The sequence below is a fragment of the Pagrus pagrus genome (genome assembly GCF_965226575.1).
Source record: "Pagrus pagrus genome assembly, chromosome: 8".
Taxonomy (NCBI): domain Eukaryota; kingdom Metazoa; phylum Chordata; class Actinopteri; order Spariformes; family Sparidae; genus Pagrus; species Pagrus pagrus.
The window spans coordinates 18,054,292-18,160,932 of record NC_140192.1 but is presented as its reverse complement, the minus strand read 5'-3'; the positions used below and the strand labels follow the sequence as shown (position 1 = coordinate 18,160,932).

The following is a 106,641-nucleotide window of genomic DNA, read 5'->3' as shown; positions in this document are numbered from 1 at the left end:
AATATTGATGATCCTCCGTTTACGCTGTCACCGTCTCAGATATTTCCCTCTGACTGATGAATGCTGTGGTGTTTTTCCTGCCAAACAACCAGGACTGTTGACTGTTAACAAACGCCGCAGTGCAGGCCGTGTTTTTAAAAGCCACGTGGGGAGAGGATGGGTAACCATCCTGCTCTGTGAACAGTTTGCCACTATTTTCATCTCACTGTGATCCGTGCCCATGTTTGCTGCTTTCCTCGAGACCTGTTTTATATGCTGTCTTTGTTTTTACCTTCTGGAGCCTGGAAGAGACATGTTCTGCTGCTAATTTCATCCCCTCTCCCTCTGTGCTTCGTTTGCTGAACACATCTCTACGGCTGTGATTTATCACAGCTCTGAGGCTTTCAGGTAATTCCCTGGTGATGCTACCTGTCTTAACGACCGCCCAAAATAGAAGACTTATCACCCAGAAGTAGGCTACAGAGGATAAGCGAGTCTTCCCTCCCCTGTTCATCGGAGACAATGTGTATGTCTGCACTTTATTCCACCGCTGGGCTGATTCACGCCTCACTAAAAGGTTTCTCTACTTGTTTAAAGACAAATGAGGGTGCGCGAGTGAGTGCTGCATTAGATTTCTCTGCAGCATATAATCTCATTCGGTGTGATACGAAGGAGCAAATGCTGTAGATAGCTGATCAGTCATACTGTGTGAGGCGCATATACTATCCTGAATCCAAAATGTTTTTTGACATGAGTAAGAAAAGGTTGTTTTCTGCAGGAGGAGATGATTATTGTCTCACCACATATCTCACAGGTCCCATGTTATAATTTTTCATACTTTTGTTTTGGGTGTGAAAATGTAACATCCTCTAATCTGCAAAAAACACATTTTCTCATACTATCTCTTGCTCCAGCACTTCTATTCACCCTCTGTCTCTTTAAGGCCTACTCTGATTGGTCAGCACTCACAGGTCTGAGTCGGCTCCAACCACCGTGTTTCTGCATCAGCTCTGTTGGTGTTTTTGTAACCATCGCTGTCCTGGGGGTGTGGCTGACTGTACATTGGTGACATCACAACCTTAAGGAGGTCCTGACGGCTCGTCCAAAGGCACAGTTCCTGAATAAGGACTGTGTGCATCCATCATAAAAAATGAAAGCATGGGGAAATGTAGCCTGGCTCTGTCAAAAGTTCGATATGCCACTACAAACACTCCCAAAGCTCACTGATGAACCTGTAGTATCTCATTTTTAATATGCTCTGAGACAGAAATGTAAGAAGACTAAGAGTATTATAATATAATAATATTTTCCTCATTAAGGACGTATTTCTCTCCTCTCATCACACCTAATATTGATCAGGATGCTACCATTTATGACCTGTCCTGCCTGATCCACGGACTGAGAATGACACACACACACACAGAGACGAACGCAGCAGCGCTCATGGTCCTCCTCAGTTGAATATTAGTTTATTTTTTCACATGCAGCTGTTGCGCCCGAGTTGACTGCAGCAGGACACCGTTCAGAGAGAGTTCACAAAGAACACACTTGAGACAAAGTATTGAGTTAGCCTTTTTTGCAAAAAAGGGAGAACACAGTCCAGCAGAGTAGTTGATTGGACAGATGATTGTGAAATGGCGGGGCAGAGGGTCCAGCAGCGAGGATCACATCCTTTTCCCTCAGCGAAGACAAGTGCTATTGTTTAGTATGTGCCGGGCCCTGGCACACCTGGCTCTTGAAGGGAATGGGAGACAATACTCGGGTTGGTTTGATTTATGTTTCGCCCAAAACACACCCATGACTAATTCAGAGTCTAAGTGCCACCTCTTTGCACCGTGCGCCGCACTTTGCACCCAGATTATCTGCCATTTAACTAGCAAAATGGACTTGGACACGCCCTAAAGGCACTAGCGTTTTGTGCTTTAGACCATGCACTACAGACCTTCTAATAGGGCCCTAACAGTCCAGGGGCATGCTGGCAGCTCTGTGATTCTCTGTGTTGCTAGGAGCTAAATGCTAATGTCTGAAGCATCGAGAACTAGATAGTGAACCCAAAGATGTTGCTTTGTTGTTTGTGGTTGTGGTTTGGGTTTGAAACACAGTGTTACTTCTGTAACTTCTGTTACAAACTTACCTACGAAGTAACTTACGTGATGTATTGTAACTTCACTATGTTAATAAGTTAGAAGAACTCAGCACTGACCTCTGGTTTCACGCTGGACACTGACAGCGGCCTCCTGAATGAAAGTCCTGCGCTTGTTTGACCCGCTCTTTCACCTCTTTATACTACTTCTCCTCACTTCCTTCAATCACAGCCTAACGGCAAATGTAAATTTGGGTTGTAATAAGCTGCTTTTATTTTGACCGATATGGTTGTTTTTCTGATGATGACTGGCTCAGCTTGAAAGATGTTGGTGAGTTTGAAAATCAACCCTAACTCTCAAAGGATTAAATGCTCATCAGGATCACCACACACAAGGTCATGGTCTGGGACGACATAAACAGGAAACTCTATTAAGACTAGCTGAACCAAGTGTAAACCCACCATGACTTCACCCACTGGTGGGAGTCGGCTCATGTTCAAGTATGTTTACATACATCTGAGTTTGATGGATTAAACAACATTAGTTTGTTTTATGAAAATTCAGGCCTTGTGGATTTGATGCATGATGCCCCGTCACAGTTCAGACTGTGCGTCAGCTAGTTTTTTTGTTATCTTCCCTCTAGTCGCAGAATAATGTATCTTTAAAGGTGGATCTCTGTTCTGACTGTAATACTTTCAAGCAAACAGACTTGCGTCCATTAGCTGTCTCACATCTCAGCAAACATGCAGCAGATGGATGTGAGTGGCAGCGACACGTATAAATCAGCACAGATGGACTGACGCCAGGAGCAGAGAGACGGAGGCGAGGATGTTTCGTGTGCTGCTATTTTTCTCTGAACCTTCAGAGCTCTCTGGGCAGCTTTTAATTATAAATGAGTTAAGTATCGGCAATGCATTAATGATCTATGAGAGCACAACATGCATCAATGAATTGATCAGGTGCTTTTCATACAGTTGATAAAACCAAGAATCTGCAGCATATCTGTGTGTGTGTGTGTGTGTGTGTGTGTGTGTGTGTGTGTGTGCAATTTGTTTTAAAAAAAACACACATTCACAGCAACACTATGGGAAAATACTTTAAAAGTAAATGTTCTATTCTTTTTTTGTTTTTCAATATGACCAGAAACAGAGGTCCACACGTGGTGAGTGTACAGAGTCCTCTGTTGGCAAGGTAAGGGTGTTTGAATGTGTGTTATGTTCACGTTTTTGTACGTGTGTTTTCTTGTCCTTATATTACTACATACAGGTAGAAAGTAAGGGCAGTTGTTGGAAATGGAGAATAGGACATTTTTGGATGAGTGAGGACATTTTTTGGATGAGTGAGGACATTTCCAGAAGATGGAAAATGAAGACTTTAAAAAAACAAAAAAACAAGCACATTTCCAGAAAGCAGGGACATTTTGGGTAAGAGGCGAGTGAGTACATTGTTGTTAGGCAAGAAGTTTTTTGTGAGACTTTAGAGGTATAAAAAAGTATAAAAACACAAGCAATATAGGAAAACACATAAAAAAGACATGCATATGATTTAAAAGGAGTAAAATAAAATACAAGACAAAAACATCCTGAAATAGAGCAGACAGATAATGAAAAGTGGAGCCGCAGTGCAAGATATGAATTAGTTGTCCCAAAACTACTTGGAAAAACTGAGGACATTTTTGGATTGTAGAAAGGAAGAACATTTTTAAAGGCGCTATGTTGTTTTGGAGAAGAAAATAAACTCAGAATTGTATTATTTACAACATTGAAGTAATAATGCAAACTCAGAAATATTTATTTTTTTCATAACTGAATAAACAAGCTGTTCTCAGAGAAAAATAAGGTCCCCAGAACACTGTTTGAAGCTAGAAATATGGCAGGGTCCGCCACATATAAACAGAAAACAGTATGAAATTGTGCCGTATAGAAGCATGTGTGTTCATGTTTGTGTCCACATTTTTCTTTATGCGAGCATGTCTACCGTCAGTATACATGGTTGTGCACATGTTTTTCCCTGTGTTTGTGTATCTGTGTGTGTGTGTGCGTGTGTGTCAGACTGCAGATTCTTCTGACCTTGGACGCCCGTTAAGCTGCTGGAAACACACAGCAGCTCATCAAATATTTACGGCTCCATCTAATTCAGGACTTCATGTGGTCTTTCTTCCTCTGGCCTCGGGCTGTTGGCTGCAGGCTGCCAGAGAAGAGAGGAAAACACATCAGCACCCGAGTCCAGACTCGCTATAAACACATGAAAAGCAGCGTTCACACTTTATCTCATAATGAGCAGTCACACAAGCTTTACAGGGTTAATGCCTTGAACTCAAGACCAGCCTGTGTGACTGAATGAAAATGTGATTTGTTCTTAAAAAATGGGAGATGTCTTTTGTAGTCATGGAACAAATAATTATAATTATGGTTACTAAGATTGCCTTTGCAATTCATTTTTTTTTTTTTATTCATAAAACGTCCCAAAATATTGAAAAACATTAATTAAAAAAACTCAGAACCCGAGATTATATCTTCCCATGTTTGCTTTGCATGGCCAATAGTCCAAAAGCTAAAGTTATTCCGGCTCCAAAAAACTTTAATAGTGAAAAGCAGCAAATTCTCACATTTGAGAAGGTGGAAAAGAGATTAGCTGAAGTGTTTAACTTTCAAAGAAAGTTCAAAAATATCAATTTGTCCAAAACTTTGGTTGATGATCTTCAAAACTAATGACTTTCCTGTCAGCCTCATGTATTTTTCGTTTATCTAACATGCTTCCTGAACCTGATAAACATTACAGATCCTTAAGATAAGTATTACAGCATGCTTATCTACTAAAGCTAAAGCATGTTAAATAAATTAAATAAATAAATTAATTAAAAATACATTTTATCTCCCTTAAAAATTGATCTAAATGCTGTTGTTTCAAAGTGTTCTCCCTGCAGAAGTATACTCATCAGCAACAAATACAACTCTCTTTAATAGTTTTGTTTTCCGAACAGCAGAAAAATTAAAGCAACATTACGCAGAAATTTGCATTTTGTGTGATTCTTTGCAGGACTGTTGTGCCCACATCTTTACAGAGACCTGTCTCCATTACAACATCCCGTATCAAGCTGTTGCACTTGACGGGCGGACTGCGTTCTGAGCCGACAGAGCGCAGGACTACAGCTGGACCAGAGGAGGTGGACTCTGTGTTTACGTAATTGATGCTTGGTGCTCAACCATAGTTAAAGTTGATGGACAGTGTTTACCTGGTGCCAAGATGCTGACCATATTAGCACTGGTGCTGCTGTTTAGTGCATAGTGTTAACTAGGTTGCAGTCGTCTTCGCTGTGTTTCTTGGATTAGGGCCCCCCGTAGATCACTGGAATAGTATGGAACCATTGATGAATATAAAAATAAGTCATATTAATCCCTTCAACTTTGAATTTATGGAACTTAAAAAAATGTCGTCCAACTATTGTGGACGAATTTAACCTTTCCATTGTTTTTGTGTATATTTGCAGCGTACTAAAGTTTAATGAGAGTGTTGGAGCAAAGCTCTGCCTGCACAGGACTTACTTTAAACTTCATGTAATTAATGAACTATGCCCAACACAGTTTGTTTGTGTCAAAAGCAGAGCTTTGGGCATAATTTAATATTCAGTTATTTATCACCTGCTGATTAACCGAGGCTGCGTTCCTACTTTGCATTGAAATCATGCCTCAGAAAATTTCCTCTTATTATAAAAAAAATTCTGTGTCCCAAATGTGAAAAGGGTAACATGTAACTATAACAAATCATAAAAGAAATTAACACTATGATCACTTTTGTAAATACTTATGAAGTGTTACAAACATGGTGGGTTTAAATATGATATACAAGTCAAATAGAAACAAAAAGGAAAGCAGCAGAGTGATTGGAGAGACTGGTTACAGGTTTGTGTCCCAAAAAACTGAGAAAATGTGTGCATAATTAAGCTTTCTCCTTCCTAAACAAATCCTTAGGGCTGTGGTTGTTCTCCCAGTGTGACTGTGTGTGTGAAGTTGCGTGTTGCTGTAAAGCGGTGTTCGCGCTCCACCTATTCTGGATAATTAAAGTGTGAAAACAACATGTGGGTCCATGCAGTGTGTTGTTCTTTAATAGGCAGAACACCCACACATCCAGTCTGCTCCAAGTCAGAGTGTAAATGTGTTCTGACACCGCTCCCATCCAAATATAAAGGTGTTGTCATCATCTCGAATTTTGGTGGATTACAGAGTCGACCTGAGTTTGAGATGGAGATAAAAACTGCTCCACATGTTCACAGCTCCAAGAGACAGACATACTGTGATTTGGCATCTGTATGTGATGTTTTATACACAAAAGAACTGAGGGGATAAAAGAGAGAAAATGGATCTGACAGTGACGAGTCCAGATTCATCCAAAAGACCATTTGTATTTCATGTTGAGTTTTTAGTCTTTTTGAAGCACTCTTACGATGTCTGTCAGTCCACTTCTTTGGTCTAGGCTGCAAAACATTGACCATTCAACTCCAGACATTCACGGTCCCCAGAGGATGAATGCTTTGTTGAAACTTTGTTGATCCCCTAACTTTTTGTGTTGCACCTTTATCAGGCCAGGCTGTCTTTACCTAAAAACATCTACTCAGTTTTTGGCAGCCTCAAAGCCTTCAAAGACAGATTTTGAAGCACTACTGAAACACCCAGACACGTGAATGGTGAGTTGGTTTATACATGCTTGTTAATTAGCTTGTTTGTTTGTTGCTGATGTAGTTTTTTTTTATCTTGAATTGGTTGGCATGAATAGAATCACAAACCTTAGCTTAGCTCTAACGATGCATGGCATGGAAAATTGAGGCATTAGCCTATTTGCTTAGCTGTGGTTGTACAGTTTGATGAACTAGCGAGATCTGTAGCTATAATCTTTCCTTCATTTTATACCATATGATAACAATGGGCAGAAATTAGCCCAGGATATACAGTCATATAATCTGGGCTCTCGCAGAATTGTCCTATGCCATTTCTGTCTGATGAAGCACTGCACCAAGTTCTTCTTTTTACCTTCCAGTGTGAAGTTTCATCAAAAGCCAATAATGTGTTTGACCTCCATGTTATCTCCAATTGATCCAATCCCTGCAGCAACCAGGAGGACATGATCCCTCACTGGTTTCCCACTTGCTAACGGTCAATTATGTTTGGAGCACACAACAGGACTGTAAGTATCCTTCCACTGCCAGAGACTGAGACCTACAATTTTGCCAGACAAAGCAAAGAAGGCTGCTTCAACAATCTACTGAGCCTGAATAAGTTTAGATTACATAATAATAATAATATTACTATCATTATTATGCCACCAAAATGTCATTCTGTACATGTGAACGGCAAATGTCAGTGTTGCTTCTCATCAATCATGAAATATTAATAGCACAGCCAGAGCCTAGAAGACCGGCATGTGTCCACCTATCCCTTCACACCTTAATACACGAACACACACACACACACACACACACGGCTTGTTGATTTATTTCACTGCTGTGTCGGGCTGGTTTTTTTTCTTATTCTGTCCTGATCCCTTGATTGTAATTCAGCGGTGGAGGTGAAGGGCAGATGGAGGCGATGAGCAGATCTGCGGCGAGGAGAAACAGAGGAGCTTCCCTCAGGTGAAAGGAGTGATTAACAGCGGGGCTGAAGGTGACTCCGACAAAGAGAGAAGTGAGAGTGTGCGAACATTTGTGCAGCAGTGGAAGCGAAGGTGTGAAAGGGACAGGCAGAGCAGGGAGGTAATGTCAGTGCTGGTAACATCTTTTTTTATGTGAACAGAAACGAGGATAAAAAAGGTACAGCAGGGAACCGAGATTTTATTTTGTCCTACTTGGAGCTTCTGTGATGAAATGTTTTATCTCGTCAGGCAAAACAAAATGATACAGATCAACAAATTGGTGGTGTTACACCCGACGGCTTCTCACTACTGAATCATTTTATCTTCATTAGATTCCCTGATGTGATTCAGATAAACGTGGTGACATTTTTGTGAACTGCCGTTGGTGCAAATGATTTATCAATCATCTTCAGATTCAGCTTTAATCAGCTTTATGGCATGGAGCAAGATTTTCTCAAATGAGCCATGGCTGACAAACGAAACACATAATACTAACTGCATGGATGAGTGATAGCGGTCTCACTTCCCGAGTTCGGAAGTCGTTCTTCTGATTGTGTGTGTTCATGGTGTGTCAGTAACGTGGGATGTTTTGCATGTTATCGCATTGAAACACTTTGACAGCTGTTTCCAGTATTTGAGTGATAAGGCAGAGCAAAAGAAACCGTCATGTAACCCAATGCTTAAGTTCGTCCGCCGTGTTTCAGCCTCATATGACGTCAGCTCGGCAACTCGTGTACCAAAATTTTCTCCAACTTTCGGTTACAATCATGAGCGTACGATCAGGGTTATAGCATTTTGTGATGGGAGTCTAGAGATCATGCAGACTGTTGAATCAACAACATCGAACAAATTGAAGCGTACGAAAAGAATTCAAAATTAGGCCGAAATTGGAAAAGGAGGTTTTTTTCCTTGTCTGTACTCGTTAGTTCAGGACATACAGACCGACGGATTTGCTTTCTTGCCGAGAGTAAAGATGAGAAGATCAATGTAAATGTGGTCGCTGGTAATAAAGCTGGAGCCAGGAGGTGATTAGCAGTAAAGACATGAAACAGAAACAGTGGCAAACAGCCTGGAATGCACACACTAACACCAATAAAACTTTCCAATTAAGGCTCTGTTTCTGGTTTGTTTGAGCCGTACACAAAAAGAAATATTAAAAAAAAAGTTTCTTTGGCTTTGTTAGCAGAGAGCAGCAATTCAAAAAGAAGAATACATGGAAGTTCAACGTGATGTTTGAGTGAGGAGATATAAAAGGAGGTGTGAATACATCAGAGGCGTTTTCACGGCAGCTCATGTGACTGAACATGAGATTCACAATGTTAACAGTGAGTCACACTAAAAGTCAGCTGAGACTGTGAGAGAATTATACCTGTAATCCCACGTTAGTCACTGACTCATTAGGCATCTGCACTAATCATCTCTGGTGGAGTCAAAGGTGGGTAATTATGAATGATAAACAATGCAAATGAGTAAACAACGAGTTTCGAGGAACAAATAAAACTGAATCATTACTCTTGTGAGAGGGTAGCAGAGGGCAGCAGCCGGGAAAATAACATTTTTGCACTTTGCAACTGAATGAAAATCCTGTCCTGATTCTTTGTGCCCATCAAATGAAGACAAAATGCTAATTGCTAATTTACATTTGAATTATCAGGATTAAAAAGCCATTATAACTGGCTCTTTTGTTTGTTTTCCATCTCTAAACTCAGTTGCACTTTACCAAAGTGTGTGTGTGTGTGTGTGTGTGTGTGTGTGTGTGTGTGTGTGTGTGTGTGTGTGTGTGTGTGTGTGTGTGTGTGTGTGAGAGAGAGAGAGAGAGAGAGAGAGAGAGAGAGAGAGACATGCTCTGACGCTGCATAATGACCCACTCATGTATCAAATAAAGACACAGGCTATTCAAGCTCCTCGGTAAAGTCATTTAATAAAGCTGGCTTCACTCAATCAGCCACAAATTGCTCAACATTGTATAAAACCATTTAGTTCTTATTGAGGGAGTGTTGAGGCGTGATTCAGCGGCGTTTAACCGCACCGGGCCGCAGGGCTACACCTCAGAATAACACAAGGTTCAACACAGAGCTCTTAGAGCAGCTTTATCACAGCTTCGATGACACGTGGAGTCTCAGTGGCCGAGCTCCCTTTGAGTGGGGAAACCAGTGCAGAGACATACGAGGCAGCAGATATCAAGCTGAGTCTCAATCAACTGTGAGTGCCGGTGCTGTGGTAACACTTGTTGGGACGAGTTGTACAATTATTGAACAGGTCCAACAATATAAACACCGTTAACAAAACACTATCAATGACATGTCCTGTATGCTGTTTAAAGGAGCAATGTGTAAAACGGTTGATTGGTGAGTCTCATTCCTAACTAGTCAAATACAGATGCTTTGGGATGCTGGCTGGTAAAGAGACGCAACGATCAACAATCCTACAAATCGCTCAATTAAGTTGGGCTTGCTCATGGAGCGATTTGACTGTCTCACTTTCAATCAACAGTCCTGGTCATGAAAGCAAAATGAGGTACCGCCATTAGTTTGAAGCCCTTCTGGAATGTAGTTATGGCCCATCCTAGTTTTGTTGTGTCTCAGTCTCTTCCATGGTAAAATAAAGTCAAAAAAGGTGGCACACTGTGATTGAGTCAAATCTGAGTTTGTTGTTGCACTTGATCGCTTGTGTTTTTTTGGGTTTTTTTCAAATCTGATTGTTGATAAAATACCTTGCTCAGACACATTGCTGCCAGGGTCTGCTCCAGCCTCGGTCAGAAGCTCCATTGAGCCTGAGCGCGAGCAGAAACTTACTATAATAAATAATGTGCATCTCATATTTATGTGTGGCAACTCTTCTAGTTAAATTGTCCACAAGAGCAGCACATTTCAACATGAGACCATTGACTGATCTGATCTCTCATTAAAGCCGACACATACAGTAAATTTAAGTACTGTGTAATTATGTGTGTTGTGTGATTTGCAGCAGATCCATTATCGCTCCTGTAGCCGACTGTATGTCCAAGCTGATACTGTTGTTATGTCTCTCACCTCGCTGTAGAGTGGAGTCCATGTTTGCCAACAGACACTGATGCAGACTGGCGTGCTGTGTTTTACAATGTGTATCAGAAACTGCACAGGCCTCCACAGTCTCATTTGAAGGCTTCGGTCCCCTGTGATCTTGTTTTTATTGCAGCATAGAGCTACTGATGAATGATTCGATCTCACTTGTTTTATCCTATCAACCCATTCTCATTTTAGCACCTTAAAGGTGCAATACGTATAACAACCGGCCACCTGGCAGCATATCGCCAGAGTGGCTAACTGCTGCTAACTGTATTTTATTTATGACGGTAACTACTGTAAGCTTGTTAGCTCAGTTAGCCAGAGAGTTGGTGTTTACACCAGTGGGATGAAAGAGGTTTGCAGGCCCAGAGCTAGCTGGTTAGCATGCTAACTTTACTAGATATCTCTGCGACACGATACATAGATGTCTTTGACGTCAAAACTATTATTTCTTCATATTCTGTTGATAATTTTACTTCATTTTTGAATGTTTTGAACTAAACTTCTCACATATTGCACCTTAAAAACAAGATAGCCACAAACACTGTCTTGTATGTAGAGTTTGAATAGATCCATAGATCAGTGAGGAGATGTAACAGACAAGTTGCATATGGCAACCACAGATGATAATTGAGTGCACATGCCTAATGGCTACATGCAGCCTTTTCCCATCGGTACATTATAACTGAATTAATGTACTGCAAACAAAGTAGACCTTCAGGTAAATCTGATTTAAAACACAAACAATAATGAGCTTACATGCACAGGAAAACAAAATATTGCAGCACAACTCCAGTGGACAGCTTTTACATGGATTGACTGAGGACAGAGACCCCTGGAAGGTCTGCAATCAGCATTCAGCAACAGGACAGAAGTTAAACCAAACTTTAGTACTGCACATGATTAATAACCACCATAAAATGCCCCCGAGAACCAGATTAAGGGGTGAAACCATTTAATTTCATAGTGGGACAGCTCAAAATTGATTAAATTCTGCAATTAAACTACTCTGGGCCTGAACATGCGAATGCTCCCCTGAAGCAAATTTCTACAGTGTTTCACCACTTCAGCTACACAGAGTGATGAGACAGTCAACAGCCTCTGACTCATTCTGATCAGCTCACATGTCAAACAAGAGAGAGGCTCAGCTGTTTGTATCTCTTACTCACAATGTGGGAACATAGTACATGTGTTTAGACAGTCACACTGTGAGGACCCACCTTCCTCATGGGGATCAAATGCAAGTCCCTGTCATATAAATCATTACATTTTAGGGTGAATACTTGGTTTAAGGTTAAGTTAAGTCTCTTGGACTGTCATGTGTCCCGTCATTTAACTGGAACTGGCGTTTTCTACGGTAAAAAGACACTAATCCTCTATCTGCGAGCGTTTATTATGGCGTATCATTCATTAAGATCTAGGTTAATGAGTTTATTGAGTGAACTACTACTTCAGGATTGTTATTGCTTAGCCCACGAAGCCAACACGTCCAAAGCCTTCAAACTGCCGCCAGTTTTCTGATTACTTTCGTGATTGATCGACTGATTACTTTGGTTTCGAAAAAATCCTGTCACAAGCAGCAAACCTTTACATTTGAGAAGCTAAATCATTCAATGTTTAGACATGAAAAATGACAATTATCAAAATAGTTGTCAATTAATTTTCTGTCAATTGATCAATCATATTATCATTCAGCTCAACTTGTATAAATATTGGGTAGATAAAGTTATGACAAAACATTTCATCAGCTCTTCATTTGTTTTTTATGCAAAAATCATAATAAAAAAGTGTTAAATAAATGTAGTGGAGTAAAAATGACAATATATCCCTCTTAAATGTAACAGAGTAGAAGTAGAAAGTGACATGAAAAGAAAAGACTCATGTAAAGTAGTTACATGTAATAGTAATTGAGTAACTGTACTTGTACTAGTTACAATCCACCACTCTCTTATAAGAAAAGACGGACTCTACGGCCATTTTGTTGCCATTCTTTTACCCAGTCTAAGTATGAAGCTGATTGCTCAATATTTTTGTCATTAAAAAGCATCCATATATCCACATGATTGCAATGAGAGTGAACAAGAGATACCAAGTGTGAAAACCTCCAAAACTTCTGTGTGTGTTTGTATGAAAACAGGCTGGAGGGCTGCTGCAGAGAGGAGGGAGGCTCCCTCCCTCTCCAGTCCACCTGCTGCTCAGTGACGTAGATAGAGCTCTCTCTCTCTCTCTCTCTCTCTCTCACACACACACACACACACACAGACTCACCCCTGTAACCCAGCACTTTGCTGATGCAGCAGAACAACAGCCAGTGTGTTGCTCCATCTAAACAGGGTTACTTGAGCACGCAGAGCCACAGAGTGGTGCAACATGACAGATAAGAGTCGTCTTCCTCGCTGCTTGAACGGCTGAGACGGCTGGTGATGCATGGCGTTATAGATAGACGTGGGGGACCTGACGTCTGTGGCGTTAAGCACATACCAGATGGAGAGCGTCAGCGGTGTGTGTGTGTGTGTGTGTGTGTGTGAAACAAGAGGAAGCCAGCGTTCAGTGTGAATGTGAGAAAAACAGAAAGTTCGAAAAAGGAGAGTAGAAAAGAGAGAAAGTAAGCGTGTGTTCCTTAATGTTTGAAAAACAAAAACACAACAAAATGCCCTGCTGGAGGCCCTGTGGTAGAGAAACATGATAAAGTGCCCCCTGTGGTGCCCTTCCATTGGAGTAAATGCGATGCAGTGCTGTATATGCTTCATCACAACCCTCTTGGTGCCCATTTTACCGTTTTTTTAGCCCCTGCCGCTCAGACAGCCTGTGTCCGCCACTGAGAGAGATAATAATGAAGATGTACACACATCAGCTGTCACACATCATCTTCATCAGGCCCGACTCAAGTGCAATTTATAGCTGAAACTGTGTGCCATTATTCACCAGGGTGTTAATTAACACTAAAAGCCAATGAGCGTGGAAATTGCTGCAATTACTGTAATTTTTGACATGAACTAATCTGAAGAAACCGCTGTTCTGCTCATTTGGTTAACGTGTGATGTTGCATATGATGCACTTCTTAGTGCATTAATCCTCACGGTGGCCGTGACTCACCAGCAGGCGTACTTAGTGTTACCTGAATTGCCTTTCTGCCTGCTGGGGGACAGCTTTCCTGTTTTTTTGCAACTGAGAGGAGTGGAGGAAAAAAACAAGAGGTGTCACTCTGCTGCTGATTCTTGGAACTGAAAACACCACTCATGGCAGTAAGGAAGCGTAACGTTCTCCTCCTCTCGTGAAATAGACCAAAATACATTTACTAAAGTAAGACATTTTTAAGGTACTTGTACTTTGCTTAAGTATTTGCATATGATATTACTTTACGGATGATTCCTCTCCACATTCTGACTTTTTATTGCGCTAATTTTTTTGATAGTTCTCGTTACAAGTTACTTACAGATTCAGATTAATAATGCAAAATGAAACTAGCCTAGTAATGGTGTAAGACCATGAGCTATTGCTGTATCAGAGTATTTTACCTAAGTTGATTTGAGTACCTATTCACATATCTTGAAAACCGTTCATCTGACCTACTTAACATTTGGCAGGTTTGTTGTTGAGGACCAAAGGAAGTGCAGTGTTGAATTTGGTGCAATTTGGACACATTAAATATTTATACATTTTGAATAAACAGCAAGCAGCCCCCTATGAGGCAGCAGGGTGTTTGCTTCAGCAGTCTGGCTTCATGACTCTGCAGACTGAAGCGAGGCTCACACGTGATCCCTCTCGCGTGATCTCATGGGGAAGCAGACATAAACAAAATGGAGATTGGTGTGGCACAACAACTTGCTGTAGCAACACATTGCAGTGAGAAAAAAACGAAAGCAGAAGGCTGAACGAGTCTGGAGACGCGGTCAACACAGGTTTTCTGATCTTGAGTCAGAATTAGAGGTTTGATTTTATTCTGTCAACAGCAGCATGCTAGCTAACGTTAGCCTCAGGGGCTACAATGTCAGCTTCTCTTGGATGCCTCTCTCGTTGGTTGTTGTGGTGGCTGGGAAGGTACTGATGTTATCATCCAGATTTTAAATCATAAATATCAAACATGCTTGATATTATTGGAGCGGCCTCGATGAGTCTGTGAGTCACAAATAACAACGACACAGCACTAAATGTGAGTTTATTCTATCGATTAGTCCATGATAGATTTTTTTTCAATGAAAGAAAAGGATCACCAGTAAACCATGCCCAGTGGAAGATAAATTGAAATAGAAATAGTAAAAGTGAAGTTGACAGCTGTTTCTTTGTTCTGTATCCATTGCAACGTGCAATGAACAATTATATCTAAATGATACGTTGAAGCAGAAAACTTGTCAGTTGCCAATTTCTTTTTTGTTCTGAACTAGTTTCATTTTCCACAAACACATGTTTTTTTCATTTTGCAGAATCTAATCAACAAAGACACAGAAGAGTTGCGTTTCTGTGAAAATGAAACTTCAACAATCTTCACACCTTGGCTGTGAATTTTCACACGAATCCTGCTGCTCTTTTCTTGTATTCAAATAAGCTTCAAATCACAGCACACAGCAGGAGAAGTGAACGCTATCTTCGTCTACCAGTTTTCAGATTACTGCAGTACAGTGAAAATCAGGGTGAACATTGCAGATGAGCTCCAGAATGCAGTCTGTGAGGTAAACTGTTAGATTACTTGTTTTTCAATTATACATGATTTTTAATTAATTCCTTTAATTCCTTTTTTTTCAAATCGATTCCTGGTGGAAGAAGTACTTAGATCAAGTAATAAAATCACAGTGTAGAAATGTATTTATATATACCTCTGGGTAGTTTGATCTACAAAGTGATGTCGATCGCTTACTTTTTTTAAGCTTGAGGTTTTTCCTCTGAATGCTGATAAGGTTTTTTATGTGGAGCAACAAAAAGTTCTCTCTTGACGGCTTGAATGTAAAAGACATTCACTTGTATGTAAAAGTCCCACACTGCATCTTTAAGCCTTAAAATCAATAGTACGCTTAAAGTAAGTGAAGTAAAAAGTACAATATTCCCTCTGAAATGTAGTTTAGTAGAAGTATAAAGAAGCAGATATTAAAATTGTAGTAAGCAGGGTATTTATAGTAGGTTAATATACTGTATGTTACTCAAGAAGCACTCCTGAGTAACAGGATACCGACAGTACTGTACATGCTGACTCTGAAACCTTCATGGTACATCTTATGGCGTGGGCTATATTTATATTATTGCACAGTGTCTATAAGGTCAATCAGCGTGTATCCAAGCACACATGCTAGCTGTGTACATATAGACGTGTGCATTATGAACAAAATGAGACGTCCTTGTATACGTAAAGTGGAAATGAAACTGATTACTAAAATACTCATATACTTTTCATTGACAACTACAGATACACTTTGAAAGAAACTTAACATTTTTCATTCTTTGTCGTTTTCATTTCAAGAATGTTTTTTGTTGCAAGAGTCATCACTGTTTTTATGGGTCTGTTTAGGCACTCAAAGCTCTTGGTTGAGGTTGAGGTTTTTTTTTAGACATTCTTAATTTTTCAATATCTGACTTTAAAATCAAAACTTTCCATCACCAAAGTGTTTTCTGCAAGGCTAAACCTAATCACATGCTGCAAGCATATAAATATAATTTTGCATTCAAACTTTAATCTGCTGTGCAATTACAGTGGTGCATGGTGAAAAAAGCTTCACCAAGTGAACATGGAGAACACAGTGACATGGAGACTCATAGTGTCAACATGTGACCAGGCAGAAACAGTATGACACCAAAGACAGATGACGTGGCTTTCAAAGTAGGCTTTTAGTCTGATACACGTTAACGATCTCTGTGAATAATGTCTAATTTTGTATCACAGTGATTCACACAAAATAGCAGTGACTCTCTTTCAGGCTACTGTAAATTTTGTGTCAGCCGTCTCAACCTTGTGATTTACGTGTGTTTGAGGAGCCACAGAGGTTTGAGTGGTTGTTCCGCAGCAGTCTGGTTTTGGCTGCACGTAATTCAAAGTAAACAGAGTGCAAGCGCACAGGGTAATGGCACAGCAGTGTTCAAATTAGAGGCTACAGATGCAACACGCATATCTGTCTGCTGCCTTCAGTTTGCTGCAGGCATTTACACATCAGACATCAGCTGAAGGGGAAAGCTTGTAAACAGAGTAAAAATAGTTAGAGATAAATATCCATTCATCTCCGGCTCAGATTTGCTGGCTTTCATGATGCAGCCACATTAAAATTATGATGTTTGTGTTTGTCACGAGAAGTGTGTTTTTTTCAGAAATACTTCCACTTGCCACTGCCACATCTGCAGGAAAACTCCCATCTGATTTTTTAAATGTAAAAATAACACTTAAAAAGTCACTGGCCCCAGATTCTCAAATGAGAATCTTTGTTGTCTTCTGTCAAGGCGAGCTTCATCCGGTTAAATACCAGTTTATTTGGGTTTTAACAGTCATGCTGTTGAATAAAACAACTAGCTGAATGTATCAACGTAGGCTGTGGTGTGTACTTTTCACTATTATCTGACATGTTATTGACCAAACAAATAACTGATCAATCAGCAACTCTGATCACTTATGAAAGACTGTTTGCACTTGCGCATACTGAATTGCTTTGTTCATTCATTGCAGGGGTTCCCAACCTTTTTGACAACACGAACCAGACATGAGCTGTAATTTTTCTGGTGCACATAAATGGCGATTATATCACCCCCTTAGTTCCTATTTGTTTTTTGCAGCCCGGTACTGAACGACCCAAGATCAGTACCAGTCCACGGCACTATGTAGCTTTGGAGATGAAATTTAAACTCAGAATTTTAATATTTACAATATCAACAAGGTAATCCAAACTCAGAAATATTAATTTTTTTCCCCATAAGTGAATAAACCAATAGTTGTCAATTGTGTTGTCCTTTAAGGTCAGTTTGTGAAGATCTTTCTCTTCTGATTAAAATGTCTTCCCCAAAACTACATAGTGCACCTTTAAACTGCTCATCTTAATATCCCTCTGACCCACCTTAAATCTACTGTTTTCCCACAAATATTACATGAAATTTTACATACCACATAGACAATTTCAGTTCTGAGCTGCCATCTCCCTAAAATCTTTGACCCTCTTCGTTGTTGAGGGGATCATCTTGTCAATCAGACGATCTTTGTTTCGCAGTAGCAGGTGGTGGGCGCATGCGCGGCCGCAGCCTCCGCTCCCCCTCGCGCTGAGCGCTGACAGGAGGCTGGCCGGAGACCGTTGCTGCTGCCGCCGCCGCCGCTGTTGTTGTTGTTGCCGCTTCCGTCGCCGCCGGCTTCCACTCCACGTTGTGAGCTGCTGTCCGGATACAAACTGACACCAGAACTGGACTTAATTTCTGTTACGGGAACCACAGACAACACCAACAAAGTGTTTTCGGAGGCTTCGGACACGCTGACCGCCGAGCTTTCTCCTCTCCCGTCCTCCTCCCGGTGGTGAGCGGACTGTCGCTGGAGGTAAGTGTCCGCTTTTTGTGACAGTTTTCGGTGCGGAGGAAGTGGAGGGGTGAGCGGGCTGCTGCTGCCCTGCTGCTGTCCCGCACGGCTCGGTTAACTTCAGCCTGCCTCCTGCTGAAGCTTCAGGACCGTCCGAGTATTAAACGTGTGAATTGTACTTAAGTCGTCGTTTGTTAACGAGGTGGCCGGAGCAACGGCAAGTTTCCCTCCGGCCGACCATCGACTGTGGAGCAGCACTGACCGTCCTGAACGTGGCGTAAATATACTTCCATGTTGTGTTCTCGCTTAAAGACAAAATAATCTGTCTTTTGCCCCGCAGGCAGTAGCTGCTGTTACAGGTAGCCTGAAATTAAGTTCCCATCGTCTTGAATTCAAGTTCACCAATGGCTAAACAGCACCTGTTTGTATGTGTTAATTCAGAAACACAGGTAGGCCAGCATGCACCTGCACACTGGATGATCTATCACATAACGGGTCGTAGGTCTCCACTAAGGCTCGCAAGTTGGATCAACTATAAGTGCACTTTCCAAAATGACTCATATAGTTTGATGGTATTTGATAGTGTTTTCATAAGACAAGTCAGAAATGTGTGAGAGGAGAAATAATACAATACCTCTGTTGGTGTAATTTATTATTTGTTCGATGAGCTTAAATTTAAGTGTCAAGGATGTGTCCAAATTGTTTGAATGCAATATTCACATGGCCCGTTGTGTAGAGTTCTCCTCTTGAATTGTCTGAGTATCTTTTATCAAATGTCTCAGTTTTTGAATGGAGCTTTGCCCAGAAGGGACTGTGTCTATTGTCCCCACCTCCTCGATTGTATTCACACTAAGGAGGGATCTCTTCACAGCTTGTATGGACAGAAGGAATGGCTGCAGTGAAAGTAACTATTTCACTGTTCACAATTGGACCTATTGTATTGTATTAACATCGTTTTGGAAAAATCTTTACCTTTCCTTTTAAAACCAGAAACAGGAGGAAAGGAACCATTTCTTAAATCTCTGGTGTTTTCTAGTTTCTCATCATGATATCAGAACGACATCGCTGCATTGCACTACTCAAGTTATTATTAAACCATCTGATGATGAATGAACGGTCTCAATCTCATCCTACTGGCTGTTTACATTGGCAGTTTTAGCCAAATCAGGAGGAGGTGATAGACTGGGGTAGTGAGAGTTTCACCTGCACCGGCCGCAGCTTGAACTACAGGGTTGTGGACTTGTTCTCTCTTGGTATCGAAACTCAGCACTTTTATTGGGGCTGACTGAAATGTGACTTGAAAATATCAAAAACTGTCAAGTAGAGCCGGACTGGCATATCAGCTGACCGATATTGACATACCACAGATACATCGGGTATCGGCATATTTGTCCGATGTGTGCCGATGCTAAACTTTGGCTTTTATGAATCATAATGCAGAAAAAGAGACTTGGGATGATTTCTGATCATTGAATTCCAAGTGAAGTTTACTGTTTCAGTGCAGTGTTGTAAAATATCCCGCGTTTGATAACAACATTTAAGGGGTCATAACAAAAGACGTTTGTTTATTGGCCAATATATCGATAGAGAGCCAAAGTCACGCCTCCTTCAGATTGCTCCATGGGACCTTATTTCAGAAGAACTTTCTATGGTAGTGAATGAAGAAAGACAAATAATTTTTTGATGCCATCTGAATTGAGAAATTCACAGTTCGTCAAAAAATTAATGAAATATAATACGTAAATGACAATACGTAAAGACGACACACCCAAGTCACGATAGTGACGTTGTCTCGTTGAACTGCCACCGAAACCTGTAACTTAAACATTGTAGAGCTGGTCCTGTATATTAGCTTGCTTGCAGAACTAACAAACTTCCCCTTCTTATTACTGCACTTGTCAATATGGACAGTTTAATTGTGATTTGTGCGGAGTTGGCAGCCATGCTGGTGTTGGTAACGTGTGTGAAGGCGATGTAGTTTTCACTGAGCGGTTTAACACAAAGCTAGATTATATTGTACTTAAATTATGACAAACTGAGAGTTTCTTGACTGGAGAAATTATCTTTAAAAAAATTATATTTTGTGTAGTTCATGGCACAGTTCAAAAGAGATCAACAAAAACATTTGTCTTTCTCTTTCCACTACCATTCAAAGTTTTTCTGAAATAAGGTCCCAGGGGTCCACTGGAAGAGGTGTGACTACTACTCTCTATAGCAGAATTTTTTACTCCCTAATATCAGTATTCGTATCGGTCAGCTCTACTGTCAAGTACCAGAAGCTGGCTCCTGTATACTGTAGACAAAGTTCTGCTTGTGTTTGTACGTTTCACATGAGAATTTGAGCTTTTTTCGTAAAATGAAAACAGGATGTTATAGAAAACATGTTCATATTCCTCAAAGAGAGGAAACAGGAAAAGAAAGTTATTCTCAAATTGTTTGCACAACTCAGATATCATGTTGGAAGCCTGGTAATCAGTCTGAATTTGAATTTCGTTTCACTTCAGGCATCATGCTGACATTGACTTGTTTTCCTTTTGGGTGGGGGTGCTGGTTCGGTTATTTTGCCCAGTGATTGTTCCCACTGACGTCATTCTCAGTCGACACAAAACCTGTCAATGAACTGTAAAGAGTTTCTTTTTTTGTGAGTCCAACAGCTTCTGCAGCTACGTCAACCTCATACACGCTCGATGTCATTTTGGGGTTCACTTTTCTCTTGCTATTTAAAGTTGTTCACACGTAAGAATTTATTTAGAGGTCTTTAATGACGGTATTTATCAGCTCTAAAAGTGAAAGTGATATTCAGGTGATACCAAGACCTGATCACCATGTCAAAATCATATTGCTGTATTGCCTTGCTAAGTCAAATTTATGGTTGTGTTTACACGACAGTTGGAGTTAAGTGAGGATAAACTGAAAGCAGATCTGGGGTCATAGCTGTTTACACTAGGTCTCTTCCTCAGGTTTTACAGCTTGATGTGGATGGTTGCTTGGCAGAAAGGCAAGATGGTTGAAGAGCCTGTCCCGTAACATAAATGTGTGCCCTGCTTAAGTTTCACCAACACTGTCTAACCCCCACCTGCTCCTGTGATGTAACGTAAACTGCTCTGTTGAAGACCAGCAGCTAAATGTGAAAGAGAACAAAAGGCAGCTCTGTTCTTGCTGTCGATTGACGCTGCTTCTGTATCTGCGTTTCCCACATTTGCCTGCACCTGATAAACACCCCTCTGTGCACCACAACGCCAGTTCAGATTTCAGGCCCGGTGTGCTTGGTAAGCACAGTGAGCACCGGCCGGAGCAGGTGGCTCCTTTGAGACGGAGGAATGTAAATAGAAACGGTAACTCGAGCCTAATGGTCATCCGTGGGCGCCTCGGGACCGGCTGCAGCTTAAAGTGTTGACGAGGATGCACCCTACTCTTGTAAAAGAAGCTCAAGTGTGAGTCTGACATTTTGTTTTCAATTAGAGTTGTCCTGTGCTGTGTGTAAGGAATACACAAATGTTTTCTTAACAGTAAATCCTCAGGATAGACCAGTGTGTCCAGGCAGCTCCCAGCAGCCTTTTTTGTACTGAAAACACAAGGTTTAAAACTGGAGAGCCTCAACTGTTGATTTGAATGATGTATGTTAATGAGGCAGGCTAAAAGAGTACAAAAACAAAGCACTTAAAAATACAACATGTCATTATTGATACCAATGATATATTACATTTTACTATGTGATGTCCAGCTAGCTGAACAATCACTGGATTAATCTAATTGTCAGTTGACAGAAAATGACTCTTTTTTTAATGATTGATTAATCATTTCAAGTCATGGGACGACAGATGTTTGCCAGCTGTGAGAGGTGGAAACAAATGACAGGTGGACAATGAAAGCTTACTTTAATCACCTCGATGTGATCTATATCCTGCATGCGGTACGAAACATGGCCCACGATCGTTTTGAATTCCTCTCTCCAGTATCGATTAGACTATTAAAGTTAGATCTAAGGCCATTTTTCAATGTAGAGTTGGATCAGCTTCATTGTTAAAACTCTGGATTTATTAAATGCGCCTAAAAGTTTTTTGGCCTGAAAACAGTTCAACTTTTTTGGTAGAGGCTCAGATTTTTACCCACTGACTGCTGTGTGCCAACTCCATAGTTTGTCAATTGAAATAAAATAGACACAATATCATAATCAACTCAGTGGAATGCATACCTCCGCCAAGGCCTAGCAGTGCCCTTTAATTCAATGAAGCCTAATCCAATATCAAATAAAACATAGTTTTATCTTATAGATCAAGATTGATCTGCATCAAAATATCTTCACTCATAGATACCACCTCGGTCAACCTTTGAGGTTGACATTTTATTTTGTATTGTAATATCTCAGCATTACCAAGAAATTTGGTGACTGATCAGAGCTGCAATGTCAGAAAGCATCTTGTTGAAGCGCCACAGTTTCACACCCTCTGCTTGATTGCCTTCCAACATGTCTGCTGTGATGAGCTTCTCTGGAGCACCGTCACATTTGCTTTTTGAATAAAGCCCCGGCTGCTGTGGATCACTTCTGGCTCTGCAGTCCACGCAGTGATGGCTGCGATGCCGTCCTTTTGATTTGCCCTCTCAGCAGTATCACAGCGTATTCATGGCAGGGCTATCTCCACTAAGTGAATATCTCAGGGTGTTTGATATTCCCTGTAGATACTCTTCAATTTCCATGATGAAAAACATTTATTCTGGGGTTTTCCATATATTTTCTTGCTTTTCATCAAGAAGCGACCCAGAAAACACATTTACAGCAGAGGCTCATGGGAAAGTATAACGTCCATAGTAACCATACTGATGAAATTCCTGACCTTAAGAGGCTCTTTAAGAGTGGTTTTAGCTCAATTCTCTGTGCAGGCCAGTCAAGTTCTTCCACACCAAACGGGGAAAACTATTTATTTTTGAAGCTAGCTGTGTGCACAGGGCATTGTCATGTTCAGACAGCAAACGGACAAACACAAACTGTTGCTACTAAAGCTGAAAGGATTTGCTGGTCAAGCTGAGGTCAAGTAGTCTCAAGATAGAAATTAGCTGTTTAAGTGTCTACTTTTTATCCTGTTACAGCTTCTCAGCTGTGAGGATTTGTTGATTTTTTTTTTCTGTTTTATGTTATTATAAAAAAAACGCTTTTTTGACTGTCAGCCTCTTTTAGTGACTCAGAATTCACAGATTTGTAAATATGTATGTATATGTGTAACCTGTATATATGGGGATGTATAGGTATGTGTAGGGCCTATGGGCATACATGTGTGTATGTATGGGCATGCATGTACATATATGTGCAAATACTTCACTGATATCAGTGAATATGTGTTGCTGCCTTTTTACTTTGTATTTATTTTCATTTTCTCCTGATGTGTTTGTAGTCTGTTTTTTTAGTTTTAGTCTTTTTTCTTCGGGAAATACAGGGTGGTTAGGGATGTGGGTACAAAAAAGAGGGAGGAGGGAGGGAAAGGAAGGAAAAAAAGGGAAAAAACTGTACAGTCACTATGTCACTGATACTGTATCAGAATAGATATTTTTGTTGTCTTAATTTCACAGATTTAACATAATTGAGCAGCTAAGCTAACAGTTGAATTTCATTTATATACAGTAAATGTTCGAAGCATGATAGCTCAGTGTCTGTTTATTTGGGCCTCTCTAATTCAAACTGATACTTTTTTATCTTTAAAGCAACACTAGGTAGTTTTTCGACCTTAAAATAATGTTTCTAAACTCAGTTAAGTGGTAGAAAAACAGTTAATAGGATGAATGGTGACGTCTCTGCAGCCTGAGGGGGGTCGCGCCGGCAGAAACTGCACTGTGTAACTTCCCAGAGCGGGTAGGAACCTATATGACGTAAAGGTGTCTAGTGCGACCTGCTTTATGGCATATGTCACACGTTTATTCGTCGGTGGATTTAGCCAGCAGCTACTTGGATTTTTCGTAAACCAACGTCATGGCCGAGCCAGCTAAAAAAGCCAAGAAGGTATTGTCTGAGGAGGCGAAGAAAAGAAAAAGAGAAAGTGATAGAACAGAGCCTGGACACGGATAAATATTGGACCAGCTTACACTCGGTGGCGCGAGCTGAAAGAAGAAATGGGTTACAAAGACTGATGGCGACCTAGCCTTGATACTACTGGATTTGTAAGTCATATATTACATATAAACATATTTATTATCTTACCGACTTTTACTTTGAGTTGATTTGTTGTTGTGTGGTGTTCATTGGGGCTCTATTTGTCCACAGTTTATAACCGTAATAAAGCCGGGAGATAATCTCATGCTGTCCATTTCAATAGCTTGCATGTTTTCATGTAGTGACTGTAAACGATGACTAACTTACAAAAACACAATGAACGTCTTGTCTTGAAAAGTTGCAGATTCCTTAGTTCATGCAGATAATCAACGTAATTGTTGAACAGTGTGGTCGGGAGGTAACGTTAGGCTATTGTTGTTATCAGTAACGTTAGCATGCTACCTACTGTTGTTGTACCGAGTTGGTTGTAGTTATTACACCAAACACAACGTCAACTTGCGACTGTACTTAGTAACTCCCGAAAACATAGTTGTATTTTCAGACGTTACTAAACACATTCACGCCCAAGCGTCGTGTTTCGTGATTCGCCGGCTCCGTCAACAAATTCACGTGTATTCACTTTCCCCAGGGATGCTCATACAGCGACAGTATTTACGACACTGGTAACAGATAATTGTGCTTCTCAACCAGCTGGGGGTAGTAATGACTCCAAACTACCTAGTGTTGCTTTAAATCTGGTAATCTCATGTGTTCAATAGGATTTAGACCATTGTGGGTTTCAAAATCTATCCACATAAATCTGAGTAAAATGCCTTTACTTTCTTCGTGTCTTTTGGCCATCTTTAAAGTAATAACTGTTTTACAGAAAGACCTAACAACAAAAAAAAAAAGTTTTTTATGTTTATGTATTCAACATCATCAGCAGAACGCCATAACTGCACAATACCGACCCCAGGTAACACTGCAACCACATGAATTATGAATTGATATTATTAATATTTAGTGGTACCTACATCAGCATATTGTTTACTAATCCTGCTGCCAAGACTGAGCATCAAACTCTGCTTCCCTCTCATGTGTTGGCTCGACTGCAGAAGCTACACCTCGGCAGTGTAACTGAACAGGTCTGACGAGGTAAGGCAGTGAAACCTGAGCAGAGCGGTTCCTGCTGCCATCAGCTCCGTCGTCTCTTATTTCACTCACCTAAAGAGCCAGAGAGCTCAACTCATCCGCCAGTATAAGCCTCAGAAAGTAGCTTCATTTTAGAGCCCTGATGATGACAGAAGAGAAGGAATCCAATCTGGACCAGCCATCTCTCTGACTTTGCCCGGCTGAATTACATACCTCATCATCCGGGACACAGTGTTTCTTTTTTTCTTTGTTTTTTTATGAGAATCCCTGAGGACGTCTCTTCTCCTGAGCTGTTTGATGTGCTCTGAAAACAGGAACCCTGCAGCAAATGATTCAGGATGTCTGAAATGCAGTAGCTGCCAGTTGTCTGCTTCTGCCAGAACTGGGACTCGTTTACAAAACCCCTCATGGACTTCCATCACAGGGCCATCAGCTCACATGTTACATTTACTTTTAAGACATGTTGAGGGATCACTTATATCCTGGCTGTGACCACAGAACACACTGTAAATTCCTCCTCAAGCTTTCACTCCTCTACTACTGACTGTCTTTTTTTGATGCAAATCAGTGGAGCTGGATAAAAGGATGTTTACTTAATTAATGTTTTTTGCTTGAGTCCTCTACATAATTTTGGCATGCCTGCTCCTTCAGCACAGTGCCCTAATTGAAAAGAATAAGAAGACTGTTTCCTGACACACTACTGATCTCAGTCTGAATGATGCCAAACTCATGTTTCCTTTTCAATTCCTAAAATAGCATTAAGAGATTTATTGCCACTTGGGGTCAGCGCAAGAAGCTGTAGACACAAAACTGACATATTATGAGTCAATATACCAAACCTAAACAGTTATTTAAATGATAAGCAGATACAGAGCAACATCATTATTCATTTAGACTCATGTTGGTGCCTACCTTATGAATGTACATCCAATAGTCACTCTCCTTCCAATTCTCGGGAAAAATGTCTGGCTCCTTAGCAGTTAAATGCCCCACTATGTTCACCAGATAGTCTGACTGCTGCTGGAAACAACTGATTAAAGCGATGAGACTGACACGTTTTACTACTTAAACTTCTAAAACTTTACCATTTTCAGCAGATGAGTTTGCCTTTCTGTACTAGTTTTTTTTCCTTGTGTGTCACGAATGGCGGAAAACAGGAAGAGGTGGAAAGAAGTATTGCGGCCAGTGACAATGTTATAGTGTTTATTTTAAAAATATCTTTTACTTCAGCCTCTCTTTTAAACTCATCGCCAGCTAAACTATGTTTTAGCGTTGCTTGAATGGAGGCAGATGGGAAACTATTTATATGTTTAAATTCACATTTAAAGTCTTATGGCATCACACATAAGGGTTGAAAATTGCCGCGTCCAGTCAATGAATATCCATGACTACTGCAGAGTCATTCGACCCAGGATGAATGCTGTTTCACCATTTTCCTTTAAAGACGAAAGCTAGATGTTAGTGGGTGTAAGTGGATTTTTTGTCCAGTGTGAAAGGGGGGGTTCAATTTAAGTCTTTCACATTACACGTTTAACATTGATTGATTTATAATATAAAGCAGATAAATCAGCAGTAGAAACAGATGAAGCAGTCACAGTTTCTACACTCCTAATGCTTCCTTTTAATAATAGATGAGGACATAGTAGTCCATTTAGTTGCAGCTCAGGTCTATGAGGTCTATCAGGTCTTATGAGCATCTTCCTGATCAGTTTAGTAAGTCGAGGATCAAGTCAAGTTCAGTTGTAATATGTTTACTGTTCAGTAAAACTGGCTAGTAAAATAAATGTTCAACGATCAATGAAACATTCAGACCTTATAAAATTTCTGAAAAAGAATGCTGCAGTAGGCACTGAATAGAAAAGACTTCTTCAGCTATTTTCAACCAAACTGGAAGTAATGGCAGCAGCTCTTGCTGAGTATCTGCAGGCAGGAAGACGACACGCTGTAATTTTAAACATCCTTGATTGTGATGTAAATAGAGGAATGTTTTAATTTCTGTTACCTTATGGTGATTTTTAACCTGATGTTTACGTCTCGCACAGTCATTTCATGTTAAACGTGAGCTCAGTTTAGTAACAGCTCAGTGTGATTCAGTGCTGTTTTCCTGAGCCTCATTCTGACGCTTTAGTTGTCATGTCGCTCGGGACGAACAGGCCCACCTGATTGTTGTCAGCCCAGTAGTGAATCCCCGCGCCAGGCGGCGTCACTCCCCTTAAGATCTTCCGCGCATATCTTTAAGTGCCGCTCAGCTCGTGGAGGACGAGCGCTGCTCGTTTGAGGCGTGCTGAAAAAGACACACAGAGAAGCAGAGCAGCTTTGCCAGCAATTTCACAGGGACTGAAATATTCACGCAGGCGTTTCTGCTCTGGCAACATGAAAGGACGGCCTTCACATCCTCTTCTGTGCTGGCACATTCAGCGAGATCCACCAGGTGAAGGACAGCGCTCGTACACAAGTCTCACAAGTCTGGATAAGCATTAAAAATGGATTTTGGGTTAGACTGATATATGGATTCAAATTTGGCCTTTTATTTAGTATCATGTTGTCTGCTGCCAGCAATTACTGAACTTAACTACATGACGACAGAAGAAAACTGCAACGAATTTTCTTCTACGCATAATGTTTGGATTATTACCATTTATTACTGATTTTAAACAGGAAAAAAGAGTTTCTCTTACTGCTGAGTAAATAGTGGGATCACAGTGGATGAAAGAGCAGCAAAGCTAACGAAAAGGTGAGCCTGATGTTAGTGGAGAGTTTTAGTTTCTCTCTGTGGTCCTAAATCTGTTTCACAGGCTTTTCCACTCTCACAAGACAGTATAATGGAGGCCATGAGAAAGGTTTGACGTAGGTGTGGTGGAGATGGATAACATCTTTTATCGCAGAATATGTCATTTTACTTTGTAATTAGAGTCTAGCCAATATATGAGCGGGTGACATATTGGCCAATATCAGCTTTATACAGATGGTGTATATACAGGCCAATAAGTAAAAAGAAGTTGGAGATTTGAGATTTGTCTCATTCTTCTGTGATGCAGCCTTGTTGAGAGCCACACTACCAATATTACTTGTCACTGAACAGTACCATCAAATCGTCAAATCTAGGATAAGTCGGGAGAAACTAGAAATGCTTAAATAAATAGAGATTTAAAGAAAATCAACTCTGAGGTCGTCTGGGCAGGTTAAAGTACTGCAGGTCAGAAGGAGAGGATGTGTGGTTATAGGCTGGTTCAAGGACCTCATGTTTTACACTTGATAGTGGTACGTGAGCTGTGAGAGCGATGAAGTGCAGTCCAGGATGAATGCTGTGCATCCAGAGCTGCACTAATGAAAGCCATTAGTGGACTGTGCTGCTTCAGACGAGACTCACCAGCAGCTTTACCTGAGCTCACCGGAGTCCGGGAATTGCATCATGACCCGCAAAAAGCTCCAAGGGCTCAGCTGAGGAGATAAAAGCTCATTTTTCTTTGTGTTGCTCATGGTGTATCTAGGCTCCGACACTGAGGGGGGTTTACTCAGGCTATGTGTCGGGCTGTCCTGGTGGCTCAGCTGGCTAAATCTGAAAATGCTCTTCACATGTCAAAACAAAACATACCAGCCTTTTTAGGTTAGCTCTGTAAAGATCTTAGTCAGTACTGAAGACCTAAACAATAGCAAAACAGTTACATTTATTTTTCTTCTCATCACTTAGTTGTCAAACAGCACAGTGGGACAGACTGTGCTGTTTGACAACATGTTTAGACTCTACTGAGACCAAATACCCTTAATATCGACATTGTGATAATATTGTTGGGATGACTATTGGTACTTTGACAAAATATTAACACAATGAGATATGTTATACATATGTATACTGCATATTCTCATATCATGATAACTGTATATAATGTTAATATATTGCAGATTATCAACTCTGGAGACTGTTATCCAAAGGCTCCATAATTCTGGTCACAGAAAATGTCAGTTCATTCTCGACAGAAGGCCAAATTGGGAGAAAAGCTTCTTTTTCAGATTTTCCCAGCTTTGTGTGGATGTGGCTTTAAAGAGTAACTTCACACTAGACTTTGTAGGGAGGAAAAGCTGCTGGTGTGGATGTGTTAATTTCATCGCTCTGTTTTTCTTCCTTCTAAAATCCAGCGAGGAGTTGCTCTTTAAAGACACAATGAAATGCAATCTTTACTTCCTTAATGTAATCTCATTGCTAGTTAAACAGGACATTGGAGAATGAAAGAATATCTAAAATTGTAAATCATCCAGTGCTTTGTCAAATGTTGATGTGCTGGAAGCTGCATGAAAACCACTGGTAGAATTTTAATGAAGTGAATACCTTGAATGTTGGTCTTATTGGTTAGATTGTATGTCAAGAATGGGGTCACCATTATTGATTGACTTTGATTGTGTCTTTAAAATTTATACAAAGACTGGTGTTTCAGTCTGACAGGAGTTCTTCGTTTCATGTCATCCTCTTCTTGTCTCCTGACTGGTCTTTTTTCTGTCTTCGCTGTCAACGGCTGAGTAAAGGCTGAAACTCCCAGAGATCATTTTTAAAAGAATATTAGTAGCTTTAATATGTAGTGGCAGTTAAATTAGACTGAGAGAGTTGATTCATGACTTATTAAGCTGCCTGGTTTGTGTTTCGTAATAACTCCATTGTGTGTCAACTGAGAGGATTTTGGGAGCCAAGAAAGCTGAGGTTTTTGGACCATAGCTTGACTAAAAAAATGTGTCTTTGTTTTATGTTATTGGATGCTGCGTTTGGCATCTCACACCGAATTTCGTCTTATAAGAGGCAACACCGCTGTCATCGATTAAAAGACTCGGTAGAAAAAATACTTTGGTTTCAGCTTGACAACCATGGATTTTCTTTTCATCCAGACAGGTTTTTCTAAGGGATAGAGAGGTGGTGGGAAACTTTCTTAACTCAAAAAGGAATTTGTAAAATCTTCTCCATACCACTTCCTTAAAACAAAAATAAAACTGACTTTAAAGGTTTTTGCAGAACACATAAAGCACAAGTAAGTTGTTTTATTAAATGTGTATTTTGATGCCAAACCCTTGAAAAATGTCACAAAGTATAGTTGATATCAAAATTTTTGTCTCATGCCAATCAGCGCATAGCGTTTGGAGACTTTAAATTTAAAAAGAGTGACTTTTTAACTTAAAAAGAGTCCGATGCTCTGTATTTTAGAGTCAATATAAAACCACAGTGTAGGTGGCTGGTTCATCCCCCTGCCCTCATGTGTGAGCCTGACTGCTTTAAACTTGGAGAGTGGATTTAGAAGTGCAGATCACACCTTTATTTGATACCGTAGGTGTTGTGGCAGCAGTTTTGGTGGGGTACATTGAGGCGGAAAGTCTCAGCTCTGTGCTAACTCTCTGCCTGGCAGTGGATTGTATGAGGTGAATGGATGTAGTGATTTGGCTTCAGCCTCTGAAGGCTGGCTGGACTGGTGCCCAATACTACGCTGCTGGATATTATAATTAGCTTCTCACACTGGGACTTTATTCAGAGTTTACAGAGGGCTCCCAGGCAAGTCTGGGAAAGAAATTTCATTCTGTCCATGTATGTCCAAATACCGTATGTAAGACTGCACTAAAAAAAGACGGGAATCCTATGTGAGGAAGGTTCAGCCAATGAGGTCAATCTCTGGATTTTTATTAACTGAAAACGTGACATCAACAGTAGTCAACAAGTGGCAGTCATAGCAACATAGCTCTTTGTTTGGTTTCCAAAAATTCATGTTTTATTGAATTGCTACTGACTGGGCACTGTTTATTAATTTTGTCTTATAGTAAGTATCTGTTAATCTTCACACTTCTTCTGTAACACCTTCTGTATTAACTTACTGTCAAGCACAAACTCTTTAAACACTGGATCTTAGGTTTCACTTACCTTGGCTCAACATTAAGATGGATTGAAACAAGTCATAAAGATTTGTGTCTAAAATGATGTTCCCATCATGAAAGTCAGTGCATTATCTGCTTTTGATGATATTTCTTGTTACGAATCATTTTCAGCTGTAGCAAATTGATCCTAACCGATATTATTGGCTGATATTGGCCTATCTCAGATATACTGGTATCGGCATATATGTTGTAAAAATGTGTGCCGCTAATAATGAATAAAAATGTTTTTTTCACTCAGCTTTTTCAGCCTTGTTACACTGCCTTAAAGCCTGGTAAAAATAAAAAAATATATATTATTTGCCAAATGTGAAATTGTTACTGTACAGAATAGCGAATAATCATGGAGAATATCTAAAAGAAACCTGTGATGTGGCCAGTCATTTCCTCAAATATATAATCCTCCAGCAACATGGAGATGTAGACATCTGATGGGACGAAGCAGAGAGGTTTAGTAAGTAACGATGTTCTGTGAGTGCCTGTCCAGGTTGAATCTCCTGTGAGCTGCTCAGGGCAGAGCTCTGAGCGGTCAGCCGTGCACAGTCATATGATGTCTCCATTACCTGGCTGAGACACACACACACACACACACATCCACATACCGCCTGCTGCTTGCAAACACTGCAGGTGACCCGCTTCATGAGTCACTCTGTTCTGATTGGTTGTTAGCAGTGCAGGGAGCTGAAATTGGGTCCAGTAGGTGAACTGCAGCTACACACACATTAAAGTCTCCTGACTGCCTTGTTTGTTGTTGTTTAATGAGTCGATTGTGGGGATGTCCTGACTGTCGGTTTCAGAGGCTTATTGTAAGCAGCTGTGTTTGCTGTATTACAGCCAGTCCAGCTTTTTTTTTGTTATTTGTTATTATTTATTTTTTGCCAGTTCCATCTTGTAGCTGATCCTCAACACATTATGAGCAGCTAACAGTCAATGATGTATTCAAAATTCAGATGAACTGTTTTGTTGCTGTTTTGGATGCTGAGAAATTAATGGACTTGTGGTTGATGTTGTTGATGCTGTTTGTTACAGTGTACTAAAGCCTTAGGCTCAATAATTTCCTTGGAAACCTAGAAAGGGCGACTGTGGCTCAGGAGATATATTGAGTTGTCCACTTATTGGAAGGTGGTTTAATCCCTGGATCCCCTGACTGCACGTCAAAGTGTCCTTGGGCAAGATGCTGAACCTCAAATTGCTCCCATTGGCTGTTCCATCAGTGTGTGAATGGCTGAACATAAAAAAATTGGGGATGCTTTGGATAGGAAGTGCTGTATCACTCCTGATGAGCAGGTGGCACCTGCATGGCGGCCTTTGCCATGTATGATTCTGTGTATGAATGAGTGGATGTGACAAGTGATGTAAAGCGCTTTGAGTAGTCAGCAGACTAGTAAAGTGCTATATACTGTAAATGCAAGACCATTTACCATAACTAGTAGGTCTAGGCAGTATATACTTTTATATATTGTTATTGTGACATGAGACTCTATATATCGTCTTAGATTTTGGATATCGTTATATCGTGATATGGCATAAGAGTTTCACTTTTTCTGTTTTTAAAGGCTGCATTACAGTCAAGTATTTTTTCTGAACATAAACATGTATGTAACGCTGTGATCCTACCCTCTCACTGAAGTTACATAGTGCAGAAACCACTTATAAGGGGGCAGAGTAACTCAGACAGAGACACTGTTCACCCTGTTACAAGACAATGTTCCATCAAAATTATTTTGAAGCTGTATCAAGAACTTTTCCACAGGAGGTGGTGGTGCTCATATCGCTTTTGTCCTCAGTAGCCGCCAGAATCAACAAAAAATGACAGTTCCCTGTAGTTGTTTTTAATAAACATCTTTTACAGTATGATATTCAAGTAGTTGTAATAGATTGGCTTCTTGCTCTGTTTGATGTACAGTAATATGGCTGATAAATAAACTTATCTCTAAGGATCAGTCTGGTGGTTTTGCAAGTTTTAGCAAATTTACTACAGATCATGCAAATTTATATAACTGACTATTTTTTTAGCCATGTTGCTTTGAGACATTTGAATATTTTCTAGTATTTCAGACGTGGTTTGGTTTACATTAATTCCCATACCATATGAAACTGTATTGGCATACTTCTTTAAAATCTATTTTTGATAAAGATTAATACAGATTTCATAAATTACATTTCGCACTGTAAAATGGCTAGAATAAACCAAAACTGTATTCATAAAGATTGTGTGCATAGTGTACATGATGTCATCCTAAATGAAAGAGAAACCTTGTAAGCACGCAGGTTGATCCTTTAAATAGGATAGAGACCCTCTTATTGTCATCAAACATCCACAGTAAAAATGGTCATTTCCTCCAGAGATTCATACTGAAACACACTCGTAAACAGAAACACACCTACAAGAAAGAAATGTTAACTTAATCTGCTGTACATAAAACTTTCCAGAGCAGAGCCAAAAGTGCTTTACAAACAGTGTAAGGATAATAAAGAAGATGTTATAGAAAGCAATAAAAATGCAAGACAAGCTTCTCTCAGTGCACTAGAATAATAAAGCAGGTCTGATGGAGGGAGCAGTAGCTCTCTGTTCTTTCTCATAATTTCCTGGCAGAAATCTTCCTTTGAGTCTTTGCCGATACAGAGATGGTTTTATCTGGGAGATGGAGAGACTGGCTGTTACATTTCCACTTATGACCTTATCCTGATATTCAGTGTTTTACAGGATGTTTCCTCACAGAGAAACCTTTCAGATTGTTTGAAAAAGTTTTGGCATTTTTCCTTTATTCGCTGACTGAATGACTAGTTTGACATTAGACCTCCATAGAGTGTTACAATGTCCGAAAAGGCACCGGTTTAAGAAAAACAATCCACAGCTGCTGAATGAAGACATTGATCAAAAAACTGATAATCTCACTGAGTCAACAATTTGGTTTACTTTATTCATTCAGTGTGACTATTGTGACTTATAGCTGTCCTGCATGGTCAAATCTCAGAACTTGGAGATTCAAGTCACTGATCTACTCATGAAATTTGCTTGGGGAGCAATAAATAAATAAACAAGATAACTCACTGAATGTTCCACCTTCTTCACCAGCCAGTCCCCAACTGTGTCTGTCTGCTGTTTGCTGGTTGTGCGCAGTTGGTTTCAGAGCTTGTTTTAGGTTGCTTGCTGCAGCTAGAAAATAGGTTAATGAGTATAATGAGAGTGAACCAAAACAGTCAAATTGGGGGCTGCAAAACTCAAACAGACATTTAAAAGAGACTTTGTAGAAGAAAACTGTGGAAATTGTGACAATTCTCAATGGTTTGCCATTACAAGCAGCACCTTTCACATGACATACAGTCATTTGATCCATTGTTGATATTCAAGCGTTGATTAGTACAGGTTGAAGTGGCCAACAGGATGTGCTACCATCCGGTGAGTTTGTTTTTTCCAAATTCCTCAAACAAACTTTATAAGCAGATTATTCATTAAATAGTCTTCTTCCAGATAACCCTAAAGTGTTAGGGCACACAGTGTAAAGTCTTTCACCAGTACTAGCAGGGGTTGTTATTTTGCCCAAAGCAATCAGTAGCCAGTGACAGACGGCACAGAAGCTGCGGCAGTGGTGGATAGGAGCAGATAACATTTTTCATGTCAGTGGGATAAATACGCAGATTTAAAGATAGTTATTTTATGTAAGTCGCCTTATGTCAACCTGTACAGCTGTCTCAATCTCATCTGTGCCTGCTGCCATTTTGTGGTCGTTTTTCTGGCTCTAGCACGGGAAGATGACGTAGATGTTCCTAATCTGGCCTTCAAAGCTCTGATTGGCTCAGTTGTTTTTCACATGTGGGGAACAGCTGTCATTTAGAGAGAGACCATGAGCTGAAAAAAAAAACAGGTTATATTTTTATATTATTTTTATAACTGAAGATCTATTTTTGAATCAACAACAGTCATGACACATTCCTAATACACAAAAACAACCAACTAAAACACACACGGTTGTCGATTTGAGACACACACATACACTGCTGCTGCTGCTTTTAGTAGCACATAGAGATGAGAGTGTTGTGCTTACTTGGATGTTTTCAGGCCCACAGTGCAGCACTGATCCATTAATGCATTAATGAAGGACTAATCCTCTGCTGAAAAAATAAAACCACTGAAGCTGCTGTTTCATAACAAAGCAGCTGTGTTTCCTGATCCCTCTGTGTGGGCGTCACCCAGTCGGGATTTATAAGTCGCTTCAGGGCCCGCCCGACCTTTACCTCTGCAGCAGGTTCCTCCAGAGACCCCTGGCTTCAGGTGACCATACAGATAGCTGTCTCAATCTGCTGGTAAAACTATTGTTCAGTTCAGATGCTAATCAGTCTGTGGAGAGGTCTGGCATGGCCCGCTCACTGGGTGGAAACAAGCCATGAGTCACCAGCCAAAAGCTTTATGTTCAGATTTGGCAGTCTGTCCATTTTTCTTATCACATGGAGGCTTTTGTACCGTCCAAAACAGGAAAGATTAAAATTGTTCAATTCTGTCTCCTGGTTTAAGCCCGATTGATGCGTTTTGCCTCAAAAATTGCACACTTATTTCACTTCCTGCTTCTGTTGAATCAGAACTCACAGACATCACTTATATAGAGCAGGAATCTGTGCAGCTTACTCTTACATTGAAGTGTAGATCATCACTTCAGATCATGTCTAATATTTATAATATTTAGACGTTCTCTTTCATATCAAAGTAGATCACCAGGTGATTGTTGTCAGCAGCATGCAGCACGACTTTAATGGTGCAGATAAAACAACTTATCGTCGGCAAACATGTTTGTTGTAAGATGACACTTTGACATGTAAAACAGAGATAACACAATACTCTGCATCATCCAACATCCTAACAAGAGTTGCATAGTTTAAAGTACATTCACTCAAGTACAGCACTTCAACAGTGTCCAAAATCCCCTCTCCCACACCTCTCAGATGTTTCTGAAGTTTTTAAACTGACCGCCAACTTTACACAGTGACTGGTCAGGTGTGTGGAAGTGTGACAGTAAGCAGAGTTTGAACTTCTCTCTCAAGCTTTCTTTTTTTTTACCCTCCCCAGAATGACTTCTGTCACTTTGTACAACTGTGAACAACATCGTGTGTGCTGTTATCTGCATTTGTGCGAGTCATTGTGTTGAGTATACAAAGCCACAAAAAAGACTAGGTATATTTAAGTCATGATGTTACGGTAGTGCAGGGCTCAGTTGTCGATGACCGCCAGCCATTGAGCGATGGACAACGGCATCATCATCATTCCAGCACTCCAAAGTGGGCTAACCCTGACTTTAGCCCAGGATCTGCTGATCCTACTCTGGAGCAGGGTTGTGCTCTGAAAATATACTAAACACAGGGCTCAAAGGGACAATGTGTAGTTGTATAAAACTTCTTTCACAAAAACATGTCCAAAATTAAATAAAAGTACATGTCACACTAAGTTATAGAGACAATGCCAAAAGCTTGTAGATAGATGAACTGAGCAAAAGCAGCCAACGTTTTAAAGGGTTAAAAGTGGACCTGCTCTGTTATAACTTCTGTTTGTGAAAATAAACAAGCAGGCGTCAGGTCTCTTCAGCGGTGCCTGATATTTGGAGTCGTCGCTCTCCAATTATTACTTCTCTGGAGACCTAGATCTGATCTCACATCTCGTCTGACAGGTCTTAACAAAGATAGTTATGTCAGCTCTGTCAGCCATCTAAGACACTTTAGAGGGACAAGTAGATGTTAATTAACACCTTAACTTATTTTGATTATTTTTCACACACTATTTTCACTCACCTCATCCATACAGGCTTTTTTAGGCTTGTTTTCAGCTCCTTTATCATATATTCAAAATTTTATCAGCTCTTGAAACAGTCTCCCTTTTTTCTGGCTGTCGTTTAATTGGACATATTATTTCCTGATGTGGCCCTGACCCTTCTTTTGAATACTGTTTGACATGCTAATAATGTAAAAAAAAATAATTTGTCTCAGATGGCTCAGATTTTAATGCAGTGTCGTCCATGCTTAAGCTGCTACTCAGAATCAGACTACAAAACCAGAGCATGCTGGGAGATTGTTAATGGTATTTTTTAAAGGTAAACCCAACCATGTCCCTATTAGTACCATCCTTACTGTCTGAGATACGTCTGTGTCCATGTTGCCTTGTGTTGTTTCCTCTGCAGCCCACCCCCTACCAGCTGTGGCTCACTTATATAACGTTTGTAGTCGGGTTTATTGGCTCTGCAGCAGAGTCAGACATCTCTGGCTCTGCGAGGAGATCACAGAGAATTTGTGCAGCAGATGAAATATGTTGCTCTTCTGTGAGGAGTAATAATGTTCAGGGTTACAGTACCTGCACCGAAATACATTATGATCTGCTTGCTGTTCTACAGTGCTGGTGTGAGCACCAACCGTTAGAAGAAAGCTGGAGAGATTGTGTCAGGTTAGCAGGTCAGGACTCGTATTGCTCTTGAAATTAAGTACACAAGAAGTAGTTCGTATGTTCCTGACCTGCCTTCACATCCTCCAACCTCAACCCTCAAAGAAACCTCATCTAAACCCGGCATAGTCTGGTAGTGTACTTTATACAGAAAAGAAAGTGGTGTGCATTTGGGGCAAAATGTTGTTCATCGGCACATGTGAACGCAGTCTATGCATACTTAAGCACAGCCTCGTGTACCATCTCCAGCTTACTTACCCCGCAACCAGTCAGCAGTTGCATGTAATGTGTTGCAAATGCTTAATTAGAGTTAACTTTAACAGAGGAGGATAGGTATACAAGTGGTTTTGTGTTTTTTTACATTTCTCTCAAGGTCATTAGGAGAGATGGCTTTGTAAAATCGTCTAGGACAAACTTGTGATTTGGAGCTGTATAAACTATGCTAGTAGCTAGTTATGAAATACTCAGTATTATTCAGTGTTCTTGGTTTCTTAATGTGATAGTTTTCTGTTTTCTTTTTTTATGTTTCATGTAAAACAAATTGAATTGAAAGGTAGCATACAGAGAACCTTGAATTGTGACGATCAACATTTTTCTTGGTTTCTGATATTTACTAAACTTCTGTAGTATGACTACTAAATGTTCAGTCAATCAATTAAGAAACAATCAAATAGGGCAACAGTCAACAATCATTATGATCACTGATGATTTTGCAAATTGTTTTTTTCACTTTATGCTTGAAAGGTTAGTGATTGGTTTGAGGAGTGTTTCTAGCAGGAGATTTTGTAGTTATGAGCCAAATCTGACCTTGATTGAGGCACAATAGATGACACTACAGGCATGTTGGCTCTAGCATCTTCTAAGCATTTGCGAATAATAGTCCAAAAAACAAAAGAAAAAGAAACCCACTTCTGGAGTCTGGTGACCCAATCGCAGATCCAAGGAATCAAAAGTTATGTAGTAGGAATAATAAATAATAATCTAATATAGCTCTTACCCACCTTTTTGTTGAATGGGCTCCAACTGATGAGGAGTGTCAGGTGCTGAGAGAATAAGCAAGCGTTTCTTCACTCAGGTTTTCTTGTATTTAGCTGTAGCTCAGGTGGTAGAGAAGTCCAACCATTAAATTTAAGGTCAATTTTTCAATCCCGTCTTCATCCTTTTCTCAAGTCAAAGTGTCCTTGTGCCCAATTGCTCACCAAATGTAAGTTATTATGGATAAAATTGAGCCTCAAACACATAATGAGCCTCAACAACAAACCTAATCAAATGAACCTTTTCAACTAATGTTTCAAACCAAAATAAAATCTATTTTTGTGTGATCATAGCCTCACATGATCCCTCATCTACACTGAGCAGCACACATAATATTCTGTCTCTGCAGAAAATGTGACACATCCTGAATCTAATTTTCTGCAATCTGCACACACAATGAAATAAGTTCTGTGCTGTTAACATTCACAAAGGCCGCTGTTCATATTTCTGCGCATCACCATGTAGAGCCTTAATGTGTAAGGCCCTCGCCCGGCATCATGCTGCAAATAAATGAAGTAATTTCCAAAAAGTGTGTGTCCATTTTAGGAAAAGAAGATCTCATTACCTGAAGGTCATTCTGCATTACCTGACGGAGCGGATCTTCTCTTACCTCCTGTCCTATTTACATGTTTTGATTTGATATAATCCTGCCAATTTATTCTAATATTGTTTTTTATTAGTTTTTGTGTTTGGAGTACTTTAAGTTTGAAAGCGTCATTTCGGAGCAAAATGCCCCAAGTGTTGGAAACACACTGGGATCCCGAGCACTTGGATTATTATGAGAGTCTATATCGCCTTTTGTTGTCAGATCAAATGTTAGTCACAAAAAGCTTTGTATGAGGGAACAAGGCCTTTTTTTCTTCTTCTTTTTTTTCTTCTCATCCCGCCTGGTGCAAGTTAGCAGGATTGTACAGGGCATTATTTGAAGTCTTGTGTGAACATAAAAGCCTGCTCATGAAAGTTCCCCCGCTGTGAAAACGACCTAAATAAATACAGCCCTAGAATAATACCCTCACAGGGTTCATGTAACCTTCCTCAAAATGGAGGCTGGCGACAGGAGAGGCAGGAGGAGGCATTAGGCAGAGAATACCTGAGGATGTGATGGCTTGGAGTGGCAGAGCGTAGCCATTTGGTGGATGTTTTTGTGCAGAGTGCATTAAAGCGGCATGAGTGGTTGCATTTTTAGCAAGACTGCAGTCTGACCTCTGACTCTGGTGGTGTTACAGCCTTACTTCCCACTGTGAATGTAACTAACAACCCTCGGTGTCTTGCCCACATCACAATCAAGGCTGTCAGAGTGAATTTTGTGTTTGAATTTTTAAAAATTATACGTTGAGCTGTTTGTTGCATCAGTCAAAAACTGTTATTCTTTTTGTTTGTTGATCTGAAAGCATCATTCATATCTTGGTAGACTTGCTGTTGCTCTTGCAATACTGGTAATCTCTTACACTGCCTTACAGCCTCCAGTTGTGTTGCCAACCTACAGCCTTCTGTCTTACAACAGGTTTACTGCTCCTCCTCAATTCTCTTGCTGGTATTTGTTTCAATTCAGTGTATGGCTATATCAATCAGGACTGACTTATCTGAAGAAGCTTGAATATTGAAAGGACTATACAGAGTCTGTTTTATTGTATGTTACATCCTACTTTCTTTTTATCGAAAGCTTATAACATATTCAAATGTTGCTGGAGCTCAACTCATTTATTTCACCTTATTATGTGGGTTGTGAAATTTCATCTGCTTTAATGTGAAGTGAGAACCAGTGTTTCTGAGGGGTAGTATTGTTGGTGCCACTGTTGCAAAGACAGCTGTATCATTTCCTTTTTCCTCAGACTAGCAACTACCAACAACACAGGACAAAACATGCATTTATTAAATCGTTTAGTTTATAATGGAGACGGAGAAGCAGATTGAAAGGCTGTCAGTCCGACTGAATCATGAGTCAGCCTTCATTTTCCCACGAGATCATGTCAGGTGGCAGACAAAACTGCGTAGTAAAAGCAAGGTTAATCCACCAATCTAATTGTTGGTATTGTTATTATGTGGCCATAGCATTGTGCAATTAACATTTATTTCATAATGATGTGTTAAAGCACAAAACTAAATGTTACAAATATAAACTACTGAAGCCTACAGCTGGGTATACATTGTACGACTCATCTCAGATTCGAACAGATATTAACCATCATCTGGTTGGCCATCGTCAGGCTATCACACAATTGAAGCAGAGCCTGTGACGATTCCTCGGGGTTGGTTGCTTTTCTCTCACTGCACCTGGGCAAAGTGGCAAAAAGAGCATCTGAAAGTGTGGCTGGAATATATAGAGGCCAGGTAGGGGTATTTTTTTGTTGATGCTGCTAATACACGTGTTTGTGTGAAGGACAGAGAGAGATAATATGAGCCTTGCAATTGAGAGAAGGGAAACAGAAAAATACAGGACCCAATATTACAGATACATTTGATTTTTATTATTTTTTTTAATTTAATTTGCTATTTTACACTAGATACTGTACAGCACGAGATCTCGCAATATTAAAACGGGATGCTATTTCTCATCAAGATGAAAAGCTGTCTCGCAATATCAAAACATTACAGACAGAGCAGCAGCCAGCATGACGGAGTCAACCACGCAAATGCCTTTGCACGTCAAGTGCCAGAGCCACGGAAATAACGAAAGACATCAGCGTTTTCATTGCAGCTGATATGAAGCCATTTTCCATGGCGGAAATTCAAACAAAGTACACCATCCTGTCACGTGCGCATGTTACTCGCACGGTGGTCCCACACCTCTATAAAGATGGCATACCTTTCCATCCCTGCTACCTCCGTATAAAGTGAGCGTGTCTTTTCAACTGCAGGAGAAATAGTTAGTGCCCAAAGGTCTCAACTGCTGCCAGAAAATGTAGACATGCTTATATTCTTGAAAAAGAGCATGACCATATCTTAGGCTGGGCAGTGTAGTTGTAGCCAGCTCTCAGCTCTGTATCATGCTTGAAGAGAAATTTGGTCTCAGTTTGCACTTCAAGTAGTGAGAGAGTACTACTTTGAACTTTTCACTTATTGTTTGCACTTGCAATTGCAATTGAAATGGGACTAAGAAAAACTTAGTGTTATTTATTTTTGTTACTTAAACTGTTTTTAATCTTTTACTTTCATTTTGTGGAAAGGAGTTCAGTTAGAAGGTCACACACAGCTTCATTTAGAAGTTACAAGCTCACACATAGTTCATGCACAGTTATGAGGTCTGAAGAGACTCGAAGACTCTGAGAAACCATACAGGAGAGGAGCCTGTCAGCTGAGTTTGTGACAAAACCTTTTACACTGCGTATATTGTTTGTGTCTCTTACTGCACATGATAATTCATACTCAGTCAGAAAGTAGAACTGAAGTGACATTCATTACAAGATGATTATTAGTTAAAACATTTGAAATTGGACCTGCATTGTTTTGCATTTTGTGACTTTCGATCATATTACAGTTTTAAGAAGTTTCTCAAAATCTCGTCTCGTTCTTGCGAACCCAATATTGTGTATCGTCTTGTCTCGTGAGCTGAGTGTATCGTCACACCCCTAATTTCAAATGATACTGTAGTTGATGCTTTATGTTATTTGGGGCATTTGAAAACCCTTCCTGCTTTGCCTCACAGAGACATGAACCTCTACCCAGAGCAGATTTGGTGCCCAGCTCTGGACCTCTGCAGTTATAAATAACCAGTTCTTCATAACCAACCAAGCTCATTTACACTTCTTGTACAACAAAGCATTACATGTGTAACATGGCACTAAATGGTAGTGAGTCTAATTTTGCTCTCATAGCTTAATTGTTGCAAACAGTTGTCTTTGACTAGAGTTTAATGATGTTAATTACAGTTTGGTGAAATAAAATGAAAAGCTCACACAGGGTTTTTGTTCTCACCGAGCTTCTGAGGCTGCAGTGTGTCGTTTTCATTTATTGTCTCATAATGTGGGCGTTGTGAAGCCCTTTGAGACTGCAAGTGTGATTAAGGGCTATGCAAATAAACCTGACTTATAGGGAATAGATGAGTTTAAAGGACCCAGCGTGTATGTTGTTCACTGTGTTGGCTTTTCTTTCTGTAAAAGCATGGCAGGGTGACTCGTGAGAGTTATGTATGAAGTCTATTTTTATTCAGAGGGAAAAAAACATCCTCGCTTACGTGTTCACACTCTCTAGCCTGTTTTTTTTTTCATCAGCATTGTCTTTTGTCACATGCTGAGCTCACCATCTGCTGCTACTGCAGCCTCGTCAACGTCCTTAAAAAGTCATTGCTGTATTCTTAATTATCTTCGTTTAATCACCTTCCCTCTTCAGGGAGATGAAAGGTTATTAGAAAATGAGCCCACATGGGGAATATATTAAAAGAGCAGCAGATTACTGTATGCAAGTATACACAGTCATGGATGGTCCTGTAGGTCCTGTTGTCCTTGTGCCATGTGTTTCACTATTTACTGTTTTTTTATGGCATTTTGGTTGAAATGATTGCTGCTCCATCACCCAATGTCCTCACTGCTGTCTCCTGCGGCTGTAATTATGTCAGTCGTCCTGTATAGCTTTCTCCTGCTCTCCCTGTCTGTCACGTCTTGTTTGTCTTCACATAGCAGCGGACTTGTATTTTATATTCCAATGCAAGTTCATCACTTTAAGTATCAAATCAAATATTTGACAGAGACAGAGACAGAGAGTCCTGGGGTGTGTCAAAGTCCAACAACTTCAAACAGAGTCTAAACCCAAATGAGTCAGAACACTCTTTTAGTTTTACTTTTTAAGTTTGTCTTAATGTGAAAAATGAATCAATGAGTCAAAAGGACATTGTGTATTTGCTGTGCTAAAAATATAAATTGATCAGGTTAAAGCATAATCTGCTTGCTGATTTACATGTAAAAATTCTATGACATTTTTTTTTATCTGAGGTTCCCATCAACAGGACGGCATCGTTTGTCTGTGCCTTTGCAGAACATCACTGTTGAAAAATAAATCAGTCAAACTGCTATAGTTTAGAGAAAGATCATGGTTTGGGTAAGTGATTAAGTTTTTTAAGGACAGGAGCTTTGTCATCATGTTGAGAGGTAAGGTTAGAATTGTGTTCATATAAAAAAAAAAAAGGTTGACTGATGGTAGGAACAAACTGAAAGCAGTCCTATAAATCCTGTTCAGTGTTTTGTGAAATCATCCATCCACCCAGACCTCGTTTCTTAGTCGACTTTGTCGCTCTATAACAACATCACCTGGCTTCCTTCTCCTCCTGCCTCTCAGTGATGCTGCCATTAACCTACTGCTGTGGCAGAGCATACTTTCACTAACTGTCAAAGCAGAGATGTTTGGGTTGAACATGGTTGAAAGTCGCTCCCTTCGACAGGTGGAGGTAACTTCAAAAGATTAGGAAATGTAAAGGAAATGTTCCTTGTTGGCAAGAAATCTGTGCCTCACTGTTGGCCTGGTATACACTTCACACTGGTCCCTGGTCTGTCTTTTGTTGGCATGCCGTGCAAAAGGAAAGTACGGATTGAGATGCAACTTGAGGATTAAATTAATTCATTAAAAAAAGTTTTTTATTGAAGCAGCATGTGTCAGCACAGCTCAGCCAGGCAGTGGAGTCTTAGTGATTTACCTGTGAAAAACAGCTAGCTGGACTAAATTTCAATTAAATTCTGAGTATCTTAACCTCGTTAGGATTTCATTGCCTGTATTTCAGCTATTAACATATTCTGCTGGATCTTCAGGACATATTTTGGTGGGGAAAAAGTAAAATCCCTCACATACATCATAGAATGTGTGCTTGTTGAATAAGGAAATCTACATCTTCCTACAATCTGATTAATTTATAAAGATCTGGTAGCAAGGAGTGCAATGTCTGAGTTCTGAATTTTTAAATCATTTTGTATCCAAGCTGTTCACATACCAAATCCAACTAACCAATGATAGGTCCCCCTCCTCTGTCCTTTTCCTCCTCTAACAGTCAGTTAAGTCACATTTACTGATCAGAGACGTGCGATCCAGTTTAGAGCAGAGATGCAGCAGAAATGTGTCGTAAAGAGGTGATGTATCATCAAACTGAATATTGTGGCAGAAACACAGCTCTGCCTTTCTCTCCCTGCTTTCGGTGTGAGAATAAGGCTTGTTAGCATTCATGTGTTGCGTTCCTGGTCTCTCACACGTAGCAACGTCCTCCATTATTGAGTAGTTGTAAATGCTTTGAAGTTGCGCTGTTTGGGGAGTTTTTGTTCCAAAACGGGGCTGAAGCAGGAACGTGGGGCTTTGAAAGGCAGAAATCACTGCAGCTGGCCCAGTAATTGTTGTGTCGTATTGATCAACATCCTTTTTCTTGATATTTCTCTTCAAACATTTTCACCCTGTGTTTATTTGACTGGATGCTTAAACCCATTCTGCAAACAGATAATAAAGGCAGAGCTGTAGCAGTGACCACCGTCTGCCTGCCTGTCATTGAAAACAAGGTCAAGGTGACGGAGAATCTAATTGCCGCTCAGCTCGACCCCATCGATTCCCCCAGGATGGCACACAGCAGCAGTGCTCGCGCTCTCTCCACCAACACCAGCACCACCACATGGTTTCACCACAGGCTCAGGCTCACATCTCATTAGCATTTGACCGCGTGGGCAAAGCAGCCTCAGTTAATGCATTTAATAGTGAGAATATATTCTGCGTAATTTAATTAATGTGTAAGTGTGTGTCTGCGGCCAGATAATGTTCAAACAATTTCACAGCAACACCAGAATTTAAGTGGTTTGTAATAAAAACAGCTGGTTTATTTTTAATCAGGATGAAAAGCAAGTTTTTGACATGTCCCATATTAAACGTGAAGCTTCTGCTCATTAAAACTCATCACAGAACAACATGAGAAGTCATCTTCAGATTAATATGGCTGAATGATTGCACTCTGATGTAACACATGGTAAAAGATCCACTTCAATACTGGGATTTGCTTACCAACAAGAGGAAAGTTTACTTAGCATAAATAAATCCTGTAGATGACGGGTCAGACGATCATTTATGCTGTAAATGGCGAAAACAGAGACTGTACAAACAGTTGAACATAATTGTGAATATTTTGTGTTCTCAAATAATCAAAATTATGTTTTTTAGGTGAACAAACTGAATAAGAAAACAATAATAAAGTTGTTAAACCTGCTTAACTGGTCCATGCTTAAAGGGGAACTCCACAGATTTTACACACATCTGTTGACTGGTCCTGGGAAAGTACCCAGAAAGAAAGTACCAAGTTCTCCCAGGAGGGAGCTGTGTGACATCACTTGAGTCAACGTCAGTTGTGTCTGAAGAGTTTGAAGAGTTTGAAAATGGAAAAAATCTGAGGTTGTGGAGAAGTGATCTTACCAGACCTCTGTAGCACACTCCTCATCTCTGCTGCAGGCTAGAAGCTCCACGTTACTTCAGTCACTGCTACTGTAGCATAATGCACTTATTTTTTAATATACTACTTTTAAACCACTTTACTTGGTTCCTCTCAACAAAAAATCAGAAAATGTCATAAAGAATTTCTCAGAGGCCAAGTTGATGTATTGAAATTGCTTCTTTCTTCAGAATAACAGTCCAGAATATAAAGATAATTAATTTGCAATGATATTAAACAGAGCAAATCCCCCTTATACTATTGATTAAATGTTTCAGCACTAGGTGAATTAATTTAATTCAATATATTCTTCATAACTCTGACCTTGGGCCTTTTTGTATGGTTTGAGCTAGGCACCTCCCAGTGAAGGTAAATATTACTTTAATGCGACAGCACATAGTGATAGTTTAGATAAAATTGTGTTTCCAACTTTGTGTCAACAGTTTACATTGGTTCTTTCCTGTTTCAACAGGAAAACATACCCATGCACAAAGCCAGCTCCATAAAGAGATTGTTCTCCCAGTTTGGTGTGGTCTGCAGGCCGCACCAAGCTCTGACCTCAGCTGATCAGCTTCTCTGAGTGGGCAAAAATATAATATTTCCAGACGCTTTTTCACTTTTTAATTTCTTGTGTATTACATTCACTGTAGTTTTGCCGATGTTGAGAGAAGATGTCAGAAATGGTTGTGATTAAAATCTGTGAAATATGAAGCTCTATGGTTTTAAATCTGACATTTGGGAGGATCATTTTAGCCTGGATAATGCAACGCCATGTTTTAAGCTTTTAGCCGATGTTTATTCAGCACAGCTTAGAATAAGCTTTCAATCCTGGATCACCAACATTATAAGCAACAGATATTATAAATACAAAGGTTAAATCTATATCCCTGAGGCAACAAATGTACAAACATGTGCATGTTCTATGTGTATGATAGAGAGATGTATGATACAAGGTTTAGACAAATATGCTTAAGCTGGAAGTTTACATTTTTCCCTCGCTCCTATTTTCTTCCTATAGTGAGACTGACCGAGAGGCCAACAGCCGAGAGACGTTTGACTGCATGAAGAGGCCGAGTGACAGGACCCTGGTCCTCACCTAGACCCCTCCCACAACCCCCTCACTGCCTGGACATGGTGAGCCTCCTGTGCATATGTACTGTTTGTTTATGTTGTGTGCTTCTAGCCGTTTAAAGACTCCAAGCTAAGTCATATATGGTGTGTTCTCAAATGGTTGTTAAATAACTGTATACACCTGTTTACCCTGATTGTTCATTTGTTTTCACATCAGATAAACTACCTTGTGGGTGGGAGCAGACACGGCTAGTAACTACCTAGGGAGAGGTTAAAATACATCTGGAAGTGAATCATGTTTTCCTGAGAAGAGTAGCATAAAATGATTGATTGTTTACTGGAGATGGTGTATTCCCGACCATTGAAAATGTTGTTTTGGCTGATTAGGCTACACAAAATGGGTAGTTCATTTCTGAAAGCATCGATTTTGTTTGTGTAGTTTAGAGTGTACTGGCAGCTAAATAGCTTGTTTATTTGTATTAAAAATACAATATTGAAACACCTGAGCATTTGTGGCACACCACACCACAACACAGACAATCCTAGATGGATTTGAGTGACAAGTTTTGAGGAATAAATTGACAGAGTTCGAGGTCTGAAAATATCCAAACCCAGTTTGATTTCAAGCTCTTTCTGAAGGAGACTGTTTCAAAACAGTAGGAGCGATGTCTACAGCAACATGGACTACAACATTTAACCTCAAACTGGTAATATGTAAAAATTGGATGTTTCTATGATACTATGCTTGGTAAGAAAATCATAAGGTTTCCTCGGGTAGTTTAATGTCTGATGAGTCTCTGTATTTGTGTATTTTAACACCAAGAGATTCGTCAAAAGTCCTTGACCTAGAAAGTTTCTTTTGCCTTTCAGCCTCAAAGTCAACAAAGATGAAAAGCAGAGTAGAGATCTGTTGATCATTTTAACCAACTTCTAAGGTGCACAAAGAAAGGAAAAGCCTGAAGAGATCAGAACTACAGCCAGATTTATGCTTTAAGAACAACTTTCACTGTAGCTGATAAACTAAAAGCATTAGCGGGCATTCCATCTTAAATGGGTGCACAAGCTTGACCGAATGAATGCTGCAGAGGTGTTTTGCTGCGAAACTCCTGAAAATGTTTTGTTGACTTTCCAAGTGAGTAGATAATGACTGAATTTCCATTTTTGGGTGGCTTTCTGAACACATTTGGAGAAAATATTGAATATTTAGTAAAGCTTGAAAGCTTTTGAATGATCTTCTGAGGTGGATATCAAAGTATCATAAAAACAGTTGTCATAAAAACACTTGGATGCAATTACCCCAATGGGAAGTATTTGGAGCAATTAGTTTTTCATAGAAAAATTATGTTTTATCTTTTCTTGCAGACTACATGTGAATATTTGGGAATCTGATCAAATGGCTTCCCTGATTTCTGTTATTTTATTTATAGGTACATAGAAGGATCTCTATCTGTGCAGGTTATCAGATGCCCACACAGATGCTCAGTACGCTTCATATATAATGTAAACCAAGCTGGTTTCATCCCATGAAAAACCTGTCTGTGTCAGACATTATCCTCCCCAGTGATCTGACAGAGAGAAGAAAATGTTGAGGAATTTTTCTGATGTGTGCGTCAGATTTAAGTAAATGGCATCCAGCGACAAACCCTGCAATGCAATTAATTAAAGCAGTGAATGTCATTATCTTCTAATTGCGGCGCAAGCCTGAACTCCCAGCTGTCTTGTAGGTAACAAATAAAAGGAACTGTCCTGATGCCGGGCTGGGCTGGGATCCAGAATCATGTCGAGGCCGTGAAAGTCTTAATCTTTCATTTAGATCTTGTTAATGTTTGTGTGTATGTTTCTGTGTTATGGTTGTTGACGCTGCCCACACTTGCCGTTACACAGCCTCGAATGCCCCTGGCAGTTGAGCGAGAGATTAGCTAGGTCATGATGAATGACCCTCGCAACTCCAGCACAAGCCCGAGAGACTTGTGGCCATGAATTATTAAAGCACCATCATAAATAACTCACCGTAATGAGGGTGTGCTTACGCGCTGCAGGCGGCGAGAGAGGGAGGAGATGAAAAAAGGGGGAAAGAGAGGATTGGAGTTGAAGAGGATGGGATGATTGAGTGAGATAGCAGTTTGACCTTGGACTGAAAGCCTGTCATGATGCTCGGCCGGCGGACAGACGCACTGAGGCTTGTAAAAACGAGCAGGGAGCTAATTTTGCACATCAGCCATTTTTTTCCCTCTCCCCTCAGAGAGATGGGCTCTATCCCTAAGTACATGTCATAAATGTTAATGTTAAGTAACGACAGACTGTATCTAGGCCAAGCAGAGATTGGCAGCATCACAGGTCGCTTCAGGTGTTGCTGTCATCGTGCAGACTGTGACGAGTGCTCATGACACTGAAAACAAGCCCCTGCGATTGCACCCAAATGTCTGAGAAGGCAGTTGAGGAAAACAACAGCAGGTGTCGAATTTAAAAACAGTGTGTTCACGTTCAAAGACATTTATTTTGCTCTGGATTTCCTCCAGGAAGTCGACAGTCAACAAACTTAGATTAGTTTCCCTGTGATTACCCAGAGCGAATATTGCTTTGATGATGGTGTTGGATGATGAATAGCAATCATCATTATCCTTCTTTTTAATCTCCAAACCAGTTTACTGATCAGTCAGTATTGTTGACCTTGAAATCATGGCCACCGTGTATGCTGGTTTAAAGCAGACAAAAGTAGAAATTAAGCAGCTGATATATATGAAACATCCTTCGATAGGTAGAAATAAAGTAAGTGGAGGAAATTGGCATTTACACTACCTATGTAGCTAACAGAAGATATGCTATATCCTATGCGATGAATGAACATGTCAAGAAATCTGATGTCAGGCGCCTTGGTAGCTCAGTTGGTAGAACGCGTGACCCACGTGCAGAGGCTTTGTCCTCGCCGCAGCGGCCCAGGGTTCTAGTCTGACCTGTGGCCCTTTGCTGCATGTCATCCCCCCCTTTCTCTCATCCCATTCCCTGTAATCTCTAAGCTGTCCTATCGATCCATCAATTTTTTAAATTTTTTTTTACTAACATCCAGTTTTTCAGGTTCTTAGATATAAAAACACATCAGGCTCCTTTCACTTCTTGTGTCAGTATGTGCCCACTGACTGTTTAACAATTAACAACCTTCCCCTGGATGACATTTATGTTGACTAATGATTATGATAAGGCAAATGGACCATCTCAAAGGTCACAAGTTGTAAAGGCCACGGGTTCCTACAGAAGCCCATTTCGGTCCATTAGTGGACACGTTTCCTCTTTGAATGTCCTTGAGCTCAGCTCTGCACCTCCACCTGCTCACTCCGTGGGATTCTAACTGGACATAAGTGTCAGCTGAGATGAAAATATACATCAAATAAAAATGACAATGTCTCTCTTTCCCCTCGTCTGAACCCAGAGATCCTTCCGATCGTTTGCAAACGATGACCGCCATGTCATGGCCAAGCACGCCAGCATCTATCCGACACCGGAGGAACTTGAGGCAGTCCAGACACTGGTGTCCACCGTAGAGGGAGCCCTCAAGAAAGTCTCTGATTGGATGGATGGCCTCAACAAATCCTCAGGGAAGCCCTCTATCAATGACGAGGCTGGGGACAATACAGAGGAGAAAGATGCTGCTGAAACAAAGTATGTCCCACTGTGTCTGCTCTTATTTGGGGCTTGTTTGAATGTTTTTATGGTGATGATTAAAAGCACTGACCCAACTATCAGTCATACAGCTCTGTCCTGAAACAGCCCTGCTTTCATCAGAGTACAATATTTTCATACAGTTCTATGTTGCATCTGACTGCCAAATGGGCGTTTCTCAGAGAGCAAGATAAAGAGAATTTATTGCTTGTTGCAGTTTATTTTTGTACCCTCAGCCGTTTCCTCAGTACACTGCCAGATCGTTTCCCTCATAAAATATGTGTTCTGCTCTAAATCTTCATCGGGCGGATACGTGTGATGATTGGATGATTAAACAAGCTCAACAAAGAGTCGTAAATTCTTAACATTTGGCTCAGGGCCTAAACATCCACACAGAGGTTCTGTATTACTAAAGCTTCTATATGGAGATACAGCAGGAAGCTGATTACAACCAGTATAGAAAACGAATAAACATTATTCTTGATATGTAGGAGTAGGTCAAGACAGCAAAATGAGTGAATTTATGCCCAGAATCAGCTCAATAAAAAGGTTTCAAAAACATTCCAACATCCATCTACTTTTCACTGCAGTGAGAGCCGAGGACCAGGCTGTGTTTGTGTGCTATCACCTCTGTATGGCTGTGAGAGACTCTGACACTGGCTGTCATCCATCTGCCCTCAGGTCCGACAGCACGCCGGTGCTGTGCGGGGTGACACGTGTCGGTCTGGTGGCCAAAGGCCTGCTGATCAAAGGGGACATGGACCTGGAACTGGTGCTGATGTGCAGGGAGAAACCCACCAAACTGCTGCTATACACCATCAGCGCCAACCTCCCACTGCAGATCCAGGTATGCTCCAGCTACACCTCGAGCACTGCAGTGTTCAGCACGGTGCATCCAAAATGAACCTTGAAAGCACAGCTGAGGAAACAACCTTGGGGTGGGAAGGCTTTAGAAAAGTGTCTTTGTGATCTGATCTTCAGTAGAAACACTTGTCCACAGAGAACAACCAAAAGGTCTTTATGTGTGATAAAAGAGTGTCTGGTGACATTGGAGAAGAAACATACTGACACCCTGAAGTGAAGCATGAAAAAATGTTAATAACAATAATAATAATAAAACATTTTGTGTACGGGTTTTTAATTTTAATACGCAACATGTACAGTAGTATATACGTTCAGAATGCCATTTAATGCAAACACTTAAGTTGACTCACACTGTTCAGTGTTTTTTCTTGACATTTTTACATGCAGTTAGAAATACCAGAGGGTAAAAGGAACCTTTAAAATGAGCATAAGCATCTTCTGTCAGCTGTGATATGTGGGTGTATTTTGGTCAGTAATGGGTGAACAAATGACAGAGCTTTGAGATTAGATCAACACAACAGCACTACATTTCAGTGATATATGTCCTCATTCTCAAAATGAATGTAATTAGATCAGAATGATATACATTCCTTCAGATATGCAAAGGACAATAAGATACTCTACAACCATGCTTTAGATTATCTGAAATTTGAATAATTGCTGAGAGAGAACTGGAAAATAAAGAAAATACGAATAGCTGAAATACACAGAAATCACAATTAAATCAGGCCTGTTTTCCTACTGAGCTCTGTCGTGTTCTGGTTGGCTACACAGCCAACAAAAACAAACTGTTATAAACTGGAATGGCACTCAATGAAACTTATGCATCCGACAGCAGTCATTTTTAAATCATCAAGCCCAATACAATATCACAATTTTAAACTATCCATAACTGCTTAACTCTAATTTAAGATCACCAGATCTAGAATCAGCATCAAAATGCCAGATTCTTTTCATTAAGATCAATTCATTACTCTCTGAGAAATTAACGAAAATGCAGAAAAACATCCTATTTCACAATGTCAAAAGCAACATTATTAAACTTTTTTTACCTTCAAATAACAGCTTCAGCATCATTTTGATGGTACAGAGAAGTATTGAGCAGTGCAACAAGAGCTATTTGACACTGTTGCATTTAGAATATTCATTTTTATAATAAATGCAGAAGGACACTCAAAAGGTCACACACCTTTTCCTGAAGTCTGTCTACAAAAAAGAGCATGAGGCACAATGAAAGGAAAGGTTGTGATGTTTGGCTCATACTAGCTGAATACCAATGACATGTAATAACATTTACTCTGAATTTTTCACCGAAGTGAATAAAAAAATGTATTGACCTCCATATCACAAAATGTCTAAATCTGTGTCCTTCTCAGTCTGTTTCTCCGCAGTCAGCTTGTTGTCATTAACAGCTGCCATTCCTCCTGAATACCAGTAGTTTTAGAGTAAGAAACAGTCACTTGATGCGACATACACAATTATCAACGTTAATATTAGATGAAGGACATTAATGAAGTGCAAAAATACCAGTGACACCTACAGCAAATATATTGTTTATTGATATTTCAAATCATTTAAAAAATAACAATTCAGCCATTTGCTACTCCAGAACAAGTTTGAACCATAGACAGAAAGAAACAGAAATGTAAGCAGAATAATGATGTAAAATAGAAGTGAAATAAATAATTTCTCAGGGAGAAAATGTTTTTAACCTTAACCAGACGAAAGGGTTATTTTAGTCTGTGGGAGAAGGGGATACAGAGGAGATGATTTGAAATGGATATAACATGAAAAGGAAGTTGTCTCTGTACTGAGACTACACTTGATTTATCTCTGCCATTCTGTCTCGGTGAAATCTTTAAAGCCCACACTGCAGTGCAATCTTCACACCACAACTTATGACCATTGGGACTCTCTACAACACAGAATTGTTATTTCAGTTAGATATGATGCATCCGAGCAGAGAGTGTGTGTTTTTAAAACAAAATTCTGAACCACAGAGTTGCACAAATAATTTAATCAAAAAATCTCTACCCTTCAAATTGGTTTCCAGAGTGTTCCCACCCCACCCTTTCCAAGCATCTGCTCACTAACAAAGCACAGCTGACGTACGCAGAGCCTAAATGTGCTTCCTGTACCGCCATCTCAGTTAATTACCTGCCATAGCTGCCATGCGTGCTTCATCATCAATGGAGGAAACCATTTGAAGCTCTCATTTCCTGGGCCAAACTGGGAGAGATTGACAGGCAGAGGGGGTGATGGATGGGGTCATTTCTCACGGAGACGAGATAGAGAGAATGCACTTGAAAACATGCCTCTGAAGGGAGCACGAATCTTGAGGAAAAACAAGATAGTTTGGCGTGCTGGGAATTGGCTGGCAATAAGAACAGGGGTGGGAACTCTGAATGAAATGTGGAAGAAAAGCTGCATGTAAACACAACCATTTCTGCCTTTTGATTAGCCACTTTAACAAAAACTATGATTGTTTTGTTTTCACTTCAGTTATCTCAGCACATAAATATTATTATTTTGTACAAATACTGTGAGCTTCCAAATAATGGAACCACCATTACTATACCAGTAACATCAGCATTAGAGGGAAACATGCCTTCTGTAAATAGTTTTAAATGGGATTTGATTCTATGAAGCTCTTAAAATTTATAACTTTAAGATCCTGTATAGGCACAAAGTCACTGGATTCTCTGTGTCCAGAGACATTGTTCAGAGACTTTGTCCTAAACACATCCTCCAACAAAGTCGAACAGCAGCAACATGCACTTAACAAACAGCAGGAGTCAATATTGCCACTGTGATATTCGATTTTTAATTAATCGTGCAGCTCTGCCTTGCAGACAATGACGGAGGACAAATTTGAGGTGCAGTCGTGCGTGTCTGAGGCAGCCATCCGGGTGTGCAGCACCAAAGACCCCCAACTCACGCTGAAGATCACCCTCTCCTCCTTAGCCATGAGGGAGGAACACAGCACCACAGAAGAAGGTATTGACCCACCCCCCTCCCCTACCCCCATCCTGTGCCTCCTGTTTGGGAGGATGCTTCCCCTGCTTTTATTTGACCTTTATATGACAACAGAGGGCTGAGAGAGAGGAAGAGGTTGAGGAAGAGGGAGGCGGGTCATACTGGAATGTAAAGGTATAAAAATACTGTGATACCTGAGCTTGATATGGGAGATAATCTAGGGGAAATTTGGAGGCATGATACATCGAGAGGGCTGAAAGCTGAGAGGCAAACAGGGGAAAAAGGAGAAGGGCTGATATGGATCTGGGTCAAGTGTGGTGGAAATAGCAGATGGCCGGTGCAGGATGATTTCCGCAGGGGATGTGATGGGTTGGGATTGGCGAAAAAGGAGAGGTCTGTCTCAGGTGTCCTCTTGTATCATTCTGCTTCTGATGCGAAGGGATACTGCAATCCAAACATCAGAGTGGCCAGTAGGCCAGAAATAGATATATCTTAGAGGATTAATCCCAGAAGAAAGTGAAGTGAAGTAATCCCTTACATCAACAAGACGATTAATCTCAGTAGCTGTTAAAAATCACCTAAATTGACCAAATATTGATGGGAAACTTACCTCTCCATTGTGTCGAGTGTCTGTCTAAGTCAAGAGCTGACGTTAAGCAACAGTGCTTCGACTGTGCTTGTTTTCTCCCACAAATGGGTTAGAATGAAATTAAAAATGAATGAAAGGCGAGTCAGAAGGGAAACGCTGCCATTATGGAACAGCGAGTGTCATTGTAGTACCGCTCCCAGTGGGAACGATTGAGTCGAGCCATCGCAAAAGGTAGAAAAATGGAGTCTGCCAAACAGGAGAGAAACAGCTCTAGAGCACAGCTGTCGAGTGCAGTCACAACAAGGAGAGAACCATTTTTCCTTCAGGTTAAACATCCTGTCATCACAAACAAGGACAGTGTGTTTTTTTGGCTCAAGCGGGTTTGTTTAAGTGTGAAATCCCATAAACACAGACTGTCCCTCTATCTCTCCAGTAGACACACAAACAAGAGCATAGCTGATTACCCTAACAAGTGTTTCCTACGCTTGTTAAAAACATAAGAATTTAAATAGGTTATTAAGATTGCAGCCTTAAGGGTTCTCCTACATGTTTCCCCGAGGACTCCCCTTATTTAGGGTTCATGAACTCTCTGCTTCCATTTTGGTTACAGTTCCAGGTTGGCAAAGATCCGAGGTTAATAAATCTTGAATTTAATCCTTTATTTCTTCTCTTTTTTTTTTTATAGTAACGAGACTGTTGTAAACACAGGCAGGCTAAGCATCAGCAGCTTAGTGTTACTTTCACTGGCTAAAATGCTAAACAACATAAATGTAACTTGGATACATTGTCTAGTTAAATGTCTCTGACTATACTGGGCCGAAGATAATTTAAGGCCACTCTGTAACAACATTGTTGGATTATGAGCGGACAAAGTGTTTTATAGTTCAACAACATCAACAGAGTGGTAAGTCTGTTCTTGTTAATGAATCATATGCAGTGGTGGAAAATTTCAAAGTTACTTGCACTTTACTTGAGTATTTCTACTCCACTGCAGTTCACAGGGTAATGCATTTTAAACCCTCAAAATTTGATGATTTTGAATTTGGGTTTTTCTGACCTGTTGTGTGTTTTCTCTTACTTCTTAAGCTAAATAAACTATTACAAAACTTCTGAGCTCATGAAAAGGTTACCTTTTAGAGATACATGGTTCTCACAGGATACATGATGATCTGACAGTATTTGATGCATTGCTGTAAATCACACTAACAGTATATAAAGTAGTTAAAATGAGCTCAACCCTAAACATCTACAGTAGTAAAATGTAACACACACATTAATGCAGCAGTAATATTAATTCAAACCGCAGAATGAGTTCTGCATTTTGCTGATAACACTTACCTACTTTGATTTATGGTTTTGAATGCAGGACTTTAACTTGTAGTGGAGGATTTCTTTAGTGTAGAATTAGTACTTTAACTTGAGTAAAGGATCTGAATACTTCTTCCACCACTGATCAGTTGATCCCATGGCATGAGTGCCAGAAGTTGCTAGAAATGCTACTTCACTCAACATCTAACATATGAACATTTTTCAAGGAACCCGCTCAGGAATATTTTTTCTGGTGAGTAACCTGTAACTGGTTTCCTTTGGCTCTTAGATGACCCCAGGTTTTTAGAGTGTACCTCCTGTAGCTGGCCTCTGCTCACTGACTGTTGATTTTGTTGCCGTAGCTCCGCAGGTCAGCGCGCTGTGTGGATTGCCACTTCTCTGCGGCCCCGCTGCTGACGAGGCGCCCCCCCCAACCGGCAGCAGGAAACCCCGGGTACAAGGGGCTTCCCCGACAACCAAATCAAACCAACCCACTCACTCTCTGCCTCAGACATGCTCCTCTACCCCCCTTCCCCCTTCCTCTGTTGACTGGACTTCTCTCTGGGTCACCATGAAATTCTGGACCATGTCTTCTACTAAGCACTTAGACAAAATGACTACATTAACCAGCAGCCCATGTCCAGATCTGGGCTTCTTTGCTTTCATTACGGGGGCTGATGAATTTTTATTGGCTCAGAATGACATCCCACAATTTCATGTTGTAAAAACGGTGTTAATTGAATTAATCTCATGTCCTGGTCACTAATCAAAATTCCCCTGAGCTGATGTCAGGGAGAATTTAGTGGGGGTTGTCCTTATCTGTATGTGGTCTTGACCTGTGAGTGATGGTTCCTTCATGTCCTGCCTCTGGGAAGGAAACACCTTCCACAGATCATCTCCATACCAGGGGAGGGAAAAGGATTGCATTTTTTTAATCATAATAAGATATTACTGTAAAGTGAATGAATGCATATATACTTCCAGGTCCTTACAAAAGAGCCCAAAAAAAGTCCTGAGTATTTTTCTTTAGTCACAATAAAATCTACATGTTATTCCTTATTCATGTAATTTTAGCCCCATAAGCTATTATTTCTATGGAGTCTTAAGTATGTCACTGGAATAATTAAGTGTTTAATGACTGAGTCCTGTTACTGCTGTGAATTGAATCTAATTTAATTTGTAGGTGGCACTCTGCGTGTTTAAATCAAAGAGAATCATCTCTAAATGAAAGCTAATCAGAATATGGAAACTAAATGTCAAAGTGGGAGACAAATTAATCATGAGATGGAATGTGATAGCAGACTGCAAATCTAAGTAAGTGAGCAAGTTAAGGCTGAAACAATCATCATTATTATTGACCATAGTCCATTAAAGTAGTACATGTATTAGAGAAATTTGTCTGCAACAATCATCATTTATCATTCATGTACATTTATACAGAATACACCTAGTGTTATGGGTGAGCATTCCTACGGGAAGTCCAATATTAATGATAAGTGATGTTTTGACCTGTCACCAATCAGGCTGTGGTGTCATAAATCTACTGAATCCTCTGACAGGTGACACCATCCTCTAGCCCTGACATAACATACCTTTAAGCTGCCATGGAAATCTTACACTTACATAAGCAGAGAGTGGATACTCAGCTGCTGAACCATGTTCACATATCTGCTGAAGCTTTGGATTGTAGTTGTTGGTTAGTTCAATGGAAAGAAAATAGTCATTTTTAATTAAAAATGCTTTTTAAATGTGATTAATTGCTACTGTTCTCAGTTTTATGTCATTCTTAATTCAATATCTTTGAGTTTTAGGAGATTGTTAGACAACAATGCATACAACGTTTTGTTTCTTAGTTAGTCTTAATTTCTGGAAATTAGATATTTTCTTTCTTTATTTTTCTTTCTATTTTCTGACATGTTAAAGACGATCAATCCCAAATAATAATTGACAGAATTGCCAATAATGACAGTACATAACAGTTGTTATGTGACTTTCCTTAAGCATTAAAGGGGCTCTCTGTAAGAATTTGTAGCAATTTGCATGTATTAATCCCTTTTATTTGTCATTTGTGAGTGGGTTGTAATGTGACGTTAAAAATAAGCCCTTCCCCATCTCAGGTGAGTCAATGATCATTTTACTTCCAGTGTTTTTTTAAATAATTGATCATAATTTAACATTTAACATTTTAACACATTTCTATATTCATATATTCCTGTGGCACACTAAAGACTTCATAGCTTTCAATTAGAGCACAGTATTATGTAATCACAGTTTTAATGCTCTTACTAAGAAGTTGAGACGACCCCAGAATTCAAGGTATGACACCTCAAGAGAAAAGTGTAACCTTAGATTTTGATGAGTGCATCCTTTTTATAGCATCAGTCCATTAACCCTGGCAGCATTAGTGCCACTGAAGAACCTCCTCTATACTGGTTTCTCACCACAAAGTTTTCTTTAGGAGGGAAAAGTAATTTAATGTTTTTTTTGTTGGGTTTCACTTCAGTTCCCGTTTTCTGTTGTTTTTGAGGTCTCCAGATACACAGAGCAAGCAAAACTGAGAGGGTGCACCTTAAAGTGCTGCATTAAAAAACAAGTGGTTCATTATATTATATTATATTATATTATATTATATTACCCAGAAGTCCCAGGGGCAGAACATGAAGGTCCTCAGTCCTTGGTCTTGGAGGAGGAGTGACACGGGACAAACCCTGTGTCTCTCATCAGCTCCTTAGTTTGTCTTCCACCTCTTCCATCCTGTTCAGCTTTCACTACGGTCTCTACAGCAACAGACTGCTAAACCACACACATCGCTCCTCAGCTCACATTATTGCTGATGAATCACACACAGACGGATAAATTGGACTTTGAATACTGCGTATATTTGGTATTAGAGACTGCAGTGTAACCTCCTCTTTACGAGCAGGAGCTTTTTATAATGCTCTGTGTCAGCATTACTGTCAGCTTTGTAGAAAATAGCCGTGATTTAATCTCTGCTGGCTATTGCTCATTGGGAGAGAACTTTGAACCATAATGGGACTGATTCCAGTGTGATGGGACATTTATCAAGATTTAATATTTGCAACTTGGCAAGCTGAAGAATGAAGATAATGTTTCAGATTGCAGAGAAGTCATTATCTCAGATCTCCCGGATGAGATCGTTGATAACCTGTGAGCCGTCACTCCTGAGCTCTGCAGTGTGGTCTGCAGTCTGTTCCCCCTTTTGTTCGTCTGCTTGACTGTCCCACAGTGGGCACCCCTTAGCTGCTCCCGAGAACAAACAGCCTTCACTTTCTTTCCAGGGTGGCGTTCTCACTCTCAGATGTTTATGTTGTCGTTGTCATCTGCTGTCACTCTTCTTCTGCTGTCGTTCTCCCATGGCTCGGCCTCCAGTCATGGCAGGAGTGCTCCCCACAGGAACCTGGTGTAGAGAGACTGTCTCAGTCAAACATAAACATCTGACCGACCTCGCAAGAGTGAAAATACTAGCATGGCGCTCAAGAAAACTGCCTTTTTAAACCAGGATGACTTTTTTTCTCTTCAAGTAGAAAAGCTAATGTGTCTACACTTTTCCCTGACTTTCCCCACTCTCAGGCATTCCTGAGCCAGTATTTCACAATCTGCCAAGTGTTTCCTTGTTCCAAAGTGTTATTTTAATCTTTAATCTGGCTTTTGGTCCTGAGTCGTTGCCATGCTCTCATTTTCGTCCTGCGCCGTAATTGATAACACACTAATCTGGCGTGTTCCATCGCCTTCAGCCACTGATCTGCATCTAGAGTGAGACTCCGGCCGGGCAGCAAGACGCATGCGCGCACGTCTACTCCGGTTCCTTCTGTCAATGTTATGAAAAATCCTGCCTTGTGCATGAGAAACCCCCCTCTCCTAGAAAATCACGGAATCTCTCAAATTTCCCCCCTCCTAGCTCATTCGGTCAGATCAGTGGGTTTGCCTAATAATTAGCCGTCCAACCCTGCTGCCTGTGTGTCTGTGTGCGAGTGTGGGAGGTCAGCGTGGTCACGCTCAGTCTGTCCTGTCTCATCCTGTCCCTCTCTCCAGAGCAGGGCGATCAGGACGACAACAAGGAGAGGCAGGAGAAGGAGGAGAAAGAGGAGGAGGAAGATGTCCTGGACAGGCAGAAGTGCCAGGCTGCCCTGGCTTCGCTCCGACATGCCAAATGGTTCCAGGTGAGAACAGCTGGGCTGATGACACAATCATTCTGTGTCTTTACACTCTGGCAGCCAGTCTTACCCTGAATATTCAACCCTGTCACTGAAAAGTAGATTTGAGTAGTTAATATGCAACAGCAACTATGTTTTAAAGGAAACATAGAGTCACCCAGATTCTGTTTTTCACTCATATAACAAGGACACAAATATAATCGCCTGAGTTTAAGCAGGGCACTGCAGATTTTGTGTCAGCTGATCATCAGCAGCTGTTTCATGTATGTTTCACAATGATTCGCTAGTTCACAGCTGTGTGGAGAGTAACATCCAATCAAATTCATACAGGTGTACAGCACAGACATTATAACCTGACACTTGTAACTAGGAATAGGCCAATTATCTGTCTGGCTGATTATTGGGCCAATAACCAGCATTTTCCGATTATGAGTATCAGTGGTTTTTGTGTCTGATTGCCTATAAAATGGAATAATTTTAAAAATATGCTAAATTGGCTCTGATGTAGTATCTTTTCTCTGTCTTTAGTAGTATTGTCACGATACTGGAATTTCCAACTTTGATACAATACCATGACTTGACAACTATTGATTTTCGTTACCGTTTAATCAAAAATAAATATATCAAGGCTTGTGTATTGTGCAAGATAAATTACTCCTGACCATAGTCAGTAGAGCGGGAGCAGACAGGCCTTTGTGGACACGGTGTGTGTGTGTCAACTCACTAATGGCAACAAGAGAACAAGAAAGCACAGCTGGTATGTGAAAAATTAGTATTTAAACAGTTTCAAATATTCAATATCTGATATTGATATTTTTGACAACACTAGTCTGTAGTCACCACTCTGCTGTCTCACACAATGTCTTGCTCACAACACTATGTGATTGGTTAAGCATCACAAGTAACAGCCCATCAACAATGAACAATCTGAGTCTGCAAAGTAGCTAGTAACTAAAATGATCAAACAAATGTAGACGAGTAGAAGTGTAAAGTAGCTGAAAATTGAAATACTCAAGTACCCTAATAAATACCTCAAAATTGTACAGTAAGTAAAGTACAGTGCTTGCGTACACTGTAATTAGATACATTCCATCACTGCTTATTTCTACATTTTGACACTGAAATTTGTATTCTTACTGTAAATGTATATTAGTTTCTGAATACTAGATATCAGTCTCCTTGATTACTAATAATCAGTATCGGTATTGGCCCTGATAAAAACATACTTATACACTCATACTAACACCATTTGCTGCCACAGGTCCTTGCTCCATTACAAACCGTCTTTCTGTGCTTAGTCTTATTTCTTTTGATTCAACAAAGACTTCATGTTTGTTTATTGAAATGGGGGAGGGCGGTGGTTGTGTCATGAGAATCCCTGTAGATGCTTAGATTCTTATAGAGCTCCCTGAAAGAGCAGAGCCTTTTCTGCCAAATAAAACTGCATGTGAGCATGTAGTAAGATCTTTTCTTTTTTTAAATGTTTAAATTGGAGAAAGAATAGACAGCATGGATACAGTAGAAATTAGATTTTTTTTCAGTGTTAACAGAGGAAGGATATGACAGAGTGAGATTTAATTATTAAGGTCATGAAGAGATTCTTCACCAAATTAAGTTTCAGATGAGCTGCAACTCTGCTTTTCTGACCAAAGTGAGAGTTCTTCTACTACTGAGTAGGCAGCAGGCAGACGGGAGTCAAGGTCAGGTGAAGCAGTGAGCAGCTTCCCTCAGGGAAAGAGAGCTGAATGCCAAGTGAAATCAGAGTGAAGTCCCCGCTGTGGACTGAAGGTGAAGCAGTACAAGGAGGATTTAGTTTCATCATACTTACTCAGGACTAATACCACCCGCGGACCTCAAATGATCTGTAATAACTGCAGATACAATTAGTGACGTTGGTCCCATCCACCATCCACCATATCTGGAAGGTTTAACTGAAAGCACCTGAATAAAATGACCAACTTCATCGTTGTGAACAGTCATCCTGTGCAAATTGAAGTGTCAGTGATCTCCAGCGTAATTTCTTTTCTCCTCTCAGTCTTCAAGCACTTCTCCTCTTGAGTGAAGGTTTGTTAAAGGTCCCATATTGTAGAAAGTGAGATTTCCATTGTCTCTTTTTATATAAAGCAGGTTTATGTGCTATATAAATACTGTGAAATCATCAAAACGCTCAATCCAGAGAAATGCAGACGGCTCAGAAACTGCCTTTAAACGAGCGGACAGGACTTCTGTTATGGTTAGTTTTGTCAGTATTAGTATATTCCTTAACTGCCTCAGCATTGCCCCCAGCATGGCTGTGGTTGCAAAAACACCGGCAGAGCTGATGGGGAAACATGGTGGGCCTGTGAGAGTTGACCAATCAGAGCACTCTGGGCTTTTTGGCTTTAAGAGAAAGGCCTTAAAACAAAGACTTTAGACAAAGAATAGCGATGCTGCAGCAATAGACAGTGTGGTAAAAATAAAGTATTTTTTGAACATTAAAGCATTTAAACAATTTAAAGTACACCCTAAATATAAGTATGAACCTGAAAAGGAGAATAATAACCTTTAAAATTCACTGCACCTTGTTTACCAGAGATTTCAACGGATTGTATTGTTACCTTTATATTCAATTCACGACATGCAGAGTTGTGTTCAATGAAACATTTTTCACACGAGGTCAACCATATAATACCACTGTAGAAAGGACTATTTTCACCACTTCAAGGCAATGCATGCTGTATTCATACAACTACAATAAACGCCTGAGATGCTTTTGGAGAAAAGGTTTCACAGTTGAATACAGAGGAAAGGATCCTAACAAAGGGAGAAGAGGGGCATTCATGTATGCTTTTCATACTATACCGTACACCACACATTGAATTCTTACAAGATATCAAGTGTCCTGAAAAAACTAAGTTCATTTCATCAAATGTAAAATTGATGAAATGAACTAAATAAAGTCTTGCAGAAAGTAAACCTCCCTCTAAAATAGGATATGATCCTGTATTATTTATATTAATATTCATGCAAGTATTCTAGTTAATCAGATTGAACACTGTGTTTCTATCACACTTGTATTATCACAGGATTTCTCTTTTATTCTTTTGTTAGTGTCTGTTGCCCAGCAAGCAACTTATGTTCTTGAGAAATATGAGATAGTGAAGAGGGAACAGCAGCGCAGCGCTGCTCTAGTATAAAGACAACAAACATAATTTTCAACCAACTGTTCTGAATTAAATTATGTATTGTAACATTTCTAAATAAAAACTATTTAAACAACTTTTTCAAACTTATAACTAATGTGATTATAGCTCACACTCGGTGGTTAGCTGGTGGTAAATATGCAGATTAGCTCAGTAGCACTACAGTGGGTCTGCCATGTGACCCTCACATTGCAGGTCGTAGTGTTTACTCAAGAGCTTTCCTTGCCTTTAATAAAATATTCCCTATTTTGGTCTTGGTACCAGTATTTTATTCCCCCCCAAAAAAGATTTTGGATGGAGTTTTACTTTTGCAAACTGCATGTATATACCCCTCAGAGACTAAACTTAAAATTAAATTTAAGAGACTAAACTTTAAATTAAATTTTAAATTTCTGCCAGAATATAAAATGTTTGTCACAGAATTGAACATTATCAAGTTAATTATGAAATTGAAATTCGGTCACTTACGATGTAATTAACAGCATATTGACATTTCTGGGGTTGTGAATATGCCTCCTCGAGGGGTGAAGCTCAGATATTGAAGAGCCTGGAAAACATCATGGATGCATATTTTTAGAGCTGTCTTGTTGAAATTCCCTTCATGCCGTCACTTGGTTTCGTCTTTTTGTCCCTTCAGGCCAGAGTCACAGATCTCAAGTCCTGCGTCATCGTCTTGAGGATTTTCAGAGACATGTGCAACAGACTGCCTGTGTGGCAGCCTCTCAAAGGATGGGTAGGTGACAGCCACAGAATCAAAATCGCTTGTTTTACAGTGAAATCAAGATTTCTCATTCAGTAAGGGATAGACAGGAATGTTATTGTTCATGTCCGTGGCCTTTAAACTGCTTTTTTGTTACCTGGTGTGTATGTGCACGATGTGCAGCTCCGTCCCATAATCACAACTGAATTGATGTAGTTTATGCTGTGTTGAGTGTCCTCTCTCTATCTGCCCTCCGCAGCCTCTGGAGCTCATCTGTGAAAAGGCCATAGCCACCTGTAACCGGCCGCTGGGTCCAGGTGAGGCCCTGCGTCGCGTCATGGAGTGCATCGCCTCAGGGATTCTCCTGCCAGGTCAGGGATCAGTCCTTCACAGCAACCTCTATGCTCTGTTTGTTGCATGTATATACAATTTCTCTCTCTCTTCTTAACTACAGGCTACAGATCGTCCAGGTTTAATGTTGCTTATGAACCCAACTTCAAATTTCCAAGTGAGATCTAGAGGCAGCACATACATGTACAGAATTTATACAACAATATAAACAGAGGTGAACATGAACTGGATCTTCAAGTTGTCTGATCAAATTTAACATTTTTTGTGTTAAAAGAAAATTATGCACCAATCATATCCCAGGTTAGGGCTTCTTCAGTGATGAACCAGAGGAAAAAAACCATTCCAGCATCCAGATTTGCACAGCAGATCACAAAGAGGTTCTGCTAAATAGTCAGATGAATCAAGAAGGCACAGATTCGCACAGGCCTTTATCAACACTTGAGGTAAACCTCTGGCCTTGACTGGGAATAATGTTGGGCAGGTTGAAAACTCAAGAAACTGCTGAGGAGACAGAGCTGCAGGACTCGGTGGAGGGCATTCCAAGCTCTCTGTTGGAAGTCACTGAGACCATCAAAAAGCTTTAGAGTGCCTTGCAGACATGGGTGTCGGTTCCTGTCTTTGAAAAAATAAAGGGAGGGTGTTTTAGTGTTCAGACCAGGGTTGCGAAGGGTCCTTACCTAGGTTTATTTAATTAAACAACATTTTGAGAAAATCTGCAAAAGCGAGCTTGTGACACTCTGATTCAATCCCCCAGACTGGCAGGATAAAAGAGGGTAGGCAAAGTGAAAGGTAGCACTTGCCCTTCTCTAATTACTACCATTGAGGTGCCCTTAAGCAAGGCCCTTAACCCCAACCACTCCAGCTTCGCTGCACTGCGGCCAACAGATCAGACTGTGGTTGTACAGAGCAGCTTCCAGGTATAAATGTTTGACTGTGTGATGTGATTAGAAAGTTCCTGGAAACCCTCCCTGCTTGAATAGAGGAGGAAAGAAATTGAAATTGTGAATAAATAGATAGTGCCAGTTCTCCAGTCATGTGGGATTATGAAAGGAATCTTATTTTAAGGTGCTGGTAAAGAGCGTCCGGCCAAATTAGAGGCATTGTGGATTCTGGATGTAAGCTGAAGACACACAAGAGTTTGGTTTTAGTTTGAACTATAACATTTGATATGGTGAATCTAAACGGTAGTGGATAGAAATTATGTATTTTGAAGTATTCTCTATTAACAAGGGCTCGTGAGGTAAAAATGCACCATAGGCATTAAAAGTAAAATCAGAGGATTGTTTGTATGGCAGAATATTGACTCATGTGGAAAGTCAGTTTTCAATGTATTATTGTGGCAGACGAACAGGGCTCTCATGTAGGCAGCATACGGTTTGCCCTCTCTTCCAAACATTCAACAGTCTTAATCTTGTAAATGCAAAAGTTCTTTCTGCCAGAAGTCGATATATGTGAGCCATCAGTGGTTGAGAGTCAACCATAGTGAACAAATCCAGTAATCACTCTCTGCACAGAGAGCAGCAGAATTAAATTACATTTTAACAGTGAAATTGAAAACATCAAGGACTCTTAGAGAACCATGCTAGAACATTTTACCAATTGATCCATTGTTTGTAATTAGTGGCGTATTTATGTGCATCTAATATAAAATCTGTTCCCTATAATAGCACTTTTCTGAAGGGATTCAGCATGTACACATCATCAATGATATGCCTGAAGTAGAGTGTTAGCAGATGTTAGTCACTGCTGAGGTCTGAAAGCCGAAGGTAAAGGTTTCATTCACTTAAGAGATATCACACAAGAGCACCAGCATCTCGGACCCAAACAAATGCACACAACATTTAATTTCATCATCATTTAATCAAATATTTTAAAAATATATTGTAGTGTTCTGTTTTGTTGTAATATAAGACATTTTCTTCCCAGGCCTCCATGTTGAAAATGTACGTGTGACTTAATTCTCTCTTCAGAACGCCGTTTCTCCACTATATCTTCACAGAGCAAATAGTTGTTTGCTGCTACAGCATATCAATATTCAACAACACCTCTTATATTTAACCTTCTCACACTCGAGGGTAAGACCAGGCGACAAATAAAAAGCAGAGTACAAATAAAAAGCATTTAGGAGGAAAGCAATCAGCCCAGGGATTAAAAACAAGGTTTAAAGTAAGCAGGCAAATAAACTAAGGAGCCAACAGGCACAGAAACAGCACTTTTAGTCTCTGGAGAAACATTTAGAGCAATCTTTAATGAATGTGTTTGAGGATAACCCCGGTGTTTGGCTGCAACCTCTTCACACACAGAGTGCATTCATGTACTGGATAGCAGAGTGTGGAGTGTCAACAATGATATAGTGTAGTATCACCTGCACTCAGTCGTATAGTACTCTACAGTGCATTAATGGTTTCCAAATTGGGGTGCTTATTCCCTCAGGGGCTCCTTGAGCGAGTCCCAGTGATCTCACGGCAACATGAATAATGGTTTAATTTAACTTTTACTTGTGGTTCATTCAGGAAAACTTGGTGTTGGAGTAAATCCTCTGAGATTGAAAAATCTTTCCAATCCAACTCAAATAAATAGAAAAATGTTCTTATATTTATATTTATTTTTCCTCCAGCGTTTTCTCTTTTTTTAAGCCTTTATCTGGGAAACCTGCAGCTCCCACGTTCAATCGTTGCAGAGCAGCCAGTTAGCCTTTGTGATGATGTGATTAGATTTTCTAAATGTTGTTAATGGTTTCCCTCAGCATTATAATGGCAAGTTGTTCTCTGAATGGCTCTGAATCATTGATGAGTCACCGCTGCATTCATGTTGCACACAATAGTATTCAGTAAATCATTTCTGAGTTTGTTTTCCTGTCTTTAGAAGTTAAGCTGGGTTCAAAGTGTTTGTTGTGTGGAGGTCTCTCCTGTCTGAGTCATAACACAGTGTGAAAACACTGACCCGGTTTCTCTTTACAGGAGGTCCAGGAGTTCATGACCCCTGTGAGAGGGAACCCACAGACGTCCTGTCTGACCTCAGCGCGCAGCAGGCTGACGCCATCACCGACAGCGCACAGGTCAGCTCACTTTACCCATCAGCCACTTCTACTGCTGCCACTGGCTTTTCTTAATTCTATAAGCTTTTAGAGCAACAGTGTTTGGCATAATACAGTGTTTCTACAGTTTCTAATGACGTGTTTCATTTTCAGTTTATCTGCAGATTCTTTTCTCACAAACAGCCTCAGAGAAAATGAAAGGAAGTCCATGCAAAGATCATACTAACAATCATACTCTCAATTTAATACTGATCCCTTTATTATCATCAGTGAGAAGATTGACTATTTCTATATAGTTATTCTTGATGAAGTCACAGGGTCAGATTCAGACTTATCCAGGTTGAATAAGTCATTAAAACTATTTTATATGGTGCTTAGAGTGAATTCAGTGGCGTCACAGTCTGAGGTGAGAAGCTGCTCAGTAGTCTGATGATAAAACAATCAGATCATTTATTTGTTTCACCATGGATATATAACAGTTACTAATCTTACATAGTCGAAAATAAATACATTACTAGCACTGTAGCTCCTCGGAGCTGTTTTACATCAAGAGTTATTTATTAAAGCTACCCCGTTGGCTTCTGCAGTCAGCCAGGGACAGCCTGTAAGACAGTCGGAGGGGCTTCACATAATCAATGAATTATTAGTGCTTGAAAACTTTTTTAAAAAATGGTGAAAAATAGCTGTCACAGTTGCGTAGAGACCAAAGAGATGTCTTTATCTCTTTATCTGTAGTTCTGTTTAGTCCAAAACCAAAAGAGATTAAGTTATCTCATAATGGAAGACATGACGATCAGCAGATCTCTTAAATTTGTGAGGCTGGAACCATCAAATGTTCGGCTATTTGCTGGAAACATGAACAAGACCTTTCTTTCAGGCTCCCTGATGGGCACCCTGTGAGGTCAAAATTGGTTGCCGTTCTCACCGATACACTGTCAAGGCTGTTCATGTAACACCTTGTTCTGCCCAAGAGTGTCTGAAAACATTTTCTTTCCTCATACCAAAAAATACTCAGCTATTGGTTTGTTGTTTTTCTTTGCTTTAGATATCCATGTACAATATATTCCACTATGAAATGTACGATTAGTCGAATGAATTAAAATGATCTGAAATAATTATTTGGTTTTTTTATTTTTTTCACCAGTTTCAAAGATAATGTGTGTTTTAGTAGAGGCGTAAGATACTTTTGTTTGACATTTACTCCCGCTGGAGCATTTAAAGGTTTAATGCCTTGCTCAAGGGCACATTGGCAGTAGCTTTTAAGGACGATAGGAGCATATCCCATCAACATTATCCTGTCTGCTCCAGGACTATGAACATTAAAAGCTTCTATTAACAGGCAGGTTGTCTCTCACCTCTGGGCCACAGCCGCCCAGGTGTTAACTGGTCCCAAAGGTGATCGTTTCTCTAAATTTGATCAAGTCTGAGATGGAAAAAAAACATGAAAATTGCTGTGTAAAAAGCTGCTCGATCTTAATAAACAACAGAGAAACTTTTTAAAACACAAATTCACTCTGTGGGAAACATTCAGAGTTCTCATGTGATTTGAAATTTACAGCCAAGTTGGGGATTTTTAAGTATTTTGAGGGATCATTAGAGTCCAAACTATCAAAGTGTATTTTAGAAGCGGAGGTCCTCCCTGAAGGGTGGATTGATGCTGTAAAAACCTCAGATGTGTTCTGATTTTTAGACTTTTTACTCAACGTACATGATAGTAAGTCTTTCATTTGAGCTGCTGCTTTATGGGTGTTTTCTTAACATCTTCCCCTCAGAGCATTGTAAAAATTCCCTCCCTGTCTTCCTGCTATAAAACCAGCCGCAGACGCTTACCTAACTGAGCATAATCATTAGCTGCGAGAACAGAAAGAAAATCAGCCCCAGTCGTACGACTTGTGAGACCATGAAACATCCCACCGGGGTATGCTTCCACACCACCCACTGCACCAAAGTCAGCATTTTTTCCAGGAAATTGGATGAGCAAAACTCCCCCATGTTGCACCGATTGAAGGAGGGTTATTTAAAGCGAGTCCTCGGCCACCCGGTGAAGCCCCGAGCTCACGTCAGCACTATAAATAGCTGAATGGCCGCAGAAGCCCGGACTCTGACCTCAGATAAGCAGCCCCTCAGTGCTGCGGAGGCTTGACGAACTGGCAGCCTAATTAGCCACCTAATGAGCGTGGGAACACTCTTCCCCGCTCACACCCACACCAACACTACTACTACTGTACCGCTGCAGCTAACGCTACTACTGCTGCCACTGATACAGCTACAGCACATGGAACAACAAAGTCTTCCCCCGGGCAGAAAATGTGGGCTCAGCGGTGAAAAATATGAAGACATCCTCAAATTCATCTCACCCCCTCGCTCTCTCTCTCTCTGTTTCTGCCTTCCCGCCTGTCTGGGAATATTTTTCTTTCGTTTTCTTTTCCTCCTTTGTTTGTGCCTACCGAGTGTTTATTCCTCGCCTCTATAATGCATGAAGTTTCTCCCAACAGAATTAGTTGGTTTACACAAATGCCGAGCACTCGCACAAGTTTCTTCGATAATTAAAGCGCATTGATCGGAGAATAAATTGTATCGTTGTTGCCAGTTCTCCTCTGAGTGCAGATTTCTGTTGCTTTATCAATACAGTGATGTGGCCTTATTCTGTCTGGTGTGTGTGTTTTTCAGCATGCGTTACGGCTCCTAGCCTTTGGACAGCTTTACAAGGTCTTGAATATGGATCCTCTCCCCACCAGCAAGCCCTCACCAAGGCTGTTAGAAGGTGTGTGTTCAGTTGTGTGTGTGTTTGTCTGCATGCCATTTATTCTGTGTGTTTATGTGCATAATTTATGTTTTCATCTTGAGTGTATCCACGTGTGTCTGTTTCCAATTTTTTTTTATCTCCTCGCTGTGTTCCATTTATCCTCTTGTAAAAGCAGCTTGTATAACTCCTCTGTTTAGATACAGTCTGAATATAGATAATGATATGTTTGGATGACCTGCGTGTCCAATCTCTCGGTCTGTGTGATGTTTCAGGTGATCACTCTGTTTGTTTCCGCTCTGCAGGCGGCTGTCAGAAGAGGCTCCGGGAGGACGTCGGGTCAGATGACAGAGACTTCATCAAAAGGATGAAAGGTGACTTTGACCATCGACTCGCTTGTTTCAAAGAATCACAGTTTGCTCAGATGATCTGAATCTGAATCCTCTCACCTCTGAAACACCACAGAGAAGTAGTGGAGGTGTTGGAATACAAATAATTGAAGGCAGAGAGGTAGTTGCCTTATATTCAATAATGTGTTTAGGGGTGTTGGATCAGAGTGCAGACACAGCAGAATCAGCCATAATTCAATTCTGTTTAATACTCGTGACAGTGTTGAGTCTGGATTATTCTTATTTCACAATGATCACTCAATTCAACTCACGGTGAAGCAGATACTCTGTTTGTTTTGTTTGTTCTGGTGAAGTTAATTGTAGAGGTAGTGACAGAGCTGCATCAGAGGAGAGAGGACGTCTGTGTGTAAGGGTAAGCCCGCAGCGCAGAACATGAGGTGATGGTTTGATGGCGTTCACAGTCTGATAACAAAACAGATCCTTCACTTATTAAATAAAACAGAAATGTCCCAAACTTCAACCCACAAAGCAAAGTTACAAGACCTAACAACATTAATGTGGTAGCAGGTCGTGTCTGGCAACTTAGATGAGGAAAAACATACAGAATTTATACTTGGAAAAGTCGCTGTCATCCTGTCTGAAAAGGGCTGAAGTACAACATGTCGCTGTGTGATTTCACCTCATCACTTGAATTACTAGAAATACTTTCCTCTGTTGTAAATGAGTCCATACTTAGAAAATTAGTCTCTTGTCGGTCAGGGCCACTGGAGCTTCTGGAGCTTTGCCAACATCTTCGGAAAGGGAGGGGTGAGCGACGCAGTGTGCGATCTAGAACCTCAGCACTAGATGCTGCTAAATACGCGATATATTACGCACCATACCTTTAACAAACTACATGTTTTATTTAAACTTTAACTCACTCACATTGGGTAGTCGATCATTGAATTGATATATCAATCTGGATCAATGGATTGTTACGTTCCCCAGCGGCAGTTATTTCATCCTCCATTAGGTGATGGTGAAGAACAGTAGTATCTCCTCATTCACATTCAAAAAATGAACGTGCACTTGCACATATTTGATTTACAAATTCTGTGTGTTGTTGGATGTTGTGTTGTGGCAAAACTTTTTTCCCATCAATACTGCATTTTAATGGCAGAGTGTGCTGACACAGTGAAATGAATGAAGGGACTGAGTTGTTGGATACAGTGTAATGTTGGTCTGCAGGCCAGGACTGGTCATCGGGAGAAAGGGCCCAGAGTGTCAGGCCAGTGTTAAGATGCTAAATGAAATATGTAAATCAAGGCAACAGCAACTCAGGGGAGTTACAGTTATGAAAGATGTGTTCACAAGCAAGAGACATGGTTAGTTTTCAAAACAGAAAAACATCTCATAATATCACAGCTACTCCTCCAAAGTTGACCCCGTTAAAAAAAAACAACTAATAAATGGCACCAGCATTTAATTATGTATGTTGTAAAGCAGGAGAGAAATCTGCATGGAAATAATATAGACAATTAAGAACTATAGACTCTTTTCTGTCAGGTCTAGTTTCAGATACTTTAGCCTTAATTGTTGAAGTACAGTTGCAACTCTTGAAACTGTGGACGGTTGGCTTTTGTTTTCCAAACTATGTTTTTTTGTTGCAATAATAATAATAATAATTGACAGACATCACTGGCATAACAAAGCTGTTTCAGTAGGGCTGCAAAATTAATTGATAAAGGTAAAATGTGTGACAAAACAGCATTATAGTGTACTGTAGCTGTGCAGAGATGCCCTGGCCTGGTACAGATGCCACCAAATGTCACATCATCATGATTTAATTTTGTTGTTTTTTTGGGGTGAAAAAGAATAATTGTGATGCAAAAATTCCCACTAATGCTGAATTATATCACAACTATAAAATCAGTAAAGATGATTGTAATTAAGGGCTGAGCTGACACTAGATTATCCCAGTCCAGCCTGTCAGTTTGAACATTTACTGATGCTCTGAATGCTGTTAAAGATGCCTCCCCACTGTGACAAGATTAAAAACTGTGCATTCTGTAAATTATTTAAATGGAAATGGCAAGTTAATACATGGCACGTCACTAGTTAATACATGTAAGATCAGATATTAGGTGTCAGGCCAATATCAGAAAACCTGTATTGCTCAAGCGTACTTCATGTGGTGGCCGTCTCCCCAGTAGAAAGGATTGTTTGTCTCTTAACAGCAGATAAGTGGATATTGATTCAGGTGTTTGTCGCTCAGACGTAGCTAATGACAAAGACAAAAGACTCTGATGTTCACTGTGTGTGTGTGTGTGTGTGTGTGTGTGTGTGTGTGTGTGTGTGTGTGTGTGTGTGTGTGTGTGTGTGTGTGTGTGTGTGTGTGTGTGTGTGTGTGTGCTGGGCAGCTGTAAACAACAGTCGACTGTACACAAGGTTCTGACAGACTGTGTAAAAGGTGGAAAAGTGAGTCAATGGAGCTGAAAGAGGTGAGCAGTGAGGCTGAGCTTATCTTACAAAATCAGGACACCCTGTTTGAGAAGGATCAAAACAGGCTGTCAGGTTAAAAAATGACATCCTGCTGTCAGATGGTATTCGCTTCAATCTCTGTATCAAAGGAGAGAAAGTGCCCTGACCCTGGCTAAATGCGATGCATTGTAGGCTTGTATTTGAAATTCTGCAGTAATGTCTGATATCAGCACAAGATCCTAATAGGAATCCTGTTTAGAGCATTGAATTGTCACCAGCTCAGCCTCCATCACTGTATCTCAAAGTGCCGTCATTCACTGTATCACCCAGCTACCTGCATGAAACACGTTAAAAAAAGAAGTAAAAATTCTTCAAGGGGCTGTTGCGGCAGTGGCTTTTAAGTGAAACGTTTCCTCGAAGCAGAAAATGTGTGAAGCTATCAGATTTCCAAATAGCTGCGAGTGAGAGAAAAAAAGGAGGGAAGGAAGCTGCTGGAGCTGAAAGAAGCATTCAGTGAGGTTATCAGGAATTAATCTGCTCTCGGTTAGAAAAGGTCTGTGTGTTAAAGTCTTAATGTTAATGAAGTTCACTACAGAGAGGTTTATCCCAATCCATTTCGATTCTTGTCAGTATGAAGAGATATATTGGAGGAGAAACAGCGATGTAGGAAGATAAGACTTTCTTGGGAGGTATGATACAGATTAAGAACTGTTTGAGTGAAATTTAGATTAAGAATAATTAAAGAAATTAAAGAGGCCACATTAAAAGAAAAGCAATACAATACAGACAAGACAGGTTCATACTTTTATTTTGAAAACAGGAATTTAGTTATTATATCTTCTACTCTGTCTGCTGAATTTGCCAATTTAACAAATAAATCAGCAGCTTAATTTAACCCGATCAAATCTCGACAATTATATTTTTAGATCTAGTGTGACGTATACTCTCCAGGGATGTGATTATATTCGTCTTCCATCTCAAATAAACATCCAAAAATTATTAAATCTGCAGAACTTGCCTAAGAATGATAATAACTCATAATACCTTTAATGGTGCCATTTTCCCAAAGAAACCCCTGATTTAGACTTAATGAGTGTGTAAGACTATAGTGGTGCACCTCCAGTGGCCATTTTGTGTGAACTATACACGGTATGAATATGTAGGTAATGGCATGAATTATGAGTCAAATGTACATAATAATATATTTAAATATATCATGTGAAGTATACCGTATGTAGAACACTCAGTAGCAGTATACATATTAGAAATGGAAGAGAATACATGATGTAGCATACAATGATATAAAAATACAGTAAAAACAGGATATAAGTAATGATGCATTTTTATATATTGATATAAGAAATATAATGCAATGTAAAAGTAATGGTGTTAGATTTGTTGCTATTTGTTATATAATCAGCGACAAGGTGCAGGTGTGTTGTTGTTATATTAAAGGTTAACTGGTGATGTTTCTGCCCTGTGAACCCAGTAAATTGCAGGTAAAAAGATGACTGAAGGAGCTGCACTCTGTTGCAAAGTAAAGTTATTTTAGACACTTAAGGGTTGCTTCAGCAGCATTTCAGCAGCACTATGTTTTATTTGGCACACTGAAGTACAGTTATTGATGTTGAAACATTGATGGCACGTCACTTAATGTCAAAAAAACATTACATTTCACTTCCATCCTGCCCACGTAGGCATCTTTTATCCTCACAAATCAGCACCTCTGCCTCTCTGAGTGCCCTGAGAGTTCAGTCATCATCCGCTGATTATTAACAATTTAGGGGAGATGCGTTAGAGATACTTACGTGTCACTTCCCAGCTTCACCTCTATAGTTCGGTGTTTTTTGCTACTTGTGCAGCCCTGCGTGCTGACTGTTTGTAAGTGTACAAGAAACAACTAACATGCCTCACTATTGGACTACAGGAATCAGAGGAATACTTTGATAAAGACATGATTTCTCTTATCTGAGGCTTTGCCATCATTGCTTTCTTCAATGTGAGTGTTTAATGCATACCTGCAGACAGTAGGAGTGCAGAACCCCCGCCTATTCTTTGTCACTTTACTTCTGCTGAGCTCCTGAAGAGTCCCAGTGAGAATTTGTTTTCTTAACTGGTTTTGCATAACCAATAAAAAAGTTTTGCCTTGCTTCTCACCCATAAAGGAACGCTGAGCTGTATTACAACATTGTCTTATGAAGTAGACCATTAATGATGCTTTCTTGGTTAATGTTAAGAGGAGCAATAAGGAATAATTACAGTACAGAGAACACTAGCCATATCAGAAGCATTAAAGATGCAACCACAAATGCAACAGTGGTCTGAGAATTAACCATCTCTAGCTCCACCCAGCAGGGCCAGACAGAGCAGCTGCAGCTATACTCTCAGCCAGTGGCTGTATCCTGTCTGAGCTTGGCCTTTTGAAAGCATTAATGAACAATAAATGCATGATCTCAAGGGTCACATCATCTCTTCTTTCTGTAGTATCTGCAGATCCTTTCTTTAAAGAAGTACTTCAGAAAAGTTATTCCCACCATGACCCTTAAGGTGCTCTGTACACTTTTTAATTTCTTTATTAACCATTAGCAAAGTTCAAAGTTAGTTATCAGTCAGCAGCCGCTCTCTGTGAAGTGTGTAAAAGTCATCAGTGCTGACTCTGTGCTTTGGCAGTGTGTTGATTCTGATTTCTTATCTCTGCTGTTTTAATGCTGTCATAATTCTCGGCTGACACGTCGTCATGTGGAGCTGTTGACATGTGACATGACATCTACAGCGTTGTGTACAGACCCCTGCCTGCTCTGCTGATATATTTTGCTTCTCTAGTCTCGTTGTCACGTTTTTTGTACAGCCAACAACTTTCACTTTGTCATTGTTTCTAAACAACAGCTTCAGATGAACACATTTGTTTTCTGTCTCCTCAGCACCAATCTTCAGGGTGTTTTCAAACCTATCATTGGTTTGCTCTGGTCTGAATGGATGGATGAGTTGGTGAACTTTGAAAGTTTCCATTTAATTCCTTTGCTTTTGACACCAAAATGCACCAATAAGTGGACCACTGAGCAACTTTAGGAGCGGGACCTTCACCATTTCACCTCCCATAATCATCATCATCACTCTTTATCACATTAAGAATATGGTATTAGCGAAGATAATCACAAATGATTTTGACGACAAAAATACAGATATATGTAGATTGGGTCTGGGTGAGACACGGCTACTATCAGTGCTGATTTCAAGCACACCTGACTGACGGGAGCTGTGTAGCTCACACTTGCTGAGTACACCTCCAAGTTGGGTCAGATCGAGGTCAGCTCACGTTCCAACCACAAACAAATTCACTTGTGACCAGACTGACGGCTACAGCCTCCATCTTCTTTAGTCTCTCTCTGGTGCTCGCTCACTCTCACTCTCCCTCGGTGTCTCTCCGTCCTGTCTGTCTGCGTCACAGTAATTAAATCAGCCCTCACTGGGACGATCGTCTTCGGCAACTCTCATCTGCTTCCAGTTCAAAGGAGGCGATGGAAGGCAGAGATAGAGAGGGATTAATACTGCAGGCTGCTGCCACGTAATTATCTCGCTGACTCCCACCACGCACGCACACACACACACGTCAATGTACGGACATGCACACTCACCACACACAGTGCATTAACACCTCCCCCTCTCTTCCTCCCAGCACCTGTCCGTCAGCACCTTCACATTCATCTTGTTACACAGCATCTCCATCCATATTCATCCTGAACCACCCTTCAGTCTTAAGTGCCTGTCAGGAGCTCACAGTCATTACACACAGTGACTGCAGGACAAAAAGCTGCTGTATGCTTCACCAACATGAAGTATTCTCTCAGTGACAAGATGGTAGTATGTTCTCAAACTACGTCAAAGACGTTAAATTGCTCAAACTTAAAAAAACAGAACATTGTTTAACATGACAACAAGATTTTTTACATAATGCTGTTATACAGAGTGACGATAAATGATAACTCAGAGTAATAGCCTCACGCAATATCATCAGGTCTGTCATTGACGAAAATCAGAAACTGAAGTTTATATATGATATTAGCCCCATTATAGCCGGAGCTGACAGATGTAGGGTGTTGACAATGAAAAATGGGCGTCAAACGCAACAATCACTGGTTTTATCCCGTGTAGTGTATCATAGTGAACGGCAACCAATGCTTCTTTGCTTTCCATGACTTGTTTCATAAAGTTGACCCATAGGAGCACAATCGCTCAGTTGTAAACATGTCAGAGTGAAAGAGGAATAACGTTGTTGCTGCTGTGAGGTGGAATTGTGAAACAGAGGGTCACAGTCAGTTTTTCTTTCGTTTTGTAGGTTTTCCAATTACAAGACAGCCAGAATCACACACACACACACATCGCTTGAGATGCCATTGTTGGTTTTCATTCTTGTTCTTAGAAGTCACTCAAAATGTCGAAGAGGGCGAGCAATGATTGATCTAAGACGTCTGTTGTGTCATGTACAGTAATCGCCTTACCTGACACAGTGACCAACTTAAAACAAAAATATGGAGGTCCAGTCAGGCTTGCACAAGTTTTGCCCTGTGTTGTTTGTAACAATAACACTACTTGGAAACACTTACTTTAACTGTAAAAGCTCTAGAAAGATGGGATATTATTGAAAACCAGCATTATAGTCATACTTTCAACTTTCATAGAAACAAGAGCCAGATGCCATCAAAAAACTTGACAGGCATCCGTTCCAAAGAAACAAAAATCGCTCTTGTGAAAAACCCCTCCTTAATGGAAACTGTCCATGTACTTCAGGACAAGTAGTGTGTTTCTTTCAGTATAAAAATGCAAATGCCGTTATGGTTAGTAAATATTAATATGCTGTTTGCAGATTACTGACATTACTGTTAATAATAGTACAATATTATACTAAACTAATTTAACGCTGCCCTCTTTTGACTGATTGGAGCCACTGTTTTTATTTGAAAGTTCATTTTAAATAATCAGACTGATAAGTCCCAGACCTGCAGAAGAATTAATCTCAAAATATAAATTACCTTCAGAAAGACATCTGATCCCCATTAACTTTGAAACCCCCTGACCCTTATGACTTTAAGAGTTCCATCAGAAAAAGCTCTTTGAAAGCAGAAATCAAGTGCAGTACGTGAGTGGTAGTTCTGCATAATACAGTAATGTTGAAGGTTATTATCCGTCATCGTCATGACTCATCTTAATTCAGTTTGTCTTGTTATTCCAGCCTGTTTATAGACTGAACAAAGTGAAACAAATCTTTTGTCTCTTAAAAGCACATTTGACAAAGTTGGAAGCAGGAGGGAAAAAAAGCATCTTATTAAGGAGTCAGCAGTTTTGTTATAATGGATGTCACCAAGTGTCACAGTTTCATTTTCAATTCATCTGCGAGATATTACTGCTCGGGAGCTCTGGGAGGCAGAGCGCTCTCCTCATCTCTTGTCAGTGTGGAGGTGTGAAGGGTCTCTGACTGGGACTGTGTCATCATTGTAACACCAAGGGCAGTGTCTGTCATCTCAGTCTCATCAGCTGGTTGTTAACAGTGAAGAGCACTCAGCCAATCAAACGGCTTCGGAGACCTCCTGAGCAATCCGTCCTATTACTTATTACTCTTATGTTATCGGTGGAGATTAACCTTTGAATGAGTCCGTGCACAAGAGCTCAGCATGTATTTTCAGGTGAGAGGTGTCTTTGTTTTCTTCGCTTTGAAATTCAGTTTGTCAGCACATGCTCTGAATGCTCAGAAAAATGTGCAACATTAAAACCTGTTTGATTTCAAGGACTATACCTGACAGTTGTTGTACACTCAACACTTGCCAAGAATCTGTAAAGAATTTGGGAGATGTGCTTTTTAGTTGAAAGCACCATCAGACTGGAATGATTTGTCTAACTCACTCCAAACAATTACCTCTTTTCATGACTTCAAGACGACTCTTTCAAATGTCCTTCTCGATTTTATTTGCATTCAGTTTTATGGTAATGAAGGTTGCCATTTGAACACTTTAAAATCAACTTGAGACAAGATTTCCTCACATACATGTTTATCAAACTGGAAAAAATTAATTCAGATTGTGTCTTTATTATGTTCTGATGGATTGTTTTAACTGCCTTGCTCAGCGGACGAGGGACCGTTGACATGGAATATGAACTCGGAAGATAATAAAGGTTTTGAGTTTTAAAAAACACCTTTCTTCCTTTAGTCCTGGACTGGAGAATGACGGATCCAAACCACCCCATGAACGCTCTGATGCGTCTGAATCAGATCCACCCGGGCCTTCAGTACCGCCTGCTGTCTCAGTCTGGCCCAGTGCACGCTCCCGTCTTCACCATGTCTGTGGACATCCAGGGAACCACCTATCAGGCCACTGGGAACTCGAAGAGAACCGCCAAGCTGCAAGTAGCCCTCAAGGTATTCAACAGAGTTCACACTGTTACATCAAAAAATCAAAATTAATGCAACATGCTCTTCTTGAAGTGACAGCAGCCAGTACCATTCTACAATTCACAACTCATTGAAGGTGGTGGAGACTTTTAGCCACACTGGCGGCTCTAGAGAAGGCAGTTTCTGATGGTCAGTGCGGAGATTCTGAAATATCTCAGGAGCTTTTGGGTTGGCAAGAAATGCAGTACATTCATGTTCCCCAGAGGATGAATCCCTCTAACTCTAGTAATCCTCAGATTTTTCCTCCAGCACTATGTTGAGATTGGCATTTGTGATTTTGAGTGAAATTGACTATGAACTTGAATGATCCCTTAACTTTTCAACGAGCACCATCATCAGGTTCAAATGTAAGCTCTTCCAATATGTATATGACCAAATATACCTGCAAAACTAATGACATTCCCGTCATCAAATTATACTATGCTCTCTTCATGATGTTTACAAAGTTTATACATCTAATAATTTATCTAAAATTCATTGTTGATTCTTTCATATCTCATTAATAACAAAACCTTCCCTAATAAGTTTACCCGAAACTACAAGTTAGTCTGAGGCTTCATTGTTGGGTATTAAAAATGCTGGCAAAGCAACACAGTTCATAAATAAGAACAGCAGAAACGTCAGATAGGTCGGACTACTGTGTTTTACTTTATATCTTTAAATGTTACAATTATGGCTGAATATAACAACGGAAATCTCAACAGCGCAAATCAACTGCCAGCTGTGTACCTGGAAGTAGTAATTGTTAAAAGGTAGAAGCCAGGTGAGTGCTCAAAGAGTTAAAAACAGGACTTGAGCGGTCATTCCTCTCTCCCTCATTTGATCAATCCCTTTGCACTCGAAGGCATCAGATGATTTAAAAACTTGACCATTAACTCAAACAAAGAAACAGTTGAAGTGAAGAGAGAATGTTCTTTTTGTGACGAAGCTTTGATTGAACTTGTTAAGTTTGACTGCTCACACTTTGTCACACACATTTATTAATTGAGTTATACATTCACACATCAGAGCTGCCCAGTACAGCCAGTCTTTGTGTTGTTGTTGTTGTTGATGGCCACTTTGCAGCCTTACTGCAGCAGCTGTTAGGTGATTGAGTGCCTTGCTCAAGGACAGCTCAGTCAGAGATGATACAAGTGTGATTCATTTCCCGCCTGTGGTGACTTCAGGGACTGCCAGGGCATTAGAGAAAGCGACTTATCTAATAAGATGGTGGGCAGCCTGAATGTGGAGGAACTAGCATGTAAAAAAAACTAGCATATGAATGTGTGTGTGTTGTTGCCTCCTCAGGCGCTGCAGGCTCTGGGCTTCGTGCTTGGCGGCGACGGAGACATAGACTCGCTGAGCGCCGACGAGAAGTCAGATGGCGAAGGCAAGAACGACAGGATGTCCACCAGCTCCAGCTCCACCTCCATCACCTCCTCCACAGACACACAGGAGGTGGGGAGCGCGCACACACACACACACACACAAACACACACACGAAAGCATTGGGATTATTAACACGTACACATGAGGATTAGACTGGTGCACAGACGGACACTGGCCTTTTGTGAAATATCAGTGTCACCAACCTGTGATGTGATGGAGATTCCTCACTTCAAAATGCTCTAGTTAAAGTGTCAATGTGCCAAAAAACAAGCTGCAACAAACAAGTTGAAAATCTTTTAACAAAAGTCATCTGCCTCTGTTTTATTCAAGTTGTTTGAGAGGGATGCCCCGAATGTGGACAACATCTAGGTTTAATGCACTTTGGACAGATGCAGCTGCCTGTAAAATGTAATGTTGTCGTCTTTGTGAGGCCTTGATCAGCTTGAGAATACATTTTTCAACGGGAATCACTGAATACTCTTCAGGCAGTAAAATTAAAGCCTCTGACATTCACGCACCAAGCTAATCCTTCACATGATGATATGTTTGGTCACAACAATTCATAAAGTGTTAAACAGAGTAAAAAATACAAAACAGAATCAGACTGCTAACGTGATTAATCTTCCAGGGTTTAGGGACTTTAAAAGCTCTGTCCCTTTTAGATTTGAATTTGGTTTGAGGGAAATCAGAGTCGCTGTTCTGCTACAACATGACCTCATAACAGAGTTCAGTCAATTTGTTTTTTCCCTTTTCAGATGATTTTATTTGAGTTGTTTTGAGAGGCCTGAGCTGATTGATCTTTTCAGTTGTTAATATAAAGTATTTTTCAAAACATAACCATCATAACTGTGTGCAGCACAATTTTATTTCAGTTTATTGCAGTGTCCTGGAGACTCCTTAGATTCATGTCAGGCCTTCAGGATAACCACTACCTTATAGGTTATTAAAATAACGAACGGGGATCCAGAGTGATGAAGCTAAAATTAGAGTGATTTAAGGAAGCCATTTTATATAATCTGTAGCAAAAACAGTTATTACAGTTTTTCCCAAGTACCTGGGGACAGCAACCAGGGACAACAGTGCCTAATCCTGTTGTGCTTCCTTTGTTCATAATTTGTCCCTCGTTTGTGCAGGAAAAGTCCAGCCGTACTTTACAATGATAAGTTAAACCTAAAAAGTCTGTTGCCAGTTGAAATAATCTACATGCTGTGAAAGGACTGATAGGAAATCATGTGTTACTTCGAGGAAACACGAGCACTTAATTACATTTAGAAATAAAACAAATGTAAGACGTGCGTCTCTCCCTCTGTGTCTGTAGTCCAGAGCTCCAGGTCCAATCCTAACAGCAGGAGGTAAAAACCCGGTGATGGAGCTGAATGAGAAACGCCGCGGCCTCAAATACGAGCTGATATCGGAGAGCGGCAGCAGCTACGACAAACGCTTCATCATAGAGGTAGGACAACACACACTCACACACACACACACACCCTCACTTCTTCATTTCATAGATTTCCTGTCTTCCTTTCAGAGGGTCTTATTAGGAATTGATGAGAGAGGGAACGTGTTTGATGTTTGCCACCTCGGTGCTTCCTGCATATCAAAACATCTTCACACATCTGAAAAAATCCCAGAAAGACAGCTGCACATGAAACCAATTCTATACTGTGAGATCAATCTGTCGTTTGATGAGAAATACAGTGTTTTTGGTTTTGTTGGTTTGTTCTAAAACATATACTTTTCTTGAGTGTTTGAAGCCAACTGCATCAACTTCGCTCCTTCTAGCCTGATGAATGCCAGCTGCTCATGACAGGTGTATGTTCATTTTAAGCACAACTGTTGCCTCTAACACTGCCATTCAAGTCTGCCTGTTCTCTCCATTTCTGGGCAAGGTTCATTCACAAAAATGTCCCCAGAGTAACAAAGAATTTCACACTGCAGAGCTTCAAGTTGTGCTGTCAGAAATCAGCTGACAAATTGAGCAGAGTCACTAATGGTACAAGAAGAAGGAGTTAGAAAATATTAATAAGACAGCTGTCGGCGCCGTGTCATCAGAGCTGTACTGTGAAATGGTTGAACATGAAGTCAGATGCTAAAAAAAATCTGACCACCTCATGTGACATCAGAGATATTAGATGAGAGAATTTCACAGGCGACAGTAGTTGATGTTACACCGTGAGGTGTTATAACAGATGATGATACTGAGCTGAGAATCTGAGGCAGCATGACTCTAAATTAGCAGTTATGATGATGATAACAGAGTGGACAGCGTATTAATTTTGCTTAACTACAGTGAAGTGAAATATTTCATCTTAGTTCATTTTGGAATTATACCACTGAAGAACAAATCTGTTCGTACAAGTGGTTCATGTATAAGTCCTACAAACACACTGTTAAACAGGTGATTTCACGGAGGTTAAGAGCAGAAACACAACAGTGGTTGCTAAGAAATGGTCCTAAGAGTTTCTGAGTCCAGTGTGAAGCTTTGAAAAGGCAAACAGTGGCATATTTTTGTCAATCAATAAATTTAAAGTTAATAATAAAGTTAAAGTTAATAAAATAAAATAAAGTTAGTTTTAGCTCTGATTCTAAAAATTACAACCTGGTTACAAACATTAAAGGAACATTAGTTTTAAACCTTATTAGAAGACATACTCCTCTGTGTGTGTTGTGACAGGTGGAGGTGGACAAGCAGGTTTTTCGGGGGACGGGTCCCAATAAAAAAGTAGCCAAAGCCAGCGCAGCGCTAGCCGCCCTGAACAGCCTGTTCTCTGGCTCCAAATCTACGACCAACAAGAAGAAACGGCCCAACCCTCCTGTGAGTAAAGTGTTGCTCATAAGTCTGAAGTGATACCGCATCATGTCACAGTGCTGACGTGTGCTGGGTGTGTGTTTGTGTAGCCTAAGCGACCCGTAGCCTCGGTACTGACCCTCCCGGCCCTCGCTACCAGACCTCCACGAGTCCCGGTCATCCCCAGAGCTCCATACATCAGCACCCCACCCACACATGGGTACATCCCCCCAGGTGAGTCCAGCTGCATGACAGACTACCTGAAAACATGTCACACAGCAGCAATTTGGCATCTGAAAAGTACAAGTCTGATAAAGGCTGCTTTTTGTTTCATATGAGGAGTGAAACAGTTATATTGCAGACTAAAAATGTTGTAGCTCACTCCATACAGGTTTGATTTTGTTTTCTCTCTTTTAAACTGAATTATTTAACATATAAAGACTAAAACAGCACATTTTAAGTATATTGTAGATCTACTTTGGTTTTGATTTCAGGTTCATCTTTTAATTATTGTGTTCGTATTAACCTGAAAAATAACCAGGAGGTTTTGAATGTGCTAAAAGAGGAAATGTAGTCTAGACATTTTTTAGAAATACCCTGGACAGAGAAAAAGAGGGTATCATGCTGTTTCCTGGTGCTGCTCAGGTGTAACTATTGCAAACATGTTTTTCTTGGTGTCAAATCAATACCACTGAAAGTTGCTTTGGATTACACAACTAGTGCTAAAGCTACAGCTTTTGAGGGTTATGGTTCAAGACATTTATTGAGCAAAAAATGCCAAACAAGGGGTGCCACTGTAGCTCCATTGGTAGAGCGTGCGCCCCATATACAGAGGCCGTCCCCTCACTGCAGCGGCCCAGGGTTCAAGTTCGACCTGTGCTCCTTTGCTGATGTCATCCCCCTCTCTAATCCCGTTCCCTGTCATATCTCAAGTTGTCAAAGTCAGTTTGACCTCTGGGGACTTGCCATGGTTATTTTATAAAGTAAATGATTATTAAAGGAATAATGAGCTAACCAATAAATAATATACTGCAACCACAAAATCAAGTAAAAATATTTCTTTTTATCTATTTATTAGTTCATTTATGTAAAGATATTGCATTATGAATGATAAACAGGAAGCATTCAGATTGCAGAGCTTCTCCAAGGCTGCTCAGTCCTCTAAATCCATTTTACTGCTACAAAGATATTCAGAAATCTTTCATTTCTGTTTGGATTTTCATTAAAAAGCACACAGTGATAGACCATCATAACATATACATGCAGTGCAGAGTAAGTGCAAGTTCATGTTTAAATCAACTCAAAATAATCACCCGTGGTAGAACTTTCTATTTAAGCTCCTTGATACCTGTCAACATGTTTCTAAGATATCCTGTAAACTTCTGTAGGAAACCAACAGGAACAACAAAAGGATATATTAATGCAGTTCTGTGTGTTTTGTTTTGTGATTAAACTGTATAACACTTTATGTGATTTCCATCACAGGTTTTGGTGCTCCCTATGGCTACAGCCCTGCAGGTGCCCTCCCTCCCTACGGTAAACTTTCACTCACTCTCTCTGATTAATAATCCATCCATTTGATTTATTCATCCCATCATTTGAGTTCTTTATTTTTCTTTGCTCTTCCTCAGGTTTTCCCTCCAGAATGCCCTCAGTAGTTGTCCCTGTCATCAGAGTCCCCACAACATACCCCGTCACCCACCTCTACCCCTATTAGGACCCTCCCTCACCTCACCTCACCTCACCTCAGCTACTTCTTAGGAAATCACTTGTTTAAGTCATATTTTGACTGTCTGTTCACAACACAAGTTTTCAAACCAACACTGGAATCCACAAACTTTTGACCAGTGTCCCTCGTCAGCCTCAAATCCTGCAGCATCGTTATTGTACAGCATGTTCCCTCTGCGCTACGCTAGAAACCAGCAAGATTAAAATGGCTGTTAGAAAATTGTGTGGCAGTTTTCTCACTGTGTGTGTGAACACAGAGTTTGACAAATAAGCTCTTTGATCATCAAATTGTTATGCAATGAAAGACTGAGGTCAGCATTTAGTGGACTGCAGTGTGTTAGACTGTTCAGGTAGATATTACACTGTAGGGAGCTGCAGATCTACTGTAGGGAACTAAATAAAAGCTATTATACAAACAAATAAGAAATAGGAAACACAACCATACACCAAAGTAAGCACACTAAATAAACTTTAAATGTCATTTATGGAAACCCTAAACAATAAGTGGCTTCTCAAGAGAAAAAAACAACTCAGCCTACTACATTTCTCATCTAAGGTAATAAATCTATTATAACCCAACATCAACAAAAACAGAGTCTGTAGAGCAAAAATAAAGTCACTTTTGGGAGCTGTGAAAAAGGCAGTGTAATTACACCAGCTACCATAACCATCGTCATAGTAAGGAACCACACATCCTCCGATAGGACCTAACTTTTGTTCAAACACAATAAGTTCCCTAAACTAAATATTCACCATGATTAACTGAATATTCACCAAAATGAGAGAAAAAACAACCTTTTTTATACAGCTTCTGTTGGATTTAAGTTCCCAACAAAATGTTTTGTTACTTTCATTGAGTATTTATATTTCCTAGAGTGGATAATTAGTACTGTAGTTGGATCTGTTTGTTTCTTTAGTTCCCTTCAGTGGGCAATTAAATGTTCGCTGTAGGGAACTAAAAAAAAAAAACACCAAGTACAAAATATCCAGTGTATAAAGCTTCATAAATACCCACAGTTAGGAGTTAAAAAACTTTTGGAAGGAACAAAAGAAATCTCCAACAGTACACAAAATACTTAATATCCATTGTAAGTAACTAAACATACTTTCCTGGGAACTAAAGAAACACCTGCCATACACCGACTACTAAATATACAATGTGGTAACCCACGAAACTTTAGAGAAGTAAAAAGACGATACCCACCATGCACTTATAATGACATGAACAGTGAAGGGAACTAAACATCATCTGTATGGGAACTAATTCAACATCCACCGTTGCAAAGTAATTCAGTCATTGTAGGGAAGTAAAGACATATTAACCTAAAACAACATACACTGACTACTAAATATTCAATGGGGAGCTTAACAAACAAAGTGCAACTTCAAGTGTAAGGAACTGAAGCAACAGCAGCTCTAGGACACTAAGTAGCATCTAAAAGTATGCAGATAGAAAATGTAGGCAAAATGTAATTGATCAGAGAGCTGCTTTGTCGAAAGAACCGCTCATGGATGTGATCGCTGTTTTGTATTTTAATTTCTCTCTGTTTTCTGTTGCTGTTTTAAGTTTCTGTGAGAGAGAAAAAAAAACAGGTTTACAATAATCGGTTGCACTGAGAAACATGTTTCCTCTTTGTTCGGATATTGAATGTCCAAGTTTACAGTTACTTGTTGAGTACTTGAGCCATTTTGTGTTGAGTTGAAATACTTTCTTCTTCAGAGAGAGATTTTATTTTGACCTGTTTGTAGGTTATACTCTGTTAAAATAAATGAATATTTTTGTCAACAGCTGAGTAACTGGTGGTTTCGTGAACATTTTATTTACGATTCATACACATTTCATGTACACATCCAGGTAAAGGCCCTTTCAGACACAGAGCAGCACTGCGCTCTGAAACCCATCATTTCAACTGGCTTCTGCTGGTCCATGATGGCTCTTCACTGTGCAGCATGATGTTCTGCAAGCTCCAGCCATGTGTTGTGACAGTCAGGCAGGCACAAAGGGCAAAATGGAGGGAAAACACATGTTATGCATCCGATTTCCGTAAATAAACACATTTACACTTGTATTGAGACCGTAGAGGCTCGTGGAATCATGTTTCCAACCAAGTAGGCATATAAGGTGTGTTTTACCAGGTAGTAGCTTAGTTTTGTTCATTTTTCCCTCTTTCCCTGAACACCTAGACAGATGTGCGCTAAACCCAGCAGCAAGTGCAGCTCAAACACTGTTGTGTCTGAAAGGGCCTAAATATTTTATCATGAAATAGTATTTCACATTATCAGACCACCTTATTACTTTTTTATACACTGGTTAAGTTGTCCTACAGCCTGAGGAATATGAAGTTAAGTTTGTATAGCCATTATACAACCTGCACTGACTCATGTAAAGTGATTTTTGTTTTCAACTTTCTTAGTTGTTTCATATAAAAGTAAGTCAGCTTCATTCCTGATCCATAACTTCTTTAACTTGTGTGTCCACTGAGAAACTCTCAACGGATTAGTTGGTTTATTAATAACTGAACCCGACTTTCAAAGTTTTGGACATTATTTCTATCAATAGATAATAATAACATTGTACTCGCCACGATAATTAGCTCTGGGAGTGCATCGACATCACTAAAAGAAAGTCAAGTAACAGAAATAACAGGTGAGCCGGATGCGTTTGGAAAACAAAAGCAAACAGTCAAATTATTATCCGCACTGTTGTAAGCATCTGTCATTATTATCATTATAAAACTACATACACTACATAGAAATGATGGCCAGAACTCCAAAAGTAAGTTGTAAGAAACCGAAATGATCCTTTAAGTTAAAGCTGCTCCAGGCTGTTTCACATATAAACAGGTGCTATTAGCAATTTGTTATAACTCTTTAGCAAATCTGAACACCCAGAATTCAGCTTTTACTTTGTTGTCCTTGGTAAAGGGGTCAGTAAATGTGAACCGCTGCACCGCGTCTGCTTATTTCCCCAGAGCTTGAACTGTTCTGGGAGCTGATAGAAAATGTAGGCCTCCTGAGACGATGTATGTATGTCACCTGCTTTGAATTTGCAACTTCAAAGTTTCAGTGATCACACGGTTGAAGCGGATCCCACATCCATTCACACCTCATCACCTCAGAGTGAAGGAAACCAGATCTATATTATGTGATAATAATTATTTCTGTTCCTGTTAACCCTGGTTGCTCGTGTCTTCTGTCCTTAGGCGGCCTGTACATCGACAGTGCCTATTACCAGCCGCAGACCATAGCCACACCTATTATCATCCACTTGGGCCCCCAGGATCTTTTCTGACCCCGCCGATGTACCGAGAGCAGCCTCGGCAACAGCCTCGACCTCCTGTTTAATCCCTCACCCTTATTAAACTCTGTCAGCGCCTCTCAATTACTGCGGCACCGCTCCCCCTGGTCGCTCCCTCCACACCAGACACAGCAGCAATATTGAAAGCAATATGGAGGAGAATACACCTCGGGCAGCACTCTGTCACACCCAGGTCGTGTTTCGGTGAAGAGGAGGCCGCAGCCGAGGCTTTTTTTTGACTCGGCTCAGTCAGAAAACGTCAATAAAACACAAAGCAATACTTTTTCTGCCTTTGGGAATCTCAACGTGTTCCAAAGCAACTCGACTGGAGTCTGAAACGGTTTTTCAGTCAAGTTGCAGGACTCAAACAGACCATCAGCACTGGCACATTCACAACATTGTGACCTACTGTATGTGAATACGATATTTACTATCTGTATATATGGCTGTATGTGAGTTTTGAAAATATATATATATAGATATATATATACATGTTAATATGTTTGAATATGTAAAAGCCAACAATGGATACAGAAACATATTTATAATATATCTGAATGTAAATAGTGACTGAAGTAGCTTTGTATTTAAAGCACTCTCAGATATGCTATCTATGATTATTAGTTAAATACATTTTACAAACTGTCTATAACACTGTATTGGTATGTTGATGGTATATAATCCCTATTTAAACATGATTGAACATAGTAGAATAAGTAGTAATTTTCCATTTCAAAGCACCAAGATGAATATCACGTTTTAAGAACTTACTGTCCAACTAATCAGATCTTAAAGGGGCACTATGGAGTTTTGGAGAAGAAATTCAAACTCAGAATTTTAATATTTACAATATTAATAAGGTAATAATACAAACTCAGGAAAGTTTTTTTCCATAATTGAGTAAACAAGCTGCTCTCAGGGGAAAATAAGGTCCCCAGAACAGTGTTTGAAGCTAGGAAGATGGCAGGGTCCGCCAAATTTAAAACAAATTTAAAACAGTATGAAGTTGTGTTGTCCTTTAAGGTCAGTTTGTTTATTCAGTCACAAAAACGAAAAGAGTTTGTTTATTTAGTTTGGATGTAAAATCCAGTCAATGAAGATCTTTCTGTTCTGATTAAAAATGATTCCCCAAAACTACATACTGCACCTTTAAAAAGAAGTTTGTATCTGTTTTAAGCCCTCCTGCTGTTACACATTCATTGGTTTTTTGATTTAAATCAATGGATCCCAACCCGCAGGCAGGGGCAAGGGGTCTGAGGTCAAATCACAGGTGTTACAAGATGATTAAAAGAACGAAAAAGGAAAAAAACACGTTTCTACACATAAACATATTTTTCAGACTATTTAAGCAGTAACAAGGGCTCACACGCTCTTTGTTTTAAAGGCTCTCAAGCCAAAAGTCTCCTCTAAGCAGAGGAACTTGTCATCCTCTATGCTAATCAAGGAATATTATAACTTCTCTCATAGCCTTTCTCATGATATATGTAATTTTATATCACAATATCTATACATATTGCACTATGGTAAATATTATAGAGAATAAATTGAGAAACTGTTTATGAATGTCTGCTTTTTGGCTATTCCAATTAATTACCCGACAAGTCATCCAACAAAAATCCTAAAAATCTAATATTGTCACAGAGCAGAATCACTGGCCACGAAGGTCGAAGACAAAGAGAGATTAAAGGGACGGATAACTCTGTTAAAACTGGATGTCAGTAGTCAATCAGTAGACTTTAATTCCCCAGTAAAACCTGTCGAAGTATTTGAGTGCTAACATTAGCTAATGGGTTATCAAATGTGCTATTTAAGGCCTACCTTGAAAATATGACCCAATGTCCCTCCCGGCTTTCACTGTACATTGTCTTTGCAGGTCCTTTTTAATTTGAAAGCTCTTTTAACTTTATAGACCTTTTAGTTTCCCACCCTGAGCATGATGTCAGAGGAAAATGGCCGCCATGTGAATATGGTCTGATTTTAATGTGAGCTACTGTTGAAAGACAATATCATAATTATATCTTGGTTGAAATGACAAGGTGCTCTTCGCCGTTGTGTATAGGAGTAGATACTCATATATTTTCTAATATATAGAGAAAACCTCAGTGTCATGTTTCAGTCATACAGACTAAAGAAAGAATCCCTCTTTACTAAAAATACATCGAGCAGCAGATGCTCATGGAGCAGTCTGTTAGGCTTACCCGCAGATTCCACTGGATACGGTACGGCTGCGTTACGGCTCCGCCACGGCGGCGGAGCTGATCCGTAGCACTTTAGTCTATGTGTTAACTTCCACCAGATCCGCTGCGCTGCGTGTCTGCTGTGTGCTAGCTCCGACAGTCCGCAGCCCTGCGGAGCAGATACGCAGGACTTCTATTCTGGCGGACGCCGCAACACAACGCAGCAATTCAGCCGAATTTAGCACAGAGCAGACAGGAAGTCAGACACGAAACAACAACAAGAAATCCGGTTGATTTTCAAAATAAAACACTCCGTGTTAATACAAACACAAAAACCTCAAAAAAGAGACAAATACAAGCTCTTCTTCTAATCCGTCGGTCGGGAACACTTCGTGTTGTTGTGTCTATAACACATACATATAACTGCGTTCGTGTGTGATAATGTAATTATCGCGGGAATTCCTCGGTTTCGTTTCTCCAGCTGATCGGCGGAGCTGCGCCGTAGCGGACTCAAAACGCAACTGGTGGGGGTTGCCGGACGAGGAAGCCGGAGCACAATCGTACCGGGGCCGTAACGCAGCCGTAACGTAGCTGTAACGTATCCAGTGGAATTTGCGGGTTAAAGGTGTAATATGTAAGAATTGTCCACCTTTTGACTTTATACTAATAATAATAGGCTACTTAATAAAATAAGCGGCAGCATATCAACAGAGCAACTGCTTAACATTCTTTGCAACACAATATATGGAAGTGATAACATCGAAACTGTTATTCATCCACAACCAGAATTCTTACATATTGCAGCTTTAACTTCTCACAAGTTAGTACAATGTTTAATAGTTTTAAGATTCTCCAGGTTTTTGCTTTTATTATTATTAGAATTGTTGTTGGCCCCCGATTCCTGTCTGGAAATAATGTTGCGCAACTCATCAAATGATTAGTGAAAATGTGAAAAACCTTTTACTAAAGTGAGCCCCAACACCAGTCCCGTTAGCATACAACCCTGTGCAGCCGCTGCTGACAAGAGTGCACTGACACTGAGAAAAAATTGATTTGATCTGAGGCGATGATAAAGTTCAATGCTATGATGTTTTCGGTGCATTATTCCTCGCTGCAGCCTGACTGGAAAGCACAAGTGTCTGAAGCAATACTCAACTCAGGAACATTCAAACCATAAAAAAACACAGGAATGCAAACTTAATCTGATTATGTGACGCAAACACAGAAACAAATGGAAGGAAACTGCCCACAAAGCTTCTGTTCTGTAGACAGCTTGATGCTTTGGGAGAATGTGAACACCACTGTGGATATTGTAAATGTTTCTGTATTATCCTGCACTGTTTTAGTGTTGACGGATGTCTCTGGTTGAATGTAAAACAATATCCTGTTACTTCTGCAGAAGATGAACCAGGGCCAGAAGCTTTAGTGAGCGAGAGTGTTGGTTTAAAGCAAGATACAGTATGTTATCTTTATTTTGAATTTCATTTAAGAACTTAATTTAAAAATATTATAAAGGTCTAAATGCTGTTTGTACCGTAGATTTGGTTGAAAAAATTAAGATGCAAAGAATATCAAAGATATAGATCCTGTCCGTGTCTGACTGTATGGAAGTTCATTAAAGACACAAGTACAGTTAAAATTTCTGCTTTAATTTATCTAATAGACACAGTAGGCACAAAGACAAATTCATTGTCCATTTCATTTTTGTTTTTAATCTTTTATCATCTCATGGTTTGACTCAATAACTTGAACATTCACATGTTGTAAACTAATATTGTAATATTAATGTGTTACTATGTGGATAAATATCAATTCTGAATCTTCTAAATAATTTCAAGGAGACCTATTTCGCTTTTTCATTATTTTCCTTTCCTCCAGTGTTTTATATTAATTTTTGTGCATGTGTGGTCAAAATCCACACCAACAGAAGCTCTTTTCTCCCACAGAAAACACTACTCCTGAAACGCCTCGTCAGTAGTCCTGCCTTTAATTCCGTGACATCACACTACGTTATCATGTCACACATTTGCATAATGTATGCCTTGCAGCTATTTTGGCACGTACGAATTGGTTCAGCAGAGCTGCTCTGTTGTTGTTATCGGTGTAGGGTCAGGCGTTCGTGAGCTGACCAATCAGAGGGGAGTAGCTATTCAGGAGGGGGGCCTTAAAGAGACAGGAGCGCTTCAGACAGAGGGGGAATACAGTGCTGCAGCACTGGACAGTATGAGAGAACAGATGTTTTTTTTTTGAGCATTAAAGCATGTAAACCTATTCCAGTGGTAACCCAAAATAAAATTATGAACCTGAAAATAAGCTTAATATGTTTCCTTTAAATGATTTCAATACTCAAGACCAGCTGCACTGTCTCACTCTTCTGGTCTTCTGGTTTGAGGCAGATGAAATAGGAAAGGATACAAGCATGACTATACGGAAGCGATGCTACAGAGCGGAAGAAGAAAGTGTTGGCAGCGAACATTTCTGCAAGGACACATGCATATTTCCATATTAACATTTCTACAATACGTCTCATTTCACATTCATCCTCAAAACTTGTGCTGCCTTCGCGTTCTCTTGAATCTCGTAACCGCTTTTGGCATCACTTAATGTCATTTCTGAACTTCCATACTTTTCTGATCTGCTCTGTCTTTCAGTTCTTGTTGCAAGTTCTTGCAACAAAACCAGAAGTGCTTATCTGATTTTTAACAGTCGTGCAAAACTTGGAAAATTAAAACAAATTGCACGACAGGAACAGAAGCAGCATGAAAGAAGCCGGAGAAATGTGCGTCGTGTTTATTCCTAAGCTCTTCTTCATCAGGGCGAGCGTTCCTCCAGTCACGCTCTGCTACCGTGGAGCTAATTGCATCAGAGTGAACACAAAGAGAGTGAGAGAAATGTCCGATTACACACTGCGAGAATCAAATAACAGCCCAAAACAAGACATTTATACCAGCTGTGTATATGAAAAGCTGTGGTATTAATGAGAAAAAATGTGTGTGAAGGCAGTTTGTAACTCTGCAGGAAGCTTGTTTGGTGTCCAGTATCCCACTGATGTTCCCTGAACCTCACCTCGGTCCTACATGACACACACAGCAGCACGTACAGTACGACACAGGAGACTACAAACACACTTAACACATTTTCCTTTTCTACTGGCTCAAAACGACCGCTTGTTGTCCAGGTTAACATCCAGTTTGATGTTCACCACACAGCAGACACTCCATCAGTCAAAGTGTTGATGTTTCTCCCTGTTGGTTTATGACTTTAATATTTTACATCTATTAAATAAACTTTCAGTTCTACAGCAGTGACTCGTTCAGGCTGAGTCTTTCTTTCTTTTTTTCAGTGATTTAATCACGTTACTCATGCATGACACCTACCAGCACCTCTTAAACTCACAAATTAAAACCTTACATCTTTTTTGCTTCATCTGTACAAAAACACCTGTGGAGAATTGTTGATTTTACACTTGTTTTTTCTCAATTAGTTCAAATTAGATTAATTACATTTTCATTGGTGTGATTCCATCTATAAAGAATCGTTACATACTCATGCTGATACAGAGAGGTAGTCAGGCTTCTTCCAGTGTGCCCCATGGGACCTTATTTCAGAACAAGATATGTATGGTGGCTAACACCGAGACACAAATAAATGTTTAATCCCGTCTGAATTATTCTATGAATAAGAATAGAAAACATATCAGAGAAATTGTATAGGAACCGGCTCTACTAGGTTTAGCTTTTTTTGTTTTTGGTGAGCGCTAAAGGTGCAACACGATTTAAATAAAAAATGATTAAAGAAATATCAGTCAGTGAAGAAATAAAAGTGTTGATGCAATGTCAAAGACATTTATGTATGTAATCTATTGTGTTGCAGAGATCTAGTTAGCATGCTAAGAAGCTAGCCCCGGCATGTCCTGTCTCTTTATTGTTTGGAGTATAAATTTGACAGGTGGCCTTTTCTTACATATTGCACCTTTAAATGAGATGATGTCACTTAGGAGAGATCGCAATTGTTCCAATTTTTGGATTTGATGTCATCGCTCAGAAAAATCTTGAAATCTTGGTCATTTCAATCTGTGCTCTACTCGTGAAACAGTCATCAAATGTTTCTACAAGCAACGTTAGAGTCACAACAAGTTAAATGTTACATCTAACACCACGTGTAGGGGCAACTGTAACAATACTGCAAATGAAATGTGCTCTACAGACTCCAATCACATGTTTGATGTTGCATTATGTAGGCCTATCTTCAAACCTGTGGCCAAGCACTTCTGAAGTTCACTAATTCACATGTTGTATTAGATTTGTTCAATCCAAACAAAAATGCCTTGTTTTACTCTTTCTTTTAACAGAGCCAAGCTAGGCTAATCTAGCGTGTTTCCTGTCTCAGTGCTAAACTAACCTTTTCACCTGCTGGTGGTAGCTTCATGTTTGGTGTACAGTAGCAGCCGGATGATCTTCTCGCATAGCTTGCAGCAAGACAGAAAATAAGCGCATTTCACGACATGATGAACTGCCGACCCACAACGACATCCCGCAGCTCGGCAGCATCAGACCTCGCTGAGCCAGTGGAATGTGAACCGACATGATCTCTTCACAACAAACTTGGGCAGAAGGAAACAAAAAACCTGTGAGAGCAGAGAGATAAGTCTTCTGTTCCAGCTGTTTCCAAATCTCAGGCAGCATCTTCCTGATCAAGTTTTGTTTTGGCGACTCTGTCTGAGTATCACAGACAAACGAACTTCTCTTATCCCCCGTTTGTAGAGTTGTTCTCTCGTGTTTTGGAAATAACCGAGACATTACGACGCCTCGGCGTGAGATGAAATCAGCGGTAAGGATGTTCTGTGTTTGTGTTTTGTGAGGCAGCGAGGATGGTATCAGATGGAGGTCCAGATCCCGCTGGTATTTTTAGCGGTGAGAGAGGAGCCAGAAGGTGTTGGATTACGCAACATGGGCACATGCCGCCTTCACTGATGGCAGTTTGTCATCTTATATCAGCACTCAGGACCATGGTGCAATGCAGCGTAGACGCACTTCAGCTGCAGTTTATTCACCTTCTCACACGACTGACATCGAGTCAGAGGACGAAGGACAATCACACCGTGGAGGTGGAGCCTTACAAAAGCATTACTAAAAAAATTATGACTTGATCATTATAAGTAGCGATTCAATAGGTTTTTATTGTATTATGATATATAGAAATATGTGTTTATAAGATTATATGTGCTTTAAATTAATTTTTTGATATTTTACTGACAATTTTCCGTTTCGTAGTCAACAAAACATTTCTGGAGCTTCAACGCAAAACAGCATTACAGCAGATGGGGACTTTTTTTTAAAAACGTAAAAAAAAAAAAACTACTGAAAAAACATTTCTCCATATAGCTTGTCCAACATAATCCAAGAACTCAGGAGGCCCTGATATCCCAAATTGATTTGCAAAGATGTTATTTACAGTATTTTTATGCTGAAATATTTACTGCAGCTGCTCCACTAAAAGCGTTAGCATGCCCCTTATCTGAAGCGGGAGCACAAGCTCGACCGCGTTCGAAATCGCATACTGTTTATTTTTTACTTTCAGTACTGTTGGATGCAGTATGCATAAAATTGGGACGTGAAATTATCCTTGAATGTTGCCCTTTTCTTCTTTTTAATATACATGTTTTTTTTTTCTTTTGTTTGTAAATCACTTCTTTTTGGTTATTAAAGTGATCAGATCCAATGTTATCCTCTTATATCTAAGGCTTGGGCTGACAGTTTTTATCAAGATTGGTTTACTGATCTGTCATTTAATCACATTTCATCTCAACTGTTGATATTTCAGATACTTGTCAACATCACTGGCGGCATAATGTACTATTTTACTCTTCTCTTCTTCCTCACATATCCATTCATGTGTCGGAGAAACTAATTTTTCTGTTTCTCTCTTCACCGAACAAAAATTGTTTTTGTTTTCCCAACATTTAACTCAAATTTAAATAAAATAAGGCTTTTAAAATGACTTTATGTGATTGACTTCTGCATTTGTGGACTTATTTTCATGATAGAAAACAAGTATGTCTTTACGGTGAATTGTACATATAGTGTGTTGTCTTATATCAGTGACTCATTACAATAAGGTGCATAAATTACCGAGTAGTTACAAATGAACCATTGATGAACTCATCATGAACAGGAATATTATAGTGTCAGTGTAAAACATCTGGATTAACAAACACTTACTAGTAAATAAAAGGCATATTAAAATGCAGAGACTACGACACTGATTGATGCTGTACAGTAACAGGTTGGTGATATTAAAACTTGTAAGGTATGATAGTCTATATCACAGTCAGACACTTTGCCCTCTGGCCTAATAAGAGACAACGATCAGGACTGTGGTGAGAACAGCGGCTGCTCAGAGGTTTTCGCTCTCGCTGCAGATAACTGATCCTCTCATCCTTCCTTTGGAGCTTTAACAAATCCTCAAAAACCTCATATGAAAATGCAGACTGACACCAAGTGTTAAAGTGTGACCACAGCGTCCTCTGCTGGTGGAGTTTCCTCTAAGCACACTCGGCATTTGTCTGCAAAGCTCAGGGTTTTCTTGACAGCTCATATCTCCAAGGTGTAGCTGCTCATTTCCTTTCCTCATTTGCATCAAATTCGTCTTCCCTCTACCTCCTCCTCCGCTTCTCCTCTACCCACTCTCACCCTGGTGTGTTTTTATTATTTTTCTGGAGGTCTAGTTAAAGCAAAATCTTAAGCGAAAGGGGGAATGATGAGGATAAATAAGTGCATAGTGCAAAACATACAGAAAACTGATACGAGGGCAGATGAGGAAGGAAAGCAAAAAAGAGGAAAATGCAGGAAGGAGGAAGAAACAATGAAAGGAGGTGTGAGGGGAAAGGTCTGTAAGACAGGAAAGAAAAGAGATACAACATCGGAGGAAGCTAAGTGAAGGAAAAAGAAGGAAAAGGAAGATCAAGATGGAAGGAAAGGAGAGATTGTAGATAAAGATGGAAGAGATGGAAGGAAGAGGGAAAGAAAACAAAGAAAATGAAGGAGTTGTATGACGAAAATGAAAACTGGAGAAACATCATATATCATTTCAGCAGATGTTCAATTAAACCACTAGATGGCAGCAAGCCTCTCTGACAGTCTGACCTGAGATCAGCCGCAGCAGAGACACTGGCTGCTTTGTCTGCTTGAACACTGAAATGAACAAAACATCTTGTTGTTTCTGCCAAAGATCTGACTTCATGTGGGCCGTTATCACACGGTGTTTTTATTTTATTTTGATCACAGCCGCAGTGAACCGCTGAACTCGAGAGGCCGCTCTGAGTGTTTTAACCATCTGCAGTAGACAAAAGCTGTGTGTCTTCATCAACATCAAGTTTTTACAATCCAGCAAAGTCACACTCTACACTTATTCAACATCTGTCACGGCAAAGACACATTTGAAATCAATAAAAGAAGTGTTTTCGGGGGAGAAACATCAGGAGATTTGTGTGAGTTGAACAGTTGTTGTTATGATTGCGCTCAAAACTGAAGCCTCAGTCTGAATCTGTTCTGTTAGAGAGACCGATGACAGGTTGGACTTGAGCAGTGCCTTTCAACAGTGACATGTTTTAATCTGAATGCGTTTAAACTGAATGTATCTGCCTATGAGATGCAAAAATCTTTGTCTCGACTTTAGTTGCAAATGTGGTTTGAGATTTCACTGATTTTAGGTTTGACTGTTTTACATACCTGGTTGTATTTTTTGTTTTTATTACTGTTTTCAACATCTGCGCCAAGGACAATGTATAAATGCATTCAAGGACACTGAGAAAACTTTTGAAAAACAAATGTTTCAAGTTCTTTTTCTCGCAAAAATGTCCAAAAAGTAGCTGGTTCCGGGACAATTGTTCGTCTTTATTTTACATCATGTAATCGTAAATTCAATCTCTTCGGGTTTTAAGCAGCTAAACAAACAACTTACACATGTCATTATGAGCTCTGGGCTGTTGTGATGGGCATTTTCCACCAGTTTAGACTGATTAATCAATTAATGAACACAGTATAACAAAGAGCTGCAGCCCTAACTGTAATCAACATAGAGGATCAGGTCACATGTGAGGGTGAAGATCAGCATGAGAGCTGCAGCCTCAATGTGGTTCTGGTTGGTGTTTTGCTGCTGCTGCACCTGCAGATCATGAGACGGACTGATAACAGAGCAGCTGTCTCTCTCCTCAACACTGAGCTGCATTGTGGTGAAGCAGCCCGAGGCTAATCGATCCACCCGGGCCCAAAATCATCCTGCCCACCCCCGAGAATCCCCACAGGAGTGGAAACAAGACAGTATCTATTATATTGTCTGCAGTGATTCGAAAAACAATTATTAAATACAAAAACGAACAGTGTGACTGTTCAACAGCGTGACTTTCGTTGGTTCTGCTGGAAACCGGAAAGAGTTTGATAATTTAGCAAATATCCACCGAAATACTTGATCATTTCACTTTTTATAAGCTGTAAAAGTGTTTCCTTTACATCCTGCTCAGTCCAGATAGTCCATCAACACCACATTCAAAAATAAACCCTGCATTCATGTTTTGATCAGAACTGCTGGTAAACTGTCCGGGTTTTATATGAAGGCTACAGCTCGTGTGAGTCATTACTGGGGAATCAAAGCCTCACAGCTAAAGTCTAAAGTCTCTGTGTGTACAGAGACAAAATTAACCACATTAAATATACATTTCACACTATTCCACCACCGTTTCCTCTCCAGCAGCAGGAAGGCTTCAGCTGTCTGAAATATTCATGCAGCCTCTATGTACTCCATACAGCCTTCTGCTCCACTTACTCTGTCTCTCTGAGATTAATCGCAAAAATGACACAAAGAGAATTGAAGTCAACAGAGGGGCCCTGGTAGACAAAGAGGTATCAGTTTTAATTAAAATGAGTCATCTGTATGGAAATATCCATCATTCAGGTAAAGGAGGAGAAGGAGCTAAAGGGAAAAGAACATCGATTCAGTCGCTTGTTTGCCGTTGGATGTGAATCATTTAACAGAGCACACAGACACAGGAAAGAGTTGGCAATGTCATCTTAAGCCAGGCAACACACTATTCAGTGGACTAAATCCAGACTCTGCTAGAGATCATTTCCAGGTCAAAGGCCCAATCCCATTTCCAAGTTTTACTCCCACCTGTCGCTTTCGAATGGTAGTAATGGTCGAAATAGGAAAACCCCTCACACGTCATCAGGTAACGACGATGGTGTTTACATTTCAACCAGACATATTTTAGGGTAATCTGCCATTTATCTGATCGATGCTTGAAACGGCAGAGAGCTCTCATTAACCTCGGCTTGAAGTGCCTCTGGAAAAACCTCCATGCGGAGGGCCACTACACCCTACCCCTCTATCCCAACAAGAATCGGGACACCCAACCCAAAAGTTGTTAACGCGCAAATCGTAGGGGTAGGGCCAAGTGGGGGAAGTGGGACAGCATCAAACTTATGAGCACAGGACCACTGACCAGGCTGCTGTTGCCACTACATTTTTCATAATAACCCAAATGGATTTGAAATGAATTAATAAAGTAGCCTTTAAATTGATCAGAAATTCACTAAAAGAAAAATAAATGTTTTCTTCTTGTGCGGTGTCAGTTTCCTCCTTTGGAGCAGCACATAAAGTTTGTTTTGTCAATCAGCCCCATGCTGAAAAAAATCAACATGCTGGGTTGTCACATTATTCTTTACTGATGGATAACCGGTACTGATAGATACCGATAATTTTTCTAGAGTCACTGACCGGCTGAATAGCATCGCGACCCAGCCGGTGGAGTCTCCTGGCGAGGCTCCCTCCATCAGCAGACAGACGAGGGAAGATGCTGCTGTGACAGTTATAGCAGCAGGAAACAAAGCCGACTGCCTGCCGCCCACGCAAACCCAACCATCCCCACCTTTCATACACACTCAGAGTCTTAACCACACATGCACACACACACTGCAAATTCTCCATAGTGGTCCATAGATCACGCTCCTGCTGTTTTCAATGATTAATTAGCTGCTGTTTCCATTATTGATGGCATGTTTGTGCGCAGCAGAGAAACCTTGCTGAAAAATAGATTCAGGAGGTGGAGAGGAAGGGAGCAAGGAAGGTAGGAAGCAAATTAGGATGGAAGGAAAAGAGAAAGGAGAGGTCATGGGAAGAGGTCATGATCCTCTATACTCTGCACTCGATGTGAGAATGAACAGAATTTTTGTTTTAATTATTAGAAATGTTGTGTTTTAAAGCTTTTTTAATGCCTTGTGAGGTCCCCCTCTTTCCTCCTCATGTTACCACCATATCCTTCTGTGACTCTCAGATCTGTGCAGGTTTGTTAAACATTATTGTGCTGTGATTTTGGTTCAGGGTGTTCTGAAAATGAGATCCCAAGATACAAATCTGGTGGGAAAAAAGGTATATCATTGATTCTGATCTAAAACTGAGGCCATTTTTAATCACCAATTTCTACACGTTGCCATTTCAAGTAAGCATGGCAGTTTAAAAAAGGTATAAACTGATTGCACACTTCACTATTTACATCACGTCTGCTCTTCCTATTCCTGAAGTTGTTTAAGAAACAACAGGTGTTTTGTTGTCTTGATGAGAAGCATTGGGCAAATCTGAAAACCACAAAAAAAAGAGTGTGAATGTGACTAAAACATTTGTGCCCGAGTTTTGTCGTATAGATTTTCATCAGCGATGGTGTTATCACAATATTAAAGTAATGTAACTTGATTAATTTCCATTACTTTTCAATTACCACAATACCAAACATAAACAAATAAAGACAAGAAATATCAATAAACTTTTTAATCCCAAAAGTTGTTTTTTTTTCTTTCTCTGAGCTCTCCTCACGTTGGTAAACAACTCAGAATCAAAACTCAATCCGATGTGAGAAGTTTTGGCTCTGCACATCATTTTTGTTGTTTGGGTTTTAGTGACCCATAGCAGCAGACTTATTGTGTGTTTAATGTGCTCATGTGCACTTGACGGCCGGGCTACGCCACATATCATGCTTTTCTTTCTGTGAATTAGTTGTGCATTAATTTACCATCTGTTTACTAACTACAGAATGGCCTGTAGTAGTAGACTACAATTTACCATCTGTTTACTAACTACTGTCTGTGACAGTTTTACATCTACTAGCCTCAGGTAATATATACTGTAGTCACTCGGACACCATAATGGTTTGACAAGGCACATAGGCTCTTTCTTCACTTTCAATAATGAACCATTCTTAAATATCAACAGCAACAGATCATAGAAAGCACAAGACCTCCAGAGGTTAATGTCACTGATTGTATCTGATCCCATTGAGAATTAAAACGTACCCTGGGGATGGGGGTAGTTCTCTGAAATATGTTAGCACAATCCTGGACCTTTTACTTTCTATGTATTTCTATAGGCCTACACTGAAGCATGGACCGTCCCTTCAGGGCTCTGCGAGAGGACGTTCTGTATGACAGAAGCACCAGCACAAGAGAAAGAAAAACATGATCTGAGGACAATTTTATTTCTGTAAGAGAAACAAAATGAATTAATAAATGCAAAATATACATGAACAAAATATGTAGATGCAAAAAAAGATTGCAGGCTAAAGCCAAAACTCAGGTCGATCTGAATCTAGTAATATCATCTCCTCCTATTGTTTATCATGAATATTCAAGACGAATTCACAGCTATGCCAGCAGCTCTGTGAGGCTGTACTTGGGGTTGTTGTGAGTTGAATGCTAACATCAGCATGCTAACAAGCAGGTATAATGCTTTTCATCTTCACCATCTTAGGCTGGAGATAAACTCCTTTGAAAAGTCAAAAGATCACGAAATTCATTAGGGTTCATCCTCTGGGGAACATGAATGTCTGTACAAAAAGTCTATGTGAATCCATCTGAGGGTTGGATTGACCAACAGAACGACTAACAGACTAGCATGACTGATAAATACTTCATAATTTATACGCTGTCTTAAGCGTTAATCTTAAGCGTTAACCCGCTTAAAATCGGCATGTTAACATTGACATTGTGGGAATTTGCATGGTGGCATTAGCATTTAGCTCAAGCAGAGCGTCTAGTAAGGCAGCAACATCTGTTTCTCATGCACAGTACAGATACAATACATGTCACATTTTAATGAACACAGCTGTCTATACTTTCACATTTCATTTGCGCTGTGTATTTTTACACTTCCTGTCTATTTTCCTCCACTTTTCACAATTACAGCAATTGCACTAAGTGCTGCCAAAATGCAGTTGACTGACACTTAACACAGTGACTAAACGCATCATGATGGAGGACTGTAGCTGCTGCCGTTCTGCTAACGTTATGCTTTTGCTACACTAAAGAAATATGAGGCAATCCCAGGGAAACGTGCTGCAGCTTAAGTGTTGCTTTGAGTGCTTTATAATCAACGTGAATTGTTATGATCGAGGCTATTCAAGTGTTAATGTTTTTAATATATAATAAGATTAAAATCCAAATATTTCTGTTGGATATGGGTTTATTTTTACAATATGTGTGGAGCTGCTACAAACAGACAGCTGAGTGTTTGAATGATAGGGGGGGAAACACAATGAAGTGTTGCTGTAAATGAAACCAAGTTGTTGAACATGCTCAGTTGTCAGATATTTGTGAAGAGTGAGGGTTTCGACGTCCAAAAATCAACATTATATCCTCATCACACTCTCAGCTCAAGTCAGAAAAGGAAAACAAACAGCGGAGTTGTTAATGTGGTTTCAGTGCAGAGCAGCACGGTGGTGTGAACTTGGATGGTGTCGAATGTTATTACAGGATTAATTCAAATCAATTCAAAGTGAAAACAGCTTTGTTAACGTGACAGCTGTGGTCCGCTTCTGCCAAAGCTGCACAACTATCTAATTTGTCCAGCTTGGCAGGAGGAATGTGAGTTTAACAGTGATGAAAAGACTCTCATTATTAACTGTGGAGAAACCCTTAAAGGGAAGTTGTCCGAGCCATCTTTGGCTCTTACGCTGGTTATTCATTTGCAGTGTTTGTATCTTGGCAGATTGTTACCCCATCAGCTCACTAATTGTTTATCAGGCTCCCGCATGTAGCTGTTCTGAGGCCAGATTGAGTTTGTGTGCACTTGCATCCATGCTGCAGTGAGCCGACACATTAATTATGTTTAAAGGATAAGCGTGGATTCTTTCCAAGTAGTAAGTCTAACCTTAACCAAGTAGTTTTGTTGCCTAAACCTTACCAAACTGCAACTGTACTATGAAGGCCATTTTTGACATGAGGCTAAATACTGCACAATACCGAATTTCATGACTAGCTGTTGCACGTGACTCAACCGCTCCCAAGAAGAACATAATGAAAGCCACGCCCTACAGTCCATCATGTCGACTGTGACACAAGTTTAACATCAAAATAATAAATAAGACTTCAGTTGAGTGAAACTAGACAAAACAGACAAAAGCAGTTTTCTACAACACATCCCTGCATATGTTTCACAAGCCCTGTTAATAAATGTAGGGTTAATGTCACTACTAGTTACTACTAGTTACTTTGCAGATTAGGATTTTAAAAAGCATATAATACTGTGCATTGTTATACAGTAAATTAAACCTACCAAGTGTTAAACATTAAATGTGTAAAATAGGTCCAATGCGGCCAGCTACATCATTAAGATGCTACAATGTTAATGAATCAGTAATACAACAATGTAACATACACTATCACGCTGAGCCCATTTTGCCTTTGAGTACTTTCACTTTTATACTTAATGTATAAATGAACTGAATATTTTAACATTAATAAAATACTGACCACTTGACTTTCTAATGAGTATTCTTTAACTGTGATATTGGTACGTTTACTTGGTGAAAGATCTCCTTCCACCACTGGCAATTTTCTCACAATTTTTCCAACATTGATTTTAATAGAATTTGTTTCCTCTATCTCCTCGAAGCAATTTCAACTAATGACATACGCATCATGAAACACTTATGGCGCTTTTCCACCAACACTTTTGGCCACGCAGAGTCAAACCGAGCCACGCCGATTTGCTTTTCCATTACCAGTTTTACTGCGCTGAGTTGAGCCTCCAAGCGGGCTGCGTGACATCTCACGACTGCGGCCAACCCATCTCCCCCTCAAACAAGTATGTGTTGCAAATTGATACTCAACTCAGGTCTGTGCAGGAAACCTGAGAGAAAGATGTTTTAAAAGTCAATGTGTTCAGCTGTCAGTACTTTTGTAACTTCTAACTGAATCTCTTCAGCTGTTTTTTACTGTCCGGTCGTGTTAACTCTGTTTCAGGAGTCATGTTTAGTTACTGCTGGTGAAAACACAACATTTCCTGTAATGCTGCGTCATAATAAAAGCTTAAAAATGATTAAATGGTGCAAGGCTTTTATTGTGAAGAAGATATAGGAAATGTTTGTAACTGAATTAGTGGAGCCACTTTGTTGTCGGCGATTCTTCAATTGTATTGCGGGGATCAAGACAAGCACGTCATTGGTTTAAGACAAAGCTTCAAGCAGGTAGCCCATTTGTGTTGAAAATGCAAATCTCTGCCACGCAGAGTCAAACCCAGTAGAGCCAGACCCGCAGATGTAATGGAAACACAGCATAATGTCACTACTGTTACATAACTAACACAATGACCGGCTTTTTCAATCTGTAGAAGAAAGTGTCCTCTCACTGCATCTCATCCCCTCAGCTATAAACCTCATATTTGTACTTGTTTTTTCGTATTGTTGTTTCAGTAACACACTCTCCCATGAGTTGATAAGATTCTACGAACTCTTTCGTAACCCTGGAGGATACGATGAAAAATGCATCGCCGTCAAGCTAGAACCAAGAATTGCTTGTTTGTTCCTGGAAAGGCGAAATGTTGGAGATATGTGTTTGATAATAAGCAGCTGTGTGACTGGAAAGCTGACAGGACAAAGTGAGGGAGAAACAATGTGTCTCATCCCTTTGAAGCTGCCATCATGTGCACTCGAGCAGAGACGCTGTGACGTGGTTAACAGCCTCCGTACAAACCGCAAATCAAACACCACTCAGATGTTTGGAATATTTTTTGTGACACATTAACATTAAAGTTTCTACAATCTTCCTTTATTTTTCCTAAAATGGCTTGTTAGCACGCCTCATTTAAACTGAGGGCCAGAGCCAGCTGCTGCTACAGTCTGAATGTGAAGAATGCTAACAAGGCACTTCAAGGAAACTGCTTTAAAATAACACTTTGCCTTTTTGATTCAAACCTCACT

At 40.1% G+C, this 106,641-nt stretch overlaps 1 protein-coding gene across 3 annotated transcripts; it reads left to right on the top strand.

Moving 5' to 3' along the window:
- Window positions 1–17,966: 17,966 nt before the first annotated feature.
- Window positions 17,967–91,411, top strand: LOC311261293 (spermatid perinuclear RNA-binding protein-like). 3 transcript variants are annotated; one of them, XM_084359799.1, is made up of 19 exons: window positions 17,967–18,230; window positions 47,149–47,264; window positions 50,629–50,858; window positions 51,540–51,705; window positions 54,575–54,719; window positions 56,958–57,049; window positions 60,654–60,776; window positions 64,590–64,685; window positions 64,912–65,023; window positions 67,964–68,061; window positions 70,711–70,804; window positions 71,089–71,157; window positions 79,797–80,005; window positions 81,326–81,475; window positions 82,725–82,859; window positions 84,081–84,221; window positions 84,305–84,428; window positions 85,680–85,730; window positions 89,126–91,411. In XM_084359799.1, the coding sequence occupies exons 2-19, from the start codon at window positions 47,262–47,264 to the stop codon at window positions 89,212–89,214; spliced, it is 2,127 nt and encodes a 708-aa protein (XP_084215925.1). In that variant the 5' UTR covers window positions 17,967–18,230; window positions 47,149–47,261; the 3' UTR covers window positions 89,215–91,411. The 3 variants fall into 3 exon arrangements, with proteins under 3 accessions (XP_084215925.1, XP_084215926.1, XP_084215927.1); XM_084359800.1 differs by lacking the exon at window positions 89,126–91,411 and adding an exon at window positions 85,826–87,715; XM_084359801.1 differs by lacking the exon at window positions 56,958–57,049 and having other exon boundaries at window positions 60,649–60,776.
- The last annotated feature ends 15,230 nt before the right edge of the window (window positions 91,412–106,641 follow it).

What these genes read in the sequence shown, in the direction of transcription:
- LOC311261293 (XM_084359799.1), top strand. An exon ending in AGAAACGGCCCAACCCTCCT is followed by an intron (nt 84,222 to 84,304) that starts GTGAGTAAAGTG and finishes GTGTTTGTGTAG; the next exon opens with CCTAAGCGACCCGTAGCCTC. An exon ending in ACATGGGTACATCCCCCCAG is followed by an intron (nt 84,429 to 85,679) that starts GTGAGTCCAGCT and finishes TTTCCATCACAG; the next exon opens with GTTTTGGTGCTCCCTATGGC.